Genomic DNA, 144,179 nt, shown 5'->3' with positions numbered 1-144,179 from the left:
CATACCAGTAGGGGGCAGTGTGACACTGACCTGCTCTGTGCAGAGCTCTGATGGATGGAAATATGAGTGGTTCAGACGAACCCAAACAACCTCTGAAGTTCAAATCAGAGATCAACAAAACAGAGATATCAGAGTATCTCAAGGAGGAATCTACAGCTGCAGAGGAACAAGAGGAAACCCAGTTTACTACACTGATATAAGTGATGATGTCACCATTGAGAAAACCTGTGAGTTCAGTCATTTAGTTTGAAATATACATTCACTCATGATTATCAAACACACAATGTGAAGTTTTCTGTGTTGATTTCATGTTTCTGTTTGTATCTCAACTGTTAATATGTGTAAACAGTTTCCAATAAAGTTGTTGTAAAACAACAACCCAACTGGCCTCAGATATTCAGAGGTGAGACGATCACTCTGACATGTGAGGTGCAGGAAGGAGGTGAAACCACTGAGTGGTGGTATGAATGGAGAGGACCCAGGACACCCACACAGTGGACACACAATAATGATGTGACATTCAGAGTTTCTGAGTCCAGCAGTGGAGACTACATGTGTAAGAGTCGACGCAGAGATGACTCATATTCTTCAACAGAGTGGAGTGAAGCCTTCACATTGTCAGCATCAAGTAAGTCATGTTTGTTGTGTGATCTCCATTTGACAAATGTCATCATGGTCAGCACAGGATGGATTCAATGGTCTACAAAGCATGTTACATTGTTAGTCAGACAAAGAGCTGCAGCTGATAGTAGCCTCATTGTAGACAGTTTGTCACCACTTTGTGTCATGAACTTTCAGCTGGTATAGAGACGCCAATGCTGACCTGCTGCTCCATCACCTGAGGACAATAATGACAGAAATACATAAACAGAAAATTGTTAGAAAAATTATTTTTGCAAACAGACACCGAAGTCATTTCTGTGGGAATAGAAAGTGGACAAAATGTGTGGGCTGAACCTGCCAATCATTCATGAGCTACCTTTGTTGTTTGTGGTGTGTGCTTTTGTTTATGCACTTTCTCTGCACCTATAGAAAGGGGCTGAGCCTGTCTGTTGTAGATGTCCGTACCCTGGCAAAGAGTAACGGGTACTGTCAGAAGTTAAATAATGAACAGATGATGAGCAGGTTTATTGTAACAATCCAAAGAGATGTAGTATGTTACACACATTATATTAGCCATTATTTAGAGATAATAAGATTTGTATGTTTTTTATTTGATTTGAAGTTGTCTTTGCAATTGATAGAGCTACTGATGGGTGAAATCAATGAAGTATTCAGCTTTATTTTTTTTTACAATTATTATAGATTTTTTAAGGCTGTAAAACTGCCCACTACACACTTTATACACTTTTCTCAGACATTTCAGACTTTTCTCTCATTAAAATTTTCATACTTTCCCTCTGGTTTAAACACTCTCAAAGTTCAAACCTTTGTAGAAAAAAAAGTCCAGTATTATAGAATGACGGTGCAAAATGTTTCATCAACATTGTTGTGTTTGTTGGGGATAAAACTCACACTGCTAGCGATCGAAGATTTATGTAAATTTGATAAGCTGAATGCATTCTGTACAGGAGACATGGCACGAGATTGATTGACAATGGTCTACAGCCAATTAGGACGAAGAACACAATGCACTGTAAATAAAAAAATAAAATAAAAAAATCAGCAGTGAGGATGCGAAAGGTGAACCGCGTTTAAGCGAGGCACCACTGTAATGCAATGTTTTCCTGGTTCAGTTGCATTACTGTGGGATGAGGCATGCTAGAGAGAGAGTGACTTGGTGGCATCAATAAACATTTTTAGTGACTGACTTTTTGGTTTGCTTTGCCAACCGAGGTGAAGTGTGTGAAGATTTTTCTTCATTTTTTGTCATGAAATTGATGCTTTCACACACTTTATTTGAGAACTTTGCATGAGCAGTGGTAGATAAATTTATACATTTTGTTGTATTGATGGAACAAACAGTGATGTGTGAGTTTTTGATATCAGTGTGTATGTGTTCAACAGGAGGTTTATAGATACAGAGATATGTTCATTTTTGAATTTGAATTTGATTTGTTTCTTCTGATCATGTAGGAAGAAGAGTATTTCCTAATCAAAGCAAACTGTTGCCATGAGCAAATAATGTAAACAAATGAAAATGCTTTATGAAAGTCTGAAATTAAAAATGAATAAAGTGTTCCTATTTCAAATTACTTTGTGCTGCTACATGATCTGGGAATTATAAACTTCCATTAGTAAGAAGTTCTGTGTCTTCTGTTGTGGTAATAAGAAGGAATCACACAGAATAAGCACAAGTATTATTTTATAAATCCAAAGAAGAATCATAATGAAATTAAAAATAATAATAATAATAATAATGGATTGGGTTTATATAGCGCTTTTCAAGGCACCCAAAGCGCTTTACAATACCACTATTCATTCACTCTCACATTCATACACTGGTGGAGGCAGCTACAGTTGTAGCCACAGCTGCCTAAAAGAATAAAATGCATCACAGGTCTCTGTAAGAGTACTCATACCATTTACATTTGGTTTGTCCTTCATTTGTATTGTTGGACACAGAACAGTATGTATACAACAGAGATATGCAGATAATATAAGGGTGGTGTGTTCCCAGCCTGTGTGTGGTATATATTTACCCCACACACAGGCTTAATTTTCTTTCTCCCTTTGATTAAATTCAACAGCAGATCAACCAAGGGCTCAAATAACGTCTGATATGAGAGACATTCCAGTAGCGGGCAGTGTGACCCTGACCTGCTCTGTGAACTCATCATCATCATCTGGATGGAAATACTACTGGTACAGAGATGAGAACTCCTCTGAACCTCTGACCACACAAGATGCAGTTTTCCACTCAAATGGACAAATCAGTGTCTCACAGGAAGGACTCTACAGGTGCAGAGGAGGAAGAGGAAACCCAGTTTACTACACAGAGGACAGCCAGTCAGTCAGGATTGATCACAGGGGTGAGTTTATTGTTTTTTCTTCAAGAAATACAAAACGTGATAGATAAGATCATTATCTGATGTAAGACAACTGAGGCTTGTCTTGTATATCTAAACTCTCATCCAATGTGACGCTAAAATACCCACACGCTTGAAGGTCAGAGTGCAACTGTGATTCAATAGCCAGGTTAATGTCCGATATTCTGTGTTCAACAGTGTGACGGGACACACGTTGTCGTTTTCAGGAGACAAGATTTCAACAATGTCACTGAGGAATTCTTGAACAAACTCCCCTTCACTGTATGGCTTTTTAGCCCGTGCAATGTTCCAAGCCAGCTGATACAATGCAAGTGTTACGGTCTTTGAGCGCTTTGTAAATTTTTGGAAAAACAGTATCTGCTTTTCTGCCTGACTTCTCAAAGTGGCCAACTTGTGCCTGCGAAGTTCAGTCCCTTTTGAAAATTCCTGGTCGATGTTAGCATGGAGTCAGCTGAAGTGGAGCTGGAGATTTGAAGCTATGAAATGCCCTAATGACGTCTGACATATAAGGCAGAATGGCTTGCTAATGCGTTCAACAAAAACATAAAAACTCTGCCACTCTGTTAAAAATGCATGAAACCAGGCAAAGAGCCGCGGGCTGGCCACCCCTGGATTAGAGTGATTACTTCAATTTGTCAGTATTCATTATGTTCTTTATACAATATTTAGAATAGATGACGATATGAATCCACTTCTAGGCTGGCTCAATATCTACTGTATAATTATTATTACTGAAAAAAAAGAGCACAATGCTGACACATTACCCAAGTATGATTTGAAACAGAAGCTTAACGTTTCTATGGGGAGTAAATTACACAGGAGAGAGTGTGTGGGCTGCACCTGGCAGACACTGGTGTATTATCTGTTTCTCTCATGTTATTATAATAACTTATAGTCCAGTCCAGACTTATTCAGTCCAGTTTTTTAAATATGTTTCTCAACTACAGCAGATGTCCCCACTGCTGAAATCTCTTTGTTTCCTGTTCTGATGATCGTTGGACTAATTTCTGGAATTACATTGATTTTCCTCCTGCTCTTGTATTGCTGCAAAAAGTTCAAAGGTGAGACTTTGTTTTTTTTCTTCTTCTGATATTAGATATTTTATTTTTAAAAATGACTAAATAAACAGATGCAGCACAGGGTCATAAAGTGTGAACTGTTCACAAGAATGTATAATCCACAAGAACATAAAACAAACATATTGTTTATAATTTTTAATAAAGGTGCTGCTAATGAGCAGACGCTCAATCGGGATGAAGATCAGCAGCAAGTGTACTCCTCTCTTCTTCATGGTTAGTTTTTCATGTAGTTTCAAATATTCTGATCCTATTTGCAACAAGACTGTACTTGTTACATCTGCTGCAGCTTTTAATATAAATGTTATTTGCAAGAACATTTGTGTTTAAATTAGTATCACAGACATGAAGTGACTGATTTTCTCTGACCTGCAGGTGATCGTTGTGTCTATGAGACAGTCAGAAGGTGTGAAAACACTGAAAATGGTAAAGTTTACACTTTCATTAATACAGAGCTTGTGGAAGCTGGATGATTATACAATAACTGTGTTTAACATGAAAGTCAATCAGGTTATTATTTCAGGTCCAGCAGAAGGTGATTACACCAATGTCACATCTGTGATTCAGCTCGAAGTCATTAACAGGACAAGTGAGTGCACAAAATGTGAGATTTGAAATGCAAAATATACATTGGTAATTATTCTCACTGATAATAAATGCATTTGTGGACAAAACAGAGCGAGTTTGTTTTGAAATGCTTTCATTTGATCACCTCAACAGGGCAACGTGGTGACCCAGAGGAGAGCTCTGACTACAATAATGTCAATCCAAATTCAGCCACAGCTCTAAAATCTTAACAGCAGCTCTTCAGCTGTTATGTGATTGTCGATTGAGCCAGCACCGAAAATGTATTTAATGGAAAAGAAAGAAGACTCCACAAGAACCACCTGCAGACCACCCTGTGTGATGCTGCACTTGCCAAAAGACAAACTCTTGCAGCACTCCATCCATGTCAGATAAAGTGACACTGCCAGAGACTTCCCATTCTGGCAAACACCAGACCTCTTGTATCCATCAGATTACTTGAAATAACTGTACATACTTCTTTCTCCTGTCATTTTAAAAATTTCTTATACTGTAAATATTCTAATTTTATTGTAAATGTTCATTTTAATCAGGTTTTTCATTATTCAAATCTGTGTTTCATTATAATTCAAAATTAGGTTTTTTGGGTTGTTTTTTTTTTTTTACCATTTTTTAAAGAAAGAGAACAATCCGTTTACTGTTTCTGTCATATGATGACTGTGTGGCAGACAGAGCAGGACCTTAAATGCAGAACATGGAAATAAACTTTAAAAAAAAAAAAAATCTTGGTTTTATTCTCTGTGACTCACAGAACAAATTTAAACAGATAAGACAGAAGACACACAACCAAAGAGGGTCGAATATGGCAAGAAACAAGGCGAGACTCAAACAATAAATGCATAAAAGGTAACATAGGAAGAGGAAACAGGTGGAAGAACAGCTGGGACTAACTGGGGAAATGATGGGGAAAGTAAAGCTGACCACTAACATATAAGAAAAAAGGTTACCAAAAGAAAACAGGGAGTAACGAACACCTACCACAGAGACAAAGACTTAACAAGGTATGTGAAACACCCTCAAAAGTGGAGTACGAGGACTTAACATCTATATGTTTATCTATATGCTATTCTCCAAATAATTAATCATGTTTAATTCTAATTGAAGTATGACCCTAATTAATAGGATGAACAAGAAAACCTAGTTTGATCAATGAAAATTGTTTTAATGTCTGGATTTTGCCTGCACTGGCATCATTCACCTCCAACCTCAACATATTAGTCTCTGTGTGTGAGACTGGCTGCAGGAATGTGGGGAAGATAAGAGTGTGGAAGTCTGTGGCCTGTCATCATGTGTGAGTGTTAAGTAGGTTGGTGATAGTTAATCAGGCTTAATACTAATCAGAACCAATATAAAGGGTCTTTCTGGAGGCGTCTGGCTGAATCCATGACACAGAAGAAAGATTAAACTGAAGCAGAACATAAACAAACTATGACGAAGAACTAAACTATAGCCTGATGGTGTAAACACAAAAACATTATATGGTATCATAAATGTATGAAGCAAAAATTAGGCCCAATTACTCAGGATACTGAAGAATACGAATCTTGGTCTGTAACTTAAAGCTGGGTCTAAAGACGCAGCACCATGACAGTCCCTGATCTCCTGCTATGTCACGTTTTCTGTGCAGCCTTGGTCAGCCTAAGAAGTGTGATTTCACCAGAACTGCTGTAATAAGTGAAGAGAAACACAAGGAAACTATGTTAAGCTTAACCCTTTAGAGCCGATCGGAGCGGGAACGCTCTGTTTTGCGTAACTATTTTTAAATCCCGGTAGCACTGCAACCACGTAAGCTAGCGCCCAAATTTTTTTTGCATATGAAACCGGAGGAGTTGTACTTACATCTTATGCTATCAGCTTGTCCTAGGTCACGGTTTCCTTCCACATAAAGCTTTGCAAAAACTGCATAAAAAGCACTTGCAGGAACAAAAACATAATATTCCAGAAACACGCTTTGCCGATCCGATCAGCTGTTCATAACACTTCCTACGTTGGAATAGACGTCAGCGCGAACTTTTGCATTTCCGCCATTACCTGCCTGAAACCGGAAGTGACGTCATTTTCGCGGAAATGTAGTCTTTTTTGCCATCAGGGCCTCAGGGCCTATACTGCTCTTTTTAAAAGTTATCTTTGACTTTATGACTTTCTGTGTCGTTTCTGGGATGCTTAGGACTCATATTGCACTGCTGGAAATAGTTTATTTTGATGCATATGCTGCTTTTTTGCAAATTTGCAGTATAATATTTATTTTCGTTTTTCCTGCAGTGTATAAAAATTGGTGTATTTCAAAAATAAAACTATGAAGACACTCAAAATAAATTTCCTGTGGTGGGAAACTATTTTGTGCAACTTTTTTGTATTTACAGTTTTGAGGGATAAGCCTCTTAAATTTCTCTAACTACAAATATATGTTAAAAAAGCAAAAACGATTTTCAATTTTTTTGTAGTTTATTGCACTTTTTTGCAATTTATGTAATTACTATGCACTTAATGAATACATATTATTAAAATCTGGGCTATAATGGTTGTATTGATGTATAGCAACTTGAAATGCTCCCAAAAATTGCTCCACAGCATGTAAAAATATAATATAAGCTCTGGCGGACTTGGTTCTATGGTAGGTCTTAAAGGGTTAAGAAAGGCAAGTCGACACAGCAGGACACACAGTGTGGGAGCCAGGTTAATATAGTTCAATTTATATTTGCTGTTAAACTTATTTTGGGTAATTAGTAATTTAATAAGTAAGTTCATGTTTATAGTAAAGCTAAAATTATTTTATTGTGTTTTGGCTTGGTAAAGTAAAACTTTGAATATGTTCACTTTAAAGGCTAGGTTTATACTTTAAATCTATGCATCATGGATTTATGCAAATAAGTGCACACGGTGCTGAGGGGGGATATCAGAGCCAAGACGCTGCAGAGGCACACAGTTTTCCTACCGTAGTTTGTTTGTTGTTGAGAATAACTTAGACCTGATTACGCCTGTAAGACAATTTACATGCTCTGAATTATATTTCTGTGTTACGACCCGTCTAGGGCAAACATTTTTTGAATTCCTCTAACAAAAGAAGCTCTTTCAGCCCCTCGAAATCCTGTGCTTTACTGGCCTGCAACCATCGTTCAAACAGGCGACTTTTCTCACGGGCAAACTCCACAAATGTCTGATTGGCGGTTTTTTCACACTTCCTAAATTTTTGACGGTAGGCTTCTGGGACGAGCTCATATGCCTGCAACACAGTCTTCTTCATGACGTCATAATCCAGGCTATCTTCAATTGATAAACTGGTACACACCTCCTGGGCTTTGCCAACCAATTTGCATTGTAACAGCAGCGGCCAAAATTCCTTCGGCCAACTTAACGCGGCCGCTATACGCTCAAAAGCGTTAAAATAGGAATCCACTTCGGCCTCACGAAACGGGGGAACCAGTTTAACGTGTTTGGTGATGTCAAAACCTGTCGGGACCGCGGTGGACGTACTAGGATGACTAGAGGCAGATGTGGAGGGCTTTCGCTCCAGCTCCAAAGCTCTGACACGGAGGTGCATTGCTTGTACCTCAAGCTCTTTAGCACGGGCTTCCACCTCCCTAATACGGAGGGTCAAACGGAGATCTTCCGTAGACCGCCCCGCCAGGGGTTCCCCGGCCGTACCAGACTCAGCTGCTTCAGGCTTCGCCCCAGCAGCATCAGAGTCCGCCTCGGCTGTGTCAGAGCCCGCCTCAGCCGCATCAGAGTCCGCCTCGGCTGGTAGCACGTTAACAGGCCCTTTGGCATCCGACCCCGGCTCAGCCTCCGGAGCCACCTTCACACCCCTGCCATCAGGCTGCTCTACAGCTGCCTGCGGGGCAGGAAGAACGCCTCGCTCCACCAACTCGGCACACAAAGCGTCCCTAACCACCGCTTTGCGGGCACCATAGGACACTTGAACATCATAACAACTAGCAATGATAAGCAAATCCGCTTTCCTGCACTTCACAATTCTATCCCACGAAGGCGAAGTAACAAAATCATCCAAAGAAAACTCCATAATTCCACACACCTACCACCCCCACACCCAAGAAAACCGCCAACAGACCAAACACACGCAAAAACCCACAGAAAAAGGCAGAGGACGAGCCCCCAATTCATGTTACGACCCGTCTAGGGCCAGGCCATAACATGAGCGAGGCACTCGCTTCCCTCCCCAAGACCCAAGCAGTCACACGCAACAAATCCGTTAGATGTGAAGTGATTTATTTACAATGTGAATAAAGAGAACCAAAACGGGAGTGTCAACACTTCAGGGTGAGCCAAGGCCAAAACAATAAACAAAACAAACCTACACAAATCCCGCACCCCTGACCTCACCAAAATAAAGTCAAAATAAAGACAGAGTCTGACCTCCTTAACCAACTCAAAAACAGGAGAAAACGGGTGATCAAAATAAACGGCAGCTCACCCCTACCCACTCCACTTCCACAACTTTCAAGCGTATACTGCAGCCAGCGGCTACCACAGGACTACTGCTGGGTGATGAGGAGAAATGCGAGGACCTCTCCCGCTGTAGCACTCCAGCCTCCTTTTAATGGGCGGGTCCTCCAGCTGGATCCAATCACGCCGGGGCAGTATATCCACGCACCAATCGGAACAGGGCCCTGGCACAGCTAAATTAACATAGAAAAAAACACAACACCTGCACAAACAAACACATGGACATACAAGTTCGTAACATCTGTTTGTATGTTTTCATATCGGAGTCCCGTGGAAGGTTTTTCCTCTTCAAATAAACATTCACAAGTGAAGGACGGGGAAACACACAGTACCCCACAGAAACAATTTGCTTGGAAGTTCTATTTTTATAAACGAAAAGAAAAATTGCTGACAGGACTACTAAAAAGAGGAACGAAGCTGCCCAGTCTATGAGTTCTGTTCAGGATGAGGAATAATGAAACTATATCCACAGACAAAACATGTTTAAGTGGACAGATTACAAACTGTACAGAGCTTCATCTGTAGACAAAATCAAAATAGGACAAGTTTTTATTGCTGTCAAGTTTAAAAAGTCCAAAAGGAATCAATACTAAGAAAACTGACTTATGAACACACAAGTGTTGTAATGATCCAGGGAACACTAGAATACACACAGCTAGGGCTGCCACGATTAGTCGAGCAGTCACGATTATGTCGACTATCGAAATGGTCAATGACTGATTTAATAGTCGACGCGTCGTTTGAAGCTTTGTAAGATCCCAAAAGATGCAGGAATAAGTAGTAGGAGTAAGAGTGTAATAAAGGACTGAAACAGAAAATGGCAGCACTGTATGTACAAGGATGCCAGCTGCCGTTAAACCCAGAAGAAGAAGAAGATGTGTCCCAGAATTCATAGCGCAGCCCAGCTCAGTTTCCAACAATGGCGGCAGCTAGTTAGTTTTAATAATACTCTTATTATTCTTTCTGGGTCACAAAATAAACGTTTAACATATTTTCAGGCGAGAATGTAGCTGTGTAAACCTCAAATATCTGCTCAGTTTATCAAGACACCACATATTTTCAAAAGCGCTCCGACGTTTTCGGAGACGTCTGTTACCCACTAGCTCGATAGCTAGCCGGGGGCAAGGCTCACTAGAGCCGGTGAGAACACCGGACTCCCAGCAAATCGTTTTCAAACCCACCGCCGTCTTTCGCTACTCGGGTTAAACATATATAAGTCACTTAGATAACTTAAAAATGTTATTGTTTGGCTTTTTGTAGTATTTTATTTGTTCCTGAGTAAATCGGTTTGGCTGAGATTAAAGTTATAATTTTTACACAGCTGAATAAACATCAAGCAGACAACTGATTATCAGAAGTGTGAGATGCTCGAGAATATACTCCGGTGTCCGGTTATATTTTAGATAGCAAGGAGTTTATTAAATTTCACCGAAACAATCTGCAAATTTCATTAAAATTTAATAACTATCATCTTGTCTTTATTTTTAGTTATCACATACCTTAAACACTTAAAGCTGTAAGCTAATGATAGTTATATAAGAGCAGATGCTGCTGGTGCAATAAGCTGTACGTTTTATGTCCAATGGATGATGATCTGATTAGTCGACTAATCGCAAAAATAATCGGTGACTAGTCGACTATCAAAATAATCGTTTGTGGCAGCCCTACACACAGCTAAGTATCTGGGGAACACTAGCAAATACACAACAGAGACAGAAAACTGAAAAAGCGACGGAAGACTGAGACAATAACTACAAGAGGATATGAGGCGAGTAGAAACAGGTGGGGAACACAGTGGGAACAAGTAGAATTATTACAAGTTTACAAGTATTATTATTACAAGTAGATGAGATGGCGGTGCGGCAACAGCACGCAGCAACCACTCTGGACCAAACAGTGCAGTTTTTGTGTTTTTTCTATCGCCTTTTCATCGTGACCTCTGAGCCACATGGACACCACAACAAGATTAATCGGTGTTCGGGTTTACCAATGGCAAACACTTCTAAATTACAAGCATCACACAAAAACTGACCCGGAACTGCTGAAAGCGCTGAGCGTCCTTGGGTCGCTACCGAAACCAGGCCCTCAGTCCTCGGTGTCTAAAGCTGTCCGTGCTAAAGCAAATCCAAGCCGACCGGCTCTTCCATCCATCTTGCTCTCAAACATCTGCTCACTGGACAATAAACTGGACTACATCCGACTCCAGCTGACCACACAGCAGGAATTTAGAGACTGCTGCATCCTTGTTTTGACAGAAACATGGACGGACGCCGCCGTTCAGCTACATGGGCTCACCACATTTTGACAGACAGAAATGCAGCTCTGTGCGGTAAGACTCAGGGTGGTGGCTTGTGTGTCTATTTCAGCTTGAAATGGTGCAATAACGCTGTGCTTGCTTGTAATTACTGCTCATCACTGGTAGAGTTTATGGCTGCATCCACACGTACACGGGTATTTTTCAAAACTGAGATTTTCCGTTTTCGTTTAAAAAAAAAAAAACGTCCACACTTTAACGCAGAAACGAAGCAACAGGTTTTGATATATTCCTGTTGAAATGTTGGCCAATCAGAAGTCTAGAAGCCTGGGTGAGAAAGAGTAAATAAAGATGACGCATAGAAGCAGAACTGAGTCCTCTGTGTGGAGGGACAGAAACTGTGTGTGTATATGTAAGCATTTAAACATTGCAGAGAGTAAAATTTATGTGTGGACGTTTTCCTCATCCACACGTAAATTTTACTCTCTGCAGTGTTTAAATGCTTACATATACAGTTAGAACTTTCGAAAATCTCCACCCTGGCAGGAGTTTTCAAAAATCTCCATTTTCAGTGACCGAAAAAGCCGTTTACGTGTGGACGAAAGGTGCAAACGCATAGAAAAATCTGTGTTTTCAAAAATACCCGGGTACATGTGGACGTAGCCTATGACTGTTAGATGCAGACCTTTTTATCTAGCTTGAGAATTCACTGTTGTGCTCATTACAACAGTGTACATCCCACCCAGCGCTAATACTAAGTAGGCGCTCTGCGAGCTGATCAGTGAGCTCCCGAACTCACACTCCAATGGACTGTTTATTATCGCCGGAGATTTCAATCACGCAAATCGCAAGTCAGTCCTTCCAAAATTCCATCAATACGTTGACTTTGCCACGGGGGGTAAAACATGCTGGATCTTGTTTACACAAACATTCCCTGCGCGCAGAGAGCAAAGCCCCGCCGCCACCTCGGACACTCAGACCACTGGTCTATTATGCTAATTCCGGCATACAGACCGCTCATCAGACACTCCAAACTGGTTCTGGGAACTTGGCCTACTTGAGCTCTCTCTGCTCTCCAGGACTGTTTTGAGCACACTGACTGGAACATGTTCAGGGAGGCTACAACAAATGGCGACTGTACCAACTTGGAGGAGTACACATCATCTGTGACCAGCTACATCAGGAAGTGCATCGATGATGTCACTTACTCCAGGGATATTATAATACGGACCAACCAGAAAGCGTGGATGACTGCAGAAGTGCGTGACCTGCTAAGGATTCAAGACTCTGACTTCAGAGCAGGTGACAAGGGGGCCCTGGGAACAGCAAGGGCCAAACTGTCTCAAACCATCAAAGCAGCGAAGCGCGCGCATGGCAGAAAAATCCGCAGCCACTTCCAGGACAGCGGTGACACGCAGCACATGGTTTGATCCCCAGAATGATGTGCTGGTGAGGAAGTCCAACCCCCGTCATAACGACCAGGTTCTCTGTCTGACCTCTGCTGATGTGAGGAAAATTCTTTGCAGAGTTAACCCACATATCCAGACAAAATTCTGAGCTGCCTTGTATGAACATATGTTGAAGATGCCTCGTTCTGTTTTCTCTGAGGCTGCTGTGCCCTTTGGAGCAAAAATGAATATAAAGTTTACAGCATATCTTGTCACTGGAAATTGTTTGCACTGTTTATATATTTATATTATTTACTGTAGGTATTGGTGAAAAAAGCTTTATGTTGTGAAAAACTGAAATCTGGAAATTAGAATTGTTGTGCCTTATTATGTTGGTTTTATTTTCATATATTCCTTTTGAAAATGGTCAAATTTGTATATTTATTTATTTCTGTTTGTCTGATAGCATTTATTTATAAAATAAATCGGACATTTCAAACAGTTACTCGCTACTTGAGTAGTCTTTTCGCCAAGTACTTTTTTACTCTTACTTGAGTAACTTTTTTGACAACTACTTTTCACTTTTACTTGAGTAATAATATTTTAAAGTAATGCTACTCTTACTTGAGTACAATTTTTGGATATTCGACCCACCTCTGATACGATGAGGAAGTATACTCAAAAACAAACTACTGATAATCAGTTATAATATTTAAATCCCTGCTAAGATGGATCAATTACAAAAAACCTATAGATACAAGAGTAAATTTTCCCAACATGGCTGAAAATACTATTTAACGTGCAGCTTTAGATGACAAACTCATTATACACATAAAACAAAATCTCTACAAACTCTAAAAGACAAAATGCAGCAACACAATCAGGGAAACACACAGCAGCAAGCCTCTCTTCATCCCTGTTTAGCACAGGTGAAAAACACAAATAGGTGTTATAATGGATAAAAGTCAGATTCAATTACTATTTTTCCCTTTAAAAGTAATCAAAAGCACTTTGGGGACATTTAGCTCTAAGAACTAACACTTAGTAAAGCAACACCAAACTTAAACTTATAAGTTAGTACAGGGAGAGGACCTACAGCGAATGTGCCTTACCAGTGTGGAGATCATGCAACTCTGTCTGGGAACCTCCACATATGCAACATGTTTGCTAGCGGTGTCCCACTGACTAATGCCCCCGACAACATTGACATGTGGAACCTTATTATTACAAAAATTCAATTTAAATAATAAAAAATAAAATCTATGCAATGAAGTTTTGTGAAAGTTCACTGTGACTCAAACATTATTACATAGTATATTATAGCTGCAGCTACATACTACATATATACATATAAATATATAAATAACATTATGATTTATGATTTGCTTCAAGATATGTTCTCTAACTGCACCTTTAGAGGAAGCTAATGTCTTCCGTCTCATTCTCTCCGTCACTACCCAGAGCTTGTGACCACACAAGGGTAGGAAGATAAATCAACCTGCCAACAGACAGCTTCACTTTCACACTCAGCTCTCACTTCACTACACCACACTGGTCCTGCATCCATATCACTGCATATGTCACACAGTATCATCCAATCCACCTGCCAATCTCCCACTCCACTCTTGCCACAAGATCCTTAAAATCCTGTGCTTTGGGCCAGAACTCATCCCTAAACCACAGTTATGACTTCAACAATTATCCAGTGTCAATCACGGCTCAGAGTTGGAGGTGCTGATTCTCATTCCCTCCTCTTCACACTCAGCAGCAAATCGCCTCAATACGAGCTGGAGTCCACCATCTTATGAAGTAAAGGGTGCAGGAAGCACAATTGTGTTTCACCAATAACTGTACGTTATCAGATTGCCATGCTAACTCTGCCTTGCTGAACTGCTTGCTTCCTCTTATTGCTTCCTTTATTTGACTTACACCGTTAATTCTGTAAAACACATTCAAGTATATAAACAGCTGCTTTGTTTGCAGCTGTGCTCTGCTATCTAAAAATGTAGCCATGGAAATGAGTAACTAAGTGTGTAAGTGTGCTTTTTAGTTACTAAGTGAAGCTAAAAGGCACTGTCGTTATTTATTAATACAGCAGTTACAACTACTTCTAAGAAAACAGAGAGGAGCTGAGAAAGGGGGCAGGACTTCATCTGGTCTCACGGTCACTTCTGGTTAAGGACACATTTCTTTCTGTGGACACGCTTACTTTCTGTGAGTAAATTTATGACTAATCTAAGATGTCACCACAGTGGAAAGATATGTTAAAGGATTCTGCATTAGTTTAATGAAATAAAAATAAAATTACTGTCAGTTCTTGATTTCACTGCTGTGTGGGAAAGTGTGTGGATTACCAACATCTGCTGTGAACATTTGCTGTCAGTAAGTATGACATCTCTGTTTATCAGCTGGTATGGGGGCTCACCTCAAATCTATTTAATGTATATTTGAAGCAATGTAATGATTTTGTGCATCAATATTTAGTGTATCGTCATCTCCTTGTAAAGGAGCAGCAGCAAACTCAATGACTACATCTGTGACAGGAAGGGAATGGTAAAAGTTTATTGTCTTGGTTGTGTTTAATCAGTTGTCTTCATTTATGCATCTACTGCAGTTTAAAACGATCTGAATGATGTATACATGTAGTGTTTATGAGGGTAATTATTACTGGTGATAAAGCTCATAATAATCAAACCAAGCATACAAGCAGCAGACAAAGGCAACAAAATATCCGTCGCTGTTACTTTAATATCTAATGCTTGATAGATACTTGTTAGCAATCTGAATCTGAACAATGTTTCTCGTTGTGTTTCTGGGCTGTAAAATGAACTAAAGTACTTCACAGTTAAAGCTTGTCTTTGACTTGTGTCTATCTCATTTTGGGCACTCAGTCAAGCTAATATTATTTAGTTAGTTTCAGTATATATATATATTTTTTATAGCCATTCTGATAAAAATCTTCCTGATATGTTTCTGCAGGAGAGTATAAATGTATCACATGATGTGGTGGTCAGACTATGTTAAGTTGTTATTTCTGTGTAAAAGGAAGGAAGCAGAAAGAAGAAGTATTAAAAAGTCATTGTTTCCTTCTCAGCTCTTTGGTATCTGCTGTGCTGCTGCTTCACTCTCTCTCTTCACAGAAAGTTGTAGACGTTTTCAGACGTGTCACTGCTGGATGTGAGGATGGGAGCCACTTTGCTCTGTGAGCTGGGCCTATTCTGTGAGTACATCACTGACTTCTATTGTTTGATTCATACTGATCCATAAACATGTTTTAGTAAGAAGAACAGAGCATCAGTCATTTGACCATTGCAGGTCATGTGATCAGAGGACTCTCATGTTTGTTACCAACGTGGTTGTTTGTAGACTGGATTAGATTTTAGTGCACTGACTCAGATCAGAGTGGAGCTGCTTTAGTTTATCTAAGAAAGGTTTGTTTCTCCATCAGTGATAATTTGATGCTTATTACATCGTAATATAAAATGTAACCAATCATGGTTACATTTTATTAAACACATAAAGGCAGTAATTAAAGCCAGTGCTAGATTTAAAAATAGGCCTTTTAATGCAGACTAACAGAAATTTGCTTCCTTAGTCCAGGTATAAAAGAGTACTCGACTAATCCTACTCCTTACTAAATGAAAGTTGCTTCCTAAAGGAAGATTAGAGCTCGTCCAGCCATAAATGGAGATTAAAAAAAAACAAACTCCCAATAGGCAGGTTTAAATGTAGAAGACACATAAATTAGTTAAAATATGTCAATGTTGATCAACAAATATCACCTTCTAGACAAATTCTTGTTGACAGAAGTGACTCACTGCAATTTGTCAATGGCATTAATTTTTGAGATTTTTTTCTAATATACAAAGTAAATACTGGGGAGATCATTTCCCTTTTGGAACCCAGTCTTTCATTGGCTGCCCAAAGAGGATGGCCTGTACCATTTCAGGTCATGTGATCAGAGGACACTCATGTCTGTTATCATCATGTTTGTTTGTAGACTGGATTAGATTTTAGTGCACTGACTCAGATCATAGCAGACATTGAAAATCTCCCAGTGTTTTAAGGAGCTTGGTAAGAACCCTGGTGGGATTGTTCCTTAAGAAGGTCATTAACTCACTATTGATCAAGAAATGAGACACATCATTACCAACAGTGTTTTATTTATGTTACATTTGAGTGTCTTTAGTTTGATAATGTCTGAAGTTTCTGTCTTTATTGTAGTGCTCTGTACGCTCGTCTGCAGTGGACACGCTCAAGGTGACTGAACAGTTTTCACTTTTTCTATTTCTTCCTTTTTATTTAATAAAGATTATTCTCAACCTGTATGACTCTAATGCAGATCCTATTTGTGTTTTTCAATCAATATTTTGCCTTGAGCATTAAATAAGTGTTTCAGATTGCTATTTGTCTGTTTGTGTTGGATTCTAGGTGCTGTGCTAACTATTGAACCCAAATCGTCCAGCTATTTCATTGGAGAGTCTGTTACCTTCAAGTGTGACATGAATGAAGGAAGAGAGACTGACTGGTATTATGCAATCAACAAGGATGGTCGAGACTATGTCGGCTACAGTGAGAACAAAGACTACACATTAAAAATTAGCTCGATATATCACAGTGGTGAATATCAGTGCTCTGGTAGCTGGAAGGGGTCACATTATATAAAGAACAGTAAAACTGTCTTTATAACTGTATTAGGTAAGTCCTCAGTGATTAATAATGTGATGATTCCAGTTAAAATACTCATCTGAATTATAAAAAAATATATGTGTTTAATAAATGTTTCATTGAAACTATTTTATTTCTGATGTATTGAAACATTGAACTTTAGCAAAGATCCTTGCATTTTACCTAACTTTGTTCACAGTACACACTACAACCAAAATACTCAGACAATATGTTTCTTGTCATTACAACATGTGTATGTTTTAATGTATAACAAGAATAACTGTGGATGAAATTTAATTTAAATAATGAAAAAAAGAAACATCAAAAGCTCCACATAATTTAAGGTGACGATGTTTCTGTTATCTAAATGTGAAACCAGGCAGATCCCTCTGAACCCATCAGTGTGTTTCCTTCAACAGTGAACTTCATTAGTTTACATTCAGTGTGACTTCTTCAGGCCAAAGAATGGACAAACATTTGTACTGTGCTTATTTAGAGATCTACAACCTGAATTACCCGACTAACCTCAAAATTGTAGCTCTCTCACCACATTAGAAAAAATTAAAATGATCTTAAACTGTATTAAAAAAATAAATTTAAATTAGGATTAGCATTCAACTTTATTGTCATTACACATCTATAAATACAGGGTAAGGAAATACAGTTTGCATGTGATCAGAGTGCAAGAGTAGTAAGTGCTAAAAAATGGGAGCAATTATGCACAGATAAGGGTAGTATAAATAAATGGTGGGATAGTTATGAACAGATTATGTACAGAGAGAGCAAATATACAGATGACCTACAGACAGATATACAGATGTACTATGAACAAATATAAAGCTTTGCTAAATATATACAGATGTGCTACATATGGTAAACAGATCTACAGAGTGCTATGAATATATTCACAGTGGAAGCATACCGCTCTGAATAGACTATAATAGTAAACAGTGTACGCACTATACCAGAGACTATACTGATTCAGTGTCCTAAACTATAGCAGTAACCAATGTAAGCATATTCTGAATGTTGAGAATGAATGACAGTCATGATCATGGTCATTAGGAGGGATAAGTGGGTGTGGATGGAAAGGTTCAGCAGGGGACTGAGTTCAGTAAGGTGACAGCAGTGGGGAAGAAGCTGTTCATAAACCTGCTGGTTTTAGTCTGTAGGGTCCTGTAGCGTCAGCTGAAGGGGAGGAGCTGGAAGAGTTTAATGGCAGGATGAGAGGAGTCCCTGAGAATGATGCGTGCTCAGCAAAGACATCTCTTCTTGGAAGTTGGAATTTAAATAAAATGAAAGCATATTTTAAAATGTTGTTCAATGGCTTTGTGTTTTCTTTTCGTCTTTTTGATAACAGCATATAGACCCAGGGCCACACTGACAGCAGGAACAACAATCATACCAGTAGGGGGCAGTGTGACACTGACCTGCTCTGTGCAGAGCTCTGATGGATGGAAATATGAGTGGTTCAGACGAACCCAAACAACCTCTGAAGTTCAAATCAGAGATCAACAAAACAGAGATATCAGAGTATCTCAAGGAGGAATCTACAGCTGCAGAGGAACAAGAGGAAACCCAGTTTACTACACTTATGAGAGTTATGATGTCACCATTGAGAGTGAGTTCAGTAATTTAGTTTGAAATATACATTCACACATGATTATCAAACATACAATTTTAAGTTTTCTGTGTTGATTTCATTTTTCTATTTGTATCTAAACTGTTAATATGTGTAAACAGTTTCTAACACGCTGTAAATTTAAACTGCAGAGAAAAGACAGACAAGAGTAAAAAAAACAAAAACACAAAAAAGAAAATAATCTTTTTTGTAGATTTCACTGGTAGTCGGAAGATCATAATCTTAAAATGTTAAAATTTAGCTTTTTTTTGTTACCTTTCTTGTGCCCTTATGATATTTTGTTTGTTGCAAATCACAAGAGAAAAAGGGGGAACATCAAAAATGTATGTTAATGTAAAGTGGTCCTCAATGATGTTTTGATTGTCTAAACCTGCATACAGCCTTCTTAATCCATCATTGTGTATCCTTCATCAGAGAACTGTATAAGTTTACATTAATGTGACATTTCCAGGCCATAGAATGGACAAACAGTGCGTTTATTTTGAGATCTACAGCAAGAGTTACATTAAGATTATCTCCCTGCTGAGACAGGGAAAAATAAATATTCAAAACCTCTTACATTACTGGGAACAAAGACAAAAGCAATAGTCATATAATAAAGAAGGGTAGTGATTTTGTTCTAACTGGGAAACTGCATAACATTAAAACATTCTTTAGTAAAATGTAGCTTTTTAAAATGTGTCTATGCTCTTATACTGAATGAATTTTATTTTCACTCCTTGTTTTTGATAACAGCAGATAAACCCAGGGCCACACTGACAGCAGGAACAACAATCATACCAGTAGGGGGCAGTGTGACACTGACCTGCTCTGTGCAGAGCTCTGATGGATGGAAATATGAGTGGTTCAGACGAACTCAAAGAACCTCTGAAGGTCAAATCAGAGATCAACAAAACAGAGATATCAGAGTATCTCAAGGAGGAATCTACAGCTGCAGAGGAACAAGAGGAAACCCAGTTTACTACACTGATATAAGTGATGATGTCATCATTGAGATAACCTGTGAGTTTAGTATGAAATATACATTCACTCATGATTGTCAAACATACAATGTGAAGTTTTCTGTGTTGATTTCATGTTTCTGTTTGTATCTCAACTGTTAATATGTGTGAACAGTTTCCAATAAAGTTGTTGTAAAACAACAACCCAACTGGCCTCAGATATTCAGAGGTGAGACGATCACTCTGACATGTGAGGTGCAGGAAGGAGGTGAAACCACTGAGTGGTGGTATGAATGGAGACGACCCAGGACACCCACACAGTGGACACACAATAATGATGTGACATTCAGAGTTTCTGAGTCCAGCAGTGGAGACTACATGTGTAAGAGTCGACGCAGAGATGACTCATATTCTTCAACAGAGTGGAGTGAAGCCTTCACATTGTCAGCATCAAGTAAGTCATGTTTGTTGTGTGATCTCCATTTGACAAATGTCATCATGGTCAGCACAGGATGAATTCAATGGTCTACAAAGCATGTTACATTGTTAGTCAGACAAAGAGCTGCAGCTGATAGTAGCCTCATTGTAGACAGTTTGTCACCACTTTGTGTCATGAACCTTCAGCTGGTATAGAGACGCCAATGCTGACCTGCTGCTCCATCACCTGAGGACAATACTGACAGAAAAACAAAAACAGAAAAAAACTGACAAGGTGGAAAAATTTATTATTACAAACAAACACTGAGGTGATGTCTGTGGAAATACAAAGTGGACTAAATGTGTGGGCTGAGGATGTTATTAGCGATATTAAATTAGCCAACATTTAGAGATAGTAAGATTAATGTTTTTTCTTTAATTACTAGTTTTCTTTGTGATTACAAGGAGTAATGCAATATTTTCCTGGTTCAGTTGCATTACTGTGGGGTGAGGCATCCTAGAGAGAGAGTGATTTGGTTGCATCAATCAACATTTTTAGTGACTGGTTTGTTTTGCCAACTGAGGTGAACCGTGTGAAAAATGTTCTTCTTTCTTTTTTTGTCATGAAATTGATGCTTTCAAACACTTTATTTAAGAACTTTGCATGAGCAGTGGTGGATAAATTAATGCATTTTGTAGTATTGATGGAACAAACAGTGATGTGGAAGTTTTTGATATCAGTGTGTATGTGTTCAGCAGGAGGTTTATAGATAGAGAGATATGTTGGTATGTTTCTTCTGATCATGTAGGAAGAAGACTATTCCCTAATCAAAGCAAACTTACCATGAAAAAATATTCTAATCAAATGAAAATGTTTTATGAAAGTCTGAAATTAGAAAAAAATCTCATAAATAAAATGTTTCTATATTAAATTTGTCTGTGCAGCTGTGTGGGATGTGGGACTTATAAATTCCATTAGTAAGAAGTTCTGTGTCTTCTGTTGTGGTAATAAGAAGGAATCACACAGAATAAGCACAAGTATTATTTTATAAATCCAAAGAAGAATCATAATGAAACAGAAAAAAATAAACACTAAAAGAATCAAATGCATTATAGACATCTGTAAGATTACTCATATTGATAGGTTTTGTAGCTTGAACCTATTCGCTGGAACGTTGAAGCAAGACACGAAGTAGGCAAAGTTCTTCATGTTACTCATGCATGAGGGAGACCGGCCTGGAGCCAAGTGTGGTTCCACCACTTGACCTCCATCAGACTCTCAGCCAGGTTCCCCACAGCACTCCTTTTATTGTGGTAACATGAATATGCATAGGGTCATTAACATATGATGTCTACATACACACAAAGAGTACCTTGCCTGTGTGTGTGTGTGTGTGTGTGTGGGGGGCGGGGGGGGGGGGTCAGAGTGTGACCCCATAAATGACTTCCCTAAACCTGCTGGTCTGGAAGTCCAGCGGTTCATCTAAACAAAAGGCACTTAGCCTAAAACAAACACAGCCACGTTTATCCTACCATAAAACAATAAAACAAGGTACGACCTCTCTCGTGCTCCCAGAGTGCTCTCTAATGCACACAAAGTTTGCAGACTATCAAGGATCAAACCTCTAAGCATATATGGTTAAATATTTCTAAGCATAAATGACAATCAACAATACAAAACCTAACACATTTCAGTTTAGTCTTATTCCTTCCTATGTGTTGTTGGAAACTGGAGAGGAGGTTTACAAGAGGTAACATCAATGGAGACAACATCAGGGCAGTGTGATCCCAACCCATGTGTGTGGGGTATACAGTATATTCATATTTTCTTTGTGTCTTTGTTTAAACTCAACAGCAGATCAATCACAGGCCCAAGTAACTTCTGATATGAGAGACATCCCAGTAGGGGGCAGTGTGACCCTGACCTGCTCTGTGAACTCATCATCATCATCATCTGGATGGAAATACTACTGGTACAGAGATGAGAACTCCTCTGAACCTCTGACCACACAAGATGCAGTTTTCCACTCAAATGGACAAATCAGTGTCTCACAGGAAGGACTCTACAGGTGCAGAGGAGGAAGAGGAAACCCAGTTTACTACACAGAGGACAGCCAGTCAGTCAGGATTGATCGCAGGGGTGAGTTTTTTTCTTCTTCTAGAAACACAAAATGTGAAAAGTTAATGATCTGACATTTACACCTTTAGTGGATGTATGAATAGAAAACGACCAAACTTCCAACAAAAATGAATTCAGGAAGTTAAATATGCTTTTAAAACCCGATGATGCAGAATACAACTGTGAGGGGAGAGTGCACACCAGGGTTCAACAGATTAGAGTGAATACTTCAGTTTGTCAGTATTCATTATGTTTTTATACAATACTTAGAATAGATGAAGATGTGAATCTACTTCTATGCTCACTCATCCTCTGCTGTATAATTATAATAATAATTATCATTACTGAAAAATTCACAGTGTCTGCAAACAAACGTAAATGTTCTTCTGAGCTTAAACATATTAGCACAGAGCTTTAAAGTATAAATACAAATTGATAAAATAGCGATCAAAGGAGCTTGCAAAGAAAAGCGTCTGGACTTCTTTAAGTTACTTGAAGACGTTTCACCTCTCATCCGAGAAGCTTCTTCAGTTCTAAGGTCAAATGGTGGAGAGTCCCAGATATAAACCTAGTGGGAGTGACCCCCCACAGAGGGACAAAAGGACCCCCTGATGATCCTCTAATCGCCTGAGCCAAGGTGTGAAACCGGGTGTGGGTCCCAATCAGCCAGAGTTTCGGGTGGGTTCATTGTGAAACCTGGCCCCACCTTATCATGTGAATTCCTGAGATCAGATGGCCCAGGATGTGAGTGGGCATTAAGGCGTCTGGGAAGGGATCTCAAAACTGGATTATAGATGGCAGAGAGTTGGTGTCGTAAACCCCCGCCTCTGTTCAAAGATGGTCGCTCACAGTGGACATAGATGGCTTCTTTCACTCCTCTTTCAAACCATCTGTCCTCTCTGTCCAAAATGTGAACATTGGCATCCTCGAAAGAGTGTCCTTTATCCTTAAGATGCAGATGGACTGCTGAGTCTTGTCCTGTGGAGGTGGCTCTTCTGTGTTGTGCCATGCGCTTGTGAAGTGGCTGTTTGGTCTCTCCAATGTAGAGGTCTGGGCATTCCTCGCTGCACTGTACAGCATAAACCACATTGTTAAGCTTGTGTTTAGGAGTTTTGTCTTTCGGGTGAACCAGTTTCTGTCTGAGTGTGTTGCTGGGTCTGAAGTACACTGGGACACCACATCAAGAACTCCACCGGCTTCACCGACAAGGTCCAGAAACTTACCCTGGATCCAGATGAAACCATGGTGTCCTTTGATGTAGTCTCTCTCTTCACTTGCATACCCACCACGGAGGCCGTGGAGACTGTTAGAAAACGACTACAAGAAGACAGCTCCTTGGAGGACAGGACCAACTTCACACCCGATCAGATTTGCACCCTGTTAGACCTCTGCCTCACCACTACATATTTCAAATACAACGAAGGCTTTTACAGACAAAAACATGGCTGTGCCATGGGCTCCCCCGTGTCACCTATTGTAGCCAACCTTTACATGGAGGAAGTGGAAAGAAAGGCTCTTGGCTCTTTCAAAGGAAGAGTACCCAGCCACTGGTACAGATATGTGGACGACACATGGGTCAAAATCAAGACACAAGAAGTGGAATCCTTCACTGCGCACATTAACGCTGTGGATAAAAACATCAAGTTCACCAGGGAAGACACAAAGGACACAAAGGACAACTGTTTGCCTTTCCTGGACTGCGCTGTGCACATCGAAGTTTACCGGCAACCTCAACATCGAAGTTTACCGGAAGCCCACACACACGGACCAGTACCTCCTCTTTGACTCCCATCACCCTCTGGAACACAAACTTGGAGTAATTAGGACCCTACACCACCGGGCAGAACATGTTCCCTCTAAGCCGGAAGGAAAAAAGAAGGAACACACACATGTAAAGGAAGCACTCAAAACATGCGGCTATCCTAAATGGGCGTTCTTAAAGTCAGCAAAGAGGCACAGAAAAGAAGACCAGACACCAGCGAAGGAGGATAAGAAGGACAGACGCAACAACATTGTCATCCCCTATGTAGCCAGTGTATCAGAGAAACTCAGGAGAGTTTTCTCCAAGCACGACATCCCAGTGTATTTCAGACCCAGCAACACACTCAGACAGAAACTGGTTCACCCGAAAGACAAAACTTCTAAACACAAGCTTAACAATGTGGTGTATGCTGTACAGTGCAGCGAGGAATGCCCAGACCTCTACATTGGAGAGACCAAACAGCCACTTCACAAGCGCATGGCACAACACAGAAGAGCCACCTCCACAGGACAAGACTCAGCAGTCCATCTGCATATTAAGGATAAAGGACACTCTTTCGAGGATGCCAATGTTCACATTTTGGACAGAGAGGACAGATGATTTGAAAGAGGAGTGAAAGAAGCCATCTATGTCCACTGTGAGCGACCATCTTTGAACAGAGGCGGGGGTTTACGACACCAACTCTCTGCCATCTATAATCCAGTTTTGAGATCCCTTCCCAGACGCCTTAACGCCCACTCACATCCTGGGCCATCTGATCTCAGGAATTCGCATGATAAGGTGGGGCCAGGTTTCACAATGAACCCACCCGAAACTCTGGCTGATTGGGACCCACACCCATTTTCACACCTTGGCTCAGGCGATTAGAGGATCATCAGGGGGTCCTTTTGTCCCTCTGCGGGGGTCACTCCCACTAGGTTTATATCTTGGACTCTCCACCATTTGACCTTAGAACTGAAGAAGCTTCTCGGATGAGAGGTGAAACGTCTTCAAGTAACTTAAAGAAGTCCAGACGCTTTTCTTTGCAAGCTCCTTTGACTACGATGACCTGGATGACTGAGAACCTACACAGACATAAAATAGCGATATATACTTTTGTCTCTGTAAAGCTGACATTATGTATTTGAATTAGAAAACTATTCACAGAATTTATCACCACTTGCATCAATCAAAATATGCTGTTGGTTTAAAGACCTTTGTTCATAAAGGAATGACAAACAGGTGATGTGAAATTCAAAAGTTTTTTTTTAATCACTATTCAGGTGAATAGTCACCACAGAGAAATATGATAGTAAAACAAATAGAATATTTTCAGTTATTATTAGGAATAGTGACATTGTAAATAATACTATATTTTAAAATGTTCCCATGTGAATTATGTTGCTAATTTGTATAAATGCATCTAATTAAAACCTGTTATTATTACAGCAGCACCTGAAAGCTCTTCATTTCTCACTCCTTTGATCGTTGGACTCGTTTGTGGAGTTTTACTGATTCTTCTTCTTCTTCTGCTTTTGTGTCGCTTCAAACAGTCAAAGGGTGAGACCATTAACCATCTGATATTAAACTGAATATGATGTAAATAATAAAAATCACAAATGTATCCTGAACGCTCAATGTAATATTTCTGCACCACAACAGGTTACAATAAAAAATGCAATTGTCTTTTCTTACAGATTCATTCTTTGTCAGGTTGGTTCAAATCTCCCCTCTCCTGTACTAGAACTACATCCTGTGTTTCTTATTAAATCTATTGGTTTACTACGTTTGTTTTTTTTGTTCCACCAGGACTCGGAGCACAAATCAGAGCTCTGCAATGAACCACATGATCAAGGATGAAGCTCAACACAGTCGACATAACTCTACTGTCCAAGGTCAGCCTGATCCATGACAAGTTTTGTTGTTGTTGTTGTATTTATTAATTTATTTACTGACGATTTTTAAACTCCAGGTCCGATTTATCTGTTTCTAGTTTGCTGATTTAGAAGATAATCAAACCCATACATAAGAAATTCAATTTTTAACCTATCATTGGCTTGTTTTTGTAGGTGATGCTTGTGTTTATGAATCAATCAAAGACCACGATGACACACAAAATGGTAAAGTAGATACAGTAGCACAGATATATGAAGACTATGTGATTATTTGTGTTTAAACATGGAAGTTTTAGAAATCAGCTGCACACAGATAAGAAAACAAAGAGGTTGGACACTTGGTCCTTCCAGTGTAACACAGGGTCAGTTCAACTTTAAGATCAGTCTGTCCTACAAAACGTAAACCACTGTGAATCTGTTTTATGAATCCATCTCATTCCTCCTGACGGATTATTCTCTAGTTTCACTTTTTGCTGGTGTTCCTGTCACTACTAACAGTATGAGACAACAACCAGTAATCAACTTCATGTCTTCATTTTTTAACTCTTTGCTTATATCCTTTTTTTGTTTGGTTGTTTTTACATTTCAGAGATTAATATTTTTTTCTTTATTTTGGTATAATTGTTTTTTAAATGTAATTACGTTTTGTTTTCGTTTTTCTTATGCCAAGTTATGTATTAACCATCATTATTATTATTGTTATTCTAATATTTTAACCTAGAAGAATCACGTGGAATTAATTTCAGCGCTGTTTCAGATAAGAGATTAGAAGAAACATTTGAGGAGTCTGTTGATTAGAGCACATTATCTTGTTTTAAGAGGACATAAATGGTATGAGTAGTGCAGGAGTATAGAATGGCAAAGATGGAGGAAAAGTGAACCGTGATCCTTAAGGTTTGGATTTGAGCTTAGTGGAAGGGTCATGCTGAGCAGGGTTGAGCTGATGTGACACTGACTTGAGGGCTGACAGGTTTTCATAGAAAAGGTTTTTAAACATGACAGAAACATCTCATCTTTAATAGACCTTCAATAGGTTTCTATGATCAGTGTGTTGTTGACTGACAGATATATAAATGTAATGAAAATTAACACACTTAACCTTTTATCCTGATCATCTGTCCATCCTCTCTCAGATGACAGTGTGTTGTATGCACAGGTCTCCCACGATAGATCTAAAACCAAGAAAGACAACGGTGAGTAAAGTAATATAATATATAACTTTTTTCTTGACTTCATTGACTACACCATTATTTCATAATTTTAAGAGGGTTATAATGATATCAGTTAGATATCATTGGATTATAGGGTCACTGACCTTAATAACCAGGGTGGAGGAAGCTTGAAGTGATCTGACACTGAAATGAGATTTAACACCAGCAGAGAAAGAAACAGGTTTTCAAACATGACAGTAACAGGTTGTCATAAAATCTCGTCTTCAATAGAGCGAAAATCTCCTTCAGTCTGTTCCTGTGATGAGTTACTGTAGGTGTTAACTGACAGAAATATAAAGGAAATTAAAGCCACTCGTTTTTTAATGCTGCTCATCTGTCATCCTCTTTTAGATGACAGCCTGTTGTACGCACAGGTCTATTACACTAAAGCGAAACCTAAGAGACACAAAGGTAAGTAATGTAATAAAATAAGTACCTTATTTCTTTTGCTTTGGGCTTTACATGTTTTACACACCAAGGAAAACTGTATAAATAAATCAAGTTGTCACTTTGAACAAAGAGGCACTTGCAATGACATTTGACAAATCATTTCTTTATTTGCAGGAAAACCAGCTCCTGCAGCAGCTGATGAAACAGTTTATTCTGAAGTTAAATCACAAACAGCTCTGGGTTACTGTGCAGAAATAAAATAGCTTACATGTTGCTGTAACGATGAACTTAAATACTAAAGTTTTTAAGTTTTTAGGGAGTAAATTTAGTTCTAAATCACCTTTAATGACTGAATTGTGCTGCACCATTTCTTTCAGATTAATAACAAGATCTGCAAAACCAACCGGATCAGTGACAAGACTGAGTTAATTCCATTAGAAGTAAAGAGCTCATTGGAGAAAATGAGATTATGCACTGTTTTGTAAAATAAAATAAAGTCAAACAAACTTTCTTTCATCATAATAGCACCAACTGATGATCTGGCTTTGAGACCAGGATGCTTTTTAGAGTCTTTTTACATTTAGATTGCTCAATAAATAAACAACAAATAAAAAAATAAAAATAAACAACATTTGGAAATGAAAGTCAACAACCTACAGAGGGCTAAATGCAGAGACACATCAAAGTGACAAAATAATGCAGCAGGTTTGTCCATTTTGTCAAATGTTCATTGCATCAACTCAGAATGATACTCAGTTGTCAGTTTGGCCAACGTGTGCTTGTGTGCATGCCTGACAATCTTGGAGCATATGAATAATGAGTCAATGGTGTCCTGGGGATCTCCTCCAAGATCTGGACCAGGGCATCTGAGCTCCTGGAGAGTCTGAGCTGCAGCATGGCAGCTTCAAATGGAGAGAAGCATAATGTCCCAGTTGGATTTTGGTCAGGCGAGTGTGGGGACCAGTCAGTGGTATCAATTCCGTAATCCTCCAGGAACTGCCTGCATACTCTCAACACATGAGGGTGGTCATTATCATACCAGGAGGAACCCAGGACCCACAGCACAATAGGGTCTGACAGTGGGTGACAGACTCTTGAGCATGCACTGAATTGGCATCCTAGAGGAGTTGGACATCCTGTACAACCTCTGTAGCATCCAGGGATCGTCTCACCCTGCTGTACCTAGTGTTAACTACATTTTCTGCTACTTCATCGAGGATAGACATTTGAGTGATGTGATGCTAAACACTGATTAAAAATAATTCCTTTAATTTTTTTTGAGCAGTGCATGTTTACAGATGTTTCCTGTATTGTTTCTAAAATCATTTGATGTGTATGATAACCATACATGTTTCTCTTCCCCTGCATGAATTAAGCATCACTTGACATTTTTCTATAAAGTTGCTTTTCTTCTTTTAACAGCTTTAGGAAAAGATCAACTTTAAATTTTATTTTATGGAAGCTGCTTGGAGAGCTGCAATTGTGTTATATGAATATGTGTTTCCTATAAGATATTTAATCTCAAATATTGTTACATCTACAGTCTTGTTTGTTGAAAAACAATTTTTCTTGTTTTCTTGTTTCTGCGCTTCATTGCTCCAGATAGATCTAATTCACACATGGCTGATATCATCCACATATTTTAGTTTCTGTCAGTGTAAGATTTAGTTCTTCCTCCCAGCTGTTACCAGGTGCTTGTTTAAAGCAGACTTTTTATTTTAAGGTGATTATCTTATAAAATAAAGCATTTTGAGGCGGCTATTATTGTGAGTTGTTGTTAAATAAACAAAATTGATTCAAATTGACTTGAACGTTTGTGTTCTAAACACTAAAGTAAGTTAAGTGCTATCAGATCATACATGGCTCAGAGTGGGGAATGTTCATGAACAGCTGTACATGGGAAGAGAAAGACAGAAATAATAATTATATGTACAGTCTGACTACAGGATTTACTCTACTGTTAAAAATAGGAGCCTAGATATTGATCTTCAGAGGTACCAACAAATACACAGATTACTGTCTTGCAACTGCTGATGCCTTGGGTGTTGATGAGGGTACTTGTTCATCAAACACACTCAGTGATACAGTATTTATTTGTTTGTTTATTTGTTCAGTTTTACAACAAATACATCATCTGGTTATTTTATAAAAATAGAAAGATTGTCTCATTCTTGGCTTTAAAAAAGGAGCAGGATTGTGAAAGTGTTTAGACAGCAGATATGATGATTCAAAGGTAATAGATAAAAACACTAATAATTACAGTACATCAATTTAAAATTATAATAATATTCTAATGAAGTTTTGACTGTCTCAGCTTAGAAAGAACACCCAATAAGTTATTGCACTCAGTAACTGAAGTAGACCCGTAGACTTTTGTTTTCAATAACTTTCATAGTGTAAAAGCCCTTTGATTACTTTATCATTTCTTACTGGTCTATATCCTGTTCTTTTTGTGCAAATACAACATGCCCAGTGTGAGTCATCTACTCATCCATCCATTTGCTGTAGATTAAAATTTCCATATTCTTCGGTCACAGAGGGGCTTGAACCTCTCAAGGCAGGGTGTAACCTGGAGAGGTCACCAGTCTATCAGAGAGTCAACAGAGAAGGAAAGAGAAAATCACTCACAGCTCCAGGGAATTGCAAATCACTGATTGACCTAACATGCATATGTTTGGAGGAAGCAGACGTACTCTGAAAGAACCCACACAGGTATAGAAAGAGCCAATCCAGACTCTAGTGCAGCAGTGCCACTGTCAAGTTAAATGCTGCTGTTCTCTGACATGAATACCTCGTCTTCCATGTAGTTCCATGGTAACAAGGTTGTGCCAGATAAACCCAACAGTTTCCTGACGTGGTCCCCGAGTTTCTCTTGTGATGGCCTGGCTTTTGTCTCTTTCTCTGTCTCCTGTTGGTGTTTGTGTGTGTGCTTGTGGACATGTGTGGACATGAGCTCCACTCATTTTCTCTGCTGCCCCATTGGCTGCTCTCCTGTAGAGGATCAGCTGATCAGATTCACCTGCTTCACCATTTCTAATCAAGCTCAGTATTACGACGGAAGCAGATACTCAGCTGTTGCCATATTATTGTGTCAGTGAGATATGTGCTCTGCTTCTTTCTTATATGAGTTTCTGTTTGTCTTTCAGTGGAATAATCAGTCTCTCTGTGTGTATCAAGCCCCCTGAGTTTCAAACAACAGTGCTTTACTTGGAAAGCCTCAATACTTTCACCGCCATTCCCAAATATCTAATGCACGGATGTCAAACTCCAGTCCTCGAGGGCCGCTGTCCTGAAACATTTCCATGTGTCCCTGCTGCAACACACCTGAATAAAATTAATAGGTCATTAACAAGAGACTAGAACTTGAAAGAATGCTGAGGTGGCAATTCAGCCATTTGATTCATGTCACAGCAGCTCATGAGTGAATGAACGTGGTGCAATAAAATTGCTTTAAGAAGTAAATTATTCCAAACAATTACATTTATTGTAAAATTACATTTTACAATAAATGTAATTGTAAAATTACATTTATTGTAATTTTACAATTACAATAAATGTAATCCAACAAGACTCCAACAAAGACAGAAAGTCAAGATAAAGTGAGAAAGCAAAGCTCAGGGTAATCAAATTTAGAAATGTCAAACAAATAGTCATAAGTAGGGTTAGGGCACAGGTGTCAAACCCCAGGCCTCGAGGGCCGGTGTCCTGCAACACAGCTGATTCAAGTGGCTAAATTACCTCCTCAACATGTCCTGAAGTTCTCCAGAGGCCTGGTGATGAACTAATCATTTGATTCAGGTGTGTTGACCCAGGGCGATATCTAAAACCTGCAGGACACCGGCCCTCGAGGCCTGGAGTTCGACACCCTGGGGTTAGAGGTTGTAACCTCAGCATGCAGTCGAGTTCAATAATTTCTTGCTAATGACCTACTAATTTTATTCAGGTGTGTTGCAGCAGGGACACATTTAAAAGTTTCAGGACAGCGGCCCTCGAGGACTGAAGTTTGTCACCCCTGCATTAGAGATTCACCAGCTGCTTTGTCTGTTTCTATTCACACGTGAACAAACCCGTCTGTGAGTGGGTCTATCATTCTGCCGATCCATGACATCGCCACCAATCTAATATTGTCGTACAACTAGGGTTAACCTGAAAGCATTATACAGGACACCAAGTGTCTATTCAGCCTAGTTATAGCTTTGCTCCAAGTGTGTTTTTGAAGGGGGAAAAAACCTCCGATTAACAATCTTGCGACCTCAGTAAAGTGCTATCATCAAAGCACATGGTTTTGGGTAAATTGTCAGTGGGAGCTAACAAATAATTGTTAATAACTTTCAGCTTCAAATATAACAACATTTTAAAATACAAACATACTAGAAACATATGTCAGGAGCAGTCACACACAAATAAATCACTAGATACTGAGGTACAACCCCAGGCTTGGGTGACTTTGGTATATTGTATTCTTTTGATGTTGCATTTTGAGTTTTGTATTTGCTAACTTAAAGATTTTATTACTAGTTAGTTTAATTGAATTTATATTCCCTGCACTTAGTTTTAGTTATCTGGGTTCTCTTCCTGGTCATAGTTAGTTATATTTTGTTCCTCTTTTTCACTCATCTTGCTTAAGTCTTGTTACGTCAAGTGTCAAGTTTTGATGTTTGAGCAACAAATATTTATCTGTGCCATGTAGTATTTTTGTCCTTAAAAGTTAAAACTGCATATGTTACAGCTGTACTTTTCTAACCTGTATGCGTCTGCTACTGTGCATGACATTTAATTTTGAACATAAAATGTGGTATTTTTGCTTGAGAATTCTGGTCGTGGGATGAGTTTCGCTGACAAACCTGCCACGCAATGGATGACTATGTTGTTCCATTTGTCATTCTGATTTCCTAGTAGGTGAAACAACTCATATATTTCAGTATCTTAGTTGTAGTTTTTTAATACAAAGATGTTACGTCCCCACATAAGTCTAGGCGATGAGGGTGGGGGACAGTAACAGTTAGATCCAGGTGGAATGAAAAGAACGCCAGGCAGAGGTATTTAACATAAAATAGATCTTTATTGTAGGCAAACACCTCAATAATCATATAAATGGCAACAACAAAAGGAGACAGCACCGCTGCTATAATAAGAAATCAGGGAGGTCAACCCAAAGTGGTAATGACCACTCAACAAAGAAAGCAACAATAAGGTTTCAACAGAAAGAGACAGCAACGCTGCTAACAAACAATATCCAGGCAGGCCACACAAACTAAGGAAGGCCGCCGTCACTCATGGGCAATCACTGCTCAGTTAAACACTACTCACAAAGAGCCACACACCAGAAGGCTGGTCATACGCAGCAGGCTGTTCCACACCTAAGCCAGTAGCACGCTCTGACCAGCACAGAGGAAATCCACCAGAAACCTCTCCCTCCTCCTCCACACCGCTCTTCTCCAGCTTATATCACCCCTGAGGGTAATTGGTTGTAATGAGAGCAGATGAGCAGCAGGTGTGACCTAAAGGAGAGGGCAGGGGCAGAGAGAGACAAGGGGAGGGGCCAGAACGAAGGAGGAGGAGAGAGAGAAGACAACACCACGCCCACACACTCCCACAGCCTCCCAGGATGTAACATTCCCCCCACCCTAAATCCACACTATACAAAACACAGAAGAAACTCATCACTATGCACTGCGTGAGAGTGCATCAGCCACCAGATTTTCAGTCCCTTTCTTGTGCTGGATAACCAGATCATAATCCTGCACCAGCAAAGCCCAGCGCATTAGTCGTTGGTTGTGGTTGTACATGCGCTGGAGGAAAGTGAGGGGGTTGTGATCTGTATACACCGTTACCGGAAAGGAGCTAGAGCCCACATACACAGTGAAGTGCTGCAAGGCCATCAGCATCGCTAGAGCCTCTTTCTCTATGGTGGAATAGTTTAGCTGATGGCGCTTGTACTTTACAGAGTAGTAGCAGACTGGGTGACACACACCCTCTGCGTCGTCTTGTAATAGCACCGCACCAGCTCCGGTGGTACTGGCGTCGACTTCCAGCTTGAAAGGCTGAGAGAAGTTAGGGGCAGCCAGAACTGGGGCGCTGCAAAGGAGGGATTTTGCAGACTCGAATGCGTGCTGGCATTCCCCTGACCACTCAAAAGGGACTTTGGGGCTACATAGCCTTGTTAAAGGGGCCACAACTACCGCAAAGTTCTTGCAAAAACAGCGGTAGTATCCAGTCATGCCCAGGAACCGTTTTAACTCCCGCCTAGTGGCTGGGGCCGGGTAGCTGAGGATAGCCTCGACTTTTGCCTCCACTGGGCGTACCCACCCGAAATCATTGCCCATTATGAAGTCCACACCATCAATCGGGAAACAAGGACACACAGCTACAGGAAAAATGCCACTTACTAGGTCACTCTGCACCCAAATTTGATGGAGGGGGGCTGGCACATAAGTCATTCCAACGCCCCTAACAATAACATCAGTGCCGCTGGCGGTCTTTTCATCAAAGGCAAGTGCACTAGCCAGTATGAGGGACTGTGAACCACCTGTGTCGCGTAGAATGGTCACAGTACGCCCATCTCCAGGCTTACCAGAGAGTGACACCGCTCCTTTGAAAATGAAAGGTTTAAAACATTCGTCAGGCGTTTCAGTGCTAAGTGGTCTACTACCAGAAGAAGCGTTTTTAATCAGCCCTATCCCTTTTGGTTTACGTGGTGTTGAAACTGGCTGTTTTTGCCTGTAGGCCTCGCAATCCGCTATTAAATGGCCGGATTTAAAACAATAGAAACATTTCCGGTCTGACCTGGGACGAGGCACAGGCACCTCTCTCCTTGTGTCTTGCTCACCACTAGCCTTTGCTAGCATGTCGCGTCGCTCATGCTTAACAACACTGGTTTTATGGACGAGTGCGAACTCGTCAGCCAGGGTCGCGGTCTGCTGCAACGTAGAGACCTTCTGCTCATTCAGATATACCGCCATCCGCTCGGTGACGCAATTTTTGAACTCCTCAATGAGAATCAATTCCCGTACCGAAGCTAGGTCTGCAGCTTTACAGGCCATACACCACCGATCAAAGAGGATACTCTTTTCTCTTGCGAAATCCAGGAAGGATTGACCCTGCACCTTTTTCAGCCCCCGAAATCGCTGCCTGTAAGCCTCGGGAACTAGTTCATAGGCTAACAGGATTGCACTTTTCAGTTTGTCGTAGTCCAAGCTGCATTCAGCGGACAACGAGGAACAAACTTCCTGCGCCTTGCCCACCAGCTTGCACTGTAGCAGGATGGCCCACACATCCCGCGGCCAACGCAAGGCTGTCGCTATCCGCTCAAACGATTCAAAATAAATCTCCACCTCAGTGTCACGAAATGCAGGGACCAGACGACTATTCCTTCCTACATCAAACTGAACGTCTGTATGTGACAGCGAAGCCACCACAGGAGGGGTGGAGGCCTGCTGGAGTTCCAGCTGTCGCAGCTTGACCTTCGTCTCCGCCTCCACTTTCATCAGCTCAACCTCTCTAGCCCTAGCCAGTTCTGCATCCAAACGCCTAAGCTCTATCTCCCTCTTCAGCTGGAACTCTCTCTCGCTCTGCTCCTTCTCCAGCTGGAGGCGAGCTAGACGGACTTTGAGCCTAGCATCCTGCTTAGAACCCTCTGATGACTGGATGGAGAGTGGATCAAAACGGGGCAGCGTCATAGGCCCCCCCTCGGGCAACCCCTGGTCCATAGGTGTGGACACTGCTGGTTCTACGACCTGGCCTTGAACAGGAGGCGCCGCACTTGGTCCAGCCGGACCGGGTGTGCTCGGAGGTTCTTGCATTACAACCACCCTCTTCTCCAACAAGCCGGACACCAGAGCGGCTTTCAGCTCGGCTTTGCGTAGACCAGTGGAGACACTGATCCCGTAATGTGTAGCCAGCTCATGCAGATCCCTCTTCCTACAAACATCTAGCAGGGCAAGCGACGGCTCTGCTGTAAACCCAGCAATATCAAAAGTGGCCATGAAAACCCAAAATGGCCTGCCAAAACACAAGCAAACCACTAAAAGGCCACACACACACACACACACACACACACACAATGCCTTCACTACCGAACTACACACAGGCGAAAGAGAAATGTGTTGTGTCAAAAAGTCAACCATTAATTGAAAAGCCCACACTCCCCCCAGTCCTGCCTGCTCAGAATCTAGCCTGTCCTAGCTTCTGGAGCGTACCAGGCTCGAGGCCACTTTAAAGGCGAATCATCAAGTGCCAAAAGGCACCGACAAGCCTACCCCCAACAGAGAATTAATCCCCACCCGGGTTTGCTCCGAAAATAAAAAAGGCAAAACAAAAAAACGAGTGTCCGAAGGAAGAGCAAATGCTCAGCTAGACACTCCCCTGTGCTAGCCGGGGAGAGCAGCAGTTGCCAAATGACCTTCACACAACACACAAACACCTGTACGCACTTGTAATCAACCCAATTCCTTTCATTCCGATCCCGGACGAGCCCCCACTTTGTTACGTCCCCACATAAGTCTAGGCGATGAGGGTGGGGGACAGTAACAGTTAGATCCAGGTGGAATGAAAAGAACGCCAGGCAGAGGTATTTAACATAAAATAGATCTTTATTGTAGGCAAACACCTCAATAATCATATAAATGGCAACAACAAAAGGAGACAGCACCGCTGCTATAATAAGAAATCAGGGAGGTCAACCCAAAGTGGTAATGACCACTCAACAAAGAAAGCAACAATAAGGTTTCAACAGAAAGAGACAGCAACGCTGCTAACAAACAATATCCAGGCAGGCCACACAAACTAAGGAAGGCCGCCGTCACTCATGGGCAATCACTGCTCAGTTAAACACTACTCACAAAGAGCCACACACCAGAAGGCTGGTCATACGCAGCAGGCTGTTCCACACCTAAGCCAGTAGCACGCTCTGCCCAGCACAGAGGAAATCCACCAGAAACCTCTCCCTCCTCCTCCACACCGCTCTTCTCCAGCTTATATCACCCCTGAGGGTAATTGGTTGTAATGAGAGCAGATGAGCAGCAGGTGTGACCTAAAGGAGAGGGCAGGGGCAGAGAGAGACAAGGGGAGGGGCCAGAACGAAGGAGGAGGAGAGAGAGAAGACAACACCACGCCCACACACTCCCACAGCCTCCCAGGATGTAACAAAAGACCTTTATTCCTCTTTCTTGCATGAAGCAACTATTTTCTAACATTTCACTCTACACTTCCTCATTTATATATATAAAAAAACACAACAGCGGACTTTTTATTCAAAACCACAGGAGTGTCAGATGCTGTAATACTTTTATAAACCCTGTTGATCTTTAACTGTATAGCATTTTTAATTGCACATCTTTCCTGAATGCATTATAAATATATAAAGAAGTTTGTTTGCATATGTATGAAGCTCAATGTCTGAGATGATGTCAAAGCCCTGATCTAGCAGCACATTGCAAGGTGTGAAAAACAAGTTGAGCTCATCAACCACATGCTAACCGTCAGTGTCATGGTCCCCTAGTCCTCCTAAAATTCCTGCTCCAAGTTTAGTTTTTCTCCCTATCTCTCTCTCTCTTCTGTGCATGTGTGTCTGTCTATGGGTGGGACCCACTACAGGTTCCTGCCTCTGGCTGAATGCAGCTGCAACAATCTGCCACCCACATCATCTCATCGGGAAGCCACTACATAAAGCATTAGCTGAGGCTCCTTCTTTTTTCTGTTTTTTTTTTTTTAAAGCATTATTGTTCTAACAATCTGCCCCTGAGAAAATCTACATTCAGGCTTGAATTTATTTGCTACCTTCCGTTTGAACCCCAGATTTTAAGTAGTCTAAGACATAACAATGATAAATTGTTCCATTTTTTTTTCTTTAAATTTGTTTTTAAATTAAACCGTTGGTGACACTCTTATAATCTTAAAACACTACGACAAATCACTTTCCCAAACATTATTATCTGAGCAGTTACAATTTACTTTCAGAAGCAGGGATCATATATAATGTCAGCTCTGCATACTGTCCACAGTAAAACAGGAAGTGTCAACAGTTAAAAATAAGATCTGTCATCAGTGTCCTCATGTAGGGCTAAAAGAGAAGTAGCAGTGAAGGGCTGAACACATAAAACGAGGTTGCAGAAAGCCTCTACTCCCATAATCAGATGAAACATTACTATTTTCTCACATTCTCTGTTTCTCACTTCTGTTTCAGTGTTTCTGTTGTCAGTAGCAGTGACAGACTTTCAGGCTCATTGTGAGGATGGGGCTCACTGTGCTCAGCGTGCTGTCCTTATTCTGTGAGTATAAGAAACTTCCTTTATTTGACCGATAAAGACGGAACTATATTGAGTGCTAAATGTTTGTCCAACTATTGATACTACTGGTAAAATTCTATTCATTAAAAAGGCTTTTATTTGCGACATGTGACCACTGATGATTGAATGATATGTTACAGTGCTGAATATTACCCTCTGCTGTGGAGACGCTCAAGGTAAGTGAACAGCTTTCTTCCTTTTTTATTTTTCTATGGATTGATGTGTGAATAACATTCTTGTTTTTTCTTCATTTTTGCAAATTATATTAAAAATACATTAATAATTGCTTGTAAAGTGAGAAATCTTCCTCTGCATTAAGACAAAATCTGGTCTGAACTTTTTCTGTGTGTTTATGTTCATGTTGGATTTTAGATGCTGAGCTGAGCCTTAAACCAAACGTGTCCCATTTATTTGCTGGAGAGTCTGTAACCTTCATCTGTGACATGAGAGAGGGAAATGCCACTGACTGGCTTTACAAATTCAACTGGAATGATCAAGAAATGGTCCAATTCAGTAAAAGTAGCTCCTACTCACTTTACCTGACAGCAGAGCTGAGTGGGAATTATCAATGTATTGGTCATCGCAATGGCTTGAAAGATTTTACAAAACAGAGTAATAACCTGACTCTGTCCATATCAGGTAAGCTACTGTATCATATTTATTAGACTTTCATTCTCCAGTAGCACAGCTGTGTTAAATCCAGCATCAGAGTTTCAGTTTATGTTATTCCAAAGTTTCTGTTTAGTATTTTTCTTTTATTCTTGTTGATGTAATGATCTCTGCACAGCAGGGAGTGGACAGTGACATTAAGCAGACATTTCCTGCTAGGTTACAAACTCAGAGTCGACCTGTGAAGGCTGAAAATGTAGCAGGAAGTAAATATGTCAAGTACGATGTAACTTTCAGCTGAGCGTTGTGAAAACTGGTGAAGATGACACCAAATTAGGAAGCAGTGTGAACTTTAGCATAGTGTATGTTATATATAGTATGATGTATGAGAGACGTGAGAAGAACTGGTCACATGAGATGCTGCCTTGATGAATTACTTCAGCCTTTTATTCTACATATTATGAGAAATTGTTAACGTTGAGGTTTTCCCAGAAAAAAAATGCATAAATAACAAAAACAACATATTCTAAATCAAACAGCACTCAGACCCACGGCGACTATAACAGCAGACAGGACAACTATTCCAGTGGGGGGCTCGGTGACACTGACCTGCTCTGTTCAGGGCTCTGCTGGCTGGAATTTTGATTGGTTCAGACAAGTACCAGATTCTCGTGAAGTAGCAATTAATACGAACACTTTGCAGAACTTCATTAATGTCTCAGATGAAGGCATCTATCGGTGCAGAGGAAGAAGAGGAAACCCAGTTTTCTTCACAAGTCTCAGCAAAGTGTATCACATTCAGAAAACATGTGAGTTTGATAACTTTTTGTAAGAAATTAAAGAACAAAGATTTATGATGACCAACCTTTTCTTTATTAATTCATTTTCGGTATGAAAAGTGTCCAACAGGGCCTTTGTGACTCTGCAACAGAACTGGACTCAGATATTCAGCGGTGAGATGATCACCATCAAATGTGAGATCCAAGGACGAGAAAACACTGAGTGGCAGCATGAATGGAGAACAACAAGCTCAAAAACACCTCCCACACACAGTGAATACAACATCAGCAGTGCTTCATTTTCCTACAACGGGCAATATTGGTGTAAGGGTAGAAGAGACTTGTTCTTCTCTACAGCTTGGAGTGATGCTTTTACACTAAAAGTCTGTAAGTAAAATCACCTTTGAGTTTATTATCTACTCTTATTCATCTGACCAGCTATAGAAAAACATCTCTATTTTACTCTAACAAACAGCAAACAAACCCAGACCCACAATCACTGCTGAGAGAAGAACTATACCAGCTGGAGGCAATGCAACACTCAGCTGCTCTGTGGGGAGCTACAATGAGTGGAAATACTTCTGGTTCAGACGTGCCTCAGTCTTCTCAGAAATTCAGGTGATTAGAAACGACGAACCAGATCAAATGATCACTGTCACACAGGGAGGTATCTACTACTGCAAGGGAGGGAGAGGAAACCCAGTTTTCTTCACAGAGGACAGTGATCCAAGCACTATTGAAAAAAGAGGTGAGTTTAAGCGTTTTCATTTGGATTAACATGGGATGCAGAAATATTTCAAACTGGACCAATTAGATTTTTGTTTTTGTAAAGTTTCCAGCAAAGCAGTTGTGTCCCTGGATCCCAGCTGGCCTCTGATATTCAGTGGCGAGAAGATCACTGTTAGATGTCAGATTTCTTTAGGTGGAAGCACTGAGTGGGAGTATGAGTGGAGCAAACCCGACTCAAGCACAGTTATGGCAAATAATGCATACTTAAATCTTAATGCATCTGTGATCAGCAGTGGAAGCTACAGGTGTATGGGTAAAAACAAACAGGAGCTGTATTCTGTGACAGAGTGGAGTGATGTCATCACACTGACAGTCTCTGGTAAGAAAGTTTCATTTTATTATGCCTATATAAGGCACAAGCGTAACATTATATAATAACTACATAGTGTAAGGCATTAATGATCTATTGGTGCATCGTTTATTATTTATAAAAACCTTATGGCATAATAAACATTACAACTAATAATGATGAAATCATTATTCTTCATTAATGGGTCATAGCATGTTTAATGAGCATTTTTGTTGTTTATAAAGTCACTGAGTAAGTGAGGTTAAATCTTTCAACAAGATGAAGACATTAGACTCATGAATATTAAAACCACCAACAATTTAAAGTGATCATAATTCAGGGTTATTCCACCCACAAACTCTGCAAATTCCATTTAAAAATCTTAGTGGTAGATCAGAGTGCACAGCACAGTATAAATGTCGACATTGGAAACTGGATTTGAAAACAGTTGCTAACCCCCACCTCTGCCAGTAGTGCAAAGGGAGCTGAAAACAGACAAGAGAAGGTAGTTGTAAGAATAGGCTGGACTCACCAGCACTAAGACAAGCATCTGTGGGAAACATAAAATCCTGTGAGGTGAAGAATTCATTTAACAGAAAAGCCTTATTTGTTAATGATCTACCATTAATAAAAGTCAAATGAAATATCCTCTCCTCATATTGTAGTGGGGTGGCTTAGTGGGCGAAGATTCCCATAATCTTCATTTGCCTTGGAAGAAGAGTCTCCACTGACAAGTTCAGTAGAGCCGGATAGACAGGTTAGATCCATCGAAGCTCCAGTTATAACAGAGAAGATGGAGAAGACTGAAGGAATACTTTGAAGAACTCATGAATGTAGAAAATGACAGAGAAGATGGAAGGGGAAAAGTTAGGAAGTGCAGAGGATTAGTAGGGAGGAAGTGAGTGCAACTGATAAGCAGATGAAGAGTACAAAGGCAGCTGGTCCTGATGTCACATCAGTGGAGGTATGGAGATGTCCAGAAGAGAGAGCAGTGGGCCTTTTAGTCACATTGTTTAACACAAGCCTGAGGAATGGAGAACTGTATTGGTGCAGATTTTCAAGATCAAGTGTGAAACGTAGAGCTGTAGTAACAGTGATGAAACTGATGAGCCATAACATGAAAATATGGGAAACAGCTGTTGAAGCTAAGTTGAGAAGGGCGGTGATAATTAGTGAGCAAGCAGGATGGAGTGATGGCTAGAAGAGCATTGCAGATGTGATATTTGCTTTGAGAGTGTCGATGAAAAGGGTAGAGAACGTCAGAATTGAATGCAATTCAATTTAATATAAATTTGAACAATACTGGGAGATCAAAGTAATATAGTTATACAATTAAAAAGGACTTTGGGGAATTATCTGCAATATGTACCTCTTAAAAAGTGCAATGTCTTGGGGCACTCTCATATTTATTTCCTGTGAAGTGAGAGTGAACACAATGAGATGTGAAGTGAAGTTCTGACCTTCAGTTCTAAGGTCAGAACTTAGTAACCTTGGGGGTTACTCCCACTGGGTTTAAATCTGGGACTCTTCGCCATTTAACCTTAGAACTGAAGAAGCTTCTCGGATGAGAGGTGAAACGTCTTCAAGGAACTTAAAGCTCCTTAGACCACCTGCTGTTAAATTAGTTTCTTCTACCAAAATAAATAATAACAAAAGACTTTGATATTTGAATATTCCTTATTAAGACCTGAATATTCAATGTGCGGTCCTAATTTTTTCATAACAGTGCATTTGTTACCAACAGATGACTGCAAAAATAAACTGAATTTGATAAAAGCATATAACTGCAAATGTTAATATTTCATATATGTGATGCAAACATACATACTTGGTACAGGCTTAGTGCTACTGAATAAGGCTACGTTCACACTGCAGGCAAAAGCGCATCAAATCCGACTTTTTTGAGCCTATGCGACCCATATCCGATCGTGGTATGACAGTTTGAACAGCACAAATCCGATATTTTCAAATCCGACCTGGATTTCTTGCGTATGTGGTACTGAATCCGATACATATCTGATGTTTTAGAAAGCGACTGCTGTTTGAACGGTCATGTCGCATTAAATCCGTCTTTTACGTCACTGACACAAGACAGACGCCAATTATCAGCGCCCGAGACGACACTCCTGGCCATCCCGTGTAGATGTCAGTGAAACTGGTGGGAAGACAACGTTGGAGAAACGTGAACATTTTATTTGTACTGTATAATCTGCAGATTCTGACAGAAATCTGCAGCTATCCTTTGAAGCACCGCTCCTCTAAAACAGCAATAAGGATCATTATTAGGCCATATGTAAATAACAAAAATTATTTTATAACTTAAAGCAAAATTGGGAAACATAAAGTCTGAAACAAGTCTTTATATTAAAGCCATCAGTCAAACAATATTGTTTGGTCTGGGTCTAAACAGAGCGCGTTGTGTGTGACGTCTTCTTTTGCGCATGCGGGCCGCATTGAGGGTTCACCGTAGAGCGCGTTTGCTATCACATTTTATCTTTAGTGTGAACAAGCAGACAAAAAAATCGGATTTGATCAAAAAATCCGAATTGAGCATTAAGACCTGCAGTGTGAACGTAACATAAGATATACTATGTATCGTTTAAGAATTGCTTGTAAAATTGTAATTGTCTCTAAAGCAAAGGGGAAGTAATTGTTTCACTGTAATTTTATTATACTTTTTTTTCTAAATTAAACAGGAAACAGACCAAAGGCCAGCATCAGTGCTGACAGTAGAGTCTTTCTAGAAGGTGATACAGTCACCCTGACTTGCTCTGTGACACCATCTACAGCTGGTTGGAGTTACTACTGGTACAGAGGCAAGAAAACCTCAGAACCACTGACGATGGCAGAAGTTGTTCTCCACTCTGATGGACAAATCGGTGTATCACAGGAAGGAGACTATTGGTGTAGAGGAGGACGAGGCAACCCAGTTTACTACACAGACTACAGTGATGTGATCAGTATTAAAAAAACTGGTGAGTCATGGTGAATTTCCCTTTATTTAATTAATGGAAGATGTTAAAAAGTAGTCATTTATTTTTATTATTATTATTTTTTTATCTGTTTAACAGTTAGAAACAGGCCTGCTGTGACTCTGCATCCAAACTGGCCTGAGGTATACAGCGGAGAGACAATCACTTTGAAATGTGAGATCCCAGGAAGAGACACTGAGTGGGATTATGAGTGGGCAACAAGCAGCTCACATCAACCTCCAAACCAAAATGAATACAAGATTAACTCTGTTTCTACATCACACTATGGGCACTACTGGTGTAAGGGCAGAATGAGAAGTGCACAACAGAATTCAACAATGTGGAGTGCATCCTTTGAACTAAAGATAGTTTATGGTGAGTGAATTATAAATGTAATGTGAATTGTATGCTTGCATTTATTAACAGACGATCTGCCCTTAAGGTTCTTGTTCTTGATCTCACTCTGAAAATATATTTTCCCAACAGAACGTCATCCTGTCCTCACTGTGTCTCCATCATGGCTGAGTCCTGGAGCCTCAGTAACTCTGAACTGTGAGGTTGAACATCCGTCTGCAGGATGGAGCTTCTACTGGTATAAACTTATTAAACAGGAGTCAGGCATGTATCACCCCTACCTCTATTACCCCTATGACTATTACTCCAGACACAGACACCGGATTCATCATAATAGAATTAATCGCCTCTACAAGTATGAATTATTACCTGGAAGCATCAGTGGGACTGCACAGGACTCCTACATCATTCATGGACAGACACACACAGCAGGATATGTGTGCAGAGCTGGAAGAGGAGACCCAGAGTATCACACTGATCACAGTCAACCAAAGTTTGTCTGGTCTGCAGGTCAGTATTTTTGCTCCTAATTTAAAAAGGAAAAAAATAAGTGTTATTATTGCATTCACAGTCTTCAATCTATTAATCTCTCAAGAAAAAAATGACAGTTCTTGTTTTTCTCTAGATGTAAATTCAGCAGCCTCTCTCACAGTCAGTCCTAACAGTGTGCAGCACTTCATTTATGATTCAGTATCTCTGAATTGTTCTGGAAACTCTTCTCAGTGGAGAGTTATGACATTTACTCAGGACGGCTATCTGAGAGAACTCCGGGAATGTGGAAACCGGGGGATAATGACTGAATCCACATGCAACATAGATCGTCACTGGTTCCTCCGGTACCAAGATGCTGTGTCCTGGTGTGAGTCTGAATCAGGACTGTTCAGCAATGGAATCAACATCACTGCACTTTGTAGGTCTTTACATCCCTAATTCTAAAGAGTTTGGACGCTGTGTAAATTATAAATTAAGAAAGAAAACAGTGTCTATGTTTAAGCTTTTAAAATGAGAAAGTGTATAATTGCAAGAAATAAGTCATTTTGAATGTGGTGGCAGCAACGCATCACAAAAAAGGGAGAGGGCCACATTTACCACTGTGTAGCATCTCCACTTATTTTAACAGCAGTCTATAAACATCTGGGGACTGTAGAAACCAGTTGCTGGAACTTTGGGAGAGCAATATTATCCCATAGTTTTCTGATAGAGGCTTATAGCTGCTCAACAATCCTGGGTCTTCTTTGTCATTTTGTGATACACAAATTGTTTTCAAATGGTGAAAGACTGGGACTCCAGGCAGCCCAGTTCAGCTTCTGTACTCTTCAAATATGCAAGGCCTTTCATGAAAGAAGTCATCTTGATGAGAGCATATTTTGCTCTAAAATCTCTATATACTTTTCAACATTAATGGTGCCTTTTCAGATGAGCCACAAAACTCATATTCCATAGTCACTAAAGCACCTTAAACCATCAGAGATCCAAACTTTAGAACTGAGCCCTAATAACAGCGTGGATGGTCCTTCTTTTCTTTAGTCCAGTGGATGTGGCATTTATGTATTTTAAAAAGAATTTCACATTTGTATTAATGTAAACAAGAAAACAATTTTCTGTGTTATCTTGGTTTCATTCAAATGAGTTTTGGCCAAAACAAGACACTGAATGATGTTCCCACATGGCATCGTCTTTGAATGTTAGACCTGTAGCCTGTATTTCTGAATGGCATAGTAACCTTGAAACACTGACTAATCTGCAACATAGAAGTGCAAACAATCAACAGAATACTGTATGTACCACATTAGTTTATATTGCATTAGAGGAAAAAAAATCTATCCTTGCTGCAAGTCATCTTATTACAATGTGTATACAGCAGAATAGAACATGCATTTATACAATGTTTGACATGTTTCATTATATGGTTCAATATCTACATTTTTGAAATATATTTTCCACATAATTATGACGATACCAAGAGTCATAAGTGGCACCAACAGGATTTAAATTCACAGTACAGCCATTGCACACATTGTGCTAATTTCTGAGTTATTTATTTATTTACAAATAAATCCAACACTGCAGAGGATGAAGCAGAAATGTGAGCCCATGATTATAGGTGTGGTAATAGCTTTGTGTCATGACAGTATTCATAATTATGAGAGGATGTAGCCAAAAATGCATCTGAAATCCAGCTATAGCTTAAATGATCATGCTGTGGTTAAAAGTGTGAGGAAAAATAACACTAATAAAACACAACAAAGAACAGGATTAGAGCTGTTGATGCAACCGTCTTCATTTACCAAACAAGGATGGAAACAGTAGACTGTATGTTGGCAAGTTCTCTCATATTCTAATGGCTTTTACAGCTACTGATGTGATCCTGGTGAGCCCTGTCCATCCAGTCAATGAAGGGGACTCTGTTGCTCTTGGCTGCAAGTTGAGGAGAGGAAACTTCAATTCCACTGTTGCATTCTACAAAAATGGGAAACTAATTCAAAATGATGACCGAGAAAAGCTAAATATCCCTGCAGTGTCAAAGTCTGATGAAGGTTTCTACAAGTGTGACTATTCAGGGCATGAGTCACCAGAAAGTTGGATGTCAGTAAAAGGTAAGTGTGAATGATACAGTTGTAGACAGAAAAGAAATACCCTGTTGTCTCTGTTTCAAAAGATTTAAACAAAAGGCTCATGAAATAAAACCAGCCGGCCAGTAGTGACAGTCTACAAAATCGAAGTGTGAAAATGAAGAAGATTAAAAGGTTAAAAGAAGGTTAAAATGGTCCTGCCCATATAAAGTATGCAAACCCTTATTTTGAACTAAAACTGCATTTTATAGTTTGTCTTTTTAGCCATTTTTATAGTGTTGATTGTTTAACATCCCAGTCGTTACTATGTAACCATTCACAATATTTTTCATCTCCACAGTTTTAAGAGATGACTTTCTGATTTAACAAAACATTTACAGAAATCTTCAGACACGCCAGAAAATGCCTGTCAGGTTCAAAGTGTCCTTTGCCCTTGATGTATCCCATTGATTGGGTTATATCATTATAGATTAAGCTAATTTTTACCCTTTATCATTACAGGATCCAGATCATCACTTTCTGTCTCTCTAATCACGGGGCTGGTTAGTGGTATCTCACTGATTCTCTTGCTGTCCCTGCTGCTCTGTTGTTGGCACAAAAAATCAAAGGGTGAATTTTTTATTTATTTATTTATTTTTATTTCATATATTAACTGCCAGACACTGCCATGGTATGGACAATTATTGTGTTTATTTGTAATACTCACCCATTTAATATGATTATTACTGTCTTCTCCATAGGTGCACTTTGTATCAGGTTGGTAAAACACTTTCTTGTCTTGTCTCCAGTAAACAAACACTATGTAACACATTCATTGTAATTTGAACCTGCTTAAAACCTCAGACCAGCCCAGTCTCAGGAAACCAGTCAGGCTGCTGCTACAGTTCAAACTATGAGCCAGGATGAAAATCAGCAGCAAATGTATTCCTCCCTTCTTCACGGTCAGCCACACACCTGTTACAAAATAAGAGCATTTACAGCTGAACCTTTCTATACTCATGTTCACAGTTATAATATAGCTGTAAGTTTACTGCACACAGAGTGATTATTTTGTCATTGTCTTGATTCTCACTGACCCAAAGGTGACATGAACGTCTATGAGTCATGTAGACCTTCTGAAAACACTGGTACAGTATAAGATATGTCTTTTTTATTTATTTATTAAAGATTAGATTGAAATCGTATTTCTACTGAGAAATAAAAATGTAAAATAGTACAATTGTCCTCATTTTAGGTGGACGGACAGATGACTACAGAAATATCTGTCTTCAGCTCAGAAGTGTCGAACAGAGGAGTGAGTACAAAAAATATGAAAATACAAAACAGATTTTGAATTATAAATGTAAATACATCATGCAGCCAAAAGCATGTGCACTTCTGAAATCATACCTCTAAATATATGTAACATTTAAGTTTCAGTGAATAAAATATCATTTGTATACTGTACCATTTAAATTTTAAAGGCCCTTCAGAGTCATGATACCCACATATATTTTCCGTGTTAATATACAGGAAAGCGTGATGATCCAGAGGAAACTTCTGACTACCATAATGTAGATCCAAACTCAGCTACAGGTACAAATATTAAATGTACCAAATATTTAGTTTCAGGGATGAAATATGTATCACATATGTGTGTTGGGCTACATGTGTGTTAACGTCAAGGGAGCTTTAATTAGATGTCCTAATAATAATAAGAAACTCATTTGTAGCCCTTTTAAAAACACGCCTTCAGTATCAAACCATCAAACATCAAACCTGCTCTTTAGTTAGTTTTACTTTATTCTGTTTTCATTTATTTCATTTTATTTATTTACATTTGAAGGTCCCTAAAGGGAGGCACGGCATCAATAAAACAAGAGAAGGTCAACAGCAACATGAAAAAACAAACAAAAACATAAAAAAAATATTATGTCAGTGATATGGCAGCATATGGCTTCATGCTGAGAAAGAAATATAAGGAAGGTCAGAGGGAGCTTCACTGTGTCTTTGTGGATCTAGAGAAAGGATATGGTGCCAAGCGTGTGGGGTACTGCGTGAGGATGTCAGGAGTAGCAGAAGAGTATGTGAAGGTGGTGCAGGACATGTATGAGGACAGTGAGACAGCAGTGAGGTGTGTGGTTGTATCTTAGCAGTTCAAGCTGGGGGTGAGATTACATCAGGAATCAGCTCTGAGGCCCTTCTTGTTTGCAGTAGTGATGGACAAGATGACAGATGAGGTCATGCAGGAGTCTCTGTGGATTATGTTGTTTGCAGAAAACATTGTGATGTGTAGTGAGAGTAGGGAGCAGGTGGAAGAGAGGCTGGAGAGGAGGACGCATGCATCGGAAAGAAGAGGAATGAAATTCAGTAGAAGCAAGACAGAACACATGTGTATGGATAAGAGACAGTTTAACAGTGAAGCTGGAGTAGGAGTAGAGGAAGTGAAGGTGGATAAGTTCAACTGAGAGCCCCAAAGAGAGTGCAGCAAGGGTGGGTAAAGAGTGGGCAGGGGTGATTTGTGACATATGGACAGCAGCGAGATTGATAGGGAAGGTTTGCAAGACTGCACGACTATTTATTTGTAAATGATCAATTAATAAATTAATTGTTATTGTAATAATTATTATTGTAATTGTATAAATGTTTACAGTATAATTCAGAGTTTAATATCAAACTAAAGGGAAATTACCAAGACACTTCCAACTCTAACAATACTAAGCTCCTAAGTATCATAATTGTACTGGTGACCATGTCACATGATCACCAGTATAAACATGCTCATGAGTATCATGATGAGTAATTCTGTGTGTAAATATATACGAAACATATAAACATGAGGAAGTTTGAATTTTGTAGAAGTGTTTTTATGATGAAAATATTGTATATAAGTATAAAGTGTATTAAGTAGTTTTTCACATTGAACTGTATCCCATTTTCTCATTATTGTAATCGCGTTTCTACTAAAATAATAAATATTAAATTACTTAACTGTTGTTGTAGGAAGCTCCATTTCTTGCACTAGTCGCTCTATCACAGTAAAATTTTAAAAATTTCTGTATTTCCAACCATGTTTTGTTTCAGTCTTGGTGACTTAAGTACTTGAGCTTATATTTATGCTTTGTGTTTGATTTGACTCATTAGATTACGACACAAGATGTGAAGTATTTTCTCAAGCCAGGTGCTCGGCTGTGTGTTGACTCACACAGGTGGTCCTCTTGGGGTACAACATATCTACCTTCCTCCATCATATCTCCTTGCTGTCTTCCTTTAAAAGTCAGAGTTCCATTTAAAGTTCCTACTTTCTTCTCCAAACTCTTGTCTTTCCTCTCTTGCTGTCCTCAACACACCACCTCTCTCTCCCCTTCCTTTGTCTATGGAAAACAGTAGCACAGTTTCTACTGGCACCTTGTTGTCTTGCAGCACCAGAGGAGGCCCCAACCTATGTAACATGGAAATCACATTATTTATGATGCATATGTTTGATTTGGCAAATATTTTATATTAGACCAGTGGTTCTCAAACTTTTCACACTGAGTACACCCTCATAAAATATATGGCTCTTGAAGTACCACCCTTATGACCAACATTAAAGCACAGTAGTATAGGCCTATTTAACACCATATACAGTTTACATGAGACAAATGTATTTGTTATATGAATATGTTTATTTTAACTGTCATAAACAGGATGGGAAAAGTAATAATAAGACGAAGAACTGTACTGCATTAAAACATTCACAACAGGTGGGATATCCGGTCTTTAAGTGATGACGTATGAACCCTGCTTCCAGGTCAAAACTAATCTGCATTTATTAAGGCTTTGTGTATTTAACATGTTTTAATGTTTTGTATCTTGTTCTATTTGAGCATTGTCGACCTCTCTCGGTTTTCATTACAGCTATACATTTTAAAGCAGATTTTTTTAAACCTTACGATGTAACTGCAGCCCAGCCCATGCAGCAGTATATGAATGAGTAACCTTGTAATCTGGATGGATTATCTCAGTTGTCCTCCTGACTGAAGTTTTGTCCGTTATAGCATCCTGCCATGCGATTGCATTTGTCCCTAACCTTCGGGAACCATCACGTTAACTTTCATCGAATGGAAAAATGTTAGCGTTCACCCTCCAGTTTCACTGTTTATATTATGCTAACATAGCTGTGTCGCTAGCCACTACATAGCCCAACTTCAGTAACCCTACAAACACCACTGCTGTTTAGTTTTCTGTCTTCATTTATGTTAAAAGTGATAGCAGAGCTGTATGTTTTAGATTTTGCTGTGGCAGTTAAGCCAAGAGAACCATTGCCAGGAATTATTGAAACTCAATGTAAAAGCACAAGATGGTGATGTGGTAAATTTTGACACAGATTATGCACAGCTTTATATCAGCTGTGTAAAAAGACACAGATCTGATTAAGGTCATTAAGTCCCCAAAACAACTAACATTAAGATATAATTTAGTTTGTGACACAAGTAATTAAAACCATCTGAAAGCGTCCACAGGAAAACAAAATAAAAAGAAACTAAAAGGACCCAGCCCTGGACACTGAGAACGACCAATGCATCAGCAGGTGATGTTCTGAGAGAGGTGGTCTAAGATCTGAGCTGACACACAGACAAACAGCCACACACAGTCACAAACGTGCATTCCCACCCTCATGCACACATATGCAAATACTCGCACACACATGGAGACACACAGAAATGAACACAGTACACACACACTCCCCATACATACTCTATACCCTCAAGCCTGTGGAACATCAGAGGCAGATGATAGATATGGACAGACCAAGTGGAACACAGCTTGGCTGAAGCAAAACTTGGGTGTGGGAGGCACACAGTGCAGGTGGAGCATTGATGACTTTAACTGAGGATATTGTTGGGCGGTGGATGTAATTCTTCGAGGACTTCCTTAGTCCCACTAACACATCAATGCAGTTTTCATCCCGGTCGCGGAACAGCGGATCAGCTCTTTACCCTATCAAGCCTAGCCAACCAGTCTACATGTATTTTGTGGACTTGGAGAAGGCATTCGACCGTGTTCCTCAGTGTGTTATGTGGGAGGTGCTTTGGGAGTACTGGCCCATTGATGTGAACCATTCGATCCTTATACACCCATTGCAAAAGCTTTGCCTGCATAATCAGCAATAAGTCAGGCTTGTTTCCAGTGGGTGTTGGACCCCGCCAGGGCTGCCCTTTGTCACCGTTTCTGTTCATTATATTTTGTGGACACTTGGGCATGCTAGCCATCTTTGAAAGGTCAGAAAGTAATCAGGTATAACATCTAACAACTAAAAACACATTTTCCTGTTCATGAATGGCAGTAAATCATTTGGAATCTTAGTACTTGTTAATTTCTTAGGAAAGGAATAAGATTAACTGGGGGCCACACAGCAAAGCTGGGTTCTCTAATGTGTTTCTATCCTTTCTTACACTTTTTCTTCTTCCTTTTCATCTGTTCATCCCACGAAGTCTACAATAAAACATTTAAAATGTGGGTACACAGTGATGTGGGGACAAACTGACTGACAAGTCTAGCTTGACACATTTACATCTCTGTCACTTTGTTGAGCAGCAGTTAAATATGTATAAAGAGATGTGAGTCAGAAAATCACAAGAAGCACAAATATAGTATTTGTACAGCAGCTGTGTTTGCAGCTCTGCTCTGCAAATATAAGACTGACAGAATCTTGTATGTGGTCAGCAAAACGGCTGTAAAATCTGAATTTATTCCAATTGTTCTCAGTGCAAACAGTTTATAGAAGAGACACATGGTATTTTAATCAAATGGGTTTTGGATTTCAATAAAAGTGTTCTGTATTTGTAGCTCACTGTGCTTCAGTGTGCTTTATAACTAAATAATCATGTCCTGTAGTTTGAACAGCTTCCTGTTTTAAATTTAGCCAGAAAGTTTTTTTTTTTTTTTTAATTTCAGCAGCATTTCCCTTTGAACCTTTTGAACTGGTAGCCCAGTGGTTACTAAGTGCTAAAAAACAAAACAAAACAAATCAAAAAATCTTCAGGATTACAACAGTTACAGCTACTTTTATGGGCACAGAGATAAGCTGAGAGAGTGGGCAGGAATTCACCTCGTGTTCACTTCTGGTTAAGGACTCAATTTCTGTTTTGCTTCAGCTAACTCATTTCCTGTGGATGAATTTATGAAAAACTACAACTGAACTATAAAAGAGTTCATGTTTGTGGGGGACTTTACATCAATGAAGCTCAGCTTAAAACTAAAAGGGAAGTATTTTTAGTTATAGTTTTAACTCTTGCATTAAAAAGTGCAGGGTTATGAACAGCTTCTGTGTTTGGTAGTGATTTTGTGTGCTGGTGATTAGAGTGCACCAGCAGTTTATGACTGCGAGGTAGCAGAGGTGGCCTACTGGTTGATCACATCAATGACAGGAGGGAAATAAAAGTATGTTGTCTTGCTTGCTAATATTTTTTATCTCTGCAGTTAAACCTCTATGTCAGTTTGAACCCATCTAATATATGTATTTTTTTAGACTTCAAATGTAGAGTTACCTCAATGACCCAACAGCAAACGCTTGTGAGGGTAATTATTTTTTGGTGATAAAGCTTCTACCAAACAAAGCTAGCAGGCAAAGATGAGACGTGATGTGATGCTAGTAATGGTTTATGACAAAGTGAATTTCACATGTCAGCATACAGTGCATTCAGTCTTTATATGGTATGTGCAGAGGTGGGACCAAGTCATTGTTTTGCAAGTCTCAAGTAAGTCTCAAGTCTTTATCCTCAAGTCTCAAGTCAAGTCTCAAGTAATGTCAGGCAAGTCAGAGTCGAGTCTCAAGTCACTGGTGTAAAAGTCCGAGTCAAGTCACAAGTCTGAAACTTTGAATTTCAAGTCCTTTCGAGTCTTTAAAAAAAAAAAAACGAAAAAATAATGTTGCAGTTATATGCTAAATGTAAATATTAGACCATGTAATTTTAAAATCTGTGTTTTTCTCAACACATGACAAAATAGTGAACTTAGAAAATATACACAAATTGTGAAATTGCACCTCTTTAAAATGCAGCTCAATTAAACCTAGCTCCAAGAATAATTTTCACCGACAGTTCTGAGATAAGCTGCATGTTATTCTTGGATGCGGTTGTAGGACCGGCTTTAAAATCGCATGACAAAAATATCATACACATAAAAAAAAACTGTATCACCAACGTAGCCTGGACAACATTTGCTAGTTAGATGAAGTCAGCTATCTCATCTTAGCATATTTATATGCATATTTATAATCATACGGTTCTTGGAGTGAGTGCATACACTCATGAAGTTTAGTAACTTCCGGTCACTGCAACAAGCCCAGGTACAGTTTACCGACGGATGGGTGCAGGACCTTGAAACGCACCGTGTCGAACGAAAGACCATCGTATCATAAGTTTACCAGTCTCACAAATCGTCGTCATAAATACACATTCCTTAACCGTTTATTAATAGGACCTTTGAGCTCAACGGTAATTAATTAGTAGTGGAAATAATTTCTGGTAGCATCACAGAAATGTAGCAGTGACAACAATATTGTATGCTGTAATCGTACTGGGCAATTAGTGATACAAAAAACCTGTTTTATCCTGTGAATAAAAGCATATGTTTTTGTCAATGTACCATAATAACAGAAGCGAAACGCAATATTGTGTCAGGACAATTCACTATTTATGCACAATAAATAAAGGAGCATAGCGCGACAATTTCTGTTCAGCGCCAGACTTGCTTGTAACCTATATCACCAATTATGTTATGAAGATGACGTATTAACTACTAAAAAACACTGACCTTCGTGTAAATGCTTGGAGCAGACTAACATGTGAGCTGGAGTGTTCTGGGACGTTATATTTGATCTTTGAATGGCTGCAATCCAGGCCATCCGTCGCATCTTTGTTACTTCGGAAACATGGCTTGAACAATTTCTCTTCAACGACGTAATCCGATAACAACCGATCTCTTTACCCGTCGGCTTCCCGTGGCTGTCATGCGACCGGCTATTGCAGTTAATAATACAACGGCTTCTTGACATTTTTGTGTTTCTTTTTATCGCTGTATAACTGATTTTAATTGAAAGCCTGCGTGCGCTAGTACCGCTTGCCACGAGTTCCCAGAATCCTTTGCGGTTCTACCCGTGAATGACGTCACATTTTCAATCTCTATATAATATGCATGTTAAATTTTATATTTGGGGTAAAATATCAAGTCTTTTCAAGTAAACCGGTTCAAGTCCAATTCAAGTCCCAAGTCATTGGTGTAAAAGTCCAAGTCAAGTCACAAGTCTTAGAACATTTTTTCAAGTCAAGTCTAAAGTCATAAAATTAATGACTCGAGTCTGACTCGAGTCCAAGTCATGTGACTCGAGTCCACACCTCTGGGTATGTGTGCATTTACTTTGCCTTATGGTAGACACTGTGAATAATGGCTTATTTAGATTTCTCTGGTGAATCTTCGTAAAGCCTATGATGTAACCTACATAAGTTTTTGTAGGTTGTAAATCAACCATAAGCATTTATGGTTGTGTGTGGTACATTATGTGTTCCTGTCCTGGTGTTTTATATGTGGCAGCAATCATGATGGAAACAAACAATCTTTATAGGGATCTTTATTTCCCTTTTTTTGTTCATTTGAATCCTAGGATTCTACTACAAACGTGTGTTCTTCCAGTTTTTATGTAACTATTTGGTAGATTTTCCAAGAAACCCCACCTTGCTGAGGTCAGAATTTGTTATTTCTGTGTAAAAGGAAAGAAGCAGAAAAGTCTTTGTTTCCTTCACAGCTCTTTGGTATCTGCTGTGCTGCTGCTTCACTCTCTCTCTTTACAGAAAGTTGTAGAAGTTTTCAGACGTGTCACTGCTGGATGTGAGGATGGGAGCCACTTTGCTCTGTGAGCTGGGCCTATTCTGTGAGTACATCACTGACTCCTATTGTTTGATTCATACTGATCCATAAACATGTTTTAGTAAGAAGAACAGAGCATCAATCATTTGTACCATTTCAGGTCATCTGATCAGAGGACTCTCATGTTTTGTTATTAATGTGTTTTGATGGTTGACTCTAATCTGAGTCTGTGTGTGGAGCTGGTTTAGTTTATCTAAGAAAGATTTGTTTCTACATCAGATTGTCATGGTCCGCGGCCCGGCGTCCGAGGTGCTGATGGGATGCCCACGCCCACGGGCTTGGCTGTTAACTCCACACCTGCATCCCATCCCAGGCGATCATCAGGTGGACTATTTGATCCAGCCCAGCCTGCTGCTCCACGCCAGTCCGTTAGTCGTCTCACAGTGGTAACGTACACCTGTGGGAAAGCGATTGTGAAAACTCTCATTTGTCTGAACGAGCGCTAATTCTGTCCTGTGCACTCAGATAACAGCTCGGCGTGTTTTTTGAGCCACCTGCCTGTCTACCTGCCCGTCTGGAGTTTGGATCGCCTTCAGTACTCGTCACCTCGACTTTCCTGGAGCTCCCCCGCGGACCCTCACCCCTCCCTCCGGCTCCCACGGCCCCGCTTTCACTCATACTCTCCCCCACATATTCTGCTATTTCCCCGCGCTGCAATAATTCTTTTCCTTTTTCTGTTGCAGCCTCCCACAGTCCCGTTTTCGGCGTTCCTGCGCGACTCATCTCCCGGTCCCTTGGTTTCTCGAGTTTCACGCGTGTTTTCCTTCTACCCTCCCGGGACACCTTCAGTTAAAATAAAGTTTATTTTCTCGTACTCCTGTGTGTGTTGGCTCTGCTTCTGGGTCCAGCTTGTGCACTGAACTTCGGTTCATGACACAGATATAATGTGATGTATTTAAGATCTTAATATAAATGGAACCAATCATAGTACACTGGTAAAACTCCAGGTGTTTTGTTTACGAGATATTTGAGTGTCTACGGAGTTTCTTGAAGAGACTCTTCTTCAGTTCAAAAATCAAAAAATGGAGAGTCCCAGGAATTTAAACCTCAATGGTGGTGTCCCTTACTGTCTGCACCTTCATTGCAGTTTTGAGATCCCTACTGAATAGTACACATGATAGTGTAAGGCAAGGTTGGTGATACATTATTGAATTATTTAATAATGTAATGTATGTAATGTATTACGTACATTATATTCTTTCTATTCGTAATCTGTCCTTTTAGTACGTCTTCCCCTCTTTTTTTTTTTTTTTTTGCTCCTGTTTGTCCTGCCTTAGACACTGTCATACATAAATAATACTACTTAATGTAATAACTAGGGATGGGACTCAATTAAAAAATTAATCTAATTAATTAGAGGCTTTGTAATTAGTTAATCTCGATTAATCACATTTCATTGCACAGGAAAATTTTCCCCAAAGCCAATAAAATGTCTTTTTATTGGAAATGGTTTTAGTGGGCGACAGAATCAAATAATGGACATGGACATGAATATTGTAAACTCAAGCTCTTTTAATTTATGGGGAAAAAAAACAAACATTTAAAGTGCATTTCGATTCAAAACAGAGAAACACAAATAATATCCCTGGCCAAACCTGGGCAGACTAAAAAATAAAGTGCTATTTTCTTTGAGTACATTTTCAAAATGGTATTGTCTTTAAATAATAATAAATTTCAACATAAAGTGCAGTTTTTCTTCTTAAAAAAATAAGGCATAAACATAAAAGGTTATTAGACCAGCTTCACCTTTAAAACTCTGACTTCTATTAAAAAAAAACAAAAAACAGAGTAAATCTGAGTAACCTTAGCCAACGTTATTTTTACATGAGGCTAAAACAGTGTGATCGTCCAACATTTTAGTGCAAAAAATGGACTCCATGCCATCTCTTTCAGCCAGTTACTTTGACAAACTATCCTGTCCAAATTTTCAGAGCTCAGCAGCTCTCTTTTTTGTTGCTATGTGACCTTCAAGTGAAAACAGTCTCTCACATGGGACAGAAGTGGTAGGACTAATCAAATACTTGTGGGCCAGGACAGACAGCTGTGGGTGGGTCCCTGCTTGACTGGACCAGCATGCAGTGGCAGACTGTCTCGCTGATGGTGGATTCCGCTCTGTAGAAGCTCAGGGCCCTGTTACACAGTGCTTGCTTATCTGAATCAGAGTCTAAAGACAATGAAGAGAGGAGGAGGCTCTTTGTCTTTGCTGGCTCCTTTGTGGTGGCATCTTTACACTGTTCCTGCAGCAGGGCCTCAAGGCTGGGCCAAACCTCTTTTTGCACTCCCCTTGCAAGACACTTTAAATCCTTAAAGCGTGGGTCAAGCACAGTAGCTATTTGAGCCACTGATGGTTGAGTGTAGCTACATGTTGGGATGGGACTCCGAGAAAACGACTGAAAACCATAGTGTGGATGCGGGTCCACACTACTACACTCAGGTGTAAATTTTGGATTTGCTTTAATAGTTCTCAGTGGAAATAGTTTATGGAAGAGTCATACAGTGTTTCTTTTTTGCCTGTCCCGTTTGGATCTTTAGCCATCAGAATTGTTGTCTGAAGGCCAAAAAAGATGCCTAGCGGATTTACTTTACCAAGTGGATCATCATGGCCTTGCCATATTGGTCCATTTGATTGATCTTTGTTATAATTATGTATTTTATTTTATTTTCAGTTGTTACAGATGGGACAGACATGACTGGGGGATAGGATAGGGAGAAAGAAAGGATGAAAGAAAGAGAGGGAGAGAAAGACAAAATAGAGGGGAGAGAGAGAAAAAGAAAAGCAAACAAACAAACAAAAAAGAAAAAAACAACACCTGGATCACCTGTCGAGAGAAGAAAAAAAAACAGAAGAGAAAACAAACAAAAAAGAGCAACATAATAAATACAACACCATCACAATAAACTAGCTAACAGTAGATAACAGTAGATACTAAATATTAAACGCTATTGTGCAGCACACAAGACTGACAGCGCACAATGTGCTTTGAGGCAGCAGCCAAGAAAGATGTATTTTGTGTCTGTGAACACCCGTGTGTACACCTGTGTGCACAACTGTGTGGATCAGCACACTTGTATTCAAAAGGTTTCTCCATGCAACGATGTGGGGAGCCATAGCCCCGTCCCCCATGAAGCAGGTATGGAGGAGATCCAGGCCCCAGACATCCAGAGGGCCCAGAGTATGAGGACCCAAGGAGGACCACCAAAGGGACAACCGTGCCACCCTCCTGGGAAGGGCTGAGGAGAGCCCCATATGAGGGGTCACCCAGCAGCCATGGAGCACAGGTCAGAGGGGGTTGCAGTGACGTGCCCGCGGGCTCTGCTGGCAGCCGACTGTGCCAGAGAGGACCGACCCCCAGGCCCAGAGGCCTGAGGGCACCCCACGCCAGAGAAGAGGCCCAGCTGGACCACAGGCGCCAGGTCCCACCAAGCGGCCACCAGGAGTGAGCCGGTACATACATGAGTGCCCAGCCCCAGACACCAAGAACCACCAACACACCAACGTCTGAGGGCATCAGCCACCGGCAGGGAGTGTGGTGAGGGGACATAGGACTCCATACATACTGAGATGTTCCCAGAGAGGTGGAGTCTAAGACCCAACCTGACATATAGACACAGACGTACAGGCACTCACAGACACAAACGTGTATTCCCACCCCCATATACACATAAGCATGCTCTCAATTTTTACAGCCCTATTAAAAAAATATCAGTCTGTACATGCTTCAGATAGCTTTTCTTCAAATTCTTTAATTCTCACTCTCTTTTGCACCTTTGTACTTTTGTGTTACTCGCAGCAACAACTCCACCTCATTGTTCGTCCATTTAAAAACTCGGTGCTTTTCCACGATATTTTGCCGCAACGTTTCAAAGAGCCAGAGAGTAAATAAACGGCAGACAGAACTGAGGCAGGTCGAATCGTCTTGTGTTTCACGCCAGCGCAGGACTGGAACGTAAGCGTTTTCGGCCGATTCAATGTGGACGCACAACTCTGTGAAAATGACTGAAAACAATAGTGTGGACGCGGAGCATTTTCAGATGAAAACACCGTTTTCAAATCTATCCGGGCTAGTTTGGACGTAGCCTTAAATTTCACCATGTAGTTTGAGTCATCATTGCAGACCTCCATGGTGTGATGCAGGTGTCAGAAAGCACCTGAACATGAGACACATGTCTCACCTCCAAGAAGCTCAGTCACAAACCTGTAGTAGACAGTTCAAGAAAGGAATTATTAATGTTGGAGTCAAATTGTTAAATGTTGTCATTGTGTTACTTAAATTTGTAAGTCTTAGTTCAAGCAGCATGATCAAAGACATTCCTTTGTCTCTGACCACCTCTCCAACCAGTTTGTTGGTGGGGGAGGCTGTAGCGTTTTATTATAAGGACATCTATGTGAGGGTTCTGTTTTCTTGCTTAGTGAACTTCCTGCCTTTATGACCCTTTTGGTAAGCAGGTGGTCACACAAACGCACCCCCAGACACAAGCATACACACTCACACACACACACACACACACACACACACACACACACACACACACACACGTGTATATATGAAATATATACAAAAATATGTGCATCAGGAAACCAAGCAAGAAACACAAATATAGCATTCATACGGTGGCTCTGTTTGCAGCTTTGCTCTGCTCTCCAAACATCAGACTGACAGTGTTTTGTATGTGTTCAGCTCGAACAGGTGTAAATTTTGGATTTGCTTTAATAGTTCTCAGTGGAAACAGTTTATAAAAGAGTCAGACAGAGTTTTATTTTACATTTCAGTTTTGATTTTAAAAACATTACTCACATTTCCCAGGAACCAGCCCACTGTGTGGTCACTGACACAGCTTACATCACCATGAAAACAGCAGCACGTATAATCTGAGAGAGAGGGCAGGACTTCCTCTTGCTTCATGCCCACTTCTGCTTAAGGACACTATTTCTGTTTTGCATTAGTGTAATGAAATACTTTAAATGAGTCAAGCTCAGCTTTGTCAGTTAAGAAAACCTTAATATTGTATGAATGTGTTTTCTTGGTTGTTTATAAAGTTCTGTGTCTCAGGTGGGCTGGAGCCTATCCCAGCTGATGAGAGGTGAGATACACCCTGGACAGATGACTGTATTTGTTCATAGAAATGTATTAATTGGATATTTGAAGCAATTTAATGATTTTGTGCAGCAGCCTTTAGTGCAACATTAGCATTTTGTGTCTTTTTCTGTATGTTTCTGTATGATGATGCTTCGATGCTGTGATTTGATGCTTCTAATGGTTTATGACAAATAGTATTCGGTGTGTGTGGTGTGTGAAGGTGCAGCCAGAGCTGTGTTCTTGTTGTGCTTTTGGCACGTAAGATAACCTAAAAACTTCACATTTAAAAGTTGTAATAATATTGTGATCTTATTTTGCCTTTTTAGCTGCTCAGTCGCGCTGATATTTGTATAATAAAACTTACTGCATGTCTGTTTTTGTTCAGTCTAGTTTTTATATTACAGGCCTTTTCATAAAGAAAGTACCTGATGTTTCTGCAGCAGCAGAGAGTATAAAGATGTCACAGCATGCTGTCGTCAGATCTTGTTAAGTTGCTATTTCAGTGAAAAAGGAAGGAAGCTGAGAGAAGAAGTTAAAAAACCTCTTTGTTTCCTTCTCAGCTCTTTGGTATCTGCTGTGCTGCTGCTTCACTCTCTCTCTTTACAGAAAGTTGTAGAAGTTTTCAGACGTGTCACTGCTGGATGTGAGGATGGGAGCCACTTTGCTCTGTGAGCTGGGCCTATTCTGTGAGTACATCACTGACTCCTATTGTTTGATTCATACTGATCCATAAACATGTTTTAGTAAGAAGAACAGAGCATCAGTCATTTGTACCATTGCAGGTCATGTGATCAGAAGACTCATGTTTTGTTATTAATATGTTTTTTGATGGTTCACTCTAATCTGAGTCGGTGTGTGGAGCTGGTTTAGTTTATCTAAGAAAGATTTATTGTCATGGTTTGCTGTGTACCAGGCAGGATGTTGGACCCAAGTGTAGAACTCGTAAACAGAGGAGTAAACTCAAAACGATAGCTTTAATGCTGGAAAACTTCTCATCCATATACAAAGCAAAACTAGAAACTCAAATACTAGAAAATAAGCCAGAAACTGAAAACTAGGAATAGACTTGGAACAGGAAAGAAACACACAGCATTATGAGTGTGCGACATGACAAATGACAGAAAGAAACACAGGACTTAACCCTCTGGGGTCCAGGGTATAATTGGCTGTTTTTGACTACTTTTGATTTTACTTCTATATTTCACCTTTAAAAACTGTTTATCTTGCTTCGATTGGTACCATTATTTTCAGCACAACCTTAAATATCTGAAATTTGAGGGTTTTTTTCATTTTGGTATACTATATTAGCACAATTGATCTAAATCCAGACAAAAAATTCAAAATCCGAGTAGAAAAAAGTTATATTTTTTACTGTAAAACCCACAAACATGTTTAACGAATCATTTTCATAACTTGAAATGCAAATAGAAATTGTACATTTCTAAAAATTATGCACAAGTTTTGCAAACAAAAGTCTTTAATACCATTTACCTAAAAATGCAGCCAAGGCCTCAGGCGTTTTTTATATAACCATTTAAATCTCTTTACAGAACAATCAGGTGTGCTGCATCAAATAAGAAGGCACACAAATTACTAGTGCCACTTCAAAAAATAGTTTATGTTCAGTATGAGACAGAGGAGAACACCACAGGCCTAAACCCTGCAGGTCTGACAGCAGGAGGTGCATCAGTCCAGTTTTCCATTTGGAGACAGCGTTTACACTGGAATCTGCCTTTGGTGACGTTTTTGGAGCAACTGTAACATTCAGCAATATAACTGACACACAGGACAATGAGAGGATGGGGAACAGGTGACAACACAGGCGGGACAAATCAGACCTAACAACACAAGGGAAGCAAAACCAGACACACTGCACACAGGACAGGGACTATCAAAATAAAACAGGAAACATACGACAGGCACAGAAGCACAACCTTGACACTGAACAGAGAGAACACGAAGCACAGGCACAGGAGTGACAAACTGCGACATGAGATACGACTGACTGGGGAACATGAAAATAAACATGAAGAGCTACATTCTGTAGACATACATGAAAACCTGATGATGTTTAAGTTTTGTTTTTTGTTTTTTTCTCTTGTTATTTCAATTATATTTGCATGTTTGAAATAAAATTCTTTCTGTCTGTCTGTCTATCTATCTCTCTATATATCTATCTATGACAGAACTAAACATGAGGGGCACAAGAACAAAACCCAAGAACTAGAAATCACAAAACAAACAACAACTAAAGCTAGAACTACAGATCCACAAACAATAAGACTAGTATTAATAAACCAGGGGTAGGTACCTGGTTGCCTTTGGTTGTGTTTGATTTAGTTATGTTTCACTTAGGTCTTCTGTGTTAGTCTGTCATGTTTCCTGTCTTCTGGTTCATGTTTTCAAACTTGTGTTGTCATCCTCTGTTTCCTGTTTTATGATGATTGACAACCTACAGAGACATATTTGAGTGTTGATACTTTGATAATGTCTGAAGTTTCTGTCTTTATTTTAGTGCTCTGTACGCTTCTCTGCACTGGACACGCTCAAGGTGACACAACACTTTTCACTTTTTTTGTTTTTCTTTTTCATTTATCTTACTTCTGTTTACATACTACTGTTTCAGTCTTAAGCACTTTACATTTTTCTTTTTATTTATTTATCTATATAACTATCACTATCTTTATAATTTTGTGAATATAAACTAAGGTTGTGGCTTCAATAGTACATGAAGTGTTTCAGATTGTTAACTGTGTGGTTGTGTTGGATTCTAGATGCTGTGCTAACTATTGAACCCAAATCGTCCAGTTTTTTCATTGGAGAGTTTGTTACCTTCAAATGTGACATGAATGAAGGAGAAGACACTGACTGGTTTTACAAAATCAACGGGGATGGTCAAGAAGTTTTCTCCTACAGGACAAACAAAGACTCCAAATTAGAAATTACATCTACACGTGACAGTGGTGAATATCAGTGCATTGGTGACAGGAAGAGCTCACGTGATAAAAAGATCAGTAATACTGTCTCTATAACTGTATTAGGTAAGTCTTCAGTGACCGACAGCATAAATGTATGATCCCTGTTCAAATACTCAACTGAACAACATTTAATTAAATTTGTCATTGAAACTTGAACTTTAACCAGGACCAGTGTAAAGTCAGTGCGACAATACTCACAAGTTGTCATTAACAAAATTAACAAATTGAGTTTTAACAACAGAGTCAATCGTGGATGAAATTAAATTTAATTACATTTCTAAAGGAAAAGAAGAAACATGAAAAGCTTCATGAAGTTTAAAGTGATGATGTTTCTGTTATCTAAACCAACTAACCAGCATTAGTTTACATTCAGGGCCATAGAATGGACAAACATTTAGACTACGGTTATTTAGAGATCAGCAAATATTAATGTAAATATAAACTGTATTTTTTTTAATGTTCTTATGTTGTTATAATGAAAAACACATATTTATTTTTCTTCCTCTTTCATAACATTAGATAAACCCAGGGCCACACTGACAGCAGGAACAACAATCATACCAGTAGGGGGCAGTGTGACACTGACCTGCTCTGTGCAGAGCTCTGATGGATGGAAATATGAGTGGTTCAGACGAACCCAAACAACCTCTGAAGTTCAAATCAGAGATCAACAAAACAGAGATATCATAGTATCTGAAGGAGGAATCTACAGCTGCAGAGGAACAAGAGGAAACCCAGTTTACTACACTGATAGAAGTGATGATGTCACCATTGAGAAAACCTGTGAGTTCAGTATTTCTTTTTAAAAATGTATTTTTTTGATTTCATGTTTCTGTTTGTATCTCAACTGTTAATATGTGTAAACAGTTTCCAATAAAGTTGTTGTAAAACAACAACCCAACTGGTTTCAGATATTCAGAGGTGAGACGATCACTCTGACATGTGAGGTGCAGGAAGGAGGTGAAACCACTGAGTGGGAGTATGAATGGAGAGGACCCAGGACACCCACACAGTGGACACACAATAATGATGTGACATTCAGAGTTTCTGAGTCCAGCAGTGGCCGGCATCACCACTGTTTTATTCAGAAAAAAAACATTGCATGTAGTTTTTATCATAACTCTGGTTTTACGTGGCCTATCAACACAATTTAAAAACTGGTATATAGTTTGAAGTCCGCACGTTCGACCCAAGTTGAAATGGAGACTCTGGGCCCGTCAACCACAGAGGGTTAATCAAAAAGCCTTAAGTTGGCTAGTTATGTAATGGGCTAATGTTTAAAGCTTTGACTTGAGTAAAGTAACTCATATTACTGCTACTGCTAAGTAATGTTAGCAAAGTTCACAGGATATTCCATAAATCTCCATGCCGTAACTAACTGTATAATAGCGCTGCCGTATTGTATCACACTCAGTGCATTTCAATCACTTCTTCAGTGTGATAGCTAGCAAAATAATAATCATAATTTTTAAAAATAGCATGTGTAAGGTACACTTACTGGAAAATGATTTACTAGGACTCACCTATCATGCGACTGGAGAGCGCAAACTACACTGTAAACCCGAATGTTCAAAGTAATTAAACAGATTAAGTAGTGTATACTCAAAGTCTTTAAAAAGTTCTGTTAACTTAAATATGTCAAGTTCGTATAACATGTTCTTCTTTTTGAGTAAATGAAACTAATAATATTTGATTGAATTTAACTATTTCTATATTAAGTAAGCATCACTTAAAATAATAACTTAAGCACAACGTAACACAGTTAAGTTAGGACATATAAGAATGGTAAAGTCCTGTTATTTTTGTTGTTTCAAGTAGGTAGGATTTAATAATAAACTTAATTTATGTAGCACATGCTAAAATACAATAAAATCTCAAAGTGTTTCACCAAATAAGTAAAATCAAATTGTCTTAAATGCATTAGTGGAAGACAAAATGTATTTATTTTAATATTCATTGTTTTATCACTGTGTCCTACATATATATTTTTAATTTTTTCCGTAAGTGTTGAGCAGCTGCAGGAATCAATTTTTATTCCGAGTTAATCTCTGATTCACCCTCCGAAGCGGAAGGCGGCGCTAATGAGCATTAATACGAAACACAGAAGAAGTAAAGGTATATGGGCGGGAACAGCACCAAAGAGGCAACACGGACGACTGGAGAAAGTTGGACCTAAAGGCAGCAACTAGCATCACTGGACTTACAGTAAGTTTTCAATGTTGATATTAGTTTATTGTTAAAATACGAATATTTAGTTGTATTTTGGGTGCGTGTCGAAAAGAATAGCAGAAATGTCGGTCCATGTTTTTTATGTGCTTTGCTGCTCTCCCCGAAGGAAACTTTGCGCTTGCAAAGCTAGCATTAAGTTGTTGTAATGAGGGTCGCAGGCTGTTTAAAAAGTTAGATACTACTTGCTCTAGAGGTGGCGCCCGGTCGCCTAGTATGAAACAAAGTATTTTAATCTCTCTAAATTTTTAAACCCCCTCTCATGACTCAGAATAGTTGGGTCCAAACAAGCCCGTTGTCCCTGCAGTTACACAACGGAGATGCCTGTCTGCAGTGAGAGTGCTTTCAAGCAGTTTTCTTGTTAGAAACGCTATATTTTAAACTATATGTGCAGGGTTAGGGTTGTGAAGGAGCTCTTGGACCTCTGGCCTGCTCGAAAAATGGAGTCTGAGGTAATATGGATCAGCTCTGTTTAAAATGAAAATTGTAATTCTTACTCATGTGGCAGCTTTTTGCTGCTTTATAAAGATGTGCGAGATTCTTCAAATTGAACTGTATTGTCCTTCTGCTGTAGTTGTATGCAGAGTTTCAGCGGATTACAAATCAGAACCTGCCCAATACATTCTACGCTGAACTTGACCGCCATCTTCCTCGACTGATGACCTTATTCAGCCAGGGCATCAAAAACTGGGAAGACAGCAGATGCCCTGGTTGAAATTCTAAGAATTCACAATGAACAGGTAATAATAGATTGTTACACATTTCATAGGTTGAACCAGTGGAACATTGGACAGGTTCAATGATTTAAATGAGCTTTTTGAATTTTGCTATTACTCCACTTTGTGTTTGCTATTTGTCTGACTGTATTAAAGATGTGAACAGGTTATTTGTGGACATATGTTCTGATTTGACTGTTGTTTTTGTTGTTGTTCAGTAAACTCACCAGTATATAAAATTCTGTTTTTATCTGGAAATAGGAAATCCATGATATCCACACCAAGTGCACTACCGTTCTCCCTGCCCTTCCTGTCTATCTGCATGAGGATGTCTCTGGATTTTTCAGAACCTGCACTGTGAGTGTCCTTAAGTATCTAACAGATACTACTGTGTATATAAACAGTGCATCAAAGTACAAACATGTATTTTGATGCACTCTTTGGACTTACCTTTGTTTAGTCTACTCCTGTGTATTTCCTTTAGCTTAGTTTCAGTCTATCTCACACCACTTGATTCTCTGGTGAATTAGCTGATTTATGTGTGCAGAACATGGATCTTCTGTTTTTCACCTCTTACAGTGAGACTCAGGTCTCCCTTGTAAAAGAGGTATTGGATCTCAGTGGGAGTTGGTAAAATGAGAAATTATATGTCGTCTGTTGTATTTCTTGGGTTAGATTGTGATTAGTATCTCTTTTTCATTAATTCAGGACGAATCTGATGAGTTGGAGCTTGATGGTGTTGAAGTGGCCCTCTTCACTGTCATCAGTGACCATGACACAACAAGTCCAGTTCACTACCAACCTGTGAAAATCTCTGTCGTCATTGAAAGTGATGCCGTGTTCAGTCTCCCCAGATTTGGTGAAGCCTTCCTAGTAATGTTTGGACTGATCTATGCACTTCACCACAGCTACCCCAAAGCCCTGACCAACACTTTAGAATTTACTCAAAAGATTTTATTTGGTCTAGAAAGTGGTAAACTGTCACCCAGGTTACAGACCCTCAAGAATGACTTGGTTATGTAGGAACTCATCTGAAAGAAGGATGCAGGGTGAAGCATTATAAAAGGCTAGTTCAAAGTTCTCTCCTTTCATCTAAATAATGCCTCAAAACATTATTAGATTACTCTACAGGTGTTCAGCCAATAGGTCCAAACTATACAACGTGCCTTTGTTCTCATTAACATAATGCAAAGCAACACTAATGTTTTGTATGTTTTAATGTTTTTCGTAATACTATTTCCAAAACATTGTGGGCTGCGCAAGATGACCTAAATTTCACTGTTTGATACTGGTTAATGTAAAACAAATAGCATTGTAATTCACTCAAATTGCTGCCTTGTTGTCTTATTCAGATATTAGCCAGAGAGCCAAAAGCACATTTTGATATTATTAATTATTATTTTTCATTACTCTGACAGTTTTCCTGACTAAACAATTTTTGGTCTACTTATTTTAATTTATAAATGTTTTTGTTAATTATTTTTAATTTATGTAATTTTTTTTTTTTAAATGTATTTAATTTCAACATAGTGCTAAAAGGGAGCAGGCAAGATACTGTTCAATGGCAGATGTTTATGACTTTTGCATATTAAGTTACCGATACTCAGTGTAATTGAGGCAATCAATTGCCTCAAAAATTTTAAGTTTTGGGTCACATGTTTTTAAGTATCAAGCAGTCAACATATTTGACTAACGTGTACTTAAAATAATGACAACACAAACTAATAAACATTTGAGTTTTGTTAACATAAAAATGTTGTAGTTGTGTACTTATTTTTTATAAGTTCTGTGAACTTATTTCTTTGAATTTGTAAACTTGAAACTTTAAGTCATATTAACTGCAAATATTTGAGTTGACCGTTCTCAAAAGATACAAGTACCATGTAATCCAAACTTTTATGTTCTGGACAAATTTGGCTTTTGAGTTGATCAACTCAAAAAAATTGAGGCAATCGATTGCCTCAATTTTTTTGAGTTCTGGTAACTTATTCGGGTTTACAGTGTACGCCATTGTTGTTTTCCATCAAATACTCATTAAAACAGCAACCTACAGGTATGTTAGCGCACTCATTCCTGACTGTTAGGGGGAGGGGCGGGGTCACATGTTGAAACAGACAGAGGTGCAAGGCAGCACATTTTGCAACTCATTTTATTTTTCTATCTGATAAGAAAACTATTCAATCAGATAGTTATTTGTGGTGAAAGAAATACAGTTACACTTCCAAGCACTTTTAAGCACCACATCTGAAATTCAAACTGTTGAGTCTGTGTTTCCACAGGCCCCACTAGTTTAGAGACTTATTCCTCATGAAGAACGGAAAACAAGACCGTTCTTCATGAACATCTTCAACCAGTCTTTAACTCGCTAACGAGGGAGAGCTTTGGTCAGAACCAGGCAGTGGAGCAATGCTCCTCACCTGTCTCTAGCCCAAATCCTTCAAAGAGCAGCTCTCCTCGCAGCTATTTATTCCCATGACAGTTACAGTTTACACAATACAACACAACACCTCCTACCGTAAAACTCCCCAATGGTTCTAAGACAAGGCATTGTGTGTGTGTGTGTGTGTGTGTGTGTGTGTGTGTGTGTAAGCACCTGTATGCATGTGTATGCATGTGCAAAAAGAGTTGAAGTGAACAACATGCTTATTAACACCTCTTTTATCATTCTGATTTAAAAAAAATTAAAATAATTGCTCTCATACCATTTCAATTTGGCCTCATTCTTTCCTATGTGTTGTTGGAAACTGGAAATTTAAGAGGTAGTATACAAGATGTAAAATGAAGGCATACAACATCAGGGCAGTGTGATATTGACCTTTGTGTTGGGTTTAATATATATTTTCTTTCTGTCTTTGTCTAAACTCAACAGCAGATCAACCAAAGGCCCAAATAATGTCTGATATGAGAGACATCCCAGTAGGGGGCAGTGTGACCCTGACCTGCTCTGTGAGCCCATCATCATCATCTGGATGGAAATATTACTGGTACAGAGATGAGAAATCCTCTGAAGCCCTGACCACACAAGATGCAGTTTTCCACTCAAATGGACAAATCAGTGTCTCACAGGAAGGACTCTACAGGTGCAGAGGAGGAAGAGGAAACCCAGTTTACTACACAGAGGACAGCCAGTCAGTCAGCATTGGGAAAACAGGTGAGTTTTTTCTGAACATGAATAAACAAACATGACTTTTATAAATCTACAACATATCTGGCTTCAGATATGCAGAGCAGAGGCAGTAAGAAGTATATGAAAAATACACAGAGTGGGAAGTATAAATAAAAAACTACAAAACATTGAAGGAAAAGTGTATTGAGGAAGCTAAAAATTTCACTGCATGATAGAGACTACAGGTGTAAAGAAAAACTGAAAAGTGCACAGCAGTTTTCTGCAGACTGGAGTAATTACTTCATTTTGACAGTATTAATTTTGTTCTCTAGACAATATTTAGATGCCAATATGATTCTACATATTGTCTGGCTCCATATCTATACATTACTATACATATCCATATGTATAGTTATTATTGTTAAAAATTTACACTGGGTGCAGAAAAATGCAAGAGCTCTTCTGAATTTAAACATTTTCAAAGTTTTACACCAGCGCTTTGCCATGTTTACTGTGTAAATACAACATGATAAAGTAGCAGTATAGTTTGTTTGTTTTTTTCTCTGCAGAACTGACATTAACTGTATTTGAATTACCAAGAGTGAATCAAAATATTGTGTCGGTTTAAAGAAAATCTTTGCTCTAGTTACTATAGCAACAGGAAACAATATGAATTACATAGACAAAAGGTAGGTTTTACTAGTCTTAGACTTCATGGCTCAGTTGCCATGCAGTAAAAGTAATTGTATATTGCACTGCACTAGCTGGAACCTATCCTGGTCCTTTCTGTTACAGTGCGTTCACACCGAATGCGATAGACGTGACCAAAAAGCGCCAGACACCCCTAGCTGATCTCGTGCACATTCGCACCTCGAAGCGCGTCCAAAGCGAACTGGTCGCACGTGAAGCGGAAATGTGGGAGGAAGTAGTGTCAGACACAGTAGCGGTTTTTGATACGAGCAATACGGGCGGTTGCCCGGGGCGGCATCGTGGTGGGGGCCGGCATCACGGGCATCGGCAAAAAATAAATAAATTTGCTCGTACTCATGCTGCCCTGATGTCATGTTAGCGCATATAGAGATTGACAGACCACGTGACTTTCGCGCATTGCCTTGTGGGTACGAGTGGCAACAAAATCAAAACACTGCATCAAGCGCTAGCATTTCCAGCACCGGTAATTATTAATTCTATGGTTTTAATCCCTACTTGCATTTTATTTGCCCCAAAAACAGTTATGTACAAAATGAGGTCCGTACAAAGACAGACTTGACGAAAAGGCAAAAAAAAAGTACGAGGAAAAAATCAAAGGAGTGAAAGGGTTAGACCCATACGAGCATACAGAGTGGAGTAAGGACGTTAGTGTGCTGCCCAAGTTTCATCACACACATATTTATTATTATATGGTCCAAAGTGTGAGTGCATACACTCACAAAATGTTTGGTAACTTAAGATCCCAGCCCAGGTCCAGTTTACTTTGGTGATTTGGACTATTCCATTTCACAGCTGTTGTTAATTTTTTTTCCTTTATCTCCTGTACAGGCCAACACAATCTATGTGTCGTTTCAGGTTGTAGTATTACACAACATTTTCAGATCTAATAGAAATAAAATATGTGTTTTGTAATTCATTCATTTTATTGTCTTTATTTATAACTGGCATTATTGTTTCATTCTATTATACAGTCTTACAGGAAAGAGGCAAAATTGTAAAAATCCATTATGCTTTATTAGCTGCTTCGGTGAAAAACAAATCAACAATGCAAAAAAAAAAAACAATATCAAAACAACATACTGGAAAACAGTTATTCATCACTTGATTGCTTCAATACAACACTTGGGCACATATATGCAGGATGTTTCGTGGCTGTTTTGATATCGCTCTCTCTCTTAACCGATCAAATCTCGCTGTGGTAGCAGCTTTAAACTCGGTATGACCCCGGTTGATAGAGGGTGCCCAGTCTGGATCGCATTCCAGCATTTTGTAGGCTGGTTTTCCTACAAAACACTAGTGGTATGCGATACTGCATATTTTGGTATCGATCCGATACCCATTAAATACGGGCAAGTATCGTATTGGTATTGGTAAATATTAATACCAATACCAATACTTTTTAATAAATAAGGTGGATGTGTCATTGAATTGCTTAATCTTAATTAATTTTCATGACCTTAAGTGTTTTTGTGTCTTTATTATTAAATAGCTGAAACCCAGGACATAATTAGGACAAAGTTTATAATTAAATAGAAAATGCTTTTTTAATGTAGCTGGTCTGCGATGCCACTGCAAGTGAGATGGACTCACCTGCACTGCATCTAAAGTCACGCCTCGCCAGCTTAAAATCTGTGCTCTGCTTGTGTTGTTGTTGTTGGTGATGTGTACGGCCGGCAGCGGGAGCGCTGCAGCCGTTGAATGTACTGTTACAGCAACCATTGCATTTTTGTAAGGGTGGAAAACCCTGGGGAAGGACTGGCTCAGGGTGAACCAGAGGTTGGTGCGCCAGCGGGACCTGCCAAGCTGCAGACCGAGGTGCGCGGGGGTACTTCCACGCCCGAGGGTGGCATGCTCTCCTCCAACAGAGGCCAGCACGCAGCGTTGTCCTGCATGCCGGCCGCCTGCCCAGCTGCCTGTGAGCCCCCGCTCACTTCAACGCCTGCTGCGCCGCAGCTGTTTGTTGAGCTAAGTCACTGGCAGTGTTGGTCAAGTTACTTGAAAAAAGTAATCAGTAACTAATTACTGATTACTTCCCCAAAAAAGTAATCCCGTTACTTTACTGATTACTTATTTTCAAAAGTAATTAATTACTTAGTTACTTTTTAAAAACACGATTTACAACCTGAAGAGGTGATAAAGCGATAGATCTTTCAGCCCAATTCTACTTTTTCTGCATAATCCATCATACAAAATGTAATCAAATGGAAAAGTCTCTTTTTTTAACTTGTTTTATCAGTTTTAATCTTTTAACTTTATGCATCAAGCAAAAATGTAATTATATGCAACATTCTCTGACTTGAATAAATTAGTTTAACATTTAAACCTATTTTCTACACATTCCAGCACATAAAATAAAATATTTTTTGTGTTTACACTCACTCTTTCAAATAGATGCAAGTAAAACACAGCAGAAAATAAATAAAGTCAAAGACTAGCGGTCCTGTTGCTCTATTTTCACCTGTAAAGCAGGACTACAGTAGGCGGAGGTTTACCCTGGTGCAGGTGTGCCACGGTCAGTTGAAGGATACGGCAGTTTCTCTGTGAGTTTCCCATTACGTCGTTGCGCTCTTGGTGCTTCCTTGGAAGTTTAGGGGTTTTTTCCACTGTAAAAAGAAGTTTTCTTCCCACGCACGATGGACGCTAATGTTTTTGTCACTTTTTATGGAATCAAACTCAAAGTAAGGTCAGTACTTCCACGCTTTAAACGCTGCACGCTCATACTCTCTCCCACAATCGATATGTGATCCATTGTTGATCTGCAGACAGCTGTTGTCACTAACGGCGCACTCGCTTACGTCACTGTCGTGAGACATTCTCGCAAAAATCACGGTTTTAGTAACGCAGTAATGCAGCGTTCCTACGGGAAAGTAACGGTAATCTAATTACCGTTTTTGCAATAGTAATCCCTTACTTTACGCGTTACTTGAAAAAAGTAATCAGATTACAGTAACTGCCCGTCACTGGTCCAGCTCCGGGGCTGCCGCTGGAGGCGCGGGTGGCCCCCAGAACCACCTCGTCACCGGTGCTGGTGGATGTGCAGGCGACCGCCAGAGTGGACACTTCCCCGTGGCTGGGCAGGGGGCTGGGGCGCCAATTCCCCTGCCTGCTCGCCTCAGTCGGGTGAAGGGGGTATGTGGCAGGTTGGGTTCTGTGATGCTGCTGAAGGTGAGATGGACTCACCTGCACAGCATCTACAATCACGCCTCGCCGGCTTAAAACCTGTGCTCTGCTTTTGTTTTGTTTTTTGGTGGTGATGTGCATGACTGGCAGCGGGAGAGTGGCAGCTGTTGAATGTACTGTTACACACAGCAAAATCTCCAGTGTTAAATTAACACTGGAGATTTTGCTGTGCAGCAACGATGTAATTATTGCAAGAATAAATGATGCTGCAAAGCATGAAAATGCCATCGGGTCTGCCGTGGTGGTTTAGTTATCAAGTTGTTTTTGTTGGGGTTTTTTTAAAGAAAAATCTTAAATAAAAAGTGCACACAAATAAGTAAATAAGTTAAAAAGGGGGAGAGGGAGCAAAGTGTGCCTGCTCTGCGCTGACACAGGAGCAGCGAGTCTGGCGACCTTGCTGTTTTGTCTTTGCCGAAAGCACAGCATCGCAAACAACAGCAGAACTTAAAGTAAAGAATCGATCTCACCAGGCTAGTATCGATCCGATACCGATGCCGACTTGTTATCGATACAATCGATATTTGGATCGAGCCGCCCACCACTACAAAACACAAAAAACATTAGCCCGCAAAGCCGCATTGAACAAAGCAGCATAGTGCAACGAATTCAATTCAAATCAATATAAGACTTATTTGTAACCTACAAATAAGTCTTATTGCAAGAATAAATGATGCTGCAAAGCATGAAAATGCCATCGGGTCTGCCGTGGTGGTTTAGTTATCAAGTTGATCGATTCCTACAAATAAGTCTTATTTGTAGGTCAACAATTATGTTATGATAAATTACTTAATAACTACAACAAAAGACTTACCATTGTTGAAATGCTTGGAGCAGACTAACATGTGAGCTGGAGTGTTTTGGAAAATTATATTTGGTCTGCAATCCAGGCCATCCGTTGGCTCTTTGTTACTTCGGAAACGTGACTCGAACAATTTCTCTACCACGACATAATCCGATAAAAACCGATCACTTTACCCGTCGGCTTCCCGTGGCTGTCATGCGACCAGTGTTGTGCCAAAAAGTGATTGTGTCTGTGTATTTTTTATGTGTAATATCTTTACGTATGTTCGTAAATAGACTTCGGTGAACAGGTTTTACAAAGGGGTTATATAGAGAATTTAAAAAATATCTGTTTTTAAAGTATCTTTACAACTCTCTGCTATTGTACTTACATTATAACCAATCCGGTCCTTTATCCCCACTTAAAATATTTTTACAGAACTATTGTAATATTTGCTGCCATTTCTGCTGTCCTCTTGGCCAACTTACTCTTACAAAAGACATTTTTAATGTTAATGAGATTTTTTTAACTGCATAAATAAAGGTTATATAAAAGTCACTGCCAAAAACTGATTGTGGCTTCTACCTTGTTACACAGATGTTGTTTGTGGCTCAAGATGACTTTATGTCATCCATGAGGGATGCATTTGACATATGTTTCACATATTATAGCCCAACAAGTTACTTATAGCAGTTTAAATACGAGGAATCAGTTTTTGGCAGGCAATTACTTTTTGGCAAAACACCGGCTATAGCAGTTAATAATACAACAGCTTCTTGCCATTCTTTGAGTTTCTTTTTATCGCTGTTCGACTGTTTTCATGTAAAAGCTAGTGGTGGGCGGATCGATCCAAATATCGATAGTATTGATCCCAAGTCGGCATCGGTATGGGATTGATACTAGCCTGGTGAGATTGATTCTTTACTTTGAGTTCTGCTTGTTTGCCATGCTGTGCTTTCGGCAAAAACGAAACAACCAGATCGCTGGACTCACCGCTCCTGTGTCAGCGGAGAGCACTTTGCTCCCTCTCCCCCACTTTTATGTTTCGGTGTTGCACTGACACGTCACGTGACTTAGACACTTTGGGGGTTGTTAAGTTATTTACATATTAATTATATATATTTTTTGTTTTTGTTGTTGAGAATTTTAATGGTGATTTTTTTGTATTATAGTTTATCAACAGTATTTGTTTTAATTTGTTTACTGGTTTGCGTGCACTTAAGATAAAAAAAAAAAGAGTGCCACCACGGCAGACCCAATGGCATTTTCATGCTTTGCAGCATCATTTATTCTTACAATAATCACACGGTTGCTGTAACAGTACATTCAACTGCTGCAGCTCTCCCGCTGGCAGCCGTACACATCACCACCACCAAACCTGCAGGCTGCATGGTCCTGCGTTTCGGCACGCATGACCATGCAGGACCCCCGCGCACCTCGACCTCCGTCTCCAGCTTGGCAGGTCCCGCTGGCGTGCCAGCCTCCGGCTCACCCTGAGCCGCGCGCTGTCCACCCTTACAGTGATCACCCGGTTGCTGTAACAGTAGCCTACAATCAACGGCTGCAGCCTTCCTGCTGCCAGCTGTACACATCAACACCAAAAACAACAACAGCACAAGCAGCGCACAGGTTTTAAGCCGGCGAGACATCATTGTAGATGCAGTGAAGGTGAGTCCATCTCACCTGCAGCAGCATCGCAGACCACGGCCCGCCACAATAATAAAACATTTTTTTATTTAATTATAAATAAATTATTTCTCCTAATTATGTCCTGGGTTTTAACTAATTAATGATACCAAAGGAAACATCACAAAAAACACTTAAGGTCATGAAAATTAATTGCGATTTAGCAATTCAATGAGGCATCCACCTTATTTATTGAAAGGTATCGTATCGGTATTGGTATCGGCGATACTGGCCCGAATTTACTTGGTATCGGATCGATACCAAAATATGCAGTATCGCACACCACTAGTAAAAGCCTGTGTGCGCTAGTACCGCTTGCCACTTGTACCTATAATCCTTTGCGGTTTTACCCCAAAATGACGTCATATTTTCAATCTCTATTGGGAATGGTACAGGCACCGATTGGTTTTCTATCGCCCATTTGCTGCGAGGCGTCCTCCGTTTGCGAGGTGCGCCTGCTGCTTAGCGGCACAGGGAGGAGAGGGCGAGGCGGCGGGGGATTCTCTGACTGGCTGGAGCAGCATCTAATAACCAACTCGCAAAATAAAACAAAATAAAAACAAACCAACAAAATGATAGAGACTTATAATTTGCACCGATGTTTTTTCTATACACGAAAGGCGAGTGCGAGAGCCCTCGGTGTGCCTGCTGAAGTCAAAGTAAACTTTATTGTCATCTCCACTACATACAGTCCAGTATATAGAGAGACGAGACGACGAGGCAAGCAAACAAACAATAAATATAAGAAGAGTTAAAAAATATATACACACTTTAGGACTCGGGGTAAAGGGATCAATAACAATGTAAAATTTATAATTTACAGTTTGAGGATTTAAAGTCTCACACAACCTGTTGACAGAGGAGGGGCCGGCTGCTTCCAAATAGAGCACATTTCATTCATAATGTTGTAAATCCAAGCCCATTATGTATTCATGATTTGAATCCTGGGTTGTGTGAAATCAGTCACCAGGGCCCTATTTCAGGAAGCCGGTTTAGAAAACTCAGAGTGAAAAACGATACTCAGGGTTGAGTAACCCCGAACTGTCCAACTCGGAATATTCGGTTTCAGAAAGGCTGATAACAATTAGTTCAGTCAACGCGGAGTTGCTTTAACCCCAAGTTAAGCGCGCGCACGAGGATACATAAAGCCCTGATTAGTGGAGCACAGATTAAGCGAGTCACCATGGAGACGGAGGGAAAGAAGGCGCGGTCAATGTATTTTACAGCGCTTGAGGCCGAAATTCTGATGATGGCAGCATATGCCGATAACATGCAAATTATGCGGAAAAAAAGTAACACAGCCTCAGCTGCAAAAGAAAGGGAGCATGCATGGCAAAACATAGCCGACAGAGTCAATGCGTGAGTGTTAATTTAAACATTGATCTAGGGATTTCCACCCATTTGACACGTTATTTTATTTTATTTTATTTTTTATTTTATACATTTTATTTTGTGATGTGATTTGAGCGCAGGTGCAACCCAACAGGCCCCAAACGTTCCTGGCAGCAAGTAAAAATGAAATATAAAAATATAGTCCAAACAGGTAAGGTGTAATTGTATTATGAGCCATAGTGCTTGGTCTGTTTGTCCTATGTAAATCAATTGCAGTTAGAGGCTACATTAATTTTCTTTCTGTAAGCACTTATTGAAATTATCTGAGCACATTACAAGTACATATTTGCTTACTCTGTATGCTCAAATGCGACCCGTTATAGCCAACAGAAAAAAAGCGGAGGCCCGAAAAACAGGTGGGGGTCCTCCACCACCACCACTCACAGAGGCTGAGCAGTTAGCTTCCACATTTGTGATAATGTTGGCAGCATCACAGATGATCTTCACAGTGCAGAGAACACAAATTAGCATCCATTACTATAATGAAATAATTTGTTAGTTTGAAATGCTACAGGGAACTATGTACCTGTACATTAATGCTGTGGAAAGACTTCCTGTTCACATAGTCTCCTTCATTTACTGAAGGAGCAATGATTGGAATGTGAGTGCCATCTGTACAGCCAATCACGCCTGGGAACCGTGAGAATAAATGTAACATTTAAGTAGTAGTTCAAGTATCACCACATCATGAATTAAGTTTTGTTCATCCTGATACCTGCAATTTTGTGGAATCCCTCTTTGATAAATCTTGTGGGTCTATGACCGGGGAACACCACAAACGAGTACAGGAGACGTTTCAGTGCAACTGTAACATTCCTGACTGCCCGACAGACGGTAGCCTTGGAAACATGCTCAGCGTCACCAATATTATACAGAAAGCTCCCGTTTGCAAAAAACCGAAGTGCAATACAAATAATGTGTACAGAACTGAGAGGATGTCCGCGATGTGTCACATGAGCAATATTAGGCCTGAGGATGTTATTCAAATAAATTATAGATTGTGCTGAAAAACGGTAACGTTCACACAGGAAATCATCAGGAAATGATAAAATGTCCAAACGCGCTCTAATCACTCTCTCCCGGCGGAGAGCTCTGCGGAGGATTTGGGCTTCAACATCTACTGGCTCTTCAAGGAAGGAGCACGCCATGTCTGACACTTCCTACAGTCAGGTTTCCGACAAAGAGGCGGAGAAAGTCAGGGTTAGTTGAAGTAAACCTGCTAGGGGGCAGGTTAGCTTCACGGAGTGTGTCGTCATAGTAACTCACTCAGAATTAATCTAAACTCGCTTTGTGAAACCGAAAACCCAGAGTTTTCGTTAACTCAGGGTATACTTACTCAGAGTTTGCACTAAACCGGCTTCCTGAAATAGGGCCCAGGTCCTCAGTTTAGAAAAAAGAGAAAAGAAGAGGAGGAGAAATGAGCAAAAGATACCGGAAAGCTGATGTGTCATTGGATAATAGCAGGTCATTTATCCTGACAGTCAGACTCATAATCAGACTTACACTTTACTCATTAGAAAAATTTATTTGAAATAATATTAAGATGCTCAAACAGAAAAACATTAAACATAAATATAACTATTTACAGAGAGGTGGGAATAAAAAGGACCCAGCTTAAAGTGGAAGAGCCTCAGGGAGAAGGAGGAGAAAAATAAGAACATTGTTTCTGCCGTGGAAAGCCTGCTGCCTCATCAGAAAACTACTGATTGCTAGAATGAATGGCTTTGGCTGGACCTGCCCCTTTGAACTAGGTCAGAGCATCACATCACCAGGCCCCTGATTGGTTGTCGCGGTGCGACTTGACGCTGGAGTTCAGATTTTTCCAACTCGAGCGGTAGATGAGATAAGCGTGAATGCACAAAATGCACCACACAAATTGCAGCGTGGATTTTACTTTGTGCTTCAAACGTGTCAGTCGTGCTACTTGGCTCCGCGAATCAGGCAGAAAAGCGCTTTCGCGACGCAAATCTGCTTCTGAAGTTTCGCGTGACCCCCAGTCGTGCTTCATCGCGCTCCTCCATTGACTTTACATGTAAACCTGAAGCTCTGGTCGCGTCTATCGCGTTCGGTGTGAACGCACCATTACTGAAGGATATCCTGTCACTCTGGGCTCCAGGCTGGGCTGGACTGGGACAAAAAAATCAACCTTGGCATTTTTGGTCCATGGAGCCTACCATGATTGCTAACTAAACGTACACTTTAGCTATCAGCAGTGACTTGTGGTCAAAGTAGCCATTCATTTTTACCTGAATCTTTGAGTGTCTCCCTTCCTAATTATGCTTTTTTTGCTTTTATTAATGTTTTTATCATTTAACCTTCAGCCTTTGGGCTCGTGCCTACTATGCCTGGTATATCATTGGTTAGTTATATCTCCCACCTGTCAGTATATTTTATTTGTATTTATTTTATTTTATTAGTTTATTTACTTGTATTTATTATTGCTCTTAATTGGTTTCCATGAAGCACTTTGGCATACATCTGGTTTTTAAATGTGCTATATAAGAAAACTTGTATTGTAATTGTATTGTATGTCCCTCCAGGCCTGGAGCCAGAAACATCCAGTAACCAGGTCTCATAGACTCAGGAGGCTGTTCTTGCTAGCACCAGCCATAAAAAAGTAGATGGAGTGATATAATTAGGAAGCGAGATTCAAGGATTCCAGTTAAATGAATGCCTACTTTGACCATCAGCCACTGTTAATAGTGAACTGTCACATATATAAGTATGTATGATACGTATATCACGCAGGGCCACCTGGGCCAAAAGTGCCAGGGCCAATTTCTTGTCCAATCCAGCCCTACTAAAGGTTGAGAAGATAATTTTTTCTTTCTCATGTGATTTTCCATAGAAATGACAAACTAATCAAAATGATATGAGATAGGAGTGTTGAACAGGTGATGTGACATTCAGATCAAAGTTTCTTTTGTATCGCTATTCAGGTAAATAATCACCAGAGAGCAGGATGGTGTAAAACAAGTGCAATCTTTCACTTTTTATTAGGAATAGTGATATTGTAAATAGTACTATATTTTTATGTTTTAAAATGTTCCTAAATTATGTGGATGAATCTGTATAAATACGTCTAATTAAAGCCTGGTATTATTACAGCAGCACCTGAAAGCTCTTCATTTCTCACTCCTTTGATTGTTGGACTTGTTTGTGGAATTTTACTGATTCTTCTTCTGCTGCTGTTGTGTCGCTTCAAAAAGGGTGAGACCATTTTCTGAACTGAATATAAAGTAAATAATAAAATTCACATATGTAACTTCAACACTCCATGTACCAGAACAATTTACTATATAACACTGAAATTTTCTTTTCTTCCAGATTCATTCTTTACCAGGTTGGTTAAAATCTCCCCTCTCCTGTACTAGAAGTATATCCTGTGTTTCTTATTAAATCTACAGGTTTACTACTTTTTCTTTTTGTTCCACCAGAACTCGGAGCACAAATCAGAGCTCTGCAATGAACCACGTGATCAAGGATGAAGCTCAACACAGTCGACATAATTCTACTTTTCAAGGTCAGCCTGATCCATGACAAGTTTTGTTGTTGTTGCTTTTTTTATTTACTGACAGATTTTAAACTCCAAGTCCAATTTATCTGTTTCGAGTTTGCTGATTTAGAAGATGATTCATACATAAGAATTTCATTTTTTAATCTATCATTGGCTTGTTTTTGTAGGTGATGCTTGTGTTTATGAATCAATCAAAGACCACGATGACACACAAAATGGTAAAGTAGATACAGTAGCATTGACATATGAAGACTATGTGATTATTTATGTTTAAACATGGAAGTTTTAGAAATATGCAGCATACAGATAAGAAGAAAAAGAAGTTGGACACTTGGTCCTTCCGGTGTAACACAGGGTCAGTTCAACTTTAAGACCAGTCTGTCCTACAACCACTGTGAATCTGTTTTATGAATCCATCTCATTCCTCCTGACTGATTGTTTTCTAGTTTCACTTTTTGCTGGTGTTCCTGTCACTACTGGTAGTATGAGATGGTACACCACCTGCAGTCCATTCAGGTAGACCAGCTCGTTCAGGGCGACACATTTAGCGCACTCTCAGGAAAGTGCTGTGACATACTAGGAGATGATCTGTAACACAAGCAGAGCTGAGCATCAGGGCCATAAGGGCTTTAACCAAGCAGCATGTGCATGTTTCTGGTCAACTATAAGAAACAGACTCCCTGTTTATAACCTGAGAGACTAACATCCTTAACTAATACCACAGCACAGCAACGTGCCACTCAGGTGGACAGTAGCACAAAGGAAAACTAGAGAAAAATAAGTCAGGAGGGATAAGGAGAGAGCGATGACCTGTGGCCACCACCTGTACAAACACTTATTTTTTGGCAGTTGCCTTGTTGTTGCATCTCCAGTGCACCTCTTGTCACTTTGATTTGCACCAAAGCAGCTAAAACGGATTCAGATGGGTTTACACTTCCTAAATAGACAAATTGTTGTTCTTGATGTTTATCTCACTCTGTGTTATGTCGGTTTGGTAGATTTTGGTATAGTTCAATAAAATTCCTTTTTTTTTTTTTTTACCTCTGTACTATCTAGCATGTAGGTATGTAGATATGTAATAAACATTATTATTATATTAGTGTGAGTGTATTATTTTCACCTATAAGCATTGCATGTAATTAATTTCAACCCTGTTCTTATCAGAAATAAGAGAATAGAAGAAACATGTGAGGAGGCTGTTGATTAGATCAGATTATTGTTTTCAAAGGACATAAATGGTATGAGCTACATTCCCTCACTGGAATTTAGGTTCTGACAGAGATGGAGGAAAAGTGAAGAGTGATCCTTAAGGTTTGGATTTGAGCTTAGTGAAAGGGTCGTGCTGAGCAGGGATGAAGGAGGGTTGAGCTGATGTGAAACTGAATTGAGGGCTAACAGGTTTTCATAGAAATGTTTTTAAACATGACAGAAACATCTCATCTTTAATAGACCTTCAATAGGTTTAGATGATCAGTGTGGTGTCGACTGACAGAGATATGAATGTAATGAAAAATTAACACACTTCACCCTTTTTTTTTTATCTTGATCATCTGTCCATCCTCTTTCAGATGGCAGTGTGTTGTATGCACAGGTCTCCCACGATAGAGCTAAAACCAAGAAAGACAACGGTGAGTGAAGTAATAAGATTTTTTTTCTTTTTTCTTGTTTTTTATGCATCAAGCAATCCTCATTGACTACACTATTATTTCATCATTTTAAGAGGGTAGTGATGATATTGGTTACATAAATACATAAATTTCCCTCACTGGATTATAGAGTCACTGACTTTAATGACCAGGGGTGGAGGAGGGTTGAACTGAAGCTTTTTATCCTGATCATCTGTCCATCTTCTTTTAGATGACAGCCTGTTGTATGCACAGGTCAATTACAATAATGCGAAACCGAAGAGACACAAAGGTAAGTAAAGTAATCAAATAAGTACCTAATTTCATGCTTGCTTTGAGTTTTAATTATTTTTACACAAGAAGAAAAAGTTGTAAAAATAAATCAAGTTGTCACTTTGAACAAAGAGGCGCTTGCAATGACATTTGACAAATCATTTCTTTGCAGGGAAACCAGCTCCTGCAGCAGCTGATGAAACAGTTTATTCTGAAGTTAAATCACAAACAGCTCTGGGTAACTGTGCAGAAATAAAATAGCTTACATGTTGTGATTTGTTGCTGTAACGATGAACTCAAGTACTCAAGTTTTTAGGGAGTAAATTTAGTTCCAAATCACCTTTAATGACTGAATTATGCTGCATCATTTCTTTCAGATTAATAACAAGATCTGCAAAACCAACTGGATCAGTGACAAAACTGAGTTTCATTTGAATTTAAGAGAGCTTTAGAGAAATTGAGATTATGCACTGTTTTATAAGATAAAGTAAAATAAGTAAAATCTTTCATCATAATAGCCCAAGTGATAATCTGGCTTTGAGACCAGGATGCTTCGCACACATGAACATTCACTGAACTGCAAGTGTTGTTACATGTTCACTGCTAAATAAATAAAATAAATAATAAATAAATAAATAAATACAAATACAAATACAAATAAACAACATCTTGAAATCAAAATAATCAACCTACAGGGGGCTGAATTTTGATACACATCAAAGTGAAAAAAAAATGATGCAGACCATTTTGTTGAAATTTCATTGCACCGACTCAAAATTATACTGAGTAGTCAGTTTGTCTTCCATGGACTTGTATGCTTTCCTGACAATTTTGGAGCATACTCCACAAGAGATGATGGTGTCCTGAGGATCTCCTCCCAGATCTGGACAAGGGCATCTGAGCTCCTGGACAGTCTGAGCTGCAGCATGGCAGCTTTAGATGGAGAGGAGCATAATGTCCCAGTTGGATTTTGGTCAGGCGAGTGTGGGAACCAGTCAGTGGTATCAATTCCTTAATCCTCCAGGAACTGCCTGCATACTCTCGCCACATGAAGCTCGGCATTGTCATACCAGGAGAAACCCAGGACCCACAGGCACCAGCGTAGGATCTGACAATGGGTGACAAACTCTTGAGACTGTGCTAGCAAACCTGACAATTGCACGCATTGAACTGGCAACCTAGAGAAGCTAGACTGCCTGTACAACCTCTGTAGCATCCAGGGATTGTCTCATCTCATCCTACCAGTAACGATGATCACTCTAGCCAAAAGTAAAACTAGTGAAAAAGACAGAAAATATGAGAAAGGAAAAAATGTCAGTAACCTCTAGTTGTAAAATGATTCCTGATTTGGGATGCACCTTTTGTTAACTGCATGTTTTGCTACTTCACAGAGCAGAGATGTCTAAGTGGTGTGATGCTTTACTTGAATTAAAAGTAATTCTTTAATTTTTTTTTGAGCAGTGCATATTTACAGATGTTTTCTGTGTCTTGTCTAAAATCATTTGATGTGTATGATAAGCATACACATGTTTACATGTTTATTTTCTCCTGGATGAATTAAGCATCACTTGACATATTTCTATAAAATTGTTTTTCTTCTTTTAACAGTTTTAGGAAAAGATCAACTTTTTGTTCTTTTTATTTTAGGTAAGCTGCCTGCAGAGACAGTTTTATTTTCTGTCAGTGTCAAACTTAGTTCTTCCTCTCAGCTGTTACCAGGTGCTTGTTGTTTATTGCAGGGTGTTTAACTTACAAAATCAAGGCATATTAAGGTGACTGTTATTGTGAATTGTTGTTAAATAAACAAAACTGATTTAAATTGACTCAAATGCTTGTGTTCTAAACCAGCAAAGGAAGTAAAGTGGTATCAGATCATACATATCTTAGGGTGGGGATATTCATAAACCCCACAACTGTACATGGAAAGAAAAGGACAGAAATTATAACTTTATGTACAGTCTGACTATAGGATTTACTCTGTTAAAAATAGGAGCCTATATACCTCTGATATCAATTTTCAGAGGTAACCAACAAATAATTGTATTTTTGATCAGAAGGTTGGTGGTTTGATCTCTGCCTCCCCCAATCTGCATGCTAAATATCCGAGGGTAAGATACTAATCCCAAGTTGCAAGTCCCACAGTCTTGCAACTATTGATACCTTAATGTTGATCAAGGTACTTGTTCTTTAGACGCACTCAGTGATACAGTATTTATTTATTTATTTATTTGTTTATTTGTTCAGTTTCAGAAAAAATACATTATCTGGTATTTTCCTGTAAATATAAAAAGATTGTCTCATTCTTGGATTTAAAACAAGGAGCAGGATTGTCAAAGCGTTTAGACAGCAGATATGATGAATCAAAGGTAATATATAAAAACACTAATAATTGCGGTACATCAATCTAAAATCATAATAATAAATTAAGTTTTGACTTTCTTCTCAGCTTACAAATAAACACCCAATAAGTTAGTCTCACCTCTAACTGAAGTAGAGGCGTGACTTCTGTTTTCAATCATTTTCATGTAAAAGCCCTTTATTATTTTATCATTTCTTATTTGGCTTCTCTGTGAAATCCTGTTCTGTTTGTGCAACCACAAAATGCTCAGTGTGAGTCTTCTACTCATTCATCCATTTTCTGTGGGTCAGAATTTCCCAGTTCTTGGGTCACAGAGGGGCTAGAACCTCTTCCACGTGCCATCTTTCAAGATGCAACACCGCACCTTTTCTTAACTTTTTTTAGACTAGGCTTTCAAACTTTATTTCACCTTCCTCTAGTTTCTCTACTTATACCTCTTAGATATAGCGATACAAGATACTTGAAATGTGCAATTCACTTGTATTTTTATTTTTATTCCTATTTATTCTATTTATCCCCTTCGTATATTTTATTTATATATGTCTCTGTATTTATATATATGTGTGTGTGTGTATATATATGTATATATATATATATATATGTATATATATATATATATATATATAATATTCTGTAACTCTGTAACTTCTGTCGGTGCTGTACTTTTGGAAATAGAATTTCCCAGAGGAACCCACCCGAGGGATTAATAAAGTTTTATCTTATCTTATCTTATCTTATCTTATAAGTTCAGGACATGGTGTACCCTGATCTGGTCACCAGTCTATCACAGGGACAACAGAGAAAGAAGGAGACACCTCTTACTGTTGTTCTCTGACATGAAGACCTTGTCTTCTGTGTTCCATGGTAACATAGTTCTGCCAGAAACCAAACAGTCTCCCTGTCACGGTCCCTGAGTTTCTCTCACGATGGCCTTTGGCCTCTTTCTCTCTCTCTCCTGTTGGTGCTTGTCTGTGTTTGTTCGTGGAGGTGTGTTACCTTTGTACAGAGGTAGCTCCACTCATTGTCTCTGCCTCCTCACTGGCTGCTAACCTGTAGAAGATCAGCTGATCATACTGATGTACAGCTCGTTGCTCATCAAGCTGACTATTTCAGACTGACAGAAGCAGACACTCAGTTGTTGCCATATTATTGTGTGAGTGAGGTACGTGCTCATCCTCTGTCTTGCATGATTTTCTGTTTCTCTTTACGTTGAATTAATCAGTCTGTCTGTGCAAATCTCTCTGTGTGTATCGAGCCCTGTGAGATTAAAACAACAGTGTGTATTTACTCTTGGAACACCGCCTCTCCCAAATCTTTAATTCATTCACCTGCTGCTTTGCCTCTGTTTTATTGACTTAGCTGTAAATAACCCTGTTACATATTCCCCAGTGCTCTGTGAGTGGGTTTATCATTCTGCTTTTCCCCTTTTTTTCCGTATTTAGCAAAGTGAAAATAAAATAAAATAAACAATAAAAGGTGAATCAAATGGACCATTACGGCAAGGCTCAGATGGTCCATTTGGTAAAGTAAATCCGTTGGGCATCTTTCTTCGCCTTTAGGCAATAATTCTGATGGCAAAAGAGCCAAACGGGACAGGCAAAAAATAAATAAATAAATAAATCATGAATTAACTTACATTTTTTGGAAAGCTGGGTTCAAAAAGTAACACATCCTTCATTGATCTATCAGTCTGGAAAGGGTTACAAAGCCATTTTTAAGGCTGGGAAAAAAATGGGAAAAATTTAGAAACTTGGAAGAGTGGCAAACCGTCCTAGAAGTGGGCGGCCTTCCAAAATTACTCCAAGAGCGCATCAATCCCTCACTTAGGAGGCAACAAAAGACGACTGAACAGCATCCAAAGAACTGTAGATCTCACTTTCCTAAGTTAAGTTCAGAGTTCATGATTCAACAATAAGAAAGGGACTAGCAAAGAACACAAAATGTCTCATAATTATCAGAAAGGAGAAGATAAAAAATAAAGGAGTTTGGATTTGTGGGACACTTTACATTCATAAAGCTCAGCTTAAAATTTAAAGGGAGGTATTTTTACTTATAGATTTAACTCTTGCATGAAAAAGTGCAGGATTACCAACAGCTGCTGTGTTTGGTAATGATTTTGTGTGCTGGTGATTAGTGTGCACCAGCAGTTTATGACTGCGATGTACCAGTGGTGGCCTACTGGATGATCATATCGATGACAGGAGGGAAATAACAGTCTATTGTCTGGTTTGCTAATATTTTTTTTTATCTCTGCAGTTATACCTCTATGTCAGTTTGAACCCATCTAATATATGTGTTTTGTAGACTTCAAATGTTACCTTAATGACCCAACAACAAATGTGTGTAAGGGTAGTTTTTTTTTTTTTTTTTGGTGATAAAGCTCCTATCAAACAAAGCAAGCAGACAAGTAGGAGGCAAAGATGAGACACTTGTGTGATGCTAGTAATGGTTTATGAAAAAGTCAATTTAACACATCAGCATACAGTGCATTCAGCCTTGTTATGGTATATAAGCATTTAATTTGCCTTATGGTAGACACTGTGAATAATGGCTGATTTAGATTTCTCTGCTGAATCTTCATAAAGGCTATGATGTCACCTACATAAGTTGCCAGCAGTTATGGTTGTGTGTGGTACATTATGTGTTCCTGTCCTGGTGTTGTATATGTGGCGCCAACCATAATGGAAACAAACAAAATGCCAGAATTGTTATTTTTCCTTCTTTTTTTTGTTTTGTTAATTGAAATCCTGGGATTAAACTGTTTGCTTGTTTTTTAAAGTTTGCTTTTCCAAAGAAAAACATGTGCTCTCCCAGTTTTTCCACTTGTTTGTATATTACCCTTGTACTGTGTACCTGTTTGATAGATTTTCCAAGTAACCCCACCTTGCTGAGTTGTAATTTCTGTGTAAAAAGGAAGGAAGAGAGGGAAGAAGTTAAAAAAAAACCTATTGTTTCCTTCACAGGTCTTTGGTATCTGCTGTGCTGCTGCTTCACTCTCTCTCTTTACAGAAAGTTGTAGAAGTTTTCAGACGTGTCACTGCTGGATGTGAGGATGGGAGCCACTTTGCTCTGTGAGCTGGGCCTATTCTGTGAGTACATCACTGACTCCTATTGTTTGATTCATACTGATCCATAAACATGTTTTAGTAAGAAGAACAGAGCATCAGTCATTTGTACCATTTCAGGTCATGTGATCAGAGGACTCTCATGTTTTATTTATTTCATATTTGAGTGTCTTTAGTTTGATAATGTCTGAAGTTTCTGTCTTTATTGTAGTGCTCTGTACACTCCTCAGTGGGGATTCTTTCCAGCTACTCTATACAGGGAGTGCAGAATTATTAGGCAAATGAGTATTTTGTCCACATCATCCTCTTCATGCATGTTGTCTTACTCCAAGCTGTATAGGCTCAGAAGCCTACTACCAATTAAGCATATTGGGTGATGTGCATCTCTGTAATGAGAAGGGGTGTGGTCTAATGACATCAACACCCTATATCAGGTGTGCATAATTATTAGGCAACTTCCTTTCCTTTGGCAAAATGGGTCAAAAGAAGGACTTGACAGGCTCAGAAAAGTCAAAAATAGTGAGATATCTTGCAGAGGGATGCAGCAGTCTCAAAATTGCAAAGCTTCTGAAGCGTGATCATCGAACAATCAAGAGTTTCATTCAAAATAGTCAACAGGGTCGCAAGAAGCGTGTGGAAAAACCAAGGCACAAAATAACTGCCCATGAACTGAGAAAAGTCAAGCGTGCAGCTGCCAAGATGCCACTTGCCACCAGTTTGGCCATATTTCAGAGCTGCAACATCACTGGAGTGCCCAAAAGCACAAGGTGTGCAATACTCAGAGACATGGCCAAGGTAAGAAAGGCTGAAAGACGACCACCACTGAACAAGACACACAAGCTGAAACGTCAAGACTGGGCCAAGAAATATCTCAAGACTGATTTTTCTAAGGTTTTATGGACTGATGAAATGAGAGTGAGTCTTGATGGGCCAGATGGATGGGCCCGTGGCTGGATTGGTAAAGGGCAGAGAGCTCCAGTCCGACTCAGACGCCAGCAAGGTGGAGGTGGAGTACTGGTTTGGACTGGTATCATCAAAGATGAGCTTGTGGGGCCTTTTCGGGTTGAGGATGGAGTCAAGCTCAACTCCCAGTCCTACTGCCAGTTCCTGGAAGACACCTTCTTCAAGCAGTGGTACAGGAAGAAGTCTGCATCCTTCAAGAAAAACATGATTTTCATGCAGGACAATGCTCCATCACACGCGTCCAAGTACTCCACAGCGTGGCTGGCAAGAAAGGGTATAAAAGAAGAAAAACTAATGACATGGCCTCCTTGTTCACCTGATCTGAACCCCATTGAGAACCTGTGGTCCATCATCAAATGGGAGATTACAAGGAGGGAAAACAGTACACCTCTCTGAACAGTGTCTGGGAGGCTGTGGTTGCTGCTGCACGCAATGTTGATGGTGAACAGATCAAAACACTGACAGAATCCATGGATGGCAGGCTTTTGAGTGTCCTTGCAAAGAAAGGTGGCTATATTGGTCGCTGATTTGTTTTTGTTTTGTTTTTGAAGGTCAGAAATGTATATTTGTGAATGTGGAGATGTTATATTGGTTTCACTGGTAAAAATAAATAATTGAAATGGGTATATATTTGTTTTTTGTTAAGTTGCCTAATAATTATGCACAGTAATAGTCACCTGCACACACAGATATCCCCCTAAAATAGCTAAAACTAAAAACAAACTAAAAACTACTTCCACAAACATTCAGCTTTGATATTAATGAGTTTTTTGGGTTCATTGAGAACATGGTTGTTGTTCAATAATAAAATTATTCCTCAAAAATACAACTTGCCTAATAATTCTGCACTCCCTGTATACTTCCCACAGTCAAGAGAGTTAGTGGGAATAGGTTAATTGGCAAATGTAAATTGTAGGTACATACGCAGGTACGCTTGTAGGTACATGTGAATGGGTAACAGACCTGCCTAGAATGTGGTCCAATACCTTGTGACCCTGAATTGGATCAGCAGAAGAGATGAAAACAAAAATGTAAAGATAAAGAATTATATTTGGAGCTTTAGTGAGAATATTCAGGGCTGAAGCCACACAAAAAAAATAAAGTATATCATATTCACGCTGTAACATGTTGTCATTATGTGAAAAGGTCTTTCCAGTTGATAAACCCCGTCCTGTCCTCACTGTGTCTGCATCATGGCTGAGTCCTGGAGCCTCAGTAACTCTGAACTGTGAGGTTGAACATCCGTCTGCAGGATGGAGCTTCTACTGGTATAAAGCTGTTCCTGATCTATCAGAGAAATCCTCCAGTTATGAGCTGCTACCTGATGGCAGTGGGACTGCACAGGACTCCTACATCATTCATGGACAGACACACACAGCAGGATATGTGTGCAGAGCTGGAAGAGGAGACCCAGAGTATCACACTGATCACAGTCAACCAAAGTTTGTCTGGTCTGCAGGTCAGCTTGTTTATTCATCCTGTCATTTCAATGAGCTGGTGTTATGTGATTACTTTGATTCAACAATATCTCTTTTTCACTCAGATGCACCCCTTTAAAAACTTATTCATATGAAAAGGCAAAACAATCTTTTCATTTCTGACTGTGATCCAGCTAATCTGAGTTTACTTGTTTCTTTTTCTTAACCTTTTCCCTTTTCACTTACAGTGATAGCACAAAAGACTAAAGGTATAAACAACAATCAGAATCAGAAAGACTTTATTTATCCCCGAGGGGCAATCAAGATACAACAGAGCAGCATGACATTGAAAATGAGTACAGAGCATAAACAGGTAATAACAGAGAGATAAAAAAATACACAGAATATACAGTATATACACAGTTTTAAGATTGCACAGTTTTATCCTTTAAGTGACTTAAAGGGGAATAAATAACTGTAAGTGAGTAAAAGTGTCAGTAGTATAAAAAGAGTGTAGAGTAGTTTATGTTTATGGGTGTGGGAAATGTTCTTATCGAGTTAAAAAGCAGAGTGGCTTTGGGGACAAGGGTGGCTCTCCTCCTCTCAGTCCTGCAGGAAATGCAGCAGAGGCGTCGCCCAGAGGGGAGCCATTGAAATGCGGGGTGAAGAATGTGGGAGGGGTCATTGATGATTTTGGCTGCCTGTCTAAGGGCCTGTTGGCTGAAAACCTGTACCAGGTTTTCAGCCAACAGGCCCTTAGACAGTAGCAATCTACTCCTCTTGTATTTGTTAAAATAGTCTCGAGAAAAAATTCTCTGGTCTTTCTGGAGGTCTTTCAAAGTTCTTCTTTGGATGTTGTTAAGCCTTTTATTCCATTCTGTCAAGATGATGCCACACTGCTCCAGTAGTCTTGAGTTTTGGGTTCTGAGTTGACTTTTCTAGACTAAATTCAAAGTCTAGAATTTAAACGAGTTATTTGAGGCAGAAACAACATGAACTCAGTTTCCTGTTAGAAAACGATGGAGATGGGATGTTCATTAAATTGTTTGTTCTTCAATTAACCTATTATTACTTTGATTCATAAACACATAGAAGGTGTAGACTATAAACTTGTAGACTAAATTTCCATTTATATTTATACATGTTATGTCATTTCACCAATTTTACATTTTCCTTAAAACTATAAAGAAATGGAACATGGCTTAAGATTCTGGATAGTGTTGTTTGAGATTTTTGTTATTTATTCAATCCATCCATCCATTCACTTCTGCTTATCCTTTTCAGGGTCACGGGGGGCGCTGGGGCCTATCCCAGCTGTCATAGGGCGAGAGGCAGGGTACACCCTGGACAGGTCGCCAGTCTGTCACAGGGCCAACACACAGAGACAGACAACCATTCGCGCCCACATTCACTCACAGATTCACACCTATGGGCAATTTGGTTTAACCAATTAACCTATCCCCACAAACTGCATGTCTTTGGACGGTGGGAAGAAGCCGGAGTACCCAGAGGGAACCCACTTAAACACGGGGAGAACATGCAAACTCCACACAGAAAGACCCTGGCCTGATGGTGGAATTGAACTCGGGACCTTCTTGTTCAAGTTAAAAAAAATAAGTTCACTAAAAAAAAAAAAAAAAACAAAAAACAAAAAAAAAAAAAAAAAAAACACAAATTGTTAAGTTATCAGCACTGACCATCAAAAAATACCAGAAACATTTAACATTTCTGAGCTTTGTGTCTTCACTGCATGTTGTTTCCAGATGTTCATTCAGCAGCGTCTCTCACAGTGAGTCCTGACAGAGTGCAACACTTCACCTCTGACTCTGTCTCACTGACCTGTGAGGGAAACTTCACTGAGTGGAGAGTGAGGAAGTTCTCTGAGGACGGCCGACTGTACTCTGACTGTAGCAGAATGACTGGATCCACATGTGACATCAACACATCAAAGTCAGATACTGCAGTGTACTGGTGTGAGTCTGGATCAGATTTCAGCAACGCAGTCAACATCACTGTACACTGTATGTAAATGATTGCCCCAATTACCTGCTGTAAGTCATTGTATGTGAAAACAATGACCTACATATTTTTCTCAGTAGTTCAGACATGCCCCCTCTGTGAATCACCACTGTATCACAGTACAGGGGTTACATTCTGCTGGTAGACTCTCAAGGCAAATTGGTCCTGGGTGGGGTGCCAGATGTAGAATAATTCTGAAAACTCTTATGATGCCCACCTACCAGAAATCAACAGTCAATTTTATCATTTAAATTTTTTGTATATTCTGGACAATTGGGTAAAGAAATGAGCTGAACTGTCAACTGATTACCACTTTTGAGTTGGTGAAACCATAAGATGCTGGACACCTGTCAAAGAGTCCTGCATCCTATCCCTTGAGGGTAAGTGGGAATTTGCCCAACCAATCTGCATTTGCCTTGTGGAATTAGAGAAAGCACTGTTTGCATCTCTCGGGGTATCCTGCATGGGATACCTGGCTCATTGTCACAGCCTATTCAGTCCCTGTATAACCACAGTGAGACCATGGAAGAGTGGCCAGGGGAAGCAAGTCTGGACTTCTGTCTAGACTCTTGCCTACAAAAAAAAACAAAACAAAAACAAAACACCAAACCTCAGATCTGGTTCTTTGTCATATTCAGCTGAATGTAGAGTAAATTTAAATTCCAGACTTGATATTGTGCAATATCCCATATATTAATATATGGGATATTGCACAGTGGCAGGAATGAGCAGCAGTACAAACTGAACAGTGCAAAAGTTCTTTTTTTTTTTGGGGGGGGGGGGGGGCAGTTGTTACAGTATTGCACTTTTATAAATATAAATACCAATAAAGTGGAGTGACCAGCGCAGATTATACAGAGTACTTGTGAAGCTGCAGGGCAGCTTCTGAGTGCGTCCTGTGGACTGTGCTGTGTGTGTTTAAGTGTTGTGGTTGAGGTGTCGTATGGCTTGGTGGTAAAAACAGTTTTTAAGTCTTGTAGTCCGAGCAGACAGACTCCTGTAACGTCTGTCAGATGGTAACAAGGAGAAGAGCTGATGTGCTGGGTGGCTGTGGTCCTTGATGATGCTGTGTGCTTTACGGAGGCATCGCTGAAGAAATGTCCTGAATGGCTGGAAGCCTCATGTCAGTGATGTGCTCTGCTGTCTTCACCACCCTCTGTAGTGATTTACGGCTGCTGGCAGAGCAGCTTCCGTACCAAACTGTAATGCAGCTCGTCAGCAAGCTCTCGATTGCTCACCTGTAGAAATTTGAGGTGATGTTGGCATTCATGCCAAACTTCCTCAGCCTCCTCAGGAAGTAGAGTCGCTGGCGAGCTTTCCTGATAGCAGTGTGTGTAAGGGTCCAGGAGAAGTCCTCGGTGATGTTGACTCCAACGAATTTGAAGCTGCTGACCCTTTCAACCTTGGTACGGTTTATGTGGATGGGCTGGTGTTCCATGACTGGCCGTTTCCGGTAGTCCACTATCATTTCTCTAGTTATGCTGATGTTGAGAGTCAGGTTATTTTCCAGACTCCACTCGTACAGTGCCATCGTCTCCTTTCTATAGGCCGTCTCACTTCTTATCGCTAACTTTGTGCAATTGATTTTGTTGTTGTTGTTAAGGCTCTTTCCATCCCTAATAGTGTGACCAGAACTAATGTGATTTGACTGTTTTGCAGATTATGATCCTATCCTGATGAATCCTGTTCATCCTGTGACTGAAGGAAGTTCTGTTAGTCTGAGCTGCAGTTCAAGAGAAAAAAAATACTTTCCAATGTGTTTTTCTATTGTAGCGAGTAAACGCCACCGAATAACTGCTAAGGGCCTCTATACTACTTGTGCAACCTTTCAGGCCCAAAGCTCTCACAGGAACGAGCCCAGAACAAACAGGACAAGAGGGTCAATATCGGTCAGATATGTTAAAATTTATTATTTTAAAAGAACACAAAGGGTTTGCAAAAGGCCTAAAACATCAAAATGGAAAAAGTCACTAACGATCACAAGATAGTGTTATTGGTGCAACCTGCCAGCAATGCAACTATCACCTGAGGGCTTGCTCTCCCTTGGCGGTCCCAGATGCTCGTTGCTTTAAAAGAAACAAATCCACCCCAAATAAATACGAGCCCAACAGAACACTTATCGCATGCACTAAGTGTTTTAGTTCAGGCAATAATGGGTGGCACTAAAAATCACTCTTAATAAAACATATTCACTGCAAATCCACACGGAGCACCTCTAAAAGACCTAACTCCCCTAAGGTAAGAGCCCAGCTCAGGGATTGCACATTGCCCGACTAATATTGCACCAGCCCAGTAGAAAATAAAAACAAACCTGGCATAAAAACAGTTTTAAAAGGTGACCCTACTAAAACCAAAAACGCAACAAAAAGGAGAAGGAGAAAAAAAAAGTGACAAATTCACATGTGCAGCCTGCCCTGCAGGAGGCAATACAATATAAAATAGATTATAGTGCATAAATATACTTTTTTAAATGTCCAAATATATTAAGTTAACATACCTCCAGCAGAGGTATGCTGCACATGTGGCTTATCTTGGCTTATCTTCTGAAATCACTACTAAAAACAAAATACAATAAACATCAAATACATTTCAACAAATTAAAAAAAAAAGCACTAAAAGAAAAACAGCCTGTACCTCGAACCTCTGCTGTAGAGGTTTAAAACAACGGTTTGTGTAGCAGACAATGAAAACTTCTCAGGCTCTTCACCTACTCACAAAACCATTGTTCACAGCCGCTCATCAGTGGAAATGAAGAGCAGCTGCTGCTACTTCCTCTTTTATACCCTCCATTGGGTCCCCTGGGTCCTAAAGCCTTCCCCATTACACTATCACAATGACATACTTATTCAAAATGATACCCGAGGGGAGCTGAAAATCTCTGCAGTGTCAGATTCTGATGAAGGTTTCTACAAGTGTCAGTACTCAGGAAGAGAGTCAGCACAGAGCTGGATGTCAGTTAAAGGTGAGCAGGATCAAAACATTTTATTTTTCATGACATATTGTAGGTGGCTTATTCAAATATATTTACAGTAGATACCTTGTCTACTGCACTATAATATGATCTTAAAACAGGCATGTATTTTTTTTTTCAACAATACTGTGGTTAACACAAATGCCTAACATGTATAAAATTTTGCAGAAAGACTGGATTTTCTCTTCAGTGGGAGAAACCCAACACTTACAGTTTTTTCTGATAGCTTAAGCACATTTTTTGTAACTATTGGCTAATTTTGCAAAACTCTTCACACAAATAAATAAAACCTGTCACCCAATTATCAAAACATTTTAGTTCTCTTGCAAAAGCGAACACAGCTAGATTAACCCTTCACACCTTTGTAAAAATGGTGTTTCCGTATCAAACAGTACACACAAGCCATCATCTACTAAGCACACAATGCGCCAACTGCACACTTATGGTATGAATACAAAACAAATCTGGCTTTTGCTTTCTCTGTGCACAAGGTAGGCTATGTCAGTTTGAGCTCATACTTCTGTCATAGATCCATAAGCATAGAGGGATCCAAACTTCAAGTACTGGTGTTTATTCAAACACATCAAAACGAACACAAGTGTCTATTTCCAAGTATAGGATTATTTGCAATCTCCATAATGACTATATGGGTTACTTGGTCTGCAGTGAACATGCTTCCTCTGCCCCCAGCATCTGGTCATCTAGCAATTCTGTAAAGTAACAATTTCAGTATTTTTACATCAATGGTATTGGTGTGTTTCTCATTGGCATATGGCAGTGCCACAAATCTTTGTGCGAAGTGACTGTACTAACTGATTCTCATTTCAAGATGTCCTTATGGTGCTTGCTACAGTGTAGCGGCTCGAGTTGGGCTGGACCCGTTGGCCAGCTACCCTCAGGGTCATTCCACGGTTGATTACATGGTCCACTATTGTAGCTCTGATGTCATCAGCAATTCGATTTCTTACTCTTCCTACCCTTCCTCTCCCCCCTCCTCGTCTTCCTCTTGCTCCTCCTTGTCCTTGTCGTCCTCTTCATCCTACTTCTTCACCTCCACGTCCTCTTCCTCGGCCTCCTCTACTTCTCACTCTTTCTGCTCCCTCCATTGTACTCCGCACACACAGCTTACCTGTATTATAGTGCTTAGGCTGATTGCAAAGTGAACTAATTATCTAAAAAAGATTTCACATGTGAAAGTGTGCCAGACAGTTGGCAAATTAGTGTTAATGATAGCCATACATGTGTATACTGTTGCTAGGAGTGTGTTGGAAATTTGGTAATTGAGTGTTGTGCAGTGAATTGTGCCTACAGTTTTGCAAAGTGTCTGTTACAAAATTGCAAACTGAGTGCAAAGCAGTTTTTGTGCTTTTAGTTTTGCAAACTCAGTGAGTGGTTTTGCTATAAGTCTGAATAGTTTTAGAGGTTGTGCTACAGGAATCACAGTTAGGGTTTAAGCATTCAGAAAAAACTGTAAGTGATTAAGGGGTATTGCAAGCTTGGAATAGTCTTTTATAAACCTCCTGTAATATCCAGTGAACCCAAGGAAAGACTTAAGCTACTTGATGTTAGCTGGTCTTGGCCAGGTAGTGAGGGCAGCTGGATCTGTTTTGACCCCTTCTGATGATACAACATAGCCGAGATATTGGACAGATGTCCTGAAGAACTGACATTTCTCTGGCGACAGCTTTAAAGTAAATTCTTTCATCCTATGGAGGACCTTCAGCGATCGTTCCTCATGGTTCTCAAGTGTAGCTGAGAAAGGAGTGACATCATCAAGAAAAACCGAGACCTGACTCAAATTCCTGCTGCCTATACACTTTTCCATAACATAAGAGGAAACAAGAAGACTAGAACACCTCCTTATGCTGTTTTTAATAGAGAACACTTGGGCATTTATTTTAACACAACACCTAACAGTCTTACCTTCTCTTATCAGTTACTCGAATGATTTGCAGAATGTTGACATTACTTTTGGGACGAAAGCTCAATATAACCCTGCCTCACCCAGTTTCTATACTGGTCCATTTATGTCTGTTGTTACAGTTGCGCAGTTTCATGTTTGAGTACACTTTCAGTTTTGATTGTTTTTCATCTTCATGTGGTGCACAGCTGCTGGGGTGTCCTTTGCTAAATCTTTAGTGCCTCCGAACTTGAGATTCAACACCTTACTTTCTTTTATTTTGACATTGAGGAAAAGTTGCCTACACAGAACTTCTTATGTTGAAATAGCTCAACAGGCACTGCTGGGATTTGAACCCAGGATCTCCTGTTTACAAGACAGGTGCTTTGACCGGCTAAGCTACAGTGCCTCCTTCAGGGAAGGGAAAAACCAAGTAACCTCTGCAGACACAGGTTTGAATCGGTTCGTCACATTTTTCCCCACCAGCTGTTGGACAGTAGCAAGAAGCACACAGCTCAGGGTGCTGTGGCTTAGCTGGCCAAAGCGCCTGTCTCGTAAACAGGAGATCCTGGGTTCAAATCCCAGCAGTGCCTTACCTCCCTACCAATGCCATTACATTTCATAAACGAGTGCTGATGGCGGGAAGCATTGGGAGTTATGCTTTCTCTCCTTTGTTTCCAAGAAGAGGACACAATGAAGATTTAGACACGCCCAAGACATCAATATAGGGTGAACAACCCTCAGAAGCTCCACTAGCGGTTTAATGCCTGGGACCCTCCAGCATTTGTTCTAGAACTGAAGAAGCTTCTTGGATCACGATGTGAAAAGAAGTTTTTAAAGCTCTCAAGAGTACCGTGAGGTGGCTAACTGATGACCAATGTTCCCTCTAAGCTGCGCACGTGCACAATTGTGCACTGCTGGCACGGTCTCTGCGCACAGAAAATCTGCGTTGCGCACAAAAAAAATCTAACCTGAATTGAATTTAAAACTTCTGTTTTGCAGTGTTAGTCAGTGAGTGACTAGCTGCTCCCGTATGGGATTAGAACGATGCCACCTTATCCCATAGTCCAGCCAATAATGCGATTCACATTACACATCTAATCGACGTCATTGACAGGCTATGACAGTGTCTTTATGTGCCGACACCGGTGTTTTAGCTAGCAAAGCGGCGTGGCTGATGTGGAGTGAAGCCACGTTAATGACAACGTGTACAACCATTGGAGATGTGAGCAGGACAGACGGAACAATCGACGGAAAAAGTGTAAAAGTGTTGACTTTATACCAGTTTTTAAATTGTGTTGATTGGCCACGTAAAACCAGAGTTATGATAAAAATATCTGCAATGTTTGTTTTTCTTCCTGAATACTATCGTTATTTACTGCGGGAAGAAACGGTAAAAACGGCGTTTCATAAGAAAAAAGGCTTGAAAGCCTGTGAGCCAACCCGTTCTCACTCCCAAAGCGTAACATTTTACGCTAGGTGACAAATCGTCACCATATTACGTTTTCGGCTACCCACCACGTTCCTAAATGACGACCTCGGAAAAAGAGGAAATATGAGAACCGTCTGGACTGAACCTACACATGTTCGCTCTTTTTCTTCAAATCGCTTAGAAACACGCTATTTAACATCATTAAAGTCCTGGTTAAGGTCAGGAATAAGGTTATGGTCAGGGCTAGGGATAAGGTTAGGTTTAGGGCTGGAATACAGGGCTGGAACGTCTACTACCGCGGGAGCGTCATTGCACTGGATTCCAGCAATAACCCGCCGCGTACCATAAGAACGCCGAAGGTCTCCTTTCGCGTTCCTCAGGAACGCCGCGGGACGTGACAAAACGTCGACATGTTACGCCTCGGGAGTGAGAACGCTCTGCGTGAGCAAAGACAAACTCCACCCCCCCTCTCCCTTTCCTATTCGTCCAAAAAAGTACCATTCGACCAATCAAAAAATGATATGGCAACGTGGCATCTAGTTGTTAAGGGAGGGGGAAGTTTTAGGAGTGACGGCGGTGTTTTGAGATGTGAGAGATTTGCGATGTTTAGCCAAAATCTTGTGTAGTTAGTGTGTAGTGTAGTCAATAGTTTTGTTGTGTGTGTCAGAACAATGAGGCGACTGCTGAATGTTACAGGTGTTACAGCAGTGATACAGCTCCTGTTGTCAGGCCTGCAGGGATCAGGCTGTTGTTCTCCTTCATCTCATAGTGGACAGAAATTATTTTTTGGAGCGGCACAAATAATTTGTGTGGCATCAAATTTGATGCAGAACAGCTGATTGTTCTGTAAATAGTTTAAAATGTTTATTTAAAAAAACGCCTTGGCTGCGTTTAAAAAAATAGCTGCAAAAAACTTTGTTTATTTGCATAACTCAGTTACTTTTTTGAAGAAGTAACTATATAATTAATTGCCCAACATTGGTCATTATTTACTGTATTTTGCAGACAGAGTTACAGGACTCTCTCCCAGACCACAGACTTATAATACAAGTCAGAGCTTTATAAAATTTTTAAAAAAGAATTAAGTTGTGTTTTCAAAATTGGAGTTCAAGTTATTTTTACTTCCAATACTGTTAACATACTACACAGGTCAATGACTAGAATTTTTTAAGTTTTCATTGTAAGAGGGTTAAAGCAGTTAATTAAAAGTAGTCTAACATAAATGTAAATGCTATAATTTGATTATTTTAATAAACCATGTAACTTGGATGGATTAGATGCTGGTGTGACCACAGTGCACAAGTCTGATGTCACTCACAGTGGTCAAAGGGATCGCTCAGGGAGTTTGTGTGTTCGCTCAGACACATGAAAAATTAGAGGCAACATTGCTGAGGACATACACAGACTTTGAAAGATTTCCCGAATGCAATCAACACTGTGAAGAAGATGGTTTCAAATGGTAACAGGAAGGCACTGCTGGGATTTGAACCCAGGATCTCCTGTTTACTAGACAGGCGCTTTGACCAGCTAAGCCACAGTGCCTCCTGCTGTCAGGCAACCCGATATTACCTGGTTTTACCTGGTACTGCAGAAGGAGACAAGTTCAATTTTTGGGCACTATTGTTGGCATTCAGAAAATAGTGCTTGAAAATTAAAGCGGATTCTTAGCTTGCCTCCTGGTTACTCACCAAACCCTTTAAATACTGTCAGAACCATGTAACTTGATTCTTCTCTGTGTAATTATTAAAATAAGTAACTCTTTGACCCTCGTGTTTTACCTTCTTACAGGCTGTTTCTTTTTGTTAAGGTCAAAAGATTAAAGCATATTTCTGATAAACTCTTAATTTAAAACCAAACAGAGATGACAAAGCTTTTTATTCTCTCGCTTTACATTTGCAGGATAATAAATAACATCCAGGGTCAAATTTCAGTGAATAAATTTTAATTTTGGAGACTTTGCTAAACATGACAGGCTGTTAGTGAAGAGCAGTAGGACCACCACCACCGTCGAATGATGCACAGAAGACAAACGGTGTGCTCGTCCGTGTGAACTTCAGATGTCATGAGAAGCTGTTTAATGTTCAGGTTGCAGATTTTCATCGCTCCACACAAACACGTTTTTAAAATGTTTGTTTTTACACTTAGAGCCTAGCATGAAGCTTCTCAAGATCCTCGGCGGCAGACGGCCGTATCCTGCTCTCAGCCCGACCAGGACCGCCCTCGCGTCGCTTTTAAACCAGGCCCGGGTGTCCGTTTTACTCGAAGCACTTCACGATTGGCTCGTGTCCCGTCTCCTTGAGGAAGCACAGCAGGTCGTCCGGTCTGAGCCCCATGATGGCAGCGTTGGTCATCGGGTGGAAGTAGACCATCTTGTGGCCTCCTTCCACCAGGTCCCGGTCCAAGACTAACTTCACGCTGTGACCCTGATTGAAGAGCAGTGCAAGAGCCGTCGCACAGCCCTGACCCACCTGAAGGAGAGGGGAGGAGGAGTCTAAAGCTGTGACCTGTGAATCCAGCTCAATAATTGGCCCTCCCCGTTTTGATCCTCCCTACCTTCAGCTTTTCCAACATGGCTGCCTCATCTGCGAAGCACAGATTTCCACTCTCGACACCAAGCTTCTTGGCGAGGTCATTAAGGTTCACCTGCAGATGGAACGAGAGGAAGTGAGGTGTTAGTCTTTAGTTTTTAAGTCAGAGGTCATGTGGAGGAGCTGACCTGGCGGTCATGGCGGGCCGACACCAGCCACAGCCCCTTCTTCTTCTTGTCCTTTAGGAACAGGTTCTTGGTGACGGCGCCATTCACGCCCTGCAGGTGAGGCATCATCTCCTCCACCGTGAACACCTGCAGGAGGAGGAAAGTGGGTGAGAGCGGGTTCTTTGTGGAAGCTGGGCATGTAGTACCTCACTGTATTACTAACATCAAAGCCTCCTGCAACTCTTCCTGGTTTCCTACATTAAAACAGCTTCTAAGTTCAGTTCAGTTTATTAAAGTTAACAGTTCTTTTTCCATATTTGCAGTAGCTGTATCCAGTTCTTCATTTCTTGTTCTGATGATCACTGGACTCATTTTTGGAGTTGTTAGGTTTATCTATTCACAAGGAATATGACCCTGTGAATGATTCCCAAGATAGCTGGGCCAGAGAGTGCAGCAGTTCCCCTAAACAAAAGCCTCTTTTACTTAAACATATACAGATGTGTTTGCCATAGCATATATCCAGAGATGGGCAGTTACGCGTTAACGCATTACTGTAATCCGATTACTTTTTTCAAGTAACGCGTAAAGTAAGGGATTACTATTGCAAAAACGGTAATTAGATTACCGTTACTTTCCCGTAGGAACTCTGCGTTACTAAAACCGTGATTTTTTGCGAGAAGGTCTTATGACAGTGAAGTAAGCGAGTGTAAAAAAGTAAAAAAAAGTAACTAAGTAACTAAGCAATTAATTACTTTTGAAAATAACTAATCAGTAAAGTAACGGGATTACTTTTTTGGGGAAGTAATCAGTAATTAGTTACTGATTACTTTTTTCAAGTAACTTGACCAACACTGTATATATCAGAGAGAGAAGATACAATCTCTCTTATGACCTTAGGACGTGTGTGAGGTATGCCAGAACACTCAGGAAAAGAAGTGTACGTCCTACCATCTCATGGTACACAGAGTCTTAAAGACCTACTAAGGATGAGACATTCTATCAATATGGAAACGATTATATACCTCTAAGCATATATGATTATATGTTTCTAAGTGCAAATGACGATTTTTCGGTTTCAATCCATTTTTCAGTTTCAATCTGCTGGCACTGTTTTGGCGTCCGGGGGCGCGCTGGGGGGGGGGGTTTCCGGCCCGCATGTATTTGCATAAATTATAGAGGCCACTAGTGCTGACCAAGCTGCCATCTTTCTCTCTTCCTGTCTTTCAATGGCTGCTTCAATTTCAGCTTGAACCTCCAAACCGCAAGTAAGTAATCATTTTTTGTCATCTTTTCTTGCTGTCCCACTGGGCTGGACATTAGTTTAGTTTTTTTAGCTACATCTGGTGAAGTTGTGGTAAAATGCTGGTATTAGCCTATTCGTCGTAGCAAGCTAGCCTGAAGCTAATATTTGCTAAATTTAGGGACACCCGTGTCTCTTCAGGAGTTGGAGGCCGGTGTTCTAGGAGCGGATCTCAGGATCTCAACAGGCAGTGTTGGGCAGTAACATAATACATGCACCGGCGTTACGTATTTAAAATACAAAATATGAGAATGTATCCGTTACAATTACTGTTCAATAGGTGATATTGAGAATACAGTTAGTTTGTTGAAATAAATGGATTACATGGCGGTATTTACCAGTTTCATATGTTAGGCTATGGTCTCTCTATTTTTGGTAATTCCACACCGGTGGAAACCCAAACAAAACACACAATAAGAGCCTCTAAAAATTATTATACAAAAATGATTTAATATGAAGGCAATAGCAGAGTGTTACAGGCATCGCCCTAAACAATGTAGCCTCATGGGCAGTGTAGTCCGTGCTGCAGGGAGAATGGACTGCCATACCCGTTATGTGTCTGTGAGCGAGGGAGGGAGAGAAAGGAAAAGTACAGCTGTCACGGAGCAGAAACGGGAGCTGGAAGCATGTAAATATAATAATAACCACTAAAGCCAAAAAGAGTGCCTGACGAGCCCAGCTGTAAGTAAGCTGTTAAGACTCGACTGTACACCGTGTTCGTGTTTTCCTCCGAAACAATAAGCAGCCTTTCAACGCCTCTCTCTGTCTCTCGCTAGCAAACTTGACCCAGACAACAAAGTAAAGCTAGTTTTCAGCTACGAGCCTGACACGAACCGGAGGTATTAGCCAGAGGTCCCTTTACTACGGTTCGGAGCCGCTGACCTGTTTTATATACGCGCGGAATAGTTTTATATATGAGATCGCTGCAGCCTTACCTAATGTCCACCTACTGTTACTCATTTATATTAAGATTTTAACATCTAGTTGGTGTTGGTATGGCGAGTAGCCTTCAGTAATAGTAATAAATCACACAGCAAAATGTTTAATAAAATAACGTCTTGATGCGTGCTTAATCATCCAGGTAAGTAAATCCCAAAAGGTTGATTCTGTTCATCTGGACATTTTCAGTTGGAGAAACGTTTCGTCACTCATCCAAGTGACGACTTCAGTCTCAGCTGACTGCAGGTTTCCCCAACCTTATAAACAGTACATTTGCATAGTGAAGGAAACTAGCGCCACTGAATGAACAATGTGCCGGGGGGTTAATTCCATGATTGTTAGTATGCAAATTCTTATGACCATTGATCAATGACAACTAATCAAAGCCTATTGATCAATGGCCATGAGTACCATTCACAGAAAGTGGGGAATGGCTACAATCACAGCATTGTAGGATGGCGAAAGATGTACCCTTGGGCCCCCCTTCTCGATTCAGAGATGGTCAGCATCCTGACAGCCCAATGGACGAAGCCGTCTCTCAGTCTGCTGGTTCTGGCCCGGAGGCTCTTCAGTATCCTTCCTGATGGCAGCAAACTGAAGACGCTGTTGAAGGGATGAGTGGAGTCACCTGTAATGGAGAGGACCTTCCAGATGAGGCAGGTGCAGTAGATCTCCTGGGGAGGGAGGCAAGAGAGGTCCCCACAATGCTCTCAGCTGCTCTCACTACCCGTTGTCATTTTTTCCTGCAGAACCCAATGCAGGAGTCATACCACACAGTGATGCAGCTGGTGAGGATACTCTCAACTGTGCCTCTGTAAAAGGTGCTCATAATGGGGGTTGGATCTCTTGTGCTTCTCAGTTTGCAGAGGGAGTCGCTGTTGGTCTTCTCCACATTCAGGGACAGGTTGTTGTTGCTGTACCACTCTGGCAGATGGTTAACTTCACCCCTATAGTAGATCTCGTCGTGGGTCAGCAGAGTGAAGAGAAGGGAGCTCAACACACATCCTTGGGGAGCCCCCGTATTCCGTGTTCTTGGGCTGGAGGTGTTGCTGTTGACCCGTACTGTCTGCTGTCTTCCTGTCAAGAAATCTAGCAGCCCGTTATACAGCAAGGTGCTGATCCCCAGCAGATCCAGTTTGTGAATGAGTTGCTGGGGAATGATGGTGTTGAATGCTGAACTGAAGTCTATGAACAGCACTCTGACATATGAGTCTCTAGTGTTCAGATGTGTGAGGGCTGAGTGAGGGGCAGTTGAAATTCCATCATCGGTTGAGCGTTTTGACCGGTATGCGAACTGAAATGGATCCAGGTTGGGGGAAAGTGATAATTTGATTTGATGCATGACTAACCGTTCAAAGCACTTAACTTAATAATGATGGAGGTGAGTTTGACAGGACGGTAGTCCTTAAAGCAGGAGATAGATGACTTCTTGGGTTCAGTAATGATGGTGGAGGGATCTCCACACACTGTCTGGGGATTGTGTCACCACGGTCTGTAGAGTGGGCTTGTAGTCTGTGATGGTTTGTATTCCTTGCCACTGCCTCCAAGTATCTCTGCTGTCGCTGAAGCTTTGCTGTAACTGATGCCACGTGACAGGTTTGCCCTTGCTGTTCTTAGACTCACCTAATTCCGGCTCTGAAGGCTTGCATTTTTCAACTTTAGGAGCATTTAAACCTGACCTGTGAGCCATGGTTTCTGATTGGCCCAGACAGTGATAGTCCTGGTCTCTGTGACATCATCGATGCATTTTGGGATGTAGGCAGTGACAGTTTCTGTATATTCCTGAAAGTCTGTGGTGTTGTCGTGTGTGGCGGCCTGTGGTGGAAAAGCAGTCCCTCTGAGGACCCTTCTGGCCACACCTGTACCTGCTTACGAACTGGTTTGTTGACTTTGAGCAGGGGCCTGTGGGAACCCATGGCACACCTAGATTTCTGCCTGTACTGACCCTTATGCAAAATAGGTGGAATTAAGACACAGTTCCAAAAGCAAACACGACTGATCAGTGCTGAGAGTGGTCCTGTTGCTGAGGTTGGGATGATCCTGTAATCTCTTAAGAACGACCTCCAACGCTTCTATGACTGGGATGCAAGTGAAGACAGATGTAACATCTCTCTCTCACTGTACATGTACTGTTTATAAAATTAGGGAAAAATAACCTGCACAAACAAAATAATTTGCAGGACAAATGTTTGACATCAATTTTGTTCGATTTGAAGAAGGTAGGGGGGGCAACTTCACTCACGGGTGTTTATAAGGTTGGGGAAACCTGCAGTCAGCTGAGACTGAAGTCGTCACTTGGATGAGTGACGAAACGTTTCTCCAACTGAAAATGTCCAGATGAACAGAATCAACCTTTTGGGATTTACTTACCTGGATGATTAAGCACGCATCAAGACGTTATTTTATTAAACATTTTAAAATGTTAGCAGCACAAACAAGCATTTTTGCAGCACAAACCAGCACAAACGTTTGACATCAATTTTGTTTGATTCCATTAATATGGGGGGGCTGGTTGACCTCTAGAAATTTTTGTTAATATCTTTAAAATAATAACGGCACAAACAAAAATTTCTGCAGCACAAACCAGCACAAACGTAGCACAAACGTTTGATACCACTTTTGTTGGATTTGGGTAATGTGGGGGGGCTGGTTGACCTTTTGACCTTTACATTACAAACGCTAATTTTACCTGCACAAATCAGCACAAACGTAGCACTAAAAAAGTAGACCATTTTGGTTCGTTTTGGAGCAGTCTGGGGGGATGGTGACCTTTGAATGACCTATAAAATAAAGTTTAATATCTCGGAAACCGTAGCAGCACAAACGCTAATTTTACCTGCACAAATCTGCACAAACGTAGGACTAACCGCTCCGCCTGTTTGCCTTTACGTTTCAAGTGGGTGGGGGGTCAGCTTCACTCTGCTCAGAAAACATGCTGCTGTTTGCACATATTTAATAATCAGCTCTGCACAGGAGCAGAAGCAGAGTCCAGCCCGTTGCTTTTACAGTATAATACTCATAATAAAAGTACAGTAACCGTGGTTAGTCACCAAGCAGCCCGGTGCGTTTCTCTTGATTTCTTTAGTCAGGGTAAATTCATTCACCTGCACGGGTTAGCTAAACGAACTTTACAAAACATGTTTCCCCGACAGCCGAGTGCTCATTTTAGCTAGCTAGGTCCTTAGGTAGCTAGCTAAGGACCTAAATTACGGATTAGCTTACAAACACATTTAACTTACCAAAAATAATGCGGTGGGGCCTCAGGTCCTCCTGTCCGGTAGTCCAATTTACTGAAGAACACCTCAGGCTGTCACTTTGAAATAGTCGGTAATGTAAACGCTGGACCTCTCGGCATCTGCCATTCCCGAACAGACACGTGCGAGTTTGTCCGTGACCGCAGCCGCGTCGTCAGTGTTTTCTCCAGTCATTGGTCAGCATTATAATATATGCAAATACATGCGGGTCGGAATCCCCGCCCCCCCAGCGCGCCCCCGTACGCCAAAACAGTGCCAGCAGAGTGAAACTGAAAAATGGTTTGAAACCGAAAAAAAAAATTGTAAGCGAAAACAAAAAAATTACAGTTTCAATTAATTGTTTTTCACTATCAATTTTTTTTTCGGTTTCAATACAAGATTTTTCAGTACATTTATTTCAGTTACAATATTTTTTTTCGGTTTCAATCCATTTTTCGGTTTCGTTTCAAGGTGGCATCGTTCTGATTCCACAGACCTCAAGCCTCACTGACAGCAGATAAAGAGTTGCACCAGCAGGGGGCAGCATGATCCTAAGCTGTTCTTAGCTCTGAAGGCTGGAGGTTCAGAGATAACTCCAAATATTTATTCCTCATAAACTTGCACAAAATGGGAAAACCTACAGAACTTCTTTTTTCTTTTCATTAAGGTGTGTTAGGTCTGCACTCGCAGGCCCCGCTGGTTCAGAGACTTATCACCATGAACGAAGCAAGATAGTTAAAGGTCAGCCTATTTTTAATTGCAAGCTGCAAGCTCTGCACCCAACCTCAGATGACTCCAGCTCTGGCCTCTGCTTACAGTCTTTTTATTGAAATGCATACATTTACACAGTTTTAACTTTTAACAGTCATTAAAACTAGAAAAGTGCTGTGTAAGGCTACGTCCACATCGTTTTCTCTCCGTTTTGGCCTCCCGTCCACATTGGGATGGCGTTTTCCCCAAGGAAAAAAACAGCATTTTGAAAATGCTCCCGAAAACGAATAAATTTGAAGACGGTGCATTTGCGTCACAGTGTGAACGGAGACTTTCGAAAACAATGACACATTTTAGTCATGTGATGCAGTCATGTGACCAATTTAACAAAGATAGCGGAGGGCATTATACAGCAGTTGTTTTGTCTGCTCTCAATTTTCACATCCCTATTAAAGATTAATATCAGTTTGTACATGCTCCAGATAGCTTTTCTTCAAACCTTTTACTTTTGTGTTACTCGCAGCAGCAACTCCACCTCATTGTTAGTCCATTTAAAAAATGTGTTGCTTTTCCTCAACATTTTGCCGCAATGTTTCAATGAGCCGGTGTTGTGCCAAAAAGTGATTGTCTGCCAAAAACTGATTTCCGGTATTTGCCAAAAACTGATTGCTCGTATTTAAACTGCTATAAGTAACTTGTTGGGCTATAATATGTGAAACATATGTCAAATGCATCCCTCATGGATGCCATAAAGTCATCTTGAGCCACAAACAACATTCGTGTAACAAGGTAGAAGCCGCAATCAGTTTTTGGCAGTGACTTTATACAGTTAAAAAAATCTCATTAACATTATAAATGTCTTTTGTAAGAGTAAGTTGGCCAAGAGGACAGCAGACATGGCAGCAAATATTACAATATTTCTGTAAAAATATTTTAAGTGGGGATAAAGGACCGGATTGGTTATAATGTAAGTACAATAGCAGAGAGTTGTAAAGATACTTGAAAAACAGATATTGTTTTAATTCTCTATATAACCCCTTTGTAAACCCTGTTCACCGAAGTCTTTTTACGAACATACGTAAAGATATTACACATAAAAAATACACAGAAACATTGGAAATCAGTTTTTGGCAGACAATCACTTTTTGGCACAACACCGGAAAGTAAATAAACAGCAGACAGAAATTAGACAGGCCGAATCTTCTTGCATTTCACGCATGCACACTACTGGAACGTAAGCGTTTTAGGCCATTTCAATGTGGACGCACAACTCTGTGAAAACGACTGAAAACGATAATGTGGACGCGGAGCGTTTTCAGACAAAAACGCCGTTTTCAAATCTATCCAGGCTAGTTTGGACATAGCTTAAATCTCACTCTGTGGTATCTCTTGTGAAACTGATGAGTTATTTGAAGACATCCTGAGCTTCTGTCTCTTAAAAGGTTTCCAGAGTGTGAAAAGGGAAAACACCCACTGCTAAGTGGCTGTGATCTGTGTATAGTAGTTACCCATTAAAAAATAATTGTAATAAATAAATACAAATAAACAGGTGTAAATGCGGCTGAAGCAACGTTGTGCTTTTACTTTTTTTTTTGCATTTTCTTCCTCTTCTTCTGTAAAGTATAAAGTACAAACTGTGAAACTTTGGCACTGATGTGGCATTTAAGTTTAGCATGTCACACTTACACCTTTGTCACATGTTTAAAGTTTATTTGATTTCAAAACCATGACCCATTAGCCTCAGCAACTCAGCCAAGCTGACATCACCATAAACACAGCAGCACTTTTAAAGTAACAGAGATATAATCTGAGAGAGGGGGAAAGACTTCCTCTTGCCTCATGTCCACTTCTGGTTAACGACACTATTTCTGTTTAGCTTGAGCTTGCTCACGTCATGTGGGTGAATTTATCAGCAAACCACAATTTCATGTTAAAAAAAATCTGTATTAGTGTAATGAAATACTTTATTTTAAATATTTTCTTAATTGTTTATAAAGTTGAGCGTCTCAGATGATTTGGAGCCGATCAAAGCTGTTTTAGGATGAGACGTGGGATACACCCTGGAGAGATGAAAATTGAAATAAATATAAAAGAGTATAAACACGTCATGCTGTGGTCAGATCTTGTTAAAGAGTGTTAGTTCTGTGTAAAAGGAAGGAAGCAGAGAGAAGAAGTGAAAAAAACCCTCATTGCTTCCTTCTCAGCTCTTTGGTGTCTGCTGTGCTGCTGCTTCACTCTCTCTCTTTACAGAAAGTTGTAGAAGTTTTCAGACGTGTCACTGCTGGATGTGAGGATGGGAGCCACTTTGCTCTGTGAGCTGGGCCTATTCTGTGAGTACATCACTGACTTCTATTGTTTGATTCATACTGATCCATAAACATGTTTTAGTAAGAAGAACAGAGGGTCAGTCATTTGACCATTTCAGGTCATGTGATCAGACGACTCTCATGTTTGTTACCAACGTGGTTGTTTGTAGACTGGATTAGATTTTAGTGCACTGACTCAGATCAGAGTGGAGCTGCTTTAGTTTATCTAAGAAAGGTTTGTTTCTCCATCAGCGAATTGAATATTAATTTTACATCTTAATACAAAATGTCACAAATCATAGTAGACACCAGTAAAACTCCAAGTGTTTTATTTATGATTCAATAAAAGGACTAGAAGTTACAATCCCTGATTATGCATTCATTCAAATGGAGAAAGTCTTGAGGGATGGCAGCCTGGAAACTTTACCAGAGAGACACATCATTGTATGCCTCAACTTAACAGGGTGTTTCAGTCTTTTATCAAAAGCTATTTTGCCAGTTTTTTTAGATTATTTTTACCTTCCTTGGTTAGGTTTAGGGATTAGAGATCTGATCTAGATTATAAAATAAAATTTTGTGACATCAGTAGTGGACCTTGGATTCATCGGGTGTTTCGGCCATTATCACTAGACACCCTCATCCAAGGAGGGCCTGCCAGGGTTGATCAGGCCCTGGGGTGTGTTACTGGTTTATGTTATATTGTTGTTTCTCTTCTATTTTCTTCTGTTTATTTTTCTACATTTTATTTTCTTCCATCAATTCACTGTAAAACAAGAAGTAATACTTACCTCTTTAATATTTATGGAGCCTCACTTCTTCAAAGGGATAGAAAAGGTGATAGAGAGAAGTAAGACTAAAGAGAAAAGATAGGAGAGAGGAGAGACAGAAGGGAGGCACCTGATCTGGCATCCCACACCTCCCCGCCGGATAGGGCTATACACTCTACCTCCCCACTGCCTCTCAGAAAATGAAAAAAGAAAAAGAACAGAGGGGAGAAGAGTGGAATTTTTTTTCTTTTTCTTTTCTTTTATCATTCCTTGGTTAGGTTTCACTACCATGAGGTTAACTTCACAGCCCCCAGGAGGCCCTGAGACAGCTGTATCAGTCAACCAGCGTTATGGTTTATCACAATAAAATTTCTAGTGTTGGGTTTTCTACCCTTTTGATGCTCTCTCTGCTCTCCGCCATGGGTTGAGCAGTTCTGGGCATGTGTCTACGATATTTGAGTTTCTACAGAGCTTGGACAGAAGACAACTTGAAGTTTTGTGGAGATGTTTCACCTCTCAACCGAGAAGTTTTTACAGTTCTAAAACCAAAACATGGGGAATGCAGCTATTTAAACTCTAGTCATGGCATCCCTTACAGTCTGCCACCTAGAATGCATTTTTGAGATCCCTTCCGAGGAGCCTGAATCCCTACTCCCATCTAGCATCAGGTGTTGTCAGTAGGCCACATAATAGGGTGAAGCAAGGCCTCAAAATAATTTTGAACCCTCTCAGGTCTTCGGTAGTCTTGAGGGCTGAAAATAGACCAGTTCTCCCATCTCTGTCTGCGTGTTATTGTGACTTCCTACCCTCATTATCAAGTACATTTCTTGACACAGAAACATACACACCAGACTTGTCAGCCTCTCACTCTCACACGAACACACACACACACACACACCACAGAGAGAGCGATAGAGAGATAGAGATAGAGAGATAGATAGATAGATCTGAAGAACTGAAGAATCTTCTCAGAAAAGATATGAAACACCTTCAGGAAACCTAAAGAAGTCCAGTCACTTTCTCACCGAGCTCCTTAGACACTCAAGTATGACATAAACACACTACCATGATCTGTATGATTGACAAGCTACACACACATTTTGAGTGTCTTTTATTTGATAATGTCTGACATTTTTTTCTTTATTGTAGTGCTCTGTACGCTACTCTGCACTGGACATGTTCAAGGTGACTGAAAAGTTTTACTTTTCTTGTTTCTTTCTTTTTTATTTATTCAGTAAAGATTCATCTTAACTGCTTTATCAGTCTTAAGCACTTCACATTGTTGTTTTTATTTCATTGTTCATCACTAATTTATAATTTTATGAATATAAACACAGTTTGTGTTTTGAATAGTAAAATATATATATGAACAATATATGAACAGTGTCTGTGTATGCATCTGTGACATACTGTCACAGATGCATAAAAGTGTTTCAGATTGTAAACTTTGTGGTTGTGTTGGATTCTAGATGCTGTGTTAACTATTGAACCCAGCTCGTCCAGTTTTTTCATTGGAGAGTTTGTTACCTTCAAATGTGACATGAATGAAGGAGAAGACACTGACTGGTATTACGAAATCAAGAAGGACGGTCGAGAATTTGTGCGCTACAACACAGACAAAGACTACAGATTTGAAATTAAATCTACAGGTGACAGTGGTGAATATCAGTGCTCTGGTAGCAGGGTGAGCTCACATCATATAAAGAACAGTAATACTGTCTCTATAACTGTATTAGGTAAGTCTTCAGTGACTGACAGCACAAATATATGATCCCTGTTCAAATACTCAACTGAATTATAAAATAGAGAACATTTAATTAAATTTGTCACTGAAACTTGAACTTTAACCAAGATCACTGTACCTGTTACTTCGTTCACAGTAAAGTCAGTGCTACAATACTGACAGACTCTGTAATCTATCATTAGCAGGTGTGTGAGTTTTAACAACAGCAATTATGGATGAAATTCAACTTAATTACATTTCTAAAGGAAAATAAGAAACATAAGAAACATCAAAAGCTTCATGAAGTTTAAAGTGAAGATGTTTCTGTTATCTAAACCAAAACATGAGGAAGAGACATTTAATGCATCATTGTGTTTCCTTCAACAGAGAATAGACAAACATTTATGCTGTGGTCATTTAGAGATCAACTAATAAAAATATAAACTGTATTGTTTTTCAATGTTCATATGTTGTTATAACGAATCACAGATATTTATTTATTTTTCTTCCTCTATCACAACAGCAGATAAACCCAGGGCCACACTGACAACAGGAACAACAATCATACCAGTAGGGGGCAGTGTGACACTGACCTGCTCTGTGCAGAGCTCTGATGGATGGAAATATGAGTGGTTCAGACGAACCCAAACAACCTCTGAAGGTCAAATCAAAGATCAACAAAACAGAGATATCAGAGTATCTGAAGGAGGAATCTACCGCTGCAGAGGAACAAGAGGAAACCCAGTTTACTACACTGATAGAAGTGATGATGTCACCATTGAGATAACCTGTGAGTTCAGTAATTTAGTTTGAAATATACATTCACACACACACACACACAGAGAGAAAGAGAGAGATATGTGTGTGTGTGTGTGTGTGTGTGTGTGTGTGTGTGTGTGTGTGTGTGTGTGTGTATCTATATATATATTTAACAAGAAGCAATGATCAAGAAAAAACATAAAAAATAATGCTACTCTGTGACTGTGATTATTGCTACCATCCTCAGCACCCCCAGTCACCTGCAGACAGCTACAACAGGAGGCTAGCATATTAAGATAATAAAACACCCTAAAGAGTGGCCAGTTTATTAAGGACTCACAGACAAATCAGTTTCATTTTGGGATGGGGATAAAGTGGCAGGAGTGAAACTGAGCAGTACAACATTTTTGAGTGGCAGTTAGTACAGTATTGCATGGAATAAGGGTTTTTATTTTTATGAAAATACTAATAAAAATGAGGTGACCAGTGCAGAGTGTAGTATGTACCTGTGAAATTGTAGGACAGTTTCTGTCTCCTGTTGAGTGTGTTGTGTGTGTTTAAGTGTTGTGGTTGAGGTGTCGAATGGCTTGGTGGTAAAAACTGTTTTTAAGTCTTGTAGTCTGAGCAGACAGACTCCTGTAACACCTGTCAAAGGAACAGCTTTGTGAGGATTGACCATCTCACATCTTCTGTTTTGAGTGTTAGAGTTACAGCCTCACTGTCTTCCTGAGGGAAGAGGATCTGCTTTTTGTTGTCTGCATCAAAACGAGCGTAGAAGTTGTTAAGCTCGTCTGTGAGAGATGCGGTGAGCTGAACACTGCCTGTTTTCGTTCTTGTTGTCAGTGATGCAGCGCAGTCCATTCCACAGTCGCCTGGCGTCAAATCTAGTGTGATATTCGATTATTACTGTACACAGAAGCTGAGCTCATTTACAGTGGCTTGCAAAAGTATTCGGCTGAACTTTTCCACATTTTGTCACATTACAGCCACAAACATGAAGCAATTTTATTGGAATTCCACGTGAAAGATCAATACAAAGTGGTGTACACGTGAGAAGTGGAACAAAAATCATACATGATTCCAAACATTTTTTACAAATAAATAACTGCAAAGTGGGGTGTGCGTAATTATTCAGCCCCCTGAGTCAATACTTTGTAGAACCACCTTTTGCTGCAATTACAGCTGCCAGTCTTTCAGGGTATGTCTCTACCAGCTTTGCACATCTAGAGACTGAAATTCTTGCCCATTCTTCTTTGCAAAACAGCTCCAGCTCAGTCAGATTAGATGGACAGCGTTTGTGAACAGCATTTTTCAGATCTTGTCACAGATTCTCGATTGGATTTAGATCTGGACTTTGACTGGGCCATTCTAACACATGGATATGTTTTGTTTTAAACCATTCCATTGTTGCCCTGGCTTTATGTTTAGGGTCGTTGTCCTGCTGGAAGGTGAACCTCCGCCCCAGTCTCAAGTCTTTTGCAGACTCCAAGATGTTTTCTTCCAGGATTGCCCTGTATTTGGCTCCATCCATCTTCCCATCAACTCTGACCAGCTTCCCTGTCCCTGCTGAAGAGAAGCACCCCCAGAGCATGATGCTGCCACCACCATATTTGACAGAGGGGATGGTGTGTTCAGAGTGATGTGCAGTGTTAGTTTTCCGCCACACATAGCGTTTTACATTTTGGCCAAAAAGTTCCATTTTGGTCTCATCTGACCAGAGCACCTTCTTCCACATGTTTGCTGTGTGGCTCGTGGCAAACTGCAAACGAGACTTCTTATGGTTTTCTGTTAACAATGGCTTTCTTCTTGCCACTCTTCCATAAAGGCCAACTTTGTGCAGTGCACGACTAATAGTTGTCCTATGGACAGATTCCCCCACCTGAGCTGTAGATCTCTGCAGCTCGTTCAGAGTCACCATGAGTGTTGCCAACTCCTCAGTAAGGAAAATCGCTAAGTCACTAGCTGTCACTAATTGACGTCATCACCTAATTTGCATAATTGGTCATGATAATGTAATTGTAACCTACGCTGTTGGACAGAGAAATAACATCGTGGAAGAGAGATAAAGTCAGTAAAAAACGTCTTAGATGCATTTATAATTAATGTCTTTTGGCAATTATTGTTTTTTTAATGTCACAATTCCAACCCTGCTCCTTTATCCGGGCTTGAGCCGGAAAAAGTGACCCAAAATAGGAACTCTGGTGGAGTTACTTTGTGTGTGTTTATAAGTAGTTTTAAACCTTGTGGCCCATAAAACAACATAACAGTAAAAGAACTGACTGCATTACAGTCAGTGCGGGAGCAGCGGCTTCGCTCATGCGCGATTCATTTGCAGTTTGGACTCACAGGTGTGAACGTCTCCTGCCCTGATAGCAGCTGGGGGAGGACTATCCTCCACCTGTGAGCGCTTTGGCACGGGTGAGGTACCCATGGCAGCACCCGCTGCTTATTGAGAGTAAGAGCGATACGCGTTTTCACGTCAAAAAGTCATCATAAATAAGGCTCCAATAACACCAGAAAAAGTTGCCAGATTTGTCGCTAGTCGCTTTTTACAAAAAAAGTCGCTAAGGGGGTCTGAAAACTCGCTAAATATAGCGACAAAGTCGCTAAGTTGGCAACACTGGTCACCATGGGCCTCTTGGCTGCATTTCTGATCAGCGCTCTCCTTGTTCGGCCTGTGAGTTTAGGTGGACGGCCTTGTCTCGGTAGGTTTACAGTTGTGCCACACTCCTTTCATTTCTGAATGATCACTTGAACAGTGCTCCGTGGGATGTTCAAGGCTTAGGAAATATTTTTGTAGCCTAAGCCTGCTTTAAATTTCTCAATAACTTTATCCCTGACCTGTCTGGTGTCTAAATCCAAACGAGAATCTGTGGAAACCATAAGAAGTCCCGTTTGCAGTTTGCCACAAGCCACACAGCAAACATGTAGAAGAAGGTGCTCTGGTCAGATGAGACCAAAATTGAACTTTTTGGCCAAAATGCAAAACGCTATGTGTGGCGGAAAACTAACACTGCACATCACTCTGAACACACCATCCCCTCTGTCAAATATGGTGGTGGCAGCATCATGCTCTGGGGGTGCTTCTCTTCAGCAGGGACAGGGAAGCTGGTCAGAGTTGATGGGAAGATGGATGGAGCCAAATACAGGGCAATCTTGGAAGAAAACCTCTTGGAGTCTGCAAAAGACTTGAGACTGGGGCGGAGGTTCACCTTCCAGCAGGACAACGACCCTAAACATAAAGCCAGGCCAACAATGGAACCGTTTAAAACAAAACATATCCATGAGTTAGACTGGCCCAGTCAAAGTCCAGATCTAAATCCAATCGAGAATCTGTGGCAAGATCTGAAAACTGCTGTTCACAAACGCTGTCCATCTAATCTGACTGAGCTGGAGCTGTTTTGCAAAGAAGAATGGGCAAGGATTTCAGTCGCTGATATGCAAAGCTGGTAGAGACAGACCCTAAAAGACTGGCAGCTGTAATTGCAGCAAAAGGTGGTTCTACAAAGTATTGACTCAGGGGGCTGAATAATTACGCACACCCCACTTTTCACTTATTTATTTGTAAAACTTTGTATTGGTCTTTCACGTGGAATTCCAATAAAATTGATTCCTGTTTGTGGCTGTAATGTGACAAAATGTGGAAAAGTTCAAAGGGGGCGGATACTTTTGCAAGCCACTGTATGTCCCATTTCCCATCCCAAAATAAATTATAAAGAAGCCATATGAAGTATCAGACCTGAAATACAAGATAAATATACAAAAGTGACACTGGGCAGGTAAAATAATAATGCAAAAATACTAAAAACAGAGAACACAACACAAACATAAATCACTTGACAAACCTAAAAGGAACCATGACTGTTATTTACAGCAAGTGGTGCCAGTGTTTAAAAGGTTGTCAAGTGTGCCAAATTCAGTGAAGAGGTTATATAATATTGTTATATATTTAAATTAGAGTTTACTTTTAAGACTTAACTCTGACTTTGTGCAATTCGCTTATGTTTAATAAAGTTAACAGTTCATTTTCCTTATTTGCAATAGCTGTGCTGAGTTCTCTATTTCCTGTTCTGATGATCACTGGACTCATTCCTGGAATCATATTTATTTTCCTCCTGTTCCTGTTCCTGTACAAAAAGGTCTACAGAAAGAAATGTGAGACTTTTTTTTCTTCTGGTATTACATATTTTACTCTTTAAAATATTTAAATATGGAGATGCAACATTCCAAAACTGAAAACTGTTCACAATATTGTATAAAACATAATAAACTATGTGAACGTTAGTGTCTTATTTTGAATTTTTAATAAAGGTTCTGCCGATGAGCAGAGGGTGAGTCAGGATGAAAATCAACAACAAGTCTACTCCTCTCTCATTCATGGTTAGTTTTTTATCTTGTTTAAAATATCCTGATGCTTTTCTCTGCTGCAGCTTTAACACTGTTGAATTAAACAAAGCTAAGACAATAACAACATTTAAACATGTACAGCATTTCTAAGTAATAATAAAATTTCCAATTTCAATGTATGTTTGTGCTTACACTGACATGAAAGCTTATCTTAACTTAATATAAATGTTATTGACAAGAATACTTGTGTTTACATTATGTGGTGAATCATTTTCTCTGACTTGTAGGTGATCGTTCTGTCTATGAAACAATCAGAGGCTCTGGAAATACTCAAAATGGTACAGTATCAACTTTAATATATAGATTGTGGAAGCCGTGATTAGAACGTAACAGTGATTATTATTAATATCAATACTAATATTATTATTTTAATCTAATGTTTTTTTTTTTTATTTAATTAATATTGTAATCACAAGAATGTGATCACACCTATAATAATAATAATGAACTGCAGAGCTGTTTCATACTGAGAGTATATTTGAATATATTTTACAGAAGTTCAGTGTTGTTCATGAATCCACTGGAAGAGAGCATTCATCTAATGTGCTCATTTAAAGCAGAATGTATCTGGAATTGTGAATTTATTAATTTATCTGTGCTTTACCGCCCTTGCTCTATATGAAGCTGGGTGACCTGTGTGCTGTAGGTCCAGTGGCTCCTTCTTGTGGAAGCGATTCTTTCTATCGAAAGTGGGTGAGCTATGAGAAGTGACAGTAGTTTGAGCATCTCCTTTCCTATAACTCAGTGGTTCCCAAACTTTTTTTTCTAGACCCCCTTTTGTTTTACAAGAAAATCTTCGTTGTCCAGGTGAAGCCAAAGACAAGATATGCTTCATCATATTTTCTATGGCTTGGAAGGAATTTGGGTGTGATGTGGGTGCAGTGGGTCCAATTCTTTCTACCCAAACTGGGTGAGCTATGAGAAGTGACAATAGTTTGAGTTTCTCCTTTCCTCATAACTGAAGTCTAATTGTCATTCTCAACCATCAGACCTTTGTCACGTCCCATTCCCCCATATTTCCCACCATTCATGGACCATCAAGTTACAATCTATGGGCACAAATATAAAATAAGGTTTTCTGGTAAAGTATTTAGGTATAACATTATAGCTAAACATCTGAAATATGTTTTATAAATGTTTCTCTGATGTTTTGTTTTTATATTATATATGTTTTAACTTCTCTTTGATGTAAAAAAAAATTAATTGAAATATCAGTAGGAATGTTTTGATGACGCAAACATTATTAAATCACGTTCTAAGGGAGGCAAATTTCTAAAAGGTTCATTAATGATATTTTCATGCAATGACTGTGCCAGTGTTTTCATTTTAAATGTTTGTGATTTTCTCCCTAACATTGTACAATAAGTTAGTGTCATCATAAGGCGTGGCAGGCAGGCAGGACCCAGTATGCAGACTCGTAGAGGCAGAACTTAAACTCAAGGTCCACTGCTTTATTGCAGGCATAAGTCAAAAACAGAACAAACATAAGAACAAACCTGATAAACCCGATAAACATAACGGCACAAAACACAAGGGCAAGCATGGCACAAGAACTCACACAACGATAGACACACAGGGCAAAAAACTGGGACTCGCAGAACCAAAACCTAAGAACTAGAACTCAGAAAAAACTAAAGAACTAAGGAGCCAGGAATACTTAAGACAGAAACCAAAACCAAGAGACCCGCAACAACACATGAAATCAAGGAATAATAATACAAACAGAAAACACTGGGTCACTGACCCAGGACCGTAACAGTTAGAAATCATGTTAAACAATACAATATAGAGTTAATGTTTTCTTTTACTACATTAAGTATTCATGTTCTTTATAATCCAATATTTTTTTATTAAAACTTTTGTATCACATTTCATGTCACAACAGAAAGTTTGGAAGGTGTTATATGTAGTGTATGTAGTGAAATGTGGCTTTAAATTCAGCTGTTGCTGTGTTACAGTACATACAATGAGAATATTTTTACACATAAGATCTTCTACATTATCCCAAAAGTAATGAAGAATACTTACAGTATTCATACATACTGTATGGATTTGAATGTATCATGCATTTCATGTCTATTTTTTTAATTCAAATTTACAATGCATTTGCAAATAAAGTGGTAATCAGTATATTGAATTGTTCTGTGCTTCTGGCTCTTTCATGAGGGATAAGTGTGGTTTTTCATTGTATTTTAAGTCAGTGTCAATCTTTGATCATACATGTACAGTAGCAGTGAACAAAGCCATGGTTGCTCAATTTTCTAAGACCACAGATGACTAATTCACTGGTACATCAGATGGAAAAGACGATCAGCCCCACTAAATATGTACTTCATTCATGTTTATATCTTTCTGATATCATAGCAGAGTGTGACAAGGCTAAAATGATGCAGGGGCTTCAGTTAAGTGGCCCCAACACTCAGTGCGGGTCATGCACCATAATATCAAGAGAATCATACTAGCTTTAGCTGTAGTATGAGTGCCCTTACATATGTTTTACACTGCAACCTGAACAGTATATAGACCTTGGGCCTCACTGATAGCAGATAAGAGAGCAGGGAGCATCATGACCCTGATCTGTGCTGTGGACAGCTCTGCAGGCTGTTCAGAAATAACTCCCGATATTTATTCCTCATAATCTTGCACAACATGGGAAAACCTTCAGAATTTCTCTTTCCTTTTTCATTTAAGTTGTAATTGATGCTGGTGACAAGTGCATTTAATGGTATGCTATTTTACAATACAGTTGCACAAAAACCTTCCTTCACTGTTTACCAATTTTCAAGTTAAATTTGATCTAATAAAAACACATCATTTTCTCTGTCTGGCTACACTCAACATGGAAATCTTCACCTTCGGCACTACTAAGTGGCTGAAGAATTGTAAAATATTATTCTGTAGTTAGACAAATATCTACTATGTTACCACCAATTATTTACTATCAGCTAGTAATGGCAAGTGGTGTAGGAAGTTTTCAAACTATTCCTTTTTTTAAAAAATGCAATCAAACACTTTGAAAACACGTCACTACACATGATGCATTAATATTACTGCTGTATATGTTTACATTTGAGCTCATATTAAATACTTTATACTTTATATTCTGTTTAATGTCCAGCATTATATTCTTTAAATCATATGTTTATTGTGTCTGTCCTGTAAGCAGTGTTGGGCAAGTTACTTTGAAAAAGTAATCAGTTATAGTTACTAGTTACTTCTTCAAAAAAGTAACTAAGTTAGTAACTGAGTCACAATATTATCACAATATATCTAATTACCAGGAAAAGTAACTATCGCGTTACTTTTAAAAATGTTTAAATATGTTGGGTCCCTCTTAATGGAACTTACTAAATTACTAAAATATAAATTACTAAACATACTTGAACACATTAAAATATAAATTCAACTCTTTATTATAAAACTTAATGTATAATTGAAATAAATGGGCACTTACAGCAAACACTGTACACTAATCTGAACTATTGATTTGAAAATTGTTTCACACACACACGGCTCCATAATATAACTGACAAATATACAAGAATTTCATGCATTGGCCTACAGTAGCAAAATGGTTCAATCTGGTAGAATACAGTAAAAAAAATGTCAAATGCTTTTCCTTAAAATTAAAAGCTGACAATACAGAATGCATTGTTTTATACCGTGTTGGCGGAGAGATTAAAAAAAGTGGTTTCAGTGGACATGAACAGGGCATTATTCTCCATTGCACTTCACAAAACAATAACATTACAATCAAATCAGTTTTGTTGCTGATCTTTGACATGTCCAAGACTCGGATCACCACCAGTGTCCCTTGCCCCTACTATGTATTATATGCAAAATAAACACTTCAACAAACAATTAATAATTAAAATGTTTAAACTGTCATTTTAAAATATCTTAAATCATCTGAAAATTGCTGGAAATCTCTTAATATTTGATCATTTTGAAAAGATCTCAAGTTGATTAAGAACTTAATGAAAAAAAGACAAAAATATATTCTTGTCTGCCAATTTTATTTATGGCAGATTTTGTGCGTTTTCAGTTTTTGTCCATGAAGGTGACAGAAGGGTGTAAAATTTAACCTCTTAAGCCCCAAGGGGGTTTCTGAGTTTCCTGCTCGAAAATGTAATTCCCAAATTTAATTGATTATTTCTTTGCAATAACAAACTCTGTCCTTACAATCTTGGTATCAAAATAAAGTTAACACTTGTGAAATTTCATCAGAGGTGTAAATATTGAAGCAGATATTACTGTGTCAAAGTTACTGAGAAAGTTACTGAGACTGTAATTTTTTTTTAAATTTTTAGCATATAACCCCTTTAAAAATATGCCTCAGTTCACATTTCATTTCAGAAATTCAGTAACCAAAATATAAACATCATCTGTGCAAAGATTTATGTTTCTAAAGTGAAACAGTGAAAAATTACAGCACTGTCAATACATGAATATCCACACCTTGTACAAAAATGTCCAATTTTGGCACACAACTGGACACCATGCCAGTTGATTTTTTTTAGGTATTAAAGAGCAGAAATTAATACATTTTAGGCCTAAAAATGCTTTTTTTAAAAAATATATATTTGAAGAATTTACCACACATTTACATGGCAATGGCCCTTTACTGCCTAGCGCATGGAGCGTTTAATTGGTCTCTGGCCCTTTAAACTCTGAGGGGCTGTAACTTTGGTTACTTTTGGTCAATTTGCATGATTGACACATCTTTTTAATCGTTTGAGCCAATAGAATGACAGTAATGATGCCACGTTCACGTCACTTCAACCAATCGGACGTTGCAATGCCAAAACCCATGTGGGCCCAAATTTACTGTATGTGGCGTCTGTCCAGTCACGTGTCTGTAGGTGTGTCTAAAATGGAGGTTGTTGACTGAAAACGGCACTCATGCGGCTAGGTAGGCATGGTAACTACTGATGTCTGTGAAGGTTCTCAGTCATCCAGGTCATCGTAGTCAAAGGAGCTTGCAAAGAAAAGCGTCTGGACCCAGCAACACGCTCAGACAAAAACTGGTTCACCCGAAAGATAAAACGCCAAAACACAGACTTAACAATGTGGTGTATGCTGTACAGTGCAGCGAGGAATGCCCAGACCTCTACATTGGAGAGACCAAACAGCCACTTCACAAGCGCATGGCACAACATAGAAGAGCCACCTCCACAGGACAAGACTCAGCAGTCCATCTGCATCTTAAGGATAAAGGACACTCTTTCGAGGATGCCAATGTTCACATTTTGGACAGAGAGGACAGATGGTTTGAAAGAGGAGTGAAAGAAGCCATCTATGTCCACTGTGAGCGACCATCTTTGAACAGAGGCGGGGGTTTACGACACCAACTCTCTGCCATCTATAATCCTGTTTTGAGATCCCTTCCCAGACGCCTTAACGCCCACTCACATCCTGGGCCATCTGATCTCAGGAATTCGCATGATAAGGTGGGGCCAGGTTTCACAATGAACTCACCCGAAACTCTGGCTGATTGGGACCCACACCCAGTTTCACACCTTGGCTCAGGCGATTAGAGGATCATCAGGGGGTGCTTTTGTCCTTTTGTATTCCCACTAGGTTTATATCTGGGACTCTCCAGCATTTGACCTTAGAACTGAAGAAGCTTCTCGGATGAGAGGTGAAACGTCTACAAGTAACTTAAAGAAGTCCAGACGCTTTTCTTTGCAAGCTCCTTTGGTAACTACTGATAATCACGTGGCTACCAGCTACTGGCGAAAATAACGGAGGAAATTGGGATGGTAAGCCAATTTCTGTCTTAGCGCATTTGCGCCGCTATGTGTTTTTGTGGTCTTCTTTTGCGGCTCATTCAGTGAATTTTGGTCAGAGCGTGGTGAAAGTTGGTGTGTGGAGTCAGTGATAGCTCTGGAAGCTAACTAACCTTTCTTTAGCCGGTTACATTACCGTATTTTCACGACCATAAGACGCACTGTACTAAAAGGCGCAGTCTCAGTTATGTGTGCCATTACTGTATTTAACACACACATAAGGCGCACTGGATCATAGGGCGCATACAAGTACCGTATGCGTATTTAAAAATAAAGCGGGAGCAAACCTGAGTTCGATACCTTACTCACATTTTTATTACCAGTAATCGTCATCATCAACAACACACAAGCATACAAGTGTGCGTATTTAAAAATAAAGCAGGAGCAAAACGAAGTTTGGTACTCACATTTTTATCATCAAACCCATGGAAGTCCTCATCCTCTGTGTCTGAATTGAACAGCTGCGCTAAATCTCCATCAAACATGCCAGGTTCACTTTCTTCACCGTCAGAGTCACTTTCCGTGCCGTGCGGCTCCTCGGAAATGATGCCGGCTTTTGCGAAAGCTTGAACAACAGTGCCAGCAGACATGTTAGCCCAAGCATCTACAATCCATTCGCAAATTGTGGCGTAACTCGCCCGGCGCTGCCTTCCACTCTTGGTGAAACTGTGGTCTCCATCGGTCATCCATCGCTCCCAGGCCGCTCGCAGCCTTACTTTGAACGGGCGGTTCACACCGATGTCCAGCGGTTGGAGTTCCTTTGTCAGGCCTCCCGGAATGACAGCAAGCTCACAGTTCATTTGTTTCACTAGTTTTTTCACATCGGCTGTGAGATGGGCACGCATAGAGTCACAGATTAAGAGCGATGGTGATGCGTGGAAAAAAAAAAAAAAACACCTGGTCTCCTTACATACACCTCCCTCAGCCACTCTTTCATCATTTCCTCATCCATCCAGCCCTTTTCATTTGCCTTAATGATGATTCCTGCTGGAAACTTCTCTTTAGGCAAAGTCTTTCTCTTAAAAATCACCATAGGCGGCAGTTTCTGTCCATTAGCATGGCAGCCAAGCACAACAGTAAAAGAAGACTTTTCGTGCCCCGTTGTGCGTATCGCTAGCGTGCTGGTCCCCTTCTTCTCCACAGTGTGACTCACCGGGATGTCAAAAGTGAGCGGGACCTCGTCCATGTTTGTGATGTGGCTGGGCTGGATGTTTTTGTCCCCGATGTGTTTGCTGCAGTAGGAGCGGAAGATGGCCAGCTTTTCCTTATAATCCGCTGGAAGTTGCTGCGCTACCGTAGTCCTGGTCCGGATGGAAAAATGGCACAGTTTCATGAAAAGTGAAAGTGAAACTGCTTTTAGCCGAATGGTGACTGTCGAAACGCTTCTCCCGCTCGTTCTTTGCTCGATGATCCACCGCTCGAGTCTTTCCTCCAACTCGGGCCACCTCGCCTTATGTCCGCGGAAACTCAGCTGCGTTTTCTTGACCTGCCGGAGCTTGTTTTCTAGCTTCCTCCATTTGCGAACCATCGATTCGTTAATCTTAAATTCTCTCGCCGCTGCTCGATTTCCATGTTCCTCCGCGTAGCTGATGGCCTTCAGTTTAAACTGTGCTTCATAAGCGTGTCTCTTTGCCATTTTCAGGGTTGCGCCCACACTTCACCCTTTAGCGTTCTCATGGTGTTCTCTACTACGTCCTGCTTACAACACACAGGGCGCACTGCGCTATAGGGCGCGCCGTACTTTTTGAAGAAAATCTAAGACTTTTAAGTGCGCCTTATGGTCGTGAAAATACGGTAAGTTTGAAGAATTTCTTGTTCGGTTTTGTTTGTTTAGCAGACTTCTGCGCATTTACGTAACTGCTCGTTTAATCATGGCTTGTTTTCGGTGTGTTTGGTGGTTGTAGAAATGGTTTATATGAGATTTTAGCTGAGATTCAGAGGTTTCTGTGGATACCACACATGTCTGGACTTATATTTCTCACCCTGTGTTATAACCGATTAAACGTGGTCGCCTCCTTTTTGCCCCCGATACCGGGGGCGATAATCTGGACTCCACTCACCCGACTTTTCAGCAGTATGCAGACTTTAACGGTGTGTTCACACCGAAGGCGATAGACGCGATCAGAGCATCAGGTTTACATGTAAAGTCAATGTAGAAGCGCGATGACACGCAATTGCGGGTCCCGCGAAAATTCGGAAGCAGATTTGCGTCGCGAAAATGCAAAAACGCGTGAAACGCACGTCAAAGCAGCACGTCAAAGCAGCGCGTCAGTTTTTGTGTTGCATTTTGTGCATACGCACGTTTTGCGTCTACTGCTCGAGTTGGAAAAATCTGAACTCCAGCGTCAATTCGCGCAGCGACAACCAATCAGGAGCCTGGTGACGTGGCCCTTACCTAGGTCAAAGGGGCAGATCCAGCCAAAGCCCTTCATACTTCATTCAATATGGAGGAAAGGCTAATCAGCACTGTAGCAAACCACCTGGAGCTGTACGACACCAGCTGCTTTGTGTACCAAGACAGGAATAAAAAGGACCGAGCTTGGAGAAAGATATGTGAAGAGATCGGGCAACCTGGTAAGTTCATTCATATCCCTTTTGAAATTTTTGACTGACCTGGGGATGCCGCACAAAACCTAGCAAGCCACCGCTATTTTGCCACTGATGTACAAATACCTTTCTGCTTTTGCATAAAAGCAGAAAGATGTTGTCATGTAGGAATATATTTTATTGTTTATTAATAAACAGCACACAGTGGTTCCGCTGTTCATCCGTCACTGCTTTGCTTTTTCGCTGATTTTTTTTATTGCACAATACAGCATTGCATTCTGCAGCCTGGTTGACAAACCTCCTCCGTGTCATGTTTCCTGCGCTTGCCAAATTTATCATGTTTGGTTTTGATAACCATCACGTCCAATAGAAAAAACAGCACAAAAACATCCATAACTAATACCTTCATTTGGAAATACACACCTGCACCAGGAGGGAAGAAGGCGCACGAAAGTGGCAGGCATGTGAAGACAAAACGCTGCATAATAATACTTTTACGTTTTGCAATCTACAAAGGTTTGCACTTTGAGAATCAACTTGTGAGAACTGTGACTAATCTTCATGTGTGTGTTGCATATTTTGATGCGCGATTGATTCGCATTGGACACGCGTCGAAGTGCGAATGTGCACGCGTCAAATTAAGGGTGTCTAGCGCGTTTTGTTCGTGTCTATTGCATTCGGTGTGAACACACCGTAAGACATGGGACAGTACAACTCGGGCCCTTCTATGTATCCATCCCAAGTGTTTGCATAGATTCTATGCAAACACTTGGGATGCATACATAGTCACTGCATACTGTCCCCAGTAGCTAGATTAGACAAACTCCTCCTGTTAATACTCAGTATACTCCTGCATGTCAAAGACTTCCTTTTCTGCCAAAAGCAAAAAAACAAAAAAACAAAACAGCAAAGAATTTATCTGCTGCAAAACTCTAAATGTAGCACTTATCTATCTGATGTGACTGATCCAGGCAGTTTGAGATACATTATCAACTGTGTTTCAGCCTCTGCTTAACTAAGTTATAAAAGGCCTTTATTTAGCTCCTCAACAGAAGCTGTTTAGCTCATCTGTATCATATTTGTACTGCATAAAAATAGGAAGGTGCATCTCAGGTTATCTGGTGATCATAGAATTGCTGTGAAATTTGAAGTACTTAAATTGTACAGTATAAACTGCTTGTAGCTTGAAGTTTTAACTTTTAACAGTCATTAAAACTAGAAAAGTGCTGTGTAAATCTCACTCTGTGGTATCTCTTGTGAAACTGAGATGAAGACAACATGAGCGTTTGTCTCTTAAAAGGTTTCCAGAGTGTGAAAAGGGGAAACACCCACTGCTAAGTGGCTGTGATCTGTGTATAGTAGTTACCCATTTAAAAATAATAGTAATAAATAAATACAAATAAAGAGGTGTAAATGCGGCTGAAGCAACATTGTGCTTTTACTTTTTTTTTTGCATTTTCTTCCTTTTCTTCTGTAAAGTATAAAGTACAAACTGTGAAACTTTGGCACTGATGTGGCATTGAAGTTTAGCATGTCACACTTACACCTTTGTCACATGTTTAAAGTTTATTTGATTTCAAAACCATGACCCATTAGCCTCAGCAACTCAGCCCAGCTGACATCACCATAAACACAGCAGCACTTTTAAAGTAACAGAGATATAATCTGAGAGAGGGGGAAGGACTTCCTCTTGCCTCACGCCCACTTCTGGTTAACGACACTATTTCTGTTTAGCTTGAGCTTGCTCACAACATGTGGGTGAATTTATCAGCAAACCACAATTTCATGTTAAAAAAAATCTGCATTAGTATAATGAAATACTTTAAATGAGTCAAGCTCAGCTTTGTCAGTTCAGATGTATTTTTAGTTATATAATGACATCTCTGTTTATCAGCATCAGTTAAAACTTTATTCTTCTATGAATCTATTTTCTTAATTGTTTATAAAGTTGAGCGTCTCAGATGATTTGGAGCCGATCAAAGCTGTTTTAGGATGAGACGTGGGATACACCCTGGAGAGATGAAAATTGAAATAAATATAAAAGAGTATAAACACGTCATGCTGTGGTCAGATTTTGTTAAAGAGTGTTAGTTCTGTTGAAAAGGAAGGAAGCAGAGAGAAGTAGTAAAAAAAAAAAACTCTTTGTTTCCTTCTCAGCTCTTTGGTATCTGCTGTGCTGCTGCTTCACTCTTTCTCTTTACAGAAAGTTGTAGAAGTTTTCAGACGTGTCACTGCTGGATGTGAGGATGGGAGCCACTTTGCTCTGTGAGCTGGGCCTATTCTGTGAGTACATCACTGACTCCTATTGTTTGATTCATACTGATCCATAAACATGTTTTAGTAAGAAGAACAGAGCATCAGTCATTTGTACCATTTCAGGTCATGTGATCAGAGGACTCTCATGTTTGTTACCAACATGGTTGTTTGTAGACTGGATTAGATTTTAGTGCACTGACTCAGATCAGAGTGGAGCTGGTTTAGTTTATCTAACAAAGGTTTGTTTCTCCATCAGTGATAATTTGATGAATTTATCCATCTCTGTCTGCCTGTTATTGCGGCTTCCCACCTTCATTATCAAGTACATTTCTTGACTCAGACTCAGACTCGACACTCATATTAAGATTTTTTAATCAATGTACCTGTGCATTGTCATATTTTTATGTTCCAGGTTCTGCTACATATAATGTTATTGCTGAAATAACACAAATAGATATGAAGAAAAAAAACAGATAAACATATGAACCAGAGGAGCCCGTAGGAAATGTATTTGTATTGTATGTGTTTATTCAGATTGTATTTCTGATTGCAAAGACTTTCAGAAAGGACAGGATTAACAAACACTAGGTTTACTAAACCTGCGCAAATTTGCGTAACTTCCCTAAACCCAACACCCCTAGCAGGGCCGTGCAGAGAGGTTTAAAGGGGCGGGTGCTCAAAGTTAAAAAGGGGCACATTGAACCAGGCTGAATAACAACAACACACATTCATCAAGAATCTAATATGGGCAACAAGGCAAAGCAAACGTAGCCGATGTTTTACCTGATGGGTACAATGTTGCTGTTGAGGGGTTGCTGTGGATAGTGCTGGAGGGCAGGGCTGTGCTGATCTGAGACTGTAGACATTAAAAAGTCCATAGGAGAGATGGTAGCTGATTAAACAAGTGTCATGAGATAATAACAAAATGCAAAGATTGGTGACAGCGCTTGGAACCATAAGGACACAAAAATTGTGAGAAGAAATTTAGGCTCTGCCTGTGATTCACTCTTTGCTTCTCTTCTTCCTTCCATCCCATCATTTCATTTATCACTCTCCACTTGCTGTCTTTCTGATAACAAGGCACAACTTGCTATTGCAATAAACTATAATTTAATTATCCACACCTAACAACTCTTGCATTTAATTTATAATAAAATGATGACAGAAAAATGTTATAGCACTGCCTTTAGCAGCCTCACACAGCTCTACTGTTTCCTCCTCATGTCCTTACCAGCCATGTCTGCACAATAAGATAAGATAAGATAAGAGATAAGATAAAACTTTATTAATCCCTCGGGTGGGTTCCTCTGGGAAATTCGGTTTCCAAAAGCACAGCACCGACAGAAGTTACAGAGTGTGAGCAGAATATTATATATATATATATATATATATATATATATATACACACACACACACACACACACACACACCTATATAAATACAGAGACATATATAAATAAAATATACGAAGGGGATAAATAGAATAAATAGGAATAAAAATACAAGTGAATTGCACATTTAAAGTATTGAGTCTATTGCACCATTGACTATTAACAAAAGTATTGCACAAAAGGTATTGCACAGTGAGGTGAAGAGGCACTACAGCTTAGTTGTTCCCCCCTCCTTTGTCCTCCTGTTTCCCCTCCCTCTCCCCTCCAGAGAGGCGTTAAACAGTCTGATGGCGTGTGGGACAAAGGAGTTTTTAAGTCTGTTAGTTCTTGTCTTTGGGAGAAGCAACCTGTCACTGAACAGACTCTTCTGGTTGTTAATGGCCGTGTGCAGAGGATGCCCAGCATTGTTCATAATGTCCAGCAGTTTTTTTAGTGTCCTTTTCTCTGCCACTGTCACCAGAGTGTCCAGCTTCATGCCGACCACAGAGCTAGCCTTCCTGATCAGTTTCTCCAGCCTGGATGAGTCCTTCTTTGCTGTGCTGCTCCCCCAGCACGCCACAGCATAGAAAAGTACTCCAGCAACCACTGACTGGTAAAACATCCTCAGGAGCTTCCTGCAGATGTTAAAAGACCTCAGCCTCCTGAGGAAGTACAGTCGGCTTTGGGCTTTTTTATACAGGTGCTCTGTGTTGCATGACCAGTCCAGTTTGTTGTCCACCCACAGCCCGAGGTACTTGTACTTGTTGATCACCTCCACCTCCAATGTTATATCATGAGTAATTTTTTTTTTTTTTAAAAATCCATCTAAATAAAACACACACATGCACGCACACACAGTGACATTTTAGACCTTCTTCAGAATACTGTATATGTATATATATATATATATATATATATATATATATATATATATATATATGGGCATCACAGTGCTGATCCAGAATCCTTACATTATTATTCATTACTAGAGCTACAATAATAAAGCAATGAGGAGGGGGAAGTAATAAATATGAAATAATATCATTAATATTATCATTATTTAAGCAGCGGAGGCGTGTGTTCCATTTGTTTCACTATCCACTCTGTGCAGGGGCAAAGCTTATTACATTTTTAAACTGTAGAGATACAATCATTTTACTGCTGTAAAATCCAAATTTTGTCTTGTTTAAAATATAAATCTAATATAATCTGCTTCTTAATGTATGTTCTTTAAAATACAGCGTGTGTTTTTTAATATATTATAATTATAATAATGCATAATTATGTGGACATGCATATTAGATCGTTTTTAGTGAAATATAATCCCTCCAGAAAGGCAGGAAAAGCCCGGAAACTTACTTTAAAACTAAATATGTTCCCTAAAACGGTGACAGAGCTACAGACCCATGACAGCCTTACACAGGTAGCCAGCAGCTATGACCAGCACTACTTGTGCAGTTAATAAAAGGACAGGTAATGTTTGTCGCGCTGTTGCACACGCAGCACGCTCGTTTGTTTCAACATACCAACGTGTACGTAATAAGCTAATACTCCTGTGTGCTACACACTACAGTGTGCGCTGTACACCTACTTACTGGTTTTGTCGCATCAGTCTGTGTCTCTGAGTTAACTTGTGTTTCTCCTACAGCTCCGGACTGCAAAAAATGCGCGTGCTCTTTGTGAGCTCGTTCCTGGCTCGTAACCAGCGCGTTCTGCCGTCAAGGGCGATCATTGGTTAATAGTGATCATGTGACTGATGGAAGCCGGATCCTTTTATTTAGCAAAACTGTGACTAATGGTTAAATATTATTGTTGAGGGGCACAGACAGGACTCCGCACGCACACACACATTAAAAAAATAATAATAATAATTTTTTTAAAAAAGTTGCCTCAACAAAAGGACACCTAGGGCACCCATCAGGAAAGGGGTGGGTGCTCAAGCCCATCTAGCACCCCCCCCCCCCCCCCTGCATGCCTGCCCCCTAGAATTACTGTCACCCCTGCAGAGATTTTCACAGGTCGTCAGCTCGTTTCTCCTCCAGCTTTTGTTGTGCAAACCACCCATTATCCTTGAGGCCTTGGCAGATCCAAGTCAGGCCAAACCTCTGTGTTACAACTTTCAGAAATGCCTGCCGTATCTATACAAAATATCCCACACATTGACTGACCTGCAAATATAAAAGACACACATTCACACCCAGTGTTGGTCAAGTTACTTGAAAAAAGTAATCAGTAACTAATTACTGATTACTTCCCCAAAAAAGTAATCCCGTTACTTTACTGATTGCTTATTTTCAAAAGTAATTAATTACTTAGTTACTTAGTTACTTTTTAAAAACACGATTTACAACCTGAATAGGTGATAAAGCGATAGATCTCTCAGCCCAATTCTACTTTTTCTACATAATCCATCATACAAAATGTAATCAAATGGAAAAGTCTCTTTTTAAAACTTGTTTTATTAGTTTTAACCTTTTAACTTTATGCATCAAGCAAAAATGTAATTATATGCACCTTTCTCTGACTTGAAGAAATTAGTTTAACATTTAAACCTATTTTCTGCACATTCCTGCACATAAAATAAAATATTTTTTTGTGTTTACACTCAGTCTTTCAAATAGATGCAAGTAAAACACAGCAGAAAATAAATAAAGTCAAAGACTCAGCGGTCCTGTTGCTCTATTTTCACCTGTAAAGCAGGACTGACGTAGGCGGAAGTTTACCCTGGTGCAGGTGTGCCGCGGTCAGTGGAAGAATCCGCGAGTTTCTCTGTGAGTTTCCCATTACCTAGTTGGCACTCGGTGCTTGCTCAGAAGTTTAGGGGGTTTTTTTGCTGTAAAAAGAAGTTTTCTTCCTATGCACAACGAACACTAATGTTTTTGTCACTTTTTTATGGAATCAAACTCAAAGTAAGGTCAGTACTTCCACGCTTTAAACGCTGCACACTCTCTCCCACAATTGATATGTTATCCATTGTTGCTCTGCACACAGCTGTTGTCACTAACGGCGCACTTGCTTATGTCACTGTCATGAGACATTCTCGCAAAAAATATGTATATATATATATATGTGTGTGTGTGTGTGTGTGTGTGTGTGTGTGTGTGTGTATAACTAGACTTTATGCATATTATGTAAGGTGTGGCTATATAAATGTATGTACAACTCTGTGTATATATGTTTATGGACAGGCATGCAATGTAGTGACAAGGATTGACAAGAACTAATATTGCATATGAGAAATATTGCACATAGAAACTACCATGGTGTATTGTACGCTGCAGGTAAGGAAGGAAAGTAGCCTTGCAGGGAAGGAAAGACCTGAGTCTCTCATGGTTGGGGGAGGGTGTGTTTGCACAACAAAAACAGGAGAACAATGGAGCTGAAGACCTGTGAAAATCTCAGCTGGGTGCCAAGAGGTGTTAGGGTCAGGGGAATTTACGCAAATCTGCGCAGGGCTAGTAAATCTAGTAGTAGGGACTTGCACCAGGGAAAAAAAGGCTCAGCAATTCTAGTGTTAACAAAAAAAAAGTCAAAACTCCAGTGATAATGACCCAAACTGTTGTTCACACCTTGGCTCATGTGATGAGGCACAGGATCAATATTGAGTTAACGGCCTTCTTAAGGGATTCCACCACTAGGGTTTAAATACCTGGGATTCTCCACCATTTGGTTTTAGAACTGAAGAAGATTCTTGGAAAAGATATGAAACACCTTCAGGAAACTTAAAGAAGTCCAGTCACTTTCTCACCGAGCTCCTTAGACACTCAAGTATGACATAAACACACTACCATAATCTGTATGATTGACACACATATAGTTGAGTGTCACCACTTTGATAATGTCTGACATTTTTTCTTTATTGTAGTGCTCTGTACGCTACTCTGCACTGGACATATTCAAGGTGACTGAGAAGTTTTACTTTTTCTTGTTTCTTTCTTTTTTATTTATTCAGTAAAGATTCATCTTAACTGCTTTATCAGTCTTAAGCACTTCACATTGTTGTTTTCATTTCATTGTTCATCACTAATTTATAATTTTATGAATATAAACACAGTTTGTGTTTTGAATAGTAAATTATATATATGAACAATATATGAACAGTGTATGAACATACTGTCACAGATTGTGTCGTGCATAAAAGTGTTTCAGATTGTAAACTTTGTGGTTGTGTTGGATTCTAGATGCTGTGCTAACTATTGAACCCAAATCGTCCAGTTTTTTCATTGGAGAGTTTGTTACCTTCAAATGTGACATGAATGAAGGAGAAGACACTGACTGGTATTACGAAATCAAGAAGGATGGTCTAGAATTTGTGCGCTACAACACAGACAAAGACTACAGATTTGAAATTACATCTACAGGTTACAGTGGTGAATATCAGTGCTCTGGTAGCTTAGTGAGCTCACATCATATAAAGAACAGTAATACTGTCTCTATAACTGTATTAGGTAAGTCCTCAGTGACCGACAGCATAAATATATGTTCCCTGTTCAAATACTCAACTGAATTATAAAATAGAGAACATTTAATTAAATTTCTCACTGAAACTTGAATTTTAACCAAGATCACTGTACCTGTTACTTCGTTCACAGTAAAGTCAGTGCAACAATACTCACAGACCCTGAAATTTGTCATTAGCAGGTGTGTGAGTTTTAACAACAGCAATTATGAATGAAATGAAATTTAATTACATTTCTAAAGGAAAAGAAGAAACATCAAAAGCTTCATGAAGTTTAAAGTGAAGATGTTTCTGTTATCTAAACCAAAACATGAGGAAGAGACATTTAAAGCATCATTATGTTTCCTTCAACAGAGAATAGACAAACATTTATGCTGTGGTTATTTAGAGATCAACTAATAAAAATATAAACTGTATTGTTTTTCAATGTTCATGTATTGTTATAACGAATCACAGATATTTATTTATTTTTCTTCCTCTATCACAACAGCAGATAAACCCAGGGCCACACTGACAACAGGAACAACAATCATACCAGTAGGGGGCAGTGTGACACTGACCTGCTCTGTGCAGAGCTCTGATGGATGGAAATATGAGTGGTTCAGACGAACCCAAACAACCTCTGAAGTTCAAATCAGAGATCAACAAAACAGAGATATCAGAGTATCTGAAGGAGGAATCTACAGCTGCAGAGGAACAAGAGGAAACCCAGTTTACTACACTGATAGAAGTGATGAAGTCACCACTGAGATAACCTGTGAGTTCAGTAATTTAGTTTGAAATATACATTCACTCATGATTATCAATATACTGTGTTAAGTTTTCTCTGCTGATTTCATGTTTCTATTTGTATCTATTATGAGAAGCCTTCTATCTTCTTGTGAATCTGTTGTTGTGGTCGGAACAAGGAGACATCACACAAAATAATGGAAAGGAGTAATTTACAAATAACATAAAGCATCATAATGCAATTGAGCAAAAAATGTATGCACTGAAAGGATAATATTCATTATGGAGCTGTGTAAGAGGACAGAGTGGAGGAAAATGAATTACATCAGTATTAATACAGCTTGGACCCTTTTCCCGTCCTGTGCTTAGCAAAAAGAAGGATGTTCTCATAGCATAGCAGTTTGGTCTTATTGCTTCTTATGTGTTGTTGGAAACCTACATAGAGGTATACTGATGTTGAATGCTCACAACATCCGGGCAGTGCAATCCTATGGTGACCACACTGTTTTAAACCCCTTGGTTTAGACTAGCTATAGATGGTGTAGCGGCAATCTTTGGTCCTTCTTTGCCACTTCTGCAGGACGTAAAGTTTCTGACTTGTGCTTTTGTTAGATTACCGTAAATCCCGCACTATAGAGCGCACCTGATTAAAAGCCGCATGCTCTAATTGTAGAAAGAAAATCTATTTTGTACTTGTACAGGCCGCACCGGATTTTAAGCCGTATGCATTTCACTTGTAATATGAGATATTTACACAGAAATATTACACGTGAGGATTTTTTACGTTTAATTTAATCCGTAAGGTAACATAAACATGGTAACATAAACGTTATGGTAACATACAAAAATACATACTGCAAATGCTTTTTTTCCTTGAACAGCACCTGTAACACGGCTACCTTTAAGTATACATACGTATCGGTAACACACAAATTACGTTGCTTATGGTTTTTTTACGGAACAGTGCACAAACAACATTACAACGTCTCTTAACAACCGATAAAAATATATCGCGTATATATGCTACTTATCATTTTGATTGGTCTACTGTTACCAGGCAAAATGTTTTTGGCCGCATGAAAAAAAAATATGCATTAGCCACACGTCAGTATAAGCCGCAGTGTTCACAGTGTGGGAAAAAAGTAGCAGCTTATGACCCGAAAACTATGGTACTTGTATGCCTTTCAGTAGCAAAAAACGAGGAAAATGTAAAAAAAAAGGAAAAACATTTATTTATTCTACACAAACTCGAAAAGTACAAAACAAATGTCTCAAGTAGGATCTCCATTTACATTTCTATGATATTATATCTGAAATAACTATCACAGCAATGATCAGAAAACTGTTCCTCCATGCCCTGCGTACTAGCCTCACCTATCATCACCACATGGTGGCCCACTACACACCGCCTTTACGACACCTACCAACACTTTAAAACAACACAACAAAACAGGACAAATTTATGGAGCTTAATATATTACATTACAACATAAAATAATCCAGATTATAACTAGAATTTGCACAAATTTTACATCATAACAAAATGCTTAAATATGACCTGATATAGTTGAGTAAATATTGGCCTGAATTGTCTATGTTCCAATAGAAGGGGTCCAAAAATCACAACACGAACAACATAATAGAAATAAAAGGAACTAATTCTCCTTAGAGCGCTTACAGAAACCCTCCTTTAAAACCCAAGGGTTTCCAGATTACGTACATCAATTCACTGTCCCCTCTAGAATGATTAACACTGTATCACCAACATAACACAATTTACAATGTTCATAAGGAAATGGTCCCAGTTTCTACTAGTCAGTCCCAACAAAAATGTCCTTTGGATATGAAACCATATACAGTGTCTTCTTTGAAGGTGTAACTGTAGTGAACAGGAGACGACAGTGGGATCCTAGTCTGTTAAGCTGACCAAAGATACAGCAGCCGGAGTGAGCAATACAGTTTGGGGTCCACAAAAGCAAAGAAAATAGAAACCATACCTTTGTCTCTGGGTGACACTGCATGAGAAAATCACCAGGCTACGCAACGGCAACGCTTTCACACACAGCCGAACGAAACACATACCCTATTCACCGCTGACTCACATTGTTCTTGTGTTTGTTTCTTAGAATGAGCCCAAACTCAGGCCAGTAACTGGCAACATTAAGTGAGGTCGCTAAAGCCCTCGCAGAGACTTGTTAGCTCCGAACATTCACTTAACGGCCGAACTCGGCCTAATCCAACTGGAAACGGAGGTAGGTCTTAAAGAAAAGTGCAGCTAAGGTTAACTTTCGCTCCGACTTCCCACCACCACGCTGTCGGCGATGGCCTGCAGCACCACATGTTGTGGCTAGCGGCTAGAAAAAGCCAAGCTTTGCACAAGCAACTTAATTTTGACTGACCTCTCGGATCCCCTTTTGGGCTCAGCCGAAACGTGAGGCTTCCTTAATGTGGCTGACCGTGACAACATGCGCGAGACGGCTACTTCTCCTCTCCTTGGCTCCACACACACACACGAGCGCGTGCGGGTTCTCTGTCTTCTCATTGATTTTCTCTTGCCTTTCTCAAACAAGCCATTCAAGGCACTCTATGGCAACCCCGACAATCTACATACCTTAGAATAGAATAGAATAGAATGCCTTTATTGTCACTGTACAGTTGTACAATGAGATACAGAGCATCTCCTACTCAGTGTAAACATGTTGGGGGGGGGGTGTACAGTTCTGCAGCGCTATATACATACGGACAGTATTAACATAGGGAAAAAGAGATATATATAATATGTACAAATATACAACCCGGTTTAAAAAAAAAAAAAAAGTAATATGTAATAAATAGTGTTGTGTATATACAGTTCAGTTATTGCACATAGAATTGGTATTGCACAGTGGTGGTCCATAGAGGAAGTGGGAAGAAAAAAAATTGGGGGGGGGGGGGGGGGGGGGCTATGTTATCGGTGCATATGTGAGTTCGGGGTGGTTATGGCTTTGGGGAAGAAACTGTTTTTGAGTCTGTGGGTTTTTGTGCTGATGCACCTGTAGCGTTTCCCTGAGGAAGCAGGCTGAACATGTTGAAACCAGGGTGGGAGCTGTCCTTAATAATGTTTGCTGCTCTGCTGAGGCAATGGGAGGAATAAATGTCCATCAGGGAGGGGAGAGGGCAGTCGATGATCTTCTGTGCTGTCTTGACCACACTCTGAAGCCTCACTCTATCCGCCTTGGTGCAGCTGCCGTACCATACCGTGATGCAATAGGTTAGCAGGCTCTCAATGGACGAGCGGTAGAAGGTCAGCAGCAGGTTGGAGTTCAGCTTGTACTTCCTGAGGACTCTATCTCCACTATCTTCAGAACAGAAAATATGAAGTAATTCAGATCATACAAGATGCAAACAGAACTAACTTATCATTAGGAGAATAGTGAAATATATGTCCGACTAGAGTCTAAGTTTGTAGGAGAGATTAAGACTGACAGTGAAATACTGAGCAGCTGAAGTCAGAGGGTACTTTAACTTAAAGCTGAACCTTCTTCATTCAAAATAAGCATGGATAAGTTATCACAAAGCGCCAGGTCAGATATCAGGGCTTCACAAACATGGATATTGTGGCATAAACACCACAAAGTATCCATCATATTAAACTGACTCTTCAAAAATTTCTGCAATGTCAAGTGAGTCTTTGTGACAAGGGAGCAGCCTAAAGAAGCTTTTAACACTTACATATGCATACTTTGTGATTATTCCATGTGTTTGTGAGGCTCTATTTTATAATATTATAAGAGACATTATGCTTTAGTCCCTCTGACGCTACCTGGTTGCACCTCACCTCATAATTAATGTTATTCTTTCTTACAGCACAGTCCGGGACTGAAACATTTCCTACTCTGTTGATCACTGGACTTCTTTGTGGAATTTTACTGATTCTTCTTCTTCTGCTGTGTTACATCAAACTGTTAAAAGGTGAGACTTTTTCTTTCCGATATGAGATTGATTATGATCCCGTTATTATCTAATTATTCAGAATCACAGATGTATCCTGAACACTTCATGTAATGTCACAGCACCAGAAAAAGTAAAAAGAAAAACATGTACTTGTCTTTTTTACAGATAAATCTTTTATCAGGTTGGTTCAAATCTCCCACTTCACATTTTCAACAAACCAGAACTACAACCTGTGTTTCTTATCAAATTGAATGTTTTACTATATTTTATTACTATATTAGGACTCAGAGCACAAACCAGAGCTCTGCTATGAAACACAGGATCAACCAGAGTGAAGCTCAACACAGTCAAAACACTTCTCTCCAAGGTCAGCTTTAACCATAACAATTTTGCTATTGTTACTTTATTTATTCATTTATTTATTGTCACTTTGTGAACTTTGACTCTGATATTTGCAGTTTTTTTTATTTAAAAGATGATCAAATTCATATATAGAAATGTTAATGATTAATATGTCACTGACTTGTTTTTGCAGGTGATGCTTGTATATATGAATCAATCGGAGACTACGATGACAGAGAAAAGGGTAATGCATTTATAGTTTCATATAAGTATGCAGACTCATTGTGATTATGTTCCATTTTTATGTATTAATTCTCCATTTTAGCAGAATGCAGGGATTTCACATATTCTTTGATTGAGCTTAAAAACTTCACTAAGAAAGGTAAGAATTCAAGTTAATTCAGTTCAATTCAGTTTTATTTATATAGGGCTAAATTACAATAACAACTGACTCATTGACCCTACAGTAAAACAGAGAAAACCCCAACAATCAGATGATCTGAAAGCCGAAGGCTCTGCCTTCCGTTCTACTTTTAAATATCCTAGGAACGACAAGTAAGCCTGTTGTCACAGTTAACTGAGGACTCAAGTGCAGGACTCCAATGCTTGGAAGAATACAGAGAATTTATTTATAATGTTCCAAGTGTATGCACAATAGTGCAAGGGTAGGTGTTTTATACAGGAGTGCATGGGTAGGGACTCTAAGAAATCCAAGGGAGGAAGAAAACAGTGAAATCACTCTTGCTCCTCTTCAGCCACACAACATAGACTGCCAGCCACTCTCCACTCGCTCATGAAAATCCACTCTGGGAAAACAGGGACAAGTCCAGATAATCTATAAGAATATATCTATATCTACAAGAACAAGAATATACAAACTAGTACGAGGGCAAAGAATCAACAAGAACTATGAACAGACTTGAGCTGGGGCTACACTGACACGAGTCATACAACGACCCAGCGATGAGTAGCTTCATTTCTTCAGCTTAAGTAGTGGCAGGGATAGGCAGGTGTGTGGGCTTTGTACAGAGCCCCAGATCCTGTGGAAGTGAATTTGTAAGTGTAAAGGTAAGAATGTCATCCTATTTTACCGTGATGAACTGTCCATCCTCTCATAGATGACAGCCTGTTGTACGCAGATGCCACCTACAGTAAGGCTGAATGTAACAGTGACAAAAGTAGGCAAAGCAATAAAATGGGTACCATATTTTCTTCTCTTTTACATTTCATTTATCCATCAAGGAAAATGATATAAATGGGTAAAGTTGTCCGTTTAAAGTAAGATGTTACTAAAAGTCATGTTGTTTTTTTATGGGCAGGAGAATCAGCCACTGAAGCAGCTGACGAAGGGGTTTATTCTGAAATCAAACCACAAGAAACACAAGGAACTTTCATGTTGTGACTGTAATGGTTATCAAATAGGTTTTAAAGAAAGTAAATGCATTACCAAATCACCTTTAACCATTTAATAATCATGATTATGTACTTTCAAAACAAGCAAAAGCAGACGAATGCAGGACAGAATTTACTTTATTTCACATGAATTTTACAAAGCATTGAAAAAAGAAATGAGAGGAAAAAAGTTTTTCCCCTTTTTTTTATAAATCAGTTTAAATGAGCTTTATCTAAAAGTGATGATGTGGCTTTAAGTTCACTTTTTTTTTTCACTTTCACATGAGCAGTTATTAAACTGCATTATTAATATATGTATATATGCTGATGTTTTCTATGTCTTTTCTAAATATTTTTGTTTCCCCAAATGGATTAAGTATCATTTGAAAAAAAAAATTTTTTTTAGTTTTACAAACTTCTAAACTGCAGGCAGGTTTTTCATTGTGTTATCTGATTATGTGTGCCATATAAACACACACTTTATATACTGTGACATGTTGGGATCAGGTGAATGGAGTCCCCCGCTGTGCTTCTGGAACAGTGTGTTTCACATTGAGTTTTAAAGAAGCTGTGTTTACTGTATTTGTTATAGTAATAAAGCTGCTATTGTTGCAATCTTGTTTTCACTTACAGTTATTGTTGTTGGGTTGGTGGAATAGAGATGTTACATCATGAGTGAAGTTATGTGCAGAGTTAGAGCCCTTTAGAGGCAAAGTTTGAGTGTCTTTAAATGCTTAATAAAATCGTGTCCCCCTTTGTCTTCATATATAGTGCAGCTGTCCATGGGACTAAAGTTTCACTTCATTCAAAGTTAAATAAGACTAAATTTGCAGCCTTCATTCTATTTTTGACTTCTACTCATTTATGTTTCACATTTCTGTTCATGTATAAATGAAGGAGGACAAATAAAGAAACTAAAAGAATTCATAGTGTTTTTATTATTATCCAAGCTTCACATCTTCATTACTCAAAACTCACAAACAGTGTAGAAGCAGGGCAAAAAAAAAGAAAAATCTGTACTAAACCAAACATTAAAACAAATCAGAAAAAAGATTGTTTTAAGAAAATAGATTTATTTTTAGAATTTATGATGATTGCCCCGTAAACCTAAGAACTCTTTAGGCCACCCTTAGCAGCCCTGTGAAGAGAAATTGTAGAAGGCAAAGGAACTCAGACTCAAGATATCTTAATACATGTGCACACATGGACGATCCCCCCTCATGGCCCGATCCATCCTGCACTGGATGTGTGCAGGACAAATGTGAGACAGAGGAAAGACCGCCCAGGGCATCCAGAACTTGCTTTATTTATACAAGTTTTCAAGGAAGTAGGAGTGGCAAAAACATTTCCATAAAAGGAGAAAGAGGCCATTAGCTTGTCAGTAGCTGAAACAGAAGATAACTTGGTATGTATAGAAATGCAGACATTCCCATATAAGGGGAGAGAGAGAGAGAGAAAGCCAGTTTGTCTGTAAGAATGACAGGAAGTGTCGTATGTCACCGCATTCCTCTACACATATGGCTTCAATCTCTCCTCCTGTGTTGGCTCCAATTCACAAGCTCTTCTTTTAAATGAAGCTACAATCTAAGCATAATCACAAAATTAAAAAATCTCTCATCAAGCCCCGACTAGAATCAAGTGTTTGCGATAACTGGCAGGGAGTCTCTCTCAGCACTGTGGAGGAATTTTGGCCCACTCATCTTTGCAGAACTGTTGTAATTCAGCCATATTGTTGGGTTTTTTGAACATGAAACACGTTTTTAAGGCGCCTCAATCGGATTCAAGTCAGGACTTTGATGGGGCCACTCCAAAGTCTTCATTTTGTTTTTCCATGCAGAGGTGGACTTGCTGCTGTGTTTTGGATCAATGTGCGGCTGTAGCTGTGGGGTTTTTTTTACCTTGATGATCTGAAGTATTTAAGTGTGACAGACATACAATTTTAAAAAAAAGGAAATCAGGAAACTGGGCAAACACTGTTTCACACCACTGTATCCATCTGATCAATCCTTATTGTTTAACAAGTGGGCCAGAACAGGGAAGGCAGTGACCGCCATGAAATCGGAAACAGTGAACAAAAAAATGCAGTGGATGTTTTTCACTGTTTTTAACACTTTGTTTCACTTAAGCTCTTTGTATCTTACAAAAACTTAGTGTTGTGATTCATTAATGTGATTGTCACTGATGACAAGGTTGTATGAACTTTGAGAGACATCTGAAGTTTAAACATGCACAAAACTGCAAACTATTTTACTTGGAAAAGTCTTGGAAAACAACAAAAGTGAGTGCAGTGCTGAAGCCTCAAACATAAAAAATAATGTCTTTCTGTATTTCTTCAGCATCTTTTTGATTATTTTATGGCATCTTTTGCTAATCTGTGCTGTAAAGCAAAGGTTTCAGTAAAAGAAACATATATAGAGAAACATATAAAGATATATCGTCAGCACTATGAGCCTGTTTTGCAGATGTTTATTATGAGTTTGTTTCAGGTCCATAAAGAGAAATTAATTTTTGTAAGCATAAAAAACACCGAAACAAATAACTGAACTCTGTGAAGATATTCGACTTACCAAAACTTCTTTACAAAATGAAAAGTGTTTGTAGCTCCAAAAAACCAAAACTGTTATGATTTGAATTTAAACATTAAACAGGTCACTAAAGGTTAGTGTTTACTGTGAAGTATGTGAAGGTTCTCAGTCATCCAGGTCATCGTAGTCAAAGGAGCTTGCAAAGAAAAGCGTCTGGACTTCTTTAAGTTGCTTGAAGACGTTTCACCTCTCATCCGAGAAGCTTCTTCAGTTCTAAGGTCAAATGGTGGAGAGTCCCAGATATAAACCTAGTGGGAGTGACCCCCCACAGAGGGACAAAAGGACCCCCTGATGATCCTCTAATCGCCTGAGCCAAGGTGTGAAACTGGGTGTGGGTCCCAATCAGCCAGAGTTTCGGGTGAGTTACTGTGAACCATTTTTAGGGCTCTGTCTCTGATTGTGATTATAAGACCTATGGGATGCACTTCAGTCTGCAACCACTTCCATTTCACACGTGGACTTGTAATCTATATCTGAATCAGATGTTCCTATAGTGATTTGGTCATGCCTGTCAGTTGTGGCTGCCACAGTGTCACGGTTGTTGGGTTTTTCTGTGTTTGTGTATTTATATTTGAGATTGGGTTGCTCTCTAGGTTTTATTGTTTAATGATTTATAAGGCCTTGATTACATTAAATTGCAAACACAGAAAGCTGGAAAAGTCATTCTTCTCCCCTGCTTGGGGCGCATGCATAGTTGTTTTAGTTTAATGTGAATTCTCCACAGACTTATCCATGCAGGCAGGACATCTGCACGGACTCACCGTCTGATGATGAAATTTACAGGCTCATTGACACGGCTTCAGTTCTTGCCGCTTGTGTTTGGGATTCATGGTTCAGTGAGCCGGACTTCAGCCTAAATGAAAGTGTCATCTTTTGTGGTTTTAGTCTGCATCATGATCATCATTTTGGTCATCTCCTCCTATGATCTGCAGTAAAACACATTATTACTTCCTGCCTCCTGCTGTGTGCTGGACTGTGTCAGAGTGCAGGTTGGCTCATGTCTACTGTGGTAGACTTCTGCCTGTGAAAGCAACATAGTCTGATAGTCCAGTTAACAATTAGCATGGAGAAAATGTCCAACCAAGAAGAAACATTTTTAAAGTAATTAATTAATTAATTAATTATTTTATTATCATTCAGTATGTTCATTGAAAAAACAAACTGGGAGAATTATTTGTTTATTTCATTCGCTTTAGTTTTGGTGTTACAGTAGTGCAGTA

General features: G+C 39.7%; 6 protein-coding genes, 1 long non-coding RNA gene and 3 other non-coding genes across 20 annotated transcripts in view; 8 read left to right on the top strand and 2 right to left on the bottom strand.

Annotated features, from left to right (window-relative positions):
* Window positions 1-5,212, top strand: part of LOC112436471 (Fc receptor-like protein 5) — an 8,238-nt gene extending 3,026 nt beyond the window's left edge. Inside the window, exons 4-11 of the mRNA XM_076881681.1 lie at window positions 1-227; window positions 350-628; window positions 2,691-2,972; window positions 3,938-4,051; window positions 4,214-4,282; window positions 4,442-4,492; window positions 4,590-4,655; window positions 4,787-5,212. The exon at window positions 1-227 is cut by the window's left edge and continues 40 nt beyond it. Of these exons, the coding sequence (XP_076737796.1) occupies window positions 1-227; window positions 350-628; window positions 2,691-2,972; window positions 3,938-4,051; window positions 4,214-4,282; window positions 4,442-4,492; window positions 4,590-4,655; window positions 4,787-4,863 (1,165 nt within the window). The 3' untranslated portion in view covers window positions 4,864-5,212. The remainder of the gene's footprint in view (window positions 228-349; window positions 629-2,690; window positions 2,973-3,937; window positions 4,052-4,213; window positions 4,283-4,441; window positions 4,493-4,589; window positions 4,656-4,786) is intronic.
* A 9,656-nt stretch (window positions 5,213-14,868) lies between these two features.
* On the top strand, window positions 14,869-29,597 carry LOC106675858 (uncharacterized). Its single transcript, XM_076881680.1, has 15 exons — window positions 14,869-15,139; window positions 15,898-15,977; window positions 16,982-17,017; window positions 17,189-17,455; window positions 18,786-19,046; window positions 19,803-20,069; window positions 20,184-20,462; window positions 22,281-22,565; window positions 25,735-25,845; window positions 25,983-25,998; window positions 26,095-26,180; window positions 26,355-26,405; window positions 27,314-27,373; window positions 27,743-27,802; window positions 27,956-29,597. The coding sequence occupies exons 2-15, from the start codon at window positions 15,941-15,943 to the stop codon at window positions 28,042-28,044; spliced, it is 1,905 nt and encodes a 634-aa protein (XP_076737795.1). The 5' UTR covers window positions 14,869-15,139; window positions 15,898-15,940; the 3' UTR covers window positions 28,045-29,597.
* A 2,179-nt stretch (window positions 29,598-31,776) lies between these two features.
* On the top strand, window positions 31,777-49,346 carry LOC111501141 (Fc receptor-like protein 5). Its single transcript, XM_024806093.2, has 20 exons — window positions 31,777-31,854; window positions 37,965-38,049; window positions 38,208-38,243; window positions 38,440-38,706; window positions 39,216-39,485; window positions 39,576-39,842; window positions 39,931-40,203; window positions 40,288-40,563; window positions 43,230-43,508; window positions 43,605-43,880; window positions 43,992-44,369; window positions 44,485-44,769; window positions 46,214-46,456; window positions 46,934-47,041; window positions 47,173-47,188; window positions 47,276-47,373; window positions 47,515-47,559; window positions 47,667-47,726; window positions 47,945-48,007; window positions 48,258-49,346. Exons 2-20 carry the CDS (start codon window positions 38,013-38,015, stop codon window positions 48,263-48,265), a joined length of 3,285 nt encoding a protein of 1,094 aa, XP_024661861.1. The 5' UTR covers window positions 31,777-31,854; window positions 37,965-38,012; the 3' UTR covers window positions 48,266-49,346.
* An 11,467-nt stretch (window positions 49,347-60,813) lies between these two features.
* Window positions 60,814-84,377, top strand: LOC101474673 (Fc receptor-like protein 5). The gene is made up of 13 exons (XM_076881679.1): window positions 60,814-61,085; window positions 62,915-62,950; window positions 63,174-63,440; window positions 63,897-64,160; window positions 69,189-69,470; window positions 80,284-80,385; window positions 80,503-80,518; window positions 80,613-80,698; window positions 80,860-80,910; window positions 82,261-82,320; window positions 82,550-82,609; window positions 82,763-82,828; window positions 82,968-84,377. Exons 1-13 carry the CDS (start codon window positions 61,049-61,051, stop codon window positions 82,970-82,972), a joined length of 1,332 nt encoding a protein of 443 aa, XP_076737794.1. The 5' UTR covers window positions 60,814-61,048; the 3' UTR covers window positions 82,973-84,377.
* Window positions 64,875-68,008, top strand: LOC143416466 (uncharacterized). 3 transcript variants are annotated; one of them, XR_013096835.1, is made up of 5 exons: window positions 64,875-65,582; window positions 65,998-66,055; window positions 66,178-66,343; window positions 66,581-66,676; window positions 67,028-68,008. It is a non-coding gene; the product is annotated as an uncharacterized LOC143416466 (long non-coding RNA). The 3 variants fall into 3 exon arrangements; XR_013096834.1 differs by lacking the exon at window positions 65,998-66,055 and having other exon boundaries at window positions 64,879-65,582; XR_013096833.1 differs by lacking the exon at window positions 64,875-65,582 and having other exon boundaries at window positions 65,630-66,055.
* A 13,243-nt stretch (window positions 84,378-97,620) lies between the features above and the next one.
* trnat-ugu (transfer RNA threonine (anticodon UGU)) lies at window positions 97,621-97,694 on the bottom strand. The gene has a single exon. It is a non-coding gene; the product is annotated as a tRNA-Thr (tRNA).
* A 110-nt stretch (window positions 97,695-97,804) lies between these two features.
* Window positions 97,805-97,878, top strand: trnat-cgu (transfer RNA threonine (anticodon CGU)). The gene has a single exon. It is a non-coding gene; the product is annotated as a tRNA-Thr (tRNA).
* A 2,307-nt stretch (window positions 97,879-100,185) lies between these two features.
* On the bottom strand, window positions 100,186-100,259 carry trnat-agu (transfer RNA threonine (anticodon AGU)). The gene has a single exon. It is a non-coding gene; the product is annotated as a tRNA-Thr (tRNA).
* An 11,885-nt stretch (window positions 100,260-112,144) lies between these two features.
* LOC112430742 (uncharacterized) lies at window positions 112,145-118,612 on the top strand. Its single transcript, XM_076882699.1, has 6 exons — window positions 112,145-112,404; window positions 112,915-113,181; window positions 117,195-117,305; window positions 117,462-117,530; window positions 117,785-117,835; window positions 118,182-118,612. The coding sequence occupies exons 1-6, from the start codon at window positions 112,209-112,211 to the stop codon at window positions 118,187-118,189; spliced, it is 702 nt and encodes a 233-aa protein (XP_076738814.1). The 5' UTR covers window positions 112,145-112,208; the 3' UTR covers window positions 118,190-118,612.
* Window positions 118,613-128,051: 9,439 nt separating this feature from the next.
* LOC101470112 (uncharacterized) lies at window positions 128,052-141,293 on the top strand. 9 transcript variants are annotated; one of them, XM_076881688.1, is made up of 12 exons: window positions 128,096-128,176; window positions 133,196-133,287; window positions 133,385-133,420; window positions 133,701-133,967; window positions 134,469-134,735; window positions 138,554-138,658; window positions 138,806-138,821; window positions 138,922-139,007; window positions 139,176-139,226; window positions 139,308-139,364; window positions 140,101-140,181; window positions 140,302-141,293. In XM_076881688.1, coding segments are annotated over exons 2-12 (1,050 nt in total). In that variant the 5' UTR covers window positions 128,096-128,176; window positions 133,196-133,286; the 3' UTR covers window positions 140,385-141,293. The 9 variants fall into 9 exon arrangements, with proteins under 9 accessions (XP_076737802.1, XP_076737805.1, XP_076737803.1 ...); XM_076881684.1 differs by lacking the exon at window positions 128,096-128,176 and adding an exon at window positions 132,256-132,433 and having other exon boundaries at window positions 133,701-133,889; XM_076881683.1 differs by lacking the exon at window positions 128,096-128,176 and adding an exon at window positions 132,256-132,433 and having other exon boundaries at window positions 139,311-139,364.
* The last annotated feature ends 2,886 nt before the right edge of the window (window positions 141,294-144,179 follow it).

This window comes from Maylandia zebra, linkage group LG3 (genome assembly GCF_041146795.1).
Source record: "Maylandia zebra isolate NMK-2024a linkage group LG3, Mzebra_GT3a, whole genome shotgun sequence".
Classification (NCBI taxonomy): domain Eukaryota; kingdom Metazoa; phylum Chordata; class Actinopteri; order Cichliformes; family Cichlidae; genus Maylandia; species Maylandia zebra.
The sequence above is the reverse complement of the archived record's forward strand: the minus strand, read 5'-3'. Positions and strand labels throughout refer to the sequence as shown.

Bases quoted from the DNA above. Each gene is read 5' to 3' on its own strand.
- LOC106675858 (XM_076881680.1), top strand. From the start codon at position 15,941: ATGGGAGCCACTTTGCTCTGTGAGCTGGGCCTATTCT. The intron at 22,566-25,734 runs GTGAGTTTTTTT...TTATTATTACAG, and splicing joins AGTCAGGATTGATCGCAGGG to CAGCACCTGAAAGCTCTTCA. The intron at 26,181-26,354 runs GTCAGCCTGATC...TTGTTTTTGTAG, and splicing joins ACATAACTCTACTGTCCAAG to GTGATGCTTGTGTTTATGAA.
- LOC111501141 (XM_024806093.2), top strand. From the start codon at position 38,013: ATGGGGCTCACTGTGCTCAGCGTGCTGTCCTTATTCT. The intron at 38,244-38,439 runs GTAAGTGAACAG...GTTGGATTTTAG, and splicing joins CTGCTGTGGAGACGCTCAAG to ATGCTGAGCTGAGCCTTAAA. The intron at 44,370-44,484 runs GTCAGTATTTTT...GTTTTTCTCTAG, and splicing joins AAAGTTTGTCTGGTCTGCAG to ATGTAAATTCAGCAGCCTCT.
- LOC101474673 (XM_076881679.1), top strand. From the start codon at position 61,049: ATGGGAGCCACTTTGCTCTGTGAGCTGGGCCTATTCT. The intron at 69,471-80,283 runs GTGAGTTTTTTC...GTATTATTACAG, and splicing joins AGTCAGCATTGGGAAAACAG to CAGCACCTGAAAGCTCTTCA. The intron at 80,911-82,260 runs GTAAAGTAGATA...ATCCTCTTTCAG, and splicing joins CCACGATGACACACAAAATG to ATGGCAGTGTGTTGTATGCA.
- LOC112430742 (XM_076882699.1), top strand. From the start codon at position 112,209: ATGAATGAAGGAGAAGACACTGACTGGTATTACGAAATCAAGAAGGAC. The intron at 113,182-117,194 runs GTGAGTTCAGTA...TATTTGCAATAG, and splicing joins TGTCACCATTGAGATAACCT to CTGTGCTGAGTTCTCTATTT. The intron at 117,531-117,784 runs GTTAGTTTTTTA...TCTGACTTGTAG, and splicing joins CTACTCCTCTCTCATTCATG to GTGATCGTTCTGTCTATGAA.
- LOC101470112 (XM_076881682.1), top strand. From the start codon at position 132,393: ATGTTTTTGTCACTTTTTTATGGAATCAAACTCAAAGTAAG. The intron at 133,288-133,384 runs GTATGACATAAA...TCTTTATTGTAG, and splicing joins CGAGCTCCTTAGACACTCAA to TGCTCTGTACGCTACTCTGC. The intron at 133,421-133,700 runs GTGACTGAGAAG...GTTGGATTCTAG, and splicing joins CTGCACTGGACATATTCAAG to ATGCTGTGCTAACTATTGAA.